We start from the raw sequence: 139,361 nt of genomic DNA on the forward strand, positions 1-139,361 counted from the left end.
GGGGCCCCCTCTCCCCACTAACCTCTCTCCTACATAGGGTTGGGAGGTTGGAAAGGAGGTTGAGGCCTAAACACCTCAAATAAAGTAGAGTTTAAAAGAAAGAGAGCTACAATAGAGTTAACATTCAAATGGACCAACAGGGAGCTGGAGAGATGATGGCTCAGTGGCAAGGACCCAGGTTAAATTCTCAGCACCCATACAGCAGTTCCAGGGGATCGGCAGCCTCACAGACATACCTGCAGGCAAAACACCAGTGCACATGAAAACAAACAAGTCCTCAAAATAGATAAAAGTGGACCGACCAGAAGGCCAACGTACCCCACAATTAAATCTGGAAAGACTTGTAAAAAGATGGAACCCAAAACAGAATAAGCCTGAAAAAGGACATACTTCACCCAAGTCAGCATCCAAAGACAAAAACATTGCCTCGCACTCAGCAGACACTGGAAAAGCAGTAGTTTAGTCAGGACCCACCATGTGATCAGCACTCCAGAGGAAAGAGAGAGGAGAGCTCATGGCTAGCCTAAGGTGCACACGTGGGGTGAGGAGAGAAAAGAGAAGGAGGGAAAAATAATATCTCTGAAGTGCTAAAAACCTGATGATTGGGCTTGGTGGCACAGGACTTTAATTCCGGCACTCAGGGAGGCAGAGGCAGGAGGACTGCTGTGAGTCTGAGGCCAGCCTGGTTTACAAAATGAGCCCAGGACAGCCAAAGATACACACAAAAAACCCTGTCTCAAAAAACAAAAACAAAACAAAACAAACAAACAAACAAAAGATGGGGCCGGGCGTGGTGGCACACACCTTTAACCTCAGCACTCGGGAGGCAGAGGCAAGTGGATCTTTGTGAGTTTGAGGCCAGCCTGGTCTACAAAGCGAGTCCAGGACAGCCAAGGCTACACAGAGAAACCCTGTCTCCAAAAACAAAAACAACAACAACAAAAAAAAAAAAAAAAAAAAAAAAAAAAGAAAGAAAGAAAGAAAGAAAGAAAGCAAAATCCAGAAAAACCTGATAATTTGGCAGCCAAGTGCGGTGGCACATACCTTTAACCCCAGCACTTGGGAGGCAGAGGCGGGTAGATCGCTGTGAGTTCGAGGCCAGCCTGGACTACAGAGTGAGTCTGGGACAGCCAAGGCTATACAGATCCCCTGCCCCCCAAAACTGGCACTGTGCCACCTGCCACCTCTTATAGCCAGTGGGACTCCCAGTGGAGGGAGAGGGACACCAACCCACCAATAAGGCCTTCTGCCCAAAATTAGTCCTGCCTACAAGAAGTGTAGCGGTAAAGATAAGCAGATGAGAAAGTGACAAACTAATGACTGCCCAACTTGAGATCTATGGGAGAGAGCCAATCCTTGTCATTGTTTTTGTTTTGTTTTTGTTTTTGTTTTCCAAGACAGGGTCTCTCTGTGTAGCCTTGGCTGTCCTGGACTTACTTTGTAGACCAGGCTGGCCTCGAACTCACAGCGATCCACCTGCCTCTGCCTCCCAAGTGCTGGGATTAAAGGCATGTGCCACCATGCCCAGCCCCTTGTCACTACTAATGAAACTCAGCTGTACTTGCAGACAGCAGCCTAACATAACTGTCTTCTGAGAGGCCTCATCCAGCAGCTGATGGAAACAGATGCAGAGACCAACAGCCAAACTACAGGCTGAGCTCAGGGAGTGCTGTGGAAGAGTGGGAGGAAGGGTGGGGGGGGGGAGGGCAAGGACATCACAAGAAGACCTATAGAGTCAACTAACCTGGGCCCACGGGGGCTCACAGAGATCGAACCACCAACCAGTGAGTATGCATGGGCTGGAACTAGACCTCCTATACATATGGAGCAGATGTGTAGCCTGGTCACAGTGGGTCCCCTAACAGTGGGAGTATGGGGCTGTCTCTGACTCTGTTACCTGCCCCTGGATCCCCTTCCCCTAGCTGGGCTGCCTTGTCAGGCTCCAATGAGAGAGGATGTGCTTAGTCCTACTGTGACTTGAGATGCCAAGGTGGGTTGGTACCCCCTGGGGGCCTCTCCTTCTCTCAAAAGGAGAGAGAGGGAGAGAGTGGGAGGGTGGGACTGGGAGGAAAGGAGGAAGGGAGCAAGGATCAGTCTGTAAAGTGATTAAAGGAAGAAAAAGAGGGAGGGAGGAGAAGTGAGCAGGCCAGGAAGGCTCTGCTCTTTGACAGCCAGCAGATTACAGTAAGAAATCTCTACCAACAAGGAAGCCTCAAATAGCACTTAAAAAGCACACGGGCTGCTCTTCCAGAGGACCCCGGGTTCAACTCCCAGCACCCACATGGCAGCTTACAATTATCTGTAACTCCAGTTCCAGAGGATCCAACACCCTCACACAGACACACATGCAGGCAAAAGACTACTGCACATGAAACAAAAATAAATAAATTTAAAAATTTTTAAATTGTTAACGTAGATGAAGTGGGAAAATTCCTTGAAGGACAAAAATTGCTAACACTGACACAAAAAGAGGAGCCATGTCGGGGGCTGGAGAGATGGCTCAGAGGTTAAGAGCACTGACTGCTCTTTCAAAGGTCATGAGTTCAATTCCCAGCAACCACGTGTTGGCTCACAAGCATCTATAATGAGATTTGTATACATAATAAATAAATAAATCTTAAAAAAAAAAGAGGAGCCATGTCTACTGAAGTTCAATTTATAATCCAAGGCCCTTGCACAAGGGTGCGATGGGACGTAGTTAGGGCAGTGCCTGTCTAGCACACGTGTAGCCCTTTGTTTTATTCCCAACACCACATAAGACAAAACCAAAACAAACAGAAGACAGAGTGAAATAGCCAGAGGATAAAGGCGCTTGCTGCCAAGATCTGCCATCTGGAAAGATTCTGTTCCATTCCTGAGAGCCACAGGATGAAAAGTGAAACTGAATCCCAGAAGTTGTCCTCTGGCATCCATATGAGCGTGAACACACATACACACACAAGATAATTCATTCATTCATTTATTTATTTTTTGAGACAGGGTTTCTCTTTGTAGCCTTGGATATCCTGGACTCACTTTGTAGACCAGGCTGACCTCGAACTCACAGAGATCCTCCTGCCTCTGCCTCCCAAGTGCTGGGATTAAAGGCATGCGCCATCACGCCCAGCTCTTTTTTATTTTATTTTTTGGTTTGAAAATTAATGGTAAAAAAAATGTGAAGCTATGCCATCGTGGCACATGCCTTTAATCCCAGCTCTTGGGAGGCAGAGGCAGGTAGATCTCTGAGTTTGAGGCCAGCCTGGTCTACAGAGTGAGTCCAGGACAGCCAAGGCTACACAGAGAAATCTTGTTTCAAATGCCAAAAAGAAAAGAAAGAAAGAGAAAAAGAAATTTGATTGATGTGATGGCATAGGCCTGCAATCCCAGTGCCAGGTGGGCAGGAGAAGCAAGTGGGCCTGCCAGGCCTACACAAGACCCTATGTCAAAAAAAAAAAAAAAAAAAAAAAAAGTGGGCACAGGACAGAGAGGCTGGTGGCAGGTTCACTGATTAAGAGAGTGTCCTGCTCTTGAGGAAGGCCCAGATTCGTTTCCCAGCACCCTTATTGGGAAGCTCACAACACTTGTAATTCCAGCTCCAGGGGGTCTGATGCCTCCTCAAACAGCTGCATTCATGTGGACACCACTCTCTCTCTCTCTCTCTCTCTCTCTCTCTCTCTCTCTCTCACTCTCACACACACACACACACACACACACACACACACACACACACGCACGCACGCACACAAAACTTAAAATAAAAATAAATCTTCAAGTTGGGCTTGGTGGGACACATCTTTAATCCCAGCCCTTGGGAGGCTGGCAGATCTCTGTGAGTCTGAAGCTAGCGTGATCTACATGGTAACTTCAGAACAGCCAGATCCTGTCTCAAAACAAAACAATAACCAAAACAACAACAAAGAGTCAGGATGTGGTGGTGCACACATTTAACTCTAGCCCTTGGGAGATAGAGGCTGGCTGATCTCTGAGTTTGAGGCCAATTTAGTCAACAGAGAGAGTTCCGGGACAGCCAGAGCTACACAGAGAAATCATGTATCAAACAAAACAAACCAAAGCAAAGCAAAAACCCCAGGGTCATTCTATACAGCGCTGGCTGCCCTGAACTTGAACTGGCTGTATAAACCACGCCGGAGCTGAAAGAGATCCGATTCCCTCTGCCTCCCAAGTGCTGGGATTATCAGCATAGCTCATGGGGCCTGCCTTTATTTAGTTCTTTCTTTCTTTTTTTTCTTTTTCTGTCTGTCTTTCTTTCTTTGTTTCTTTGTTTCTTTGTTTCTTTCTTTTCTTTTTGGAGACAGGGTTTCTCTGTGCAACCTTGGCTGTCCTGGACTCTCTTTGTAGACCAGGCTGGCCTCGAACTCACAGCAATCCACCTGCCTCTACCTCCTGAGTGCTGGGATTAAAGGTATGTGCCACCACCACTGCCCGGCAGCTGAAAAATCTTTTTAAGATTACAAACCGTTGCTAGAAAAGTTACCTCTGCAAGGCTAAGGGCAAAGGGTCTGTTCATAAAACTGTGAAATTACAGCTAAGTGGTTGCGGTGGTGGCACACGCCTCTAGTCTGAGCACTATGGAGGCAGAGGCAGGTGGATCTCTGAGTTTGAGGTCAACCCGGTCTACAGAGCTAGTTCCAGGACATCCAGAGCTACAAAGAGAAACCCTGCCTTAAATACAAACAAACAACAACAACACAAACCAAACAAAAAAGACCCCAGCAAATTTCTATATAATCATCAGTAAAGCATTGGAAATTTAAAATGTTTATGGAGTTGAGAAAGTGGTTCGGCAGATAAGGGCATTTGTTCTATAGACATGAGAAAGACCTGAGTTCAAATTCCCAACACCAACATGAAAGTGGGCGTGGCTAGGGATGCCTGGAACCCCGGCATCAGAGGGCTGAGATGTATAGAACTTGCTGGTGAGGCGAGTGTCTCGTTCAGTGAAAGACAGTCTCAAAGTGACACAGATAAAGACATTTGATGTCCTGCTCTGCCCTCTGTATCTGATGCATGGGTGCAAACATCTGAACGCTCCTGTGCGTGCACTTCCCTCCGCTATACACAAAAATAAGGTCAGAACAAAATAGAACAAAATGTTAATGAAGCATTTACAAAAGTAACATCTGAGCAATACCCAGACATGGTTGGGTGTCTGTCGGCTGACTGCAGATCAGCATCTTGGGTGTCACTACCATAATGTGCTGCATAGTGAAGGAGACGGCGCTGCACCTAACGCCGTGGGTGCCAGGAGCACCCCAGAAATATGCTCATTCCCACAAAGGAGGGGCTGACCCTGAACCCAGCACTCAGGTGGGCAAGATGGCAGTCAGGGAATGACTGTCAGATGACAGGGCCCAGGCTGTCCCCACTACCACAAAAGTTAGAGACTGGGCAGAGAGAAGGGCAGGGCTCCATGCGCTAATGCACCTGAGCCGCCAGGCAGACTCAGCTCAGCTTCCGACAGGACGTCAATGGCAACACTTGAACCTATGGCACCTACGCTGGCCACACCCACCTTCACATGGGCGGGGCTTGAGTGGGGGTACAGTAACTTCCTTTCCAGGGGCACAGAGGCACAGAGCCCAGCACAGGCTCTACCAGGCGATCACAGCTGGCAACAGCGGTGACAGTCTGCATTGGCGTGGGATGAGGGCGACCTCTATCGGGCAACACCATGGTCACAGCAGGTGTAGGTCAAGCAAGGGAAGTCAAAACACCCGCCCAGCTGGCCTCTGAGCTGTCAGGGCCACCGAAGGACTGAGTGTCTGAGGTGCTGCCACAGCCAAGAGGATCCCAAGGGAGCATGACACACGAGGTATTCTGGGACAGAGATGGGATGTCAGGTAAAAACAGGGAACCCTGGGTAAGCACAGGCATGGAGGCAGCGTTTCTCATTGTGTTATCTGAGATAGGATCTGCCAGTGAGACACGGGTTTAGTAAACTTGGCCAGAAAAGCTGGCCAGGGGCCCCAGGATCCTCTCGTATCTGCCTTACCAGTGTTGGGACTATAAAAACACAGTGCCAGGTGTGATTTTTGTGAATGGTGAAAATTTGAGTCAGGGCCTTACAGTTGCACAGCAAATACTTTGCCAACAAAGTCCCAGGGGATTTGTTTTTGTTTTCCTTCTTTTTTCTTTTTTCTTTTTTTTTGAGACAAGGTTTTGGTGTTGTTTTGTTTCTTAAGGTTTTTTGTTTTCCTTTTGTTTTTTTTTTGTTTGTTTTGGTTTTTTTGAGACAGGATTTCTCTGTGTAGCCCTGACTATTCTGGATTCAATTTGTAAACCAGGCTGTCCTCGAACTCACAGCAATCCACCTGCCTCTGCCTCCCAAGTGCTGGGATTAAAGGTGTGTGCCACCACTCCTAGCTTGTTCCTTAAGTTTTTTTCCAAGACAGGGCCTCTCTATATAGTCCTGACTATGCTAGACTCACTCTGTGGACCAGGTCTCAAACTTGGAGAACAGCCTGCCTCTGCCTTTTAAGTGCTGGGATTAAAAGCCTGTGCCACCAGCACCCAGCTTCCAGTTTTTTGTCTATCTTTTTTTTTTTTTTAATTAAAAGTGTTTGTTCAAGCCAGGACCATGCCTTTAATCCCAGCAGAGGCAGAGGCAGAGGCAGAGGCAGGCAAATCTCTGAGTTCGAGGCCAGCCTGGTCTATGGAGTGAGTTTCAGGACAGCCAGGGCTACACAGAGAAACCTTGTCTTATAAAACAGCAATAACAACAAAAGGAGGAAGAGGAGGAGGAGGAGGAAGAATTTACACATATCATATGCATATCGTTTAAAAACTTCCCCATGATGCAAAGCGAAGAGTCATCCCTTGCTCCATCTCAGGAAGTGAGCTTTGAGTGGTACTGCCACTCCTCCCGCTGTCCCCTCTATGAAGCCTTGAAGGGGAGGGCATTCGCACATAAGCTGTGCCACATTCGGCAGAGCTGCCAGTTGCAGACGGAGGAGCAGTTGCAATTCCATCTTTCATGCGTCAAGTTGATGCTCACTAAGTCCCGGGTACTCAGATGTATGACACCTAACATTCTGGACGTGTCTGTGGGGTGGTTCCAGATGACATTGGAATGACACTGAGTAAAGTTGATCACTCACCCTGGTGGCCATCAGGAGACTTTGTCTACCCAGCTGAAGGCCAGAGCAGGATGGGAAGGGAACAGGCTCCGGGAGGTGCCCCAGGACAAGAGGCCACATTGGGACCAATTGTGCTGGTCACCACACAGCTGGGACACCACTTGCATTGATTGTCAGCCCCAAACAGCATGTGGCGTGGAATTGCTGGAGGGCAGGAAAGCAGATGTGTGTGTGTGTGTGTGTGTGTGTGTGTGTGTGTGTGTGTGTGTATGGGCACGCGTGTGTGGGGAGGTGGAGAGAGATGTGAGTACTAAGCCCTCCTTTTCCAAGCTGGGCTTGGTAGCACACACCCGTGAACCCAGCACTTGGGAGGCAGAGGCAGGTGGATCTCTGTGAGTTCGAGGCCAGCCTGGTCTACAAAGCGAGTCCAGGACAACCAAGGCTACACAGAGAGACCCTACCTTGGGGGAGGTTGCGGGGAGAAGGACCTCCTCTTCCACCCTCTTGTCAGAAGTTGATTGGACATTTCAAAGACCAATGTGATGAGCTGGGTTTGTACCAGACTCTAGCATTCGAGACTCCCGCATTTCAGCCTGTTTTCATCTTGAACTCCTGCCTAGAGCCAGCAGTCACAGTCTCCTCCAGACCGGTGACTTCTTGGCCCATGCCTCCACTGTGACCCTGTCACTTCTCTTCCCATCTTGAAAATGACACCACAGGTCTCCCACAGGACCTGGACACTGCCCTGTCTTTGCTCGAGGTACTTAAAAGCTGCCAGTGGGAGTCGTCTTTACTCCTACCGTACAATTGGGAAGCGGATGGTCTAGGTTCTAGAGTCTAGAAGCATCTGCCGTAGAGAAGTTAAAACAAAGCAAAACAGGAGGAGCAGGAGAGATGGCCCAGTGGTTAAGAGTGCTGGCTGCTCTTCCAGAGGTCCTGGGTTCAATTCCCAGCATCTACATAGTGGCTCACAACCACCTGTAACTCTATGGCCCGGCCTGCTGGGGTTCGACTAATGTTCAGGAGGAGAATTCTCCTGTATAGGGACAGAACACAAGACACGAAGAAGGGGAGCAAGTCTTTGATCAAGCCCCGTTTATTGAAAAATTTCACAGAGTTTTTATAGACACAGAGCCATGGGTATTGCGTGAGGGTTGCTATGGATACCTCACTCTGGAATGCTCCAGCAGGTGTCTACCTTTACAGCTGCTATAATCACCGAAGAGAGAGAAATTCCAGAGAGAAAGGGAATTTGTAAAAGATCTGATTAGTCAGGAAAAAGTTCCCGGAACTGCTGCTCGCAGGCAGCTGGCCTTTAATCTGATTTTACCAGTAGTCTTACTGGAAAAGCTGGTTTATAGCCAGAAAGGAGTAGCTTGGGGGGTCTTAGAATGACCATCCCCCACAATAAACCACAACAGGTGTCTAACTGCCGAACTACGACAGGGTCAGCTGGTGTCTGGTAAACGACAGACTGATGGAGAAATAGGAACCTAGGCTCTGACAAGATGGAAGAACATTGGCCATATAGCCTGTCCCCTACAACTCTAGTCCCAAGGAATATGATGCACAGACAGACAGGCAGACAGACAGGCAAAACTCATACACATAAAATAATTAAGAAACCAAATCAGCTAAAAGCATAAGAATCAAAGTAGCCTAGCCCCCCCACCCCCTTCCCGCTCTGCTGTGGCTTCTGCCATCTAGGCAAGGACTGCAGTGTCATGGCGTCAGGTCACAGAGTGAATAGACCAAAGACTGCAACTGCAAGAGCCAGGCTGGGCTCTCCGCACTCGTAGGTTTTGCTCTGAACCTTTTTATCTTAATTAGGGTCACTATTGCTGTGATGAAAAACCGTGACCAAAAGCAACTTGGGGACAGGAGAGTTTATTTATCTCACGTATCCTGAATCACAGGCCAGTGAAGGAAACTGAGAGAGGAGCTCACACAGCGCAGAAACCTGGAGGCAGGAGCTGCAGCAGAGGCCATGAAGGGGTGCTGCTCACTGGCTTGCTCTCCATGGCTTGCTTATCATGCTTTCTTATAGAACCCAGGACCAGTAGCCCAGGAATGGCCCCACCCACAGTTAGATGGGCTGTGCCTTATCAATCCTAATAAAGAAAACACCCTACAGGTTTGCCCACAGTCCAATCTTCATTTGTTTGTTTGTTTTGTTTTGTTTCTCTGTATTGTCTTGGCTGTCCTAGAATTCACTCCGTAACCCAGGCTGGCCTTGAACTCGAGATCTGCCTGCCTCTGCCTCCCAAGTGCTGGAATTAAAGGCGTGCACCACCACTGCCCAGCCTCAGCCCAGTCTTATGGAGGCATTTTCTCAAACGAGGCTCCTCAGCTCAGATAACTCTAGCTTGTGTCAAGTTGACATAAAACTAGGCAGCACACACCCACTTCGCTGTGCTGGTTCATCCCTCAAACGCTGGACTCCAGCCCAGGCCAGTGGGTCCCATAGAGGAAACAGCCTTGGTTAGCTCCCTTGAGAGGTGCCCACCTTTAAGAATAGCCACTGTTAGCGGGTCGATGGTGGCGCACGCCTTTAATCCCAGCACTCGGGAGGCAGAGGCAGGTAAATTGCTGTGAGTTCGAGGCCAGCCTGGTCTACAAAGTGAGTTCAGGACAGCCAAGACTATACAGAGAGACTCTGTCTTGAAAAACAAAAAAAAAAAAAAAAAAAGAATAGCCACTGCTAACCAATCAGGATATTGTGATGTGATAACTGAGTTAGTGAGGCCATCCACCTTTGCTTCTCAGGGGCCTTCTGGAAGAAGCCATGTAAAGCTGCCTCATGCTATCAGCGGGCAATGCTGTTGCTTGTGTTTCCCACCCAGTGGCGGCGCCAGGAAGGTCTGGGTTATTCCTGACTCAGGATCTTGGCCTATATGTGGAAATACCGCCCCCATGTGGTTCGTTGGTGAACTGCACGGCACTCTATGTATCTGCCTTTTTCTCTGAGGCTTAACTATCCAAGATCCCAAGAGAGTCCCCAGTGGTCATGAGACCACTCATTCCCTGGAGGGAACAGGCATTGATGACTTGGGGGTGACGGCCACCTGGGCAAGTTGGCTTAAGTTTTGTATCTTGGGTGGGGACTCAGAGATACCTGGTGTCTGAGCCCCAATCCCAGTGAACCTAGCACAGAGATGAGACCCAAATATTAGGGGAGCCTGAGGCCCAGCTCCACGGCTCCAGCATGCAGGCCTTGTAGAGTGGAGTGTAGGGCCCAGGCCCAGCGGTCAGCAGCTAAAAAGGTCAGGCCTCCACAGCTCAGCCCACACTTCCTGGGGGACCCAGATGGTGAACAAGAGGGGAAGCTGGAGGCTGCGGGGACTTCCTCTGGCTCTGGGATTCATGGAGGCAGGGCCTTAGACAGGGCTAGCATTTGGACACGTTCTGGACATGAATGTAGGCCTCTCCTTGGGCCACGCCCCATCCCTCCACTCTCCATAGGCCATGTACCATAGGGTAAGAGCAAACGCTATGCAGCAATAGCCGCCCATGTCCGAGACAGGAAACTGAGGCATACGTAGCTGGGCCTGACAATTCTGAAAGATCTATTCAGCCACCATAGGTGGTAGATGGTAGGCTGGCCTTGCCCTGAGTGTTACAAGGGTAAAGAGGAGGAGGTGGCATCCCATGGCAGAGCCAGGACTATCGAGTCTCCCCAGAGGATGAGTGAGTGAACTGCAGCTATGCCCTGCTAGAGTAGTCTGCAGTCTCCACGTTTAGGAGGAGGCAAGAGGATTGCAGGTTTCAGGCCGCCCTTAGCTACCCAGCGAAACTGTGTCTTAAAAGGAAGAAGAAGAAACAGGAATGGTGAGCTGGCTCAGCAGATAAGGTATTTTCCACCAAGCCCAAAGACCTGAGTTCCATCCCCACAGTGGAAGGAGAGAAACAGCTCCTGCAAGTGGTCTTCCCACACATGAACCATAGCATGTGCGTGCTCGGACACATGGACCATAGCATGTGGGTGCTCGGACACATGGACCATAGCACGTGGGTGCTCGGACACATGCATGTACACAGACACACACACAACAAGGAAACTGTTCATTGATCAAAGTGAAAAAGGGAAGAATTAGAAAATTCATGGGCCATAAAGGGGTGAAGCCCCTGGGACTAGGGGATGGTCGCCACCTCTTTCGCCTGGTTTAGTGTGTGGGGTCCATCTCCACATCCCACCAGATAAACCTACAGGAAGCCAGTAGAAATGAGGGAGTTGCGGTTTGTGCCTGGAGTGGAAGAAACAAGCTCAGGCTGCTAATCCCAATTTACACACTGTCAGCACCACCACCATCCACCTCCAGCACCACCACCATCCACCTCCAGCACCACCACCATCCACCTCCAGCACCACCATCATCACCATCACCACCACCACCACCACCACCATCACCTCCAGCACCAGCACCACCACCACCATCACCACCACCACCACCACCACCACCATTACCATCACCACCATCACTGTCACCACCACCACCAACAGCAATGACGTTGACAATGACGATGACGATGACGACAACAACAACAACAACAACAGAGAGAGCCCATCCAAGAAGAACACGAGCAAACAGCTAGGTTTCCAACTAATTGCTTAGTTTCCTCACAGCCACCCAAGAAGAAGGGAGGGAGGGAGGGAGGGAGGGAGGGAGGGAGGGAGGGAGTTGGGCACTTCCTTGCATCTGCCTAGCCTGCCCAGTGCTGTTCCCTGTCCACTAGGGGGCAGCTGGGGCCTGGGCTAGCTGACATCACCTTGGGGTTGTACAAGGGGTGGGAGCTTGTTAGTCCTTTTTAGTAGCTTCAGCTCCCCTGGGGACTGCCGAGCTTTGGCAGGAGGGGTAGGGGTGGGAGCTTGTCTGTGTGTTGAGGTCCTTTCCTAGTTCAGTACTACCATCAGTGGCCACAGCCTCTCTGGGCCTCCTTTTCTCATCTGACAAATGTGGGTAGTATTGGCTGCCACAGCGCAGCCACAGACTGAAGTGATGTCCATGTATAGCTGGGATCTTTCCAGAGCAGCTGCCAATGGCCCTTTTCCTTTCCCAGCTGGGAGTAGGTGTTGGTCTCCACACAGGCCTCCCCTTTCTCCTGCCCCTTGTAGCATGGAGGACAGACAGGAAGGCGGGCAGAGCAGAGCAGCGTTTCCTCTTGGGCCAGGGGGAGCGAGTGCAGGCCCTGATAAGGCACACATGGCTCTCTGCACGTCCGCCTTTTGTCCCAGCCCCACCAGCCTTTCCTGCTCACGTCTGCCAGGGTGGGAGGACTGTGGCCTGCCTGTGTCTCCTTCCCCTCTGCCTCTCTCAGCCCAGGACAATTTGAGGCCCAAGGCGCAGCAACTCCTGGGACCAGCACACACCACAGGCACAGGGGCTTCAGGCCTGGGGGAGGAGCAAGAACAGTGTCCACACTGTAGGTGCTTCCCGGGTCCATATATAGCATAAGGCCCACCCCAGGGCTCTGTGCCCTCCTCTTGGGGGGTGGAGGTGGGGGGTGGGAGATGGGCAGCCCTCCTACTCTCACATGCTCTGGCAGCATTAGGAGTCCTGGCACTTCTGCAGTCTGAACCCACTTCAGGCTCCCTCTGTGCCTTTCTAGGCTGGGGACCCAAAGGGACATTGGCCTGGAGAGCTGAGTCCCCTCGGTGGCTCTTTCTGTCTGTTTTCTGTGGCACTCCACCCCAGCCCAATGACAGACTGAGGGACTAACATCCTTGTGGTCCACAGTGCCCACGCAGTACACAGTGACATCAGTGATTGCATCCATCTAGCTATCATAGTGACCACCTAGTGACAATCTAGTTGCCAATAGTGACCACGCAATGGGTACTCAGCTGATGGAGTGACTTCAGAGTGGTTGCCTATGACCACACTGGCTACAGTGGCCATATTGTGGACATCCAGTGGTACAGTGACCACAGTGAACCACAGTCCCTGTGCAGTGACCAGTAACTACAGTGACTGTGCGTGTAATGGGTCACTGTGTTCAATGAGAGGTTGGGGGCAGGGGCAGGGGAGCCACTTGGTGGTCATTACATGGTCACTGTAGTCATTGTGTGGTCACTGCATAGTGACTGCTATGGTCACTTGGCAGTCATTGTGTGGTCACTCTGTGGTCACTGTGGTCATTGGATGATCTCTGTGTAGTGGTCACTGTGTGGTCACTGCATAGTCATTGTGTGATCATTGCATGGTGATGGTCATTCTGTGGTCACTGTGTGGTCATTGTGTGGGTAGTCATGTGCTTTGTGGTACAGTGTGTGTTCTCACCTGGGCTTTGGGTGGAAATGGGATCAGCAACGTAAGTCACTACATGATCATGACTTTATCATTGTGTGTTCATGACATGCTCACTGGATTGTATGGTCATTCACTGAGTGGCCACTGTTGTCCCTCTGTGACCCTTGCATGGCCACTGTGGTGACAACACGGTCACTGTCAATATGTGGTCACGATGGCCATTGAGTGGTCACTGCCCTGACATTGGGAATCGTGTGATCACTGTACAGTCTGTGTAGTTAACTGTATGATTGCTGCATGGCCATCATGTGGCCACAACCGAGGTCACTGCCAGGGTTCTACTCGAAGGCTCTGCGTGAGCGAGGTCATGGACCTGTCTCCCCTGGCTGGCTCATTCTGGTGGTGTAAATGACTGCAAGCTGGGCGGTGCTCCAGCGCACGTGCGTGTCCTCACCAGCCACCAGGGCCGGACTGTTGGGCTGACAGCTGCAGTGCACACGGGAGGGTGGATGTCCCTTCCTACACTGACCTCGTATTCTTTCCCACACCCTGGAAGGGGGCTGCTGACCGCACAGTGGTGTCTAGAGGAGCCCCACACTCCTTCCAGGCTGGTGGGGTTTGTTTGTTTGTTTTTTGCTTTGTTTTTCATCTTTAAGTGTCTTTCAGTAGAATAAGTGCATTAACAACGTGGTTGGCATAACCACTTGTTCTAAAACCTTTTCTTTTCTTTTCTTTCTTTCTTTTTTTTTTTTTTTTTTTTTTTTTTTTGCCGAGGCAAGTTTTCTCTGTGTAGCCTTGGCTGTCCTGGACTCGCTTTGTGGACCAGGTTGGCCTCGACCTCACAGCGTTCTGCCTGCTTCTGCCTCCCGAGTGCTCGAGTGCTGGGATTAAAGGCATGCACTACCACATCGGGCTCTAAAACCTTTTCTTGCCTTGAGCTGAAACTGTCCCTATTAGTGGCTGTCCCTCGTGCCTGACCCCTGCTTTTTATGTTTCCCACACTAGACACATAGGGCACATGGAACCACAAGTGCATGGCTTATACCACTGGCTTCCTCCTCTGGGCAGTTCCTCCATCTATAGCGTTATTTATTTATTTATTTATTTATTTATTTATTTATTTATTTATTTATTTATTCATTGAGACAGGCTCTTGCTAGGTGGCTCAGGCTGTCCTGAAACTGGCTACATAAACCAAGCTGGCCTCAAACTCACAAAGATCCACCATCCTCCCAAGTGCTGGGATTAAAGGTTTGTACTGCTACCCTGGCTGCTCCTTTATTTTTATTTATTTGTTTGTATTTTAGGGGCCGAAGCCCCGCTCTGAGGCACCCAGCTGAAACAATGGTTCTTTGTTCTTATTCCACTGCGAGCTGCTTGTTTCCCGTCTGTCCCGCCCACTCCCAGCTCTCGTCAATGCTGTCTAGACCATGTAGACATGAGACTTTATTTCCAATCTTCTTCTTCTTCTTCCTCCTCTTCCTCTTCCTCTTCCTCTTCTTCTTCTTCTTCTTCTTCTTCTTCTTCTTCTTCTTCTTCTTCTTCTTCTTCTTCTTCTTCTTCTTCTTCTTCTTCTTCTTCTTCTTGAGAGAGGGTTTCTCTGTGTAGCCTTGCCTGTCCTGGAATCACTCTGTAGATCAGGCTGGCCTTGAAACTCTCAGAGATCTGCCTGCCTCTGCCTCCCTGAGTCCTGGGATTAAAGCCATGCGCCACCACTGCCTGGCTCCACTTCCAATCTTTATGGAGGCTACCTGGGAGCAGGATTGCTGGAAGGTGTGAGCCTTAGAAAGTGGAGCCCTTTTCCTTCTTGTTGAGACAGGGTCCTGTGAACCCTTTGACCCTCCTCGCCGCCCTGCCTCCTCCCTAACAGTGGTCCCTTAAACCATGGACTCTCTCACAGAAGGAAAAGGGAGCGAGCTGTGGACTCACTTATGGCATGCAGCATCTCAAAGGTGATGAAGAGGTCTGTCGGACAATTCCAGAGACATGAAGGTCCAGGGAATGGTAGAGACATTTCAGGGGTTTCCTAAGGACTGGATGGGGCATGGGGTGCTTCTGTGCAACAGAAAAATGTCTCACAGTACGTCCGTGGTGGTAGATTTCCTCTGCCCAGTTGCCCAGTGCTGAAACTTGGCTCTTGGTGGCTCTAGTAGGGCACTACCACACTGCCTGGTGCGTGGAGTGGATGTGTATCACCACACTGTGCAAACCCCAAGAATGTTCAGCACCGACACAATCCTTAAGCCCAAGGCAAGTTCCCAGTTGTGACGGCTGAGCTCCTGAGGTGAGGGGCAGACACACAGAAATCTCTCCACTTGGCTCGGTTCTGCTGTGAACCTAAAACAGAGCTAAAGCATAAAGCCTCTTAAAAGTCCGAAGCGAGGCTGACCTGCAGGCTAGCCCCTCTCACCGGATGGATCTCCTGTCTGTCACCAAGTTGTGTGTGACTGGCACCACAGCCCCACAAACGCCAGGCTTGGGGGGCTTTTTTTTGTTTGTTTGTTTTTCGAGACAGGGTTTCTCTGTGTAACCTTGGCTGTCCTGTACTCGCTTTGTAGACCAGGCTGGCCTCGAACTCACAGCAATCTGCCTGCCTCTGCCTCCCTAGTGCTGGGATTAAAGGCATGCGCCACCACGCCCGGCACATACTGGCATCTTTTTTTTTTTTTTAATGCTTGTGAACATTAATCCAGCTCTCTCTTCTGAAGAGTCCAAACGACTTCACACCCCAATCAACAAGCAAAAACTGACTGTCATTTTCATTTAAAAAGAAGAAATAAACCAGGTGCATGCCTTTTATCCCAGCACTCTAGGAGGCACAGGCAGGCAATCTCTGTGAGTTCACACCTAGCCTGGTCTACAAAGGGAGCCCAGGACAGCCAAGGCTAACACAGAGAAACCTTGTCTCGAAAAACAAGCAAACAAAAATAATAAAAATAAAAAATAAAAATAATAAAAATAAAATAAAAAGAAGAAATAAATAAACAAGTGCAGTAGCCTGTTCCGGGCACCCTATGGGCACAGGCCTGGGGGCTTCGCCCATAGGAAGCAGCTGTATCACCCAGGGACAGATTAGGGGACAGCTTGTGCATCCAGAGGCCTTGCTGGGCTGTGGCCTGGGCTTGGCTTGTGAGGTGGGAGCTGTGGCCATTTCTAAGACACAGCAGCATGGGCAGAGCTCTGCAGGTGAAGATTCCTCCCTCTTTCTGGATGTTGTTGCTTTAAAATGAACCCCTGTCCAGATGACCGAGGGCCATAGCACTTCTAGTCTGTAACAGAGACCTAGAGGAAACCAGGACAGGATCGAGGTCCTCTCTGAGCTTGGTAACCTGCTTCTGAGTACTCTGTTTTCCAAGGGTGGTGTCCACATGTGGCCTGGGCACACAGCAGGAAGGGAGGGCCTGGCTAGCTCACAGGACCAACCGATCACCAGTTCTACCGCACAGCTAATCAATTCCCCAATCAGCCTTCTATCTGCTCCACCACCCATCAGCTCCTATCATTTATCAACGTGCTCTTACTGGCCCCGACCCACTTATCAGCATCTTCCTCACTCACCAGCCCCCAACTCACCAGGCCCCGGCAGCTCCTGGAGCCTGAGCTAGGAGTTTCCGGCCATTGTCCACACCAGAGCTGGCTCAGGAAGTTGTGATCCTCGGAAAAGGGTGATAGTGCGGGGGGGGGGGGGGGGGGGGGGGTTGGGGACATCCTGGCTGAGTCCAGAAGGGGCCGTGTAAGATGGCATGGAGCTTGAGGGGGTGGTGGGTGGGGTCCAAGAAGGCTGGGCACTCCACTTTTGCCTGCCAAAGCCCAGGGCCATCGTCATATGGTCACCTTCAGGACAAGAGAAGAGGGAAAGATCAGGACATAAGACACTAGGGGTTGCCCGGGAAGCCATGCTGGAAGGAGAGAAGAGGCCTGACCTCAGAGCTTTTGGCTTACTGGAATCCTAGAGTTAGGGGCAGGAGCTCAGAGAGGTCAGAGGACAGCACTAGCCACACACATGGCTTGGGAACTTGTGCTCTCTCTGGCCTTGTGTATACTGCTGAACGGTTGGGTAAATGCTGGCCTTTTTCTCAACCATGGTTTGCTCCCAGCATGATAAGGTCTGGGAGAGTTCCAACCTCCACGTGCTCTAAAGACTGGGCGAATGGGGACTTAGCATCCACTAGGACAAACAAACTGGCCTAGAAAAGGTGGAGTTTGTGACAGACTACACAAGGATTCGGGGACCCTGAGGACAAGCCTGACTGGAGTTGGTGTTGTCTAGACCCAAGGTCTGGCCCCTGCATCCCAGAGAGGAGACCACGGTCAGCTGAGCCACAGCTGCTCTGGGGTACTAAGGCAGAAGAAGAAAAACTTCCTAAAGGCAGAAACTCCAGGAATCATCCTTGCAGGTTGCAGGTAGGGTCTTAGCCAGTCCAGTGTACCCACAGCAGGCCCCTGCTAGGACCTGTCCCCCTGGGTCTGTATAAGGACATTCTGTGTCTTTGGATGCTGGAAGTACAGTGGAGGCTGCACCAGTTCCTAGCCCACCCAGCCAGGGCTCTGGCCTTGGCTCCTGGCCTACTGCGCTTTTCCAGCCCTGATACCCCATTGTGCTGTCACGTCTACCAGGATGTTTTGTTTTGGAGACAGGGTTTCTCTGTGTAGCCTTGCCTGTCCTGGACTGGCTTTGTAGACCAGGCTGGCCTCGAACTCACAGTGATCTGCCTACCCTGGCATCCCAAGTGCTATGATTAAAGGTATGCGCTACCACTGTCCAGCTCTGCCAGGATTTTGGGTGCTGGGATTCCTTGTTCCACTGGCCACCTCTTCTACAGGTGGGCTTGATGCTAGTGCTCATGGCCACTGCCCAGTTCACTCTGCCCATCCCAGTCAGGGGCTCAGGCCAGCGTCTCATCTCTATGCCTCTGTACCCCAGCTGAGGGATCCAGGGATCCTCTGTACCCCAGGCTGTGTTATGCCTCAAGAGCTTTACAGGAATTGGGGGGTGTGTGTGAAGGGTAGGGGTGAAGGGGTGGAGCATGGCTGAGATCTGTGCCTGGCCTGCAGGAGGCCACAACTCCCATTTGTCCTTCACTCTGACCACTGGACAGGCATTCTGACAGAATGGCGCACTGTCCCCACCCACTGCCCCATCCTCACGATCTCCTCCAGATCCCCTGGAGCTGGCCAGAGGCTGTGGCTAGTAGATGGGGTAGTGCTGTGGAAAACAGCTGAGTCTAGCTCTTTTAGAGAGTCAAATACTGACTGGCATTTGACCCCGGCCTCCCAGCCCAGACGCAGTGTCACAAAAGGTTGTTTATGGTCTGAAAAACCACAGCACCAGATTCAAAACAGCTACAGGAGGGCACGGTCCACAGGTACATAGACACTCGCCATGTCCCCCAGCCGTACAATGGGATATGGTTCAGCCACAACGAAGCCGCGATTCATGCTACAGCTTGGAGGAAGCTCAGGCCTACGACAGCAAAGAAAGCAGGCACAATAAGTGCTGTCCTAATGGAGCCGACCCTGAGAGATAGACAATATATTAAGGGGGCACCTGGGGGCTAGGGATGGCCTGGCAGGACAACCGGAGCTTGCTTGAGGTAGCGACAGTCCTCTACCATTGACTGTGATGATGCTCACACAAGCTATAATTGTCCCCAGCACACTGAATCTTACATATTAATTGGGGGGGGGGGTGCTACAAAGAGTAAGTCATCTGCCAAGTCTCAGCCTGTCCCTGCGTGGGGCTTTCTTCCCAGGCTGGCCAGAGCTATGAACCAAACAGTGTTACAAGGAGGCCAGGGTTGCCGGGTGCTGGTGGCACACGCCTTTAATCCCAGCACTCGGGAGGCAGAGGCAGGTGGATGGCTGTGAGTTCCAGGGTTCTCTGTTAGTGGGGCCCACCCTCAGCAACGCTGCCGTACCATGTCAGCCAGTGCCAGCATCCCGGATGAATTAGAAAATTGGAATCAGGAGGTGTCACGTGCTGCTAGTAGCCATATTGCTACAGTGACAGAATCAGGGCTGGGCTGGGAGCCGCAGCTTCAGGAGTCTCTCATTTGATTTTTGCAGGCAAGACGCTAGCCAGCATAGAGGTGGGGTGAAGGGGTAGTTAATGCCTCAGAACCCAGAAACCTCAGCATCTTCTACCACCTGAGCCTCAGTTTATCCATAGATGAAGGGAGGCCCTGACATCCTAAGGACTGAGATCAGTCTCTCCATCCCTGCCCCCATCACAGAGCCTTTGAGCTTTTCCTCAGGAAAAGAACTCAAGCTAAATTTATGCCAGGGCCCCCTCAGGCTCATAGAAGGAGAGGTCAGGCTTCCTGCAGCCTCAAGCCCTGACGTAGTTCCCTTTCCCCTCAGTGGTGCCTCCATTGTTCTCCCAGGCCCGATTCCCCATCACCCACCACACACACACTTCCTGTTTCCTGGCCCAGAGGAAACAGAGATTTCTGGCAGGGCACAGATGCCTGCTCCCTACCACCCCAGGCTTTTAAAGGATATTAAAAATAACAAGAGTGGACAGCTTGAAGCTGAACAGCATGGGTGTCTGAGGCAGGAGGCATCGTAGGGGGTGCCACACAGCCTCTGAATTTGGGTCTGCACCACGGTGGTGGGGTTGCAGGCCTCCATCCTCCCCAACACTCCTGATGCTCCCCACACTCTGACCTGGACTATGGGAGAAACCTCCACGGATGCCCAAAATAAGTCTCACAAGATGGACACTGACTCATTGTCTCCCCGAGATCCCTGCCTCCACTGACCACTGTGGCTAACTGGGCGTCATTTGTCCACCCTTGCGGAGCCTGGGGGCGGCTCCAGCCCTGGTAGTCTAGACCCTGGAGTGACGGGATTTGCGACCTTGAACAGATGCTCCCTTGGGGATGCAGTACGGGGTGGTGGTGACACCACTCCTTCCCCCAGGACATGGCCAGTGGTGCTCTCTACCAGGTAGAGCAGAAGAGGACAAGATGGCCATAAATGGGGCACTGGGATGTTGACCTGACGCCCGCTTCCATTGCCCTAGCCCAGGACCTGAGTTCTCGGGACTTCCCTTTCCACCACGGAGATAGAGTGTTTATCTCCCAGCTTGTTGAGGGCTGGGTTGGCTATCCATGACGTTCAGCAAATTGGGGTAGGAGGAGCCTAGGTTCCAGAAGAAGCTGCCATGCCCAGACGTGCCCCTCACCTCTTCTCAACCCCAGTCCCTGCCACATCTCTCCTCCCTTGGGGCTCTTGTGGTGCTCCTGCTGAGGCTTGCGGACTCCTCTAGCCTGCTCCTCCCAAGTCCCCAGCACTGAATTAGGAGCCAGAGAATGGCTTTGGGAAGCGACTTTTTCCCTAGGGTGAGAATTCTGTGCTGAGAAAGTCCTGACACTGATAAAGCAACAACATGCAACGCCCCGTAGGCTCACCAGAATACAGGCTGCCTGCTAAGCGTGAAGGGGGCCCAGAACTGCTACAGCAGAGGGAGACCTACCTCACAGTCACTGGCTTCCTGCCTTCACTGGAATCGGTAGCCCTTCAAAGATAGTCTGGGTACAAAGAATGCATGGGTGCTCACGTATGGGAGCCCCCTGGGCTCTGAAAGAGGCCCCATGGAATGTAGCATTGCATGTGGGTAAGTGTTGGCCTGTGCTCCCATGGACTGCAGCATGACCGGACATGTAGACACACAGCTGCTACGAGTGATAACAATACCTGTGGGGCTCAGGACATACCACGGGCTTACAGTGGTCAGCTGGTGGGCAACCTGGGCTGTGGCAGTGTGGCTCTGTCTCCAGCCGGAGACATTCACTTGGTGACAGGCACTCAAGCCTGCAATCGCTATACCACTGATACCCTAGGATGCCAAATGGGGCTTTTAGTCTGTCTGTGCCTGCCCTGGACTGCTTCTGTGCCCCCAAAGTCCCCTGTCCCCTGTCCTGCTCCTTGGAGGGTGGGGACAGGCCCATGTAAGTAAGCCATGGGTGGAGAGAAGTTTCAGAGGCAGACAGGCTCGGGCGTCACTTCTGGGAAACTTTATGAGCCATGAGCATGACGGCCTGGGAACCTAATGAGGTCCATTTGGAGTGGGGGCCTTGCTGCTTACAGAGTGGGGTTAGTGGCGGGGGAGGGTGACAATTCCTGGCTCGTTGTAGAGGCAAAGCTTACGGGGAGCCATCAGAGGCTGAGCGAGGAAAGAACACGGACACCTCCTGGCCATAGGACACTCTGAGGGCCAAATAGGGAGGCCGTGGACAGCTCCTAGCCTTAGCCTCACACATGAGCGGAAAGCGTGACAAAGGTCTCCATGGGTGTATGGTGGTCTCTAGGAAGAGAGCTGTGGGGAGGCAGGGCCAAGTGTCCCCTAGCAACCTCTGCTGCTGCTGCTGCTGCTGCTGCTGCGTGGGCTTTGTGTGCAGGGCCTTTATTCCCCGTCTCCTGGTTCACGTCTGTGAGTTTCTGCAGCCTAGGCTGGCTGGGGAGCTGGATGCACTAGACATCCCTAACACATGATCCCGAATGGAGGGAAAGAGAGTGGAAACTCAGCTCAGGCCTCAGGTTCCACTTCTGTCTGTCTAAGCCCTTTTCCCCAGGTAGCTCTGGGCTGCCTATCGGTCCATGCAGCAACCTGCCCAGCCATGTCCTTTGCAGCTCTTGGTGAGGACTGGTCATCTGTCCAGGCGCATCCTTTGATGGGAAGTTGGGCCCAGCCTTGGCTGACAGGGCCATCCTGTCCCTAGGTCAGCCACCAAGCTGGGAGATAAACAGGAAGCCTCATCTCTCTGCAGTGCAGTGTGCTGGTTTTTCCTTCCTGAGGTGCAGCTGGCTCATGCGCCTGTGCCTGCTGCCCCTCGGCCTTGCACCGCCTTGCACCGCCTTGCCCATGCAGGCCTCTGCGTAGACCTGGGTCCTCCCTCTCCTGGGGCTGCAGAGGCCAGACGGTCAGCGGTGAGGGGTCCAAGGAGAATCCTGGGAGGCCAGGGAGGCTCTGTCCAGCCCCTGTCCCTGTTCCCTGTGGGAAGGTAAGGCAACTGTGTTTCTTTAACCATAAACCTCCGCGCACTCATTGGCAGGCGAGGCTAGAAGGTAGCTGAGATACACGGGCGAAGTGAGGCAGCGTGGGGAGGCCTCTGGTTTCCTGACTGCAGCAATTCCTGCTTTCACTGCCACTTAAATCACGGTGAGGCTCCTGGTCTAGGCTTTAGGCCCAGACATGAGCCATGTCCATCTGGCCTCCAGTTTGCAGGAGCTGAGGGAGATGGGGGGTAGGTGGGGTACCCGAATGACAATAGGTGATGGCAGGCCTGACCAGGAGGTGCCCCTGGAGACTGTAAACAAATTCCACCAGTGAGAAGAAAGGCTGAAGCAGTGGGCACTTCAGGGGTGGGGAGGGTAGTCTCCCCACCTCCCCAGCCCACAGCTCCTCCTGCAGCAGCTCAGGGGCTCTCAAGCAGCTCCTCCTCCCCCTGGAGTTCCTCCTTTTATCCTTGACATGCGCAGTGTCTAGGTGAGACAAGGTGAGCCTGTGCTCTGTGTCTGGGGGCTGAGGGATGCAGATGTGGGTCACACATCTCATGATGGGGGTTCAGGTGACAGAGTGAGGCGAAGGCGGAACTCTGAGGCTTTAAACTCACAGATCTTCTGTCTTGAGTATGTCTCAGTCTTGGCCAGGGGAAGACAGGGTAGGTAGTCAGGAGATGAACGCGGACACATGGGCGGCAGACTAGGAAGACTCCCCTCAGTGGCCAACCTGTGGGGCACTGGCTCGGAGTCCTCCCTCCACACCTGTTAGCTGGGCCTTTGAACCGGAGCACCAGAGGGAGGGCAGACCACAACTCTACAACCCTCAGCCATTGATGGCACAGCCAGGTCCCATGACTGGTTTCCCAGACTGCTTCGAGTGCCCTGAGGAAAGGAGAGTGCTGCTCCTGGCCTCTGCTCCACCTCACCACTCCCCTGGCCAGGTCCCCTCCCTATCTGAGCTTCAGTGTCCCTTTTCAGTGTGCAAAAGGAAATGAATCTAGCCAGCCCAATGTTTGCTGATCCTTCTGTGGATGAGGGAAAGGCAGATGGCTCAGTTCAGGGCCTGGGACAGAGAGGGACAGGCTCAGGTGACATGACAGAGGGCTGTGGCCATAGCCCACCTAGCTCCCACTGCCAGTGGGATACTCCGGCCCTTGTGGACAGTGAGCCCTTGGGCAGAAGCAGAGGCCAAGCAGAGCAAGGCAATGGAGGGCTGAGGGTGTGGCCAGCATGGGTGACTGAAAAAGGTGGGCGTGGGGCCTCCACCTATTGGGTCTGCATTTAGGGCACGCGTACTTTCTAAGAACTATCTTTAGTCCCTCTGACCAGCATTTGAAGGTCACGAGCCCCTCCAACCAACTCTCTCTTGTCCCCCTGGGACAAATGGGGGAAACTGAACTCTGGAAAGCAAAGCATACTATGCTAATCGGCTGGGGCCCCTGCTCCCAGTCCCCCCCTCCCCCCTGGGCTCAGGCCTACAGCAGTCTCCTCCCCTGGCCATGTTAGAGGGAAGGTGATGATGATGATGTAATGCAAGCAACAGCAGGGTGGAGGCAGCACCTCCAACTCAGCAGGCCCCCCAGGAAGATCCCAGGCTGCCTCACCCCTATCTTAGCCCAAGTTGTCCAGTTGAGGGGAGTGGGAGAGAGGTAAGGCCCAGAAAGGAGATACCCCAGGCATCAGCAGGCAAGGGCGGAGAGGTTTGCTCCAGGTGCCCTCGGTTGCGGAGGTATGGGCTTGTTCTGGTAGCTGCCCAATTCCTGACACTTTATTTATTCCTCCCATCCCCTTCCATGGGGTCTATGTGCCTGGCCTGAATTCCCCCACTGGTGAGCACTGGGACCCTAGGGAATTATAGAGCCCTACTTTGGCCACTGGGAGACCACTCCCTCCCACAGCCTACTGGGGGCTCAGGGAGGGGGGTAGAAGCTAAGAGCACTCTTTGGCTCCCCCACATAGTAGGGGATAGTCATCCCAGAACACCTGTGTCTTTCGGCTCCATCTGCATGTCTCTGGAGTCAGGGGCTCACTGCCAGCCTGGGCAGCTCCACTGAAAGGAAAAGCCTGGGTTCCAGGAAAGTCTGATCTAAGTTTGAGCTGGTGTTTGGGCCAGGCCTGGGCCTTTGGACACACGGGACAAGCTATTCCGAGCTCTGTCTTGCCCACCCCTATTTCCCATCCAAGTGCACACTGCCAGCATCCCTCCCTGGTCACGGCTCTAGCGGGGCAGGCTTCTTCTGCTTCTAGGTACCTGTGTCATACCCATTTAGGGAGAGTCCGAACTCCTGTGTCCCGAAAGAAGCAGCAAGGCCCCTCTGTCATCCACATGAATGTAGTCTGGTGAGCCCATGGCCTTTGGGGAATGGGAGGGTCCTCCTGGCCATATATTCTGTGTCCTATTGTCACCAGCTAGGATGCCCCCTGAACACAGGCTGGGTCTCTGGCTGCTTCAGAGCTAGACCCTGGAGTCCCAGGGGAACAACAACCCCCTCCTCCACAGTTTGGTCAGCCCCCCTCCCTTAATGACCCCTTAGCCCCTCGGCCTCCTGTTTGTTCGCTGACGGATCCCTGTTATCAGCAGAGAACACACACAGGAAGTCCGGCGGGAAGGGCCCTTCCCAATCCCGATTTACAAGGGATGGAGCATAAAAAGCCACCCTTCCTCGCCCGCCCGGGAGGAGCCTCTGAGCACCAGCAGGCTGCTGTGCAGGCTACGAGGAAGGCTGCAGCTGACAGGACAGGCGGGCAGACCTCAAGAGGGGCCGTGGGCTGCAGAAGCTCTCTTGACGGGCAAGGTGCACGGTTGAGCTCATGGAGGCAGCAGAGGTGACCATGGCCAGGCCTGGGCGGCATCAGGTATGCAGGATGGCCCTGCAGGGTAGAAAGTGGGTGGATCGGACCCTGAGTGCTGCCCCAGGTCCCAAATGAGATGGCTGCGGCATCCTTCAGCAGGGTTTGAGTCTCCTCAGCTGGGAGGTCCTCTGTCCTCACTGTTAGCCGCCCCTATCCAGCAGGGAACTTAGGACCTGTGGCCCCGTACTTGCTCTGGGTGGCTTAGCCTGGACTCCACACCTCACCCCTGGTTGCCCAGCAGCATGGAACCAACCCCCAAGGGAGAAGCTGAGAGCAGTTTGGCACACAACCCACCTGCTTTCCCTGGGTAGGCATCAGAGCTCAGCTCAGCAGGACCCTGTGGTTAGGGCTTATTTCTTGCACTCTGCTAAGGCAAGCCTGAGGTCCCCTCAGCTTGCTGTTAGGAGTGAGTGAGCATCCCTGGGGAATAGGAGTGCTGGCTAGGAATCAGCTCTTGGAATGGGAACTCTAAAGCCACGTTTGTAACCTAGATGAACCATGCACATGGGGGTGGCAGTTGGCAGTGGCACAGGACACGCGGCTAGGGTGAGCCCATCTCTTATGGGTTTTAGGCTTAAGGACAGCTTCGTGAGGTGCAGTGGGGTCACCTGGCTGCTCTGGTTGGTCTATCTTGGCTCTTAGTCAAGCCTCCTGCGCTCCCTCTCCTTAGTGCCTGAGCGCTGTTCTCAGGCCCCTAATCCACAGTGGGGCCTCTTGGACCCCCCTCTACCCCATCAGTGGCATCTCTGGGAAGCACACCTAGACTAGAAGCTGGCTACCTAGGTGAAGACAGAGAGCAGAGGTAAATGCTACCCAAGTTGCCTTCGGCGCAACAAACAGGGCAGAGGGAATTGTTGGCCAAAGGTTCAAGTGACCACAGCTCCAGGAACCACAGTGGGGTAAGAACAAAAGCTGAGCAGGGTCCTCTCCCGCTCAGAGCATCTGAGGTGGCTCTTTAGTGCTGACACTGAATGATAAGTGCCTTGCCTGGGCTTACGGGGCCAGGAGACCCTGGAACTCCATTTATAACAATGGATACAGACCCATTTGTCAGGGGGATCTTTAGAGCTTTCTTCAGGAACTCCTCTCTTAGCTTCTGTGCACCAACCCAGGTGGGCCAGGCTGGAGCTCTGTGCTGCTGGGGCTTTCCTGTTAGCATATAGGCTCTGTACACTGCCTACATCTTTATGGGGAGGGGGGGAGAGGTATCAGTTCTACTCAGCAGGATTTTCACCTATCTTTAGGGAGGGAGCTCAGGAATGAAGGCAGAGGTCGCCTCTGCCTCTGATGGATGGGGAGGTGGGGGTCAAGCCTATAGCTAGCTAGGGCATGCATGCTGTGGTTTCGAGCAGATCCAGAACACCTGGGTCATGATGGGGGTACAGAGGGGGTCGGTAGGTCTAGAGCAGGTTGAAATACCATTGCTATATGAAAGCCCAGACTCCAAGCTTCTTCCTGGCCCCTGAACATGAGAGTAAGCAAGACCCCAACCCATACTCCATCTCTGATCCACAGCCTCCAGCAGCAGCAGCAGCAAGGTGCTGGCTGTTCCATCTGTCCACAAGAACAGCTGCCACCAGTTTCCAGGGGATGACTAGAGGCCCAAGCACAGGTGAGTCCCCAGCAAGCCTTCTGGACAGCAGCCAGGAGCCGGGCCTTGCAGGAAGCATGCACAGGTTAACCAAGCTATGGCTAGGGTTGGAGAAACTGACAAGGATTATGCACCTAAGGAGCTGGGACAAGCACAGAAGCAGCAGAGTTGCAGAACTAATTCAGAACTGGAGGCTGGGAGAGAGAGAGAGAGAGAGAGAGAGAGAGAGAGAGGGAGGGAGGGAGGGAGGGAGGGAGGGAGGGAGGGAGGGAGAGAGAGAGAGAGAGAGAGAGAGAGAGAGAGAGAGAGAGAGAGAGAGAGAGAGAAATGGCCAACCCAGAAGTCTGGTGAGGGGCTGTCAGCTCATAGCAGCACCAGGGTGGTCCTGACTGTCTCAAACAAGGCAGTGACACCAGTGAAAGTGGCCAAGGGGTGTCAGAAGACATCTCCTCACATAAAAGCCATTAGTTGTGCCAAGGAGGCTTGTGGTGGCACCTAGATCTCATCTGTACTCTGCCCAGTGATCTCAGTCTAGTATTGTGGCTGGGTGTGTCACGATGCCCACCCTTTGCATGGTTGCAGGACCAGTCTGACTTCATCTCTTGCCTGGCATCTAATGGCTACCGGGAGCAAGTCTTCAGTCAGGAGGCTCAAGAGTTAGCTAAGTCCTTGTGGGAGCCGCTCACGGTCTCCTGACTCCTAGAACCTGTTTAGTCCTATGTGCCCCAGCAGCAACGCGATCCCGCAGCAGGGCTAGGGACAGTCAGGATGCGCGAAGCGGGATCGCTCGGGAAGCACTCAGAGGGTGAACCGCATCTAGACCACCAGGGTCTGGCTTACTCTTGGGAGCCTCCGCTGCAGAGACTCAGTTTTCCCATCCGCTAAATGGGGACGGATGAAGCTGGGAGACCGTGGGGCAGTGGTAAAGGGGACTGCGGGCGGGGGGGAGGTAGGGCTCCCGCGCAGCCTCCAGGTGGGGCGGGGCCGAGGGCGGGGCGGGGCGGGACTCGGGGCCCCCACAGCGCGGCGGCTGCGGCGGCGGCTGCGGCGGCAGCGCGTGCGCGCCCCGGACCGCGCGGTGAGTGCGGAGGTAGCGGGGCTCCAGGGTACCGGGGTCGAGAGTAGGGAGGCAGCCTGGGCTAGGGATTTTCGGGTGCCCCAGCTCGGGGGCGGCCACTCAGGCGACGCCGAGCGATCGCAGGGACCTGAGAGGTGAGCGCGCGGGGCCCGCGGCCGGGCCGCGCACGGACCCCAGGTCTTGCAACCTCCGGGAAAGATGAGCCCGGTAGCCTTAAGAAATGGCGACCCCTGCTGGCCGCCGGGGTGCCTCTCCCCCAGCACCCCTACAGCATGGCTCAGCCAGGTCGTCCAAGATGGGGGTGGGGTTGTCACACTCTGCCCCTACCACCATGGAGCCTGGGAGAGAGCAGGGGCCAGGCCGTGGAGTGGACGTCCCCACCGAGCCCTTCTGGTCGCCGTGGGTGCTGATGTCCAGACACTTATGTCGCATAGGGACCCAGGGCCTTTTCCCTATAGTGTCCAGATCCCTCCTCTGCCAACCCAGTCTCTCTCATTTGGGGCCTGTGGAGCGGTAGGTGAAGAGGAGAGGTGGCTGCGAGGGCCCATGGTGATACTTGAGGGTTCGTGATTACTTGTCAACTTGAAGGCCACACCACAGCCTGTGCCTGATGCACGGCAAGGGGCACCCAGTGGCTGTGAGCTTCCAGCCCAACGCTGTGCCAGCCTCTTCTGGCCTTGAGTAAAACATGACTTTTCAAAAACTGCTTCGCTTGTATTAAAACACAGTTCCCTTTCTAGACAGCCTGTTTCTGGGAAGATGCTGTGGACTAAGGTTTGTGGGGGTGATGCCACCTGGAGAGGAACCCTCCAGGCCGGGGGCGGGGGGCGGGGAGGGCGCTAGGCACACAGGGATTGTAGACTTTTAACACCCTCCTGCCCATGCCACATGCTAGCTTATCTCTCTTTCTAGGCCCTAATCTTCAAGACCACCTGATTTTTGCTTGGTGGGGTAACGCCCACCCCCTTGAAGGTGACCACCCCACCTTCAGGGTTAATTTTCCCGAGCCAGTTCAGACAGATTTTAGCACACCCCCCTGCCCAGATATTTCCCTGTGTCTTTCTTGCCTCCATATTAGGTGTCAGTTACTCTGCCCTCCTGCTTTGCCTCAGCAGATAAGGGGGTACAGGAAGGAGGCTCCCTACCACCTTCCTGCCTAGGACAGTAGTGCGGGGCCAAGTGGACTTGAGTGGCCCTGAAGAGTGGACAGGGCTGGCCTCTTTCTTTGAAGAAGGGCTTGGCCAGCAGCCAGCTCAGTAACCATTTAATGCCATTCTGTTTACTGCCAGAGCCACTGATGGAGGCAGAGGGGTGTCATTACCCTAGTGGTGTGTTTGAGAAAACTGAATCTCGCAGAAAGGACTTCTTGCCTTTACACCTGCTTCCCCTGGCCCATTCCTTTGCGGGTAGGGGACCTGTAGGGTTGTGCAGGGTCTGGGGTCTGGGGTTTGGGGGAGGAGCTGCGCCTGTAGGAGGAGCCTTGGGTGGAACCCCACCAATCCCCTGCAGCCCCTACACACACACACACACACACACACACACACACACCCTGCTGGCTGTGTGTAGCCGCTCCCCCTCTTTGCACAGTCTGATCGAGCCCCTTCGGCATTTTCTTTTTCTTTCTTTCTTTCTTTCTTTTTTTTTTTTAAGAAGATTTATTTATTGATTATTTATACAGTGGTCTACATGTACATCTACAGGTCAGAAGAGGGCATCAGGTTACATTATAGATGGTTGTGAGCCACCATGTGGTTGCTGGGAATTGAACTCAGGGCCTCTGGAAGAGCAGTCAGTGCTCTTAACCTCTGAGCCATCTCTCCAGCCCGCCCCTTTGGCATTTTCACAGACCATTAAATCTGGCCTGGGGTTTCTTGCATTCCTCACCAGTCTTTCTGCTCCCTAGCACTCAGTCAGAAGAGGGCTAGACGTGGGCTTCAGCGCCCTGTTGGGGGAGGTTCCATAATGTCGCAGGGGCGAGTTCAAGAAGGCCATTGCCCTGGCAGCTAGAAAGCATTTAAACTCATGCTCTAGTCCAGGAGCCCTGTGAGCTGTTGACCCCTTTGCTGGTCAGAATGTGCATACCCCCACAGTGGCCTTGCCTGTGTACACCTGCAGGGAGCAGACATTTATATATTATGAAATCCATAGTGTCCTGGGGGCTTTCTGAGCCCCTCAAAATTGGCGAAGAACCCAAGCCTCAAAGGGCCCCATAGGTCTCCTGCTGTGCTGGCGTCAGCTGCATCCACAGCATTCCATTTCAGACAGTGAAAGGTATGGAAAGCCCCAGTCTAGCACAGGTTTGGGGGTGGGGGAGGAATGGCTTAGTTGCTCACTCTATGTCCCCCCAAGCCCCTCCCCCGCTGCCTTGCGGGGTTTGCCCCTGACCCTAGCAGGATTCTGCCCCATGAGTCTTGGTCAGCTGGCCTAGCTCTCTGTGGTTGATGAGAGGCCAGCTTGGCTGGCAGAGATGGGCCCGAGGCAGAGAGAGCTGACATTGCCTTTGGATGCTATCTCAGGGGTAGGGATGGCCAAAGGTACAGACTCTGCTGGAGGCCTAGGCCAGGGAGTTCCACAGGAGATTGACAGGACCCTACTTTTTGCTTTAGGCCACCAAAAGAAGAAGACTACCCTACTTACAGATGCAGACCATGTGGGGCTCCCGAGAGCTGTTTATAGCATGGTTCCTAGCGTTGGCAGCAGGTGGTACTGAGCATGTCTACAGGCCCAGGTGAGCATGGGCTTGGGCCTTGGGGTCCTAGGGTCATGGCCGGAGGTCCTTAGGCCTCCAATACTTGGAGAGAATTCCCTGTGGGCTCCAGCAGATGATTCTGTTCCGAGCCACATTGGGAAGCCCCATACATACCTGAGCCGAGAGAGAGACCTGACAGTGGACCACTAGCTGACCTCATCTCCTATAGCCGTAGAGTGTGTGCTGTGGGGGTTTCCGGAGGCCCTGTCTCAGAATCCTTTGTGCAGCGTGTATACCAGCCTTTCCTCACCACTTGTGATGGACACAGAGCCTGCAGCACTTACCGGTGAGCGCTCATTGCTCCTTCCCCCCTTCCCCCCCATTGTCAAACCCGAACAATCCATGGGGACCTGCCTCCCCATGAGCTGGAGTGCTGAGGCTAGGCAGTGAGGCATCCTTGACATCAGGGATCAAGGTGGCCTCTCAGCTTTGCAGGCTGGTACCCATGGATGCTGTGTAAACATGCCCCAAATTGTCCTCTGAGAGGGTGTCACCTCAAAGGGCATCTCCCATATGTATAAGGGTTTCTTGTCACATCTGTGTCCCCTCCTTCCCAGCATCACTAGCTAGAAGTTCTTATCCACGGTGCTCCCCTCCCCACATCCTTGTCCCTCTGGTCCTACCCTGGAGCCCCACCCCTCTCCCCATAATGCCCTAGGCAGATGCTCACAGGGACTTTCAGATGATGCCCTTTCAGGCTAACAGGACAGTCTGAGCAGCATGTGGCCTCAGGACACAGCCAAGAGGGCAGGTCTTTATTCTGACGGGGAGTTGTCTCCTCCTTGCATAAGAAGCAGCTGAAAAGGTCTGCGTGCATGCGCTCCCTCCCTGGCTCAAGATGCCAGATTTCAGAGGCTGCTGAACCTCCAAAGTTAGGGGAGTACTGGAGTCAGAGAGCAGCTTAAGTACCAGGGCCCCAGAACCCAGGGAAGGAAAGCAAGCTGGGCTCCAGCCAGTTCTAAAGTGGCCATTGCAGGAAGGGGCCAGTCCGCTGTACTCCCTGGGCCTGTGGTATCACAGGCCAAGTCAGGAAACTTGGCGAATTCAGTGAGTTGGGGCTTGGGAAGGAGAGAACCTCTGAGACTGTGGAAGTGATGCTGGCCAAATATTCACAAACAGATGAGGTGGGCAGGGAGCATCCTGCCCGAGGAAAGCCTTGGCCAGGGTCTTCCTGTATTGGACCCCTCTGAACCACTCTTACTCACCACAGAACCATCTACCGGACTGCCTATCGGCGCAGCCCTGGGCTGACTCCCACCAGGCCTCACTATGCCTGCTGCCCTGGTTGGAAAAGGACCAGCGGGCTCCCTGGGGCTTGTGGAGCAGGTGAGGGCAGTGTGTATGTGTCATGCCTGATGTGAGAGACCTCGCTTTCCACTGCCCGGCAGAGTCCCTGCTGCCTTCTATCCCCCAAACAGTGCATCTTTGCTGTGGGGTAACCCTTCTCTGGCTGCCAAAGGGCTCTAGGGACCGTCCTGAGTTTGGTGACAGACAGGCCTCTCTTACCCACAGCAATATGCCAGCCCCCGTGTGGGAATGGAGGGAGCTGCATCCGTCCAGGCCACTGCCGCTGCCCTGTAGGATGGCAGGGAGAGACTTGCCACACAGGTAAGCACCACTCTTTTTGAGGGTGAGGGAAGGGTCTTCTTGGTGCCTTGTATATATTATGTTACTGCTGGCTGAAGTGGGTTCTCACTGATAGGTGTTTTTGTTTTTAATTTTTATTTATTATGTACACAGTGCTCTGCCTGCATGTACACCTGCAGGGCCAGAAGAGGGCATCAGATCCCAGTATAGAAGGTTGTGAGCCACCATGTTGTTGCTGGGAATTGAACTCAGGACCTCTGGAAAGGCAACCAGTGTTCTTAACCACAGAGCCATCTCTCCAGCCCAATAGGTGGATCTTAACAGGGCTCTCTTGGCTTCTGTAGACACTACTGGATTGACACCTTCATTTCCTATAGATGTGGATGAATGCAGTACAGGAGAAGCCAGTTGTCCCCAGCGCTGTGTCAATACTGTGGGCAGTTACCGGTGCCAGTGTTGGGAGGGCCAAAGCCCATCTGCAGATGGGATGCTCTGCCTGTCCAAGGAGAGGCCCTCCCTCGTGTCCCCAAGCCCTAGAGCAGGTAAACTTGCCTTTCCGCCCTGCTGCGGCTGACCTGGGTAGCTGCTGGGTTAATGAGTGGTAGTCTAAGGTTGAGTGGAGGGCAGCTAGCCCTGGATGGAGGGTGGTTTCTTGCCTGGATGGGAGAGGCCACTTTCCCCTGAAGAAGTTTCTGGAAGGCATTGTACCTGGGAGCCCCACCCTGGGTCTAGCAGCCTGGAGACATCGTGACTTTGCCGGTGACAGCACATTATTACTTTTGGTACGCGCTGTGACACTTCAAACTCGTACCGTGAGTAATAATGCGTGGTCAGCAGCCCAGCGCCAGGAGTGCATCAGACCTGGGTAAGGACCATCATCATCGACGTGCAAGACCCAAGACCCTCGGCACCTGGGGTGGCCTGAGGCTGCACTGAGCTGTGGGCTTTGGCAGGGCCTGGGACTTACAGCAACTGCCAGCGGCCTTGCATCTCCAGGCTCCGCTGCCGCGGCTGTGGTGGCAGCAGACATAGGTCTTCCTAAGGCTAGCTGGGTGTGGGACAGGAAACTCCCCTCCCTGACTAGCGTCCACATCTGCTCCCAGGAGCGGACAGCATGGTGAAAGAAGAAGTGCACCGGCTGCAGTCCCGCGTAGACGTGCTGGAGCAGGTGAGGCAAGGTTGGATTGTGGGTGATGTCCACAGACCGCAGTTTCTGGGGCTGTACTTCCAAACCGTGGGACGATTGGTACTTTTTTTGGCGGGGGGTGGGGGGACAGCTGCAAGGCTGCTGGCTTTCTTACTGTGCCAGGCAGCACTGTGTGGGATTCCCCCGGCTGATAAGGACTGAGGCCCAGAGCCAACTTGACCTGTTAAACAAGTACAAAGGCTCCTGGCAGGTCTCAAGTCACAGACCACCCCCAGACTCTGCTAGCTTCTGGTTCTGGGGTCCCAGGTCTGTTATACACCTGTCTACGAGGCCGAGGGCTCCCTCTACTGGCGAGCAGAGGCGCTGCTGCTACAGCTTGCCTTTCTTAATCACACCCTCACTAGTCTTCTTTAAGTGCCCATAGAACAGAGGTGAAAGGGGGTCACTTGATCTTTCGCACTCTCTTCTAAACAGAAACTGCAGTTGGTGCTGGCCCCGCTGCACAGCCTGGCCTCTCGAGCCACAGAACATGGCCTGCAAGACCCTGGCAGCCTGCTGGCCTACTCCTTCCAGCAGCTGGACCGAATTGATTCATTGAGTGAGCAGGTTTCCTTCTTGGAGGAGCAGCTGGGGTCCTGTGAGTGCCCCCAAGATACTTCCTGACCCACAGGGACCCTAGGGAAGCCATGGGTGGATGCCAGGCCTGGGTGGGCGGAACTACTGCTGGGGATGGGCTGACTTGCAAGAGCACACCCTCTTTCCTCTCCTGCCCTAGGCTCTTGCAAAAAAGATCTGTGACAGCATCTCACCACCCAGGTTGGACGGAGCTGTCCCCCCCCCCCCCACCACCACATACCTTCCAGCCAGCGTTCAGGTGCTGTCTGGTGGTGCCTGTGAGCAGAAGGCCCTGCTTAACTGTCCTTCTTTCTCAGGAGGCTCCTTGGGCATTGGGGAGTGAGGTCTTGTGTGACTCCCCATTGGGGCTTCCAGGAAAGGTACGAGAGCTCCAGGCCCAGAGGTGAAGAAGGGGGAGGAGGACACTGTCCCCATCTTTGCTATAATAAAGCTGGGATTTGAGCTGCTGTCAATGGGTGAATTGGGACTTTGTGGGCACCGTACTCCTGCCCTGTAGGCTTCAGGGAAAGTGAAGGACCTGTCGGCAAAACGTAGGCAGTGCTGCGGCTCCAGGTTTTCCTTGGTGGTTTTCTGGTTCCCGAGACTAAAAGGCAGTTCCTTCAGGGCTGTCCCCTGTCATGCCACTGTCATGGTGGCCCATGGTCTGCCCGCCCTGTAGTTCCATGGACCACACACACTCCCTGAAAAAGGCAGTGAGTGATCACAGCTCACCACCACCTTCAGGCCATTTGGGGGGAGAGCAGGGGACTTATACCCTGCAGCCCCAGAAAAGGGACGCGTGGGCGGTCATATGCCATCTTTACCACCCTTTATCTGTGGATGGAGGCCTGGGGGAAGAGCCACCCTCTGAAAGAGACTCCCGGTCTCTAGGTACTTCTGAGAGTTCATTTATAAAAAAGAGAACCAAGTATAGCAGTGATTTGTGACCAAGACCGTCGGACAGTGAGAGTCACAGGCTCTGCCCTCCAGTGATGTGCGGCCCAGGCTTCCTTGAAACTGGGAGAACAAGTTCCTTCTCTTCCTGATGGCCTGATGCAGGCCATGGCCTGGTTCCTGAACGTTGATCTGGCACCATGGGGTGGACCTTGGGTAGCTTGTTGCCCACTCCTAGGTGCCTTGTGGTCTTGTGGGTCAGCCCACCTGCTGGATGGTCACACCTGGATTCTGGAGGCACAGGCATGAAGTTGGAAGTTACCTGGGGTCCTGGGTCTAAGGCCTGTGCCAGAAAGAGTGTCCTGTTTCCAGGCCCCAAGGAGAGCCAGGCCAGCAGGGGAGCAGGATAAGGTGATGTTTTGTAGGTGGGAGGGTGTGGCCTTCTGTCCAGCCTCCAGCCTCCACTTCCTGTCTGCCTCTCCCCAGCTCCCCTGCCCCCGTGGCCTGGGCTACTGAGCTGGCACGATCGCAGGCTCGTTAACGTCAGAGTTCTCTTGGGGTGTCTTAGAAAGTTGTAGAAAGGCATCCCGCATGGACTGGTAGCAAGTGTCTACAAGCTGGGTGACATCAGCATCTGTAAGGCCATTGGTAGGGACAGCATCCAGCACTTGTACCCTGATTGTTCCTGGGCAAGAAGCATGGGGTATGTCAGGGGCTTAGAGGCCCCACTGACCCTCCCCCCACCATCCCTCTTCCTGCTGCCCAGCCTCTCCTTACCAGAGCCTGGCCAGCCTCAACTCCTGGGCAGGGCGCATGTGTTTGAAGTTGAGGCAACATAGAGAGATGTGCACACAGTGAGCTTTAGCAGCTCTACCCTCATCTGTAGCCACTGCCCATAACCCAGGACATTTCCGCCCCCAAGTGACCCCTGAGTGTACCCTATCATACTTGCTCCTTCAGTCCTTCACGGTGCACAGAGCTTTTACACCCCTGACTCTGCCCTGTTTCCCACACGCAGGTGCAGGGTACCTGCTCGGAAGCTAGTGCCTCAGCAGTGGAAGAGGCAGAGTGGCCTCACTCTTGAGGTGCCCCCATGCAGGGGAGCCCAGACAGCTTACAATTCCTACCGCTCACCAGCAGGGGCCGCTACAGGTCCCTAAATGTGTTGCACAGCCTGGACCAATAGTGCTCTCAGAAACTCAACCACGTTTAGAACCAGGTTTTTCCAATCTGAAAAACCCACTTAGAGCAATGAGATGAGGCAACGGTTGTTCCAGATTCACTCACCACCCAGAAGTGGGAACTTGGCTACTAGGAGCCCAGGACTCTATGACTGTTGAATTAGAAAGGACCCCATGAGGGGTGGAATTGTAGCCCAGCTGGGAGAGTGCGTGAAGCCCAGCACCACATTACGTAGGCATGGCATACCACACCTGTCACCCTAGCACCAGGGAGATGGAGGCAGGGGATCAAAGTCACCCTCTGCTACATAGGGGGTTGTATGTAGGCCAGCCTAGGGTGCACGAACCCCTGGCTCAAATGTAAATTAAGGAGAGAACATGACAGGCTGGCGAGCTCCTGTGTGGCTCTGTGGGTGGCTCACCGGAGGTGAAGAGTCTCGTCTTGACATTGTAGAAGGAAGAAAAAGAGGAGTACACCACAGGGATGATGGGCACCTGTGGACAGAGATGCATGCTGAGGGACGTCGCTGCAGGGGCGCCTTGGCTACTGCTCGGTATCCAGGTGGCCTGGGGTTTCACAGACTCATCCTGTCCCCCTCATCACCTCCTTCAGGAAGCTCCCTGGGCTGGTATTTGTCTGTGATGCCCTCCCCCCTCAAATGGGTCATAAGATATCCTACAAGGGGGAGGGTGGGGCTTCATGGAGCACTGGGGAGGTGGAGGATGTTGATACTCCTCTGCCTCCCACTCTGTCTCTCATTCCCAGGAAACTAGGGGAGAGGGATGGAGCCTCTTGGTATTTCTGGAAGGCCCCAGGGTCAACTCCAGTGGTGACAGGTGGCACTTGGGGGTAATAATTAACCCTGGGCCCAGAGCCTGGGCAGGAAGGCAGGTAGGCTGCACCCTAGCCAAGCCCTGGGGGAGGGGCAGGAATGACAGGTCTGGCTTTTTTTGCCCCCCCCCCCCAGCACAGCCTCTAGTTTCTCTTTTCCCAAGACCTGCCAATACCTCAAGGCAAGGAGGACCATGACTTCAATCCCAGGCCCAAGGACCACCTGCTGGTCACTAGACAGATGGGAGGTCACAGTGCCAGCCTCCTGTTTCAGCTCTGGTTTCCCAACCCCTTGGAACCAAAGAGGACCTTAGGAAATGGTGTATGCCATCCTGTATAGGTCTGGGCACCAGGGGCCCCTGAGGCTGCCTGCCACAGGGGTGGATGGGGTTCAGGCTTCCCAGGCCCCTGACCTGCAGTGGTGGCTTTCCCCACACAGCAAGGACCCCCTTGTCCATGGCAGACACTCAGGGATGTCTGATACACACTACCTACCTTCCCCCACCACAGGCTAAGGGGCAAGGGAAGTCCAAGGTCCAGGGCAGAGTTCATGTGGGCAGCTCAGGACTGGATTTGCCACTAGCCTGTGCCTGCTCCTTGGCCACACCATGATGAAAAGCCAGAGCCTACGGCATCGGGGGGGCTTTCTAGGCACAACCTGCCTTATGCTGACCAGACTGCCCACCCACTGGCCTCCCACATCCACCTTTCGTGAAACCTCAAATGAAGGAGACTATCCACTGGGCCAGCTAGGGTGTGGGGAGGCTGGTGGTCAAGTGGTGAGTGCTCCCAATGGTCACCAGCCTGCCCAAGTGCTAGGGGCTGAGCTGGTGGGGAGAGGAGGAGGTCCCTGAAGGTCAGCAGGCCTCAGTCTAACTAGGATATCATCTTCAACCTTAAACTACCCCAACCCCTGTCCCAGCCTCCCACCCCAGGAAGGCAGAGTTGGCCTACCTGGGCCTGGATGGCCAAGTAGAAGGCGCCTTTTTTAAAGGGCAACAGGTCCCCATTGTCATTGCGTGTGCCTTCTGGGTAGATCCACACTTTGAGCTGCCGGTGGAAAGGAGAAAAAGTGCCTCAGCGGCCCCTGCTCTGCTTAGCCACCCCAGAAAGCAGTGCTACCCCTCCTCCGAAGCCCACCTCTCAGTGGGCCGCGCTGATGTGCCTATACTCACATTGTCCTTGACCATGAGGTCACCTAGGTCAGACATCACGGTCATGGCAGTTCTGGCGCGCTGGCGGTTGATGAAGTAGACACCCCCGAGGTACATGATGAGGCCCACGGGCCCCGTGAACAGCAGCTCGCGCTTGGCGATCTGCACACAGCGCTTTGGGAGTATTTCCATGAGACCTGCGTGGAAGGGAGAAGGGAAGAGAAACAGTGAGAGGCACAGATGGAGACAGACGTGGAAACAGACAGTGAAAGAGGGTAAGTGACATAGGAGAGATGGACAGAGCTAGGGAGGGAGACAGGTAACTAGAGACAGGAGACCGATGGAGAAGCAGGCAGGGGAGAGATGGGGCAGGAGGAGAGTCACAGACAGAATGGAGAGAGGGGCAGCGTGCAGGAGTGGAGAGAAGAGAGAGCAGCTTCAGAGACCAGCTTGGCATTCCCTGGGGAGGAGGGGCTAGCGACCCACCTGTCAAGGGCCCTGCCTCTGGCCTGGTCTTTTCTCTTGGGGAATAGCCAAAGCCTGTGGTGCAGTCCTGTGCCTCAAGTCTGGCACAGCTTGTTGTTGCCCAGCTTGAGAGAGGCCCATGGCTAGAGAGACTCACAGGCCTTGCCTTGCACCACCCCCAGCCAGAGGCCCCAGCCCACCCAAGGGCCCAGGCTGAAGAAGGTCACCCTCTCTGCAGCCAATTGGTGGCAACCTACCAATCATGTCCAGGATGCTCTGGTGGTTCGAGATGATGACACAGGGACCATCCACATCCAGTTTGCTCCGGCCTGTGACCTCAAAGCGAAGGCCGTACACATACTTGAAGGAGCGGACGAACCAACTGATGATGCTGAGGGCAGAGACACCAGTAACCAAAAAGAGCTCCTATAGCGAAGGGAGGGCAAGCTGGGGATGGGGCGGGGGGACAGCAGGCAGCACAGGACAGGGTACCTGGGGCACGTTAGCCCTGCGCCCACCTCCCAGGGGTTAACTAAATGTTCTGTACTTGGTTCCAGTCACTCAAAAGAGACTGCCTCAGGTACTGACTACAGGGCGGAGGTGGCCTGTCTCCTGCTTGTCCAGGACACTTGTCCTGACAGAGCAGGGAAATGGAGGTGCCACCACACTGACCCCAACACATTCCACTGTACCTGTATACCCCACCACTGAGTCTCTAGCAGTCCTGAGGGAGGGGGGCCCTCGTGAGTTGTAGCTATGTCTAGACTCAAGGCTGGTTCTTCACTCTGCTACTTTTAAAAAATTTATGGTAAAATACACGCACCATAAAAATGTCCATTTTAAACCAACCTTATACACACTGCTTAGTATGTTAAGGCCATCAGTGTTGGATTGCTTCTGCCACTGTCTGTCGACAGAACACAGTTTCCAAACTTATACGATGTCCCAATATCCCCTGACCTCAGCTGTCCCTGTGGAGGAAATTCTCACTGCTCTATGTCCCTAGAGCTGCTGACTCTGGAGACCTCGTACAAGTGGCTTCCTGCAAGGCTTGTGCCCATCAACAACCCAGCAGTGGGGGAGCAACTCTCATGAGGAAACTGAGTCTTGGGGAGGCAAAATGCTAATCCAGATGATGACCCTAGCCGCTGCTCCCCCAGACCTGGTAACCTGGGTTTCTCCTCAGCTCCGCCAGCCTCAGCCAGCTCAGGCCATCTTGTCTTTAGGCCAGACCTGCCCATCTTACTGCAAGGATGGGTAGACAGGTCCCAGTAACCCTCATGACAGAATGGTTACCGCATGAGTCCTCATCTCTGTTTCCTCATCTCTAAGTCACAGCTGCTGGGATTGCTGGGGCGCTCTGAAGGGACAGGGAAGGTGACTTAGAGAAGAAAATGTGTCAACATGGGAGAACTGTCCAGTCTCACCAGCCATCAAAAGGCACAGGCAGACGTAGGAATGATCCTGGCCTTTTATTCAGATGTACACTAAAAAGACTAATTGGGGGTGTGAGAGTGCTCTTGGCTGGAGAGATGGCTCAGAGGTTAAGGTCACTGACTGCTCTTCCGGAAGTCCTTAGCTCAATTTCCAGCAACCACAACCATCTGTAATGTGATCTGATGCCATCTTCTGGCCTGCAGGTGTACAGGCAGGTGGAGCACTGTATACATAATAAGTAATAGATAAATCTTAAAAAAAAAAAAAAAAAAAAGAAAAGAAAAAAGAAAGCAGGGCTGGGACACAGGCACTCGCTCCCTCTCTGCGCTAGAGCTAACTGTATCTGGAAGACAGGCTGGTAGGTAGCCAGATTCCCCGGAATTCTCCCTAAGGCAGTACCACAGAGGTGTGCAGATAATCAAGATTTGAATCAGGGATTTGGAAACACCTGCACCATGAGGCAGAGGCAAGGCAACAGTGATCATAATTGACTTGCTGAAAAGAGCACGTGATTATCGGAGGGTGCGTGTATGCTCGGGGCGGAAGCCAAAGCCTCAGGCAGCCACACTACAGACTCCAGAGGAAAGCTGAGCATCACGAAGGCTGCATCTGAAGTGCCCCCAAAGTCCCAAACTTTCTAGACACTGTGTCACAAGTGGGAGTTCCTCATCTGCACTCAGGAGAAGAACCAGAGTCAAAGGCAGGTGCACTACAGATGGTCCAGGAAGTTACCTCTGGGTGTATGTTTGATACATTTGATACATTTAAAAAAAAAAAAAAAAAAAAAAAGTCAGGTCCAAGGTAGCTCACTAGAAATGTACAAATCCTCAGAAAGCTCAAATCATCCAAAATCTAAATCCTTTTTTAAGTTTAAGGCCGGGCGTGTTGGCGCATGCCTCTAATCCAAGCACTCGGGAGGCAGAGGCAGGTGGATCGCTGTGAGTTCGAGGCCAGCCTGGTCTACAAAGTGAGTCCAGGACAGCCAAGGCTACACAGAGAAACCCTGTCTCGAAAAACCAAAAAATAAATAGTGTCACACATAGCCTAGGCTTACTAAATGGCCAAGGGTGACCTTGAACCCTTGCCCCTCTTGTCTCTACAGCTGTAATGCTGGCCTTGCAGGAATGCACACCACCCCTGCCTGTACAAACTCATATTGCCAAGTCTTGCTGCAGGAGGAAGAGCCTCCAGCTACATCCAGACTGTGCCCTCTGGTAGCGGCGTGCATGTATGCTCTCCCAGTCTCTCTGACACTGGGTGGTGGTGGTGATGGGAGGTGATGGGACCCAGGGCTTCATGCAATACTGAGCACTCTACCTCTGAGCCACATCCTTTGGTACCCCTCTCCCCATTTTGGGTGACAAAACAGACATAACCTTTCTATTATTATGGGCTGGGAGCATTGCTCGGTGTAAAAAAATAGGACAGGATTGCATAAGACCCTAGGTTTCACCCATCAATTAATCAATAAAGGAGTTTTTCCCAGATGAAGGTGCCAGCTAAAGCTCTACAAAGGCACCAGAAGTCTAGGTTGGAACCCTCACTCCAACAGGGAGAAACACCGTCAGGACTTCAGGCCCATCAGGGTTCTGTTCAGACATGGCTGCTGGGTAGGTCCTTACACCCACCCTACATAGGCTGCACAAAGTCAGGTTACAAGGCTGGTGACCTTTCCTTGGGAATGAGGAAGCCAAGTGGACCCACATCCACCTCCTAACCTTGCTTCCAGCCAGGTGGGGCATATGGATGGAGGGCACGCAGGGACAGGACCATGGCTCCTCACACTGCCAGTTAGTTGGCTTTGTTGCGTTCCAGCAGTCCATCCTGAAGGTCCTTCTGTCCTGTCTGCCTGCCTCGCTGGCTTGGCAGCCTGGCCCCTCCCGGAAAGTGGCTCCCCTGAAGGGACTGTGCCATTCCCAGTAGGACAACCTAAGCTGCCAACCCAGTCTAGACCACTGTACCTTTAGTTCCCAAGCCTGGCACCTAGGATAAAGTGCCATGTCCTCTAGCCCCGACTCCATGTAGGGACTGAGTCAAAGCCATTGGAAGCCAAACTGCCTGGGGACAGAGTGAGCGCCCAGCCTGCTGTCAGAGGAAGCGGGAGAGCTCCTGCGTTTGATCAGACAGTCTGTAATTCAGAGCTTGGCTCACTGCATTCCATCTGCGACCTGACCTCTGTTTTCACCTAGGCAAGGAGAAGGATGCAAGGAGCCACCTTGCATGGGACTGGCTGATGCAATGCTCAACACTGTGCGTCTGTATCCACACTGATCTACTCATTGGGGCAAAAAAACAAGACTAACTCCAAGAGAGGGATACCCCCCCCAACCTACTTAAGCCACTCCCACACGTGCCCTGCGCAGCTGGGAAGCAGTTCAAGGCCAGCACCTATACCACAGGGCTGGCTGTCCTTATGGAAGGCCACTGGCTGACCCTTGCCCTCACTTCTGGTCTTGAGTTTGATGGGTGGAGACTCACTATGTGAGATGGGAGCTTCACGGGCCAACCAGGGTTGCCTTGCTGCTTCCCTTCAAATGGCCAGGATGTGCCAGGATGGTGCTGACTCGATGGCCTATGCCAGAGCCAGGAGAAGGAGCCAGCCTCACTGTGGCCAAAGCTGAGAGTTCTGCCTAAAAGCCAAGACCAGTTCCTGGAGGTCCTAAGTATCCATCATCTCTCACTGCCACCCCCTTGCCCTCAACAGATGGCTAGACAGGACACAGTGCAGTCACAGGCTGCATCTCTGGGTGGCCATGCAGGGCTGAGGAGAGAGGCCTACGCTTGTTTTACTGGGGCCATGATGTGGGGGTGGTGTGTGTGTATGTGTGTGTGTTTATGACTAAATTGTTTTTGTTAAGGTGACTCACTTTGCAGCTGAGCAAGATTCTATTCAGCCTCCCTGAGCTATAGCATCCCCTATCAAATGGCATAATCAAAGCCTCGGCCTCCTGTCACCCAACTCTGGTCTACACACAGGGAAAGGCTCCCCATGTGGTCCTTCCTTGATTTTAGCCCCTAAGCCATGTCTGAAGTGCCATGGTCTCTATGTCCCCAATGCTGTTCCTTGCATCTCAGAACACCAGCCCTTCCTTGAGAAGTCAGGTGAAGACTTAGGGCTGCCCCTCTATAAACTCAGGATCTCGCTTACAGCTCTTGAATCTGAGGCCAGCCTGGTGTACAAAGTGAGTTCCAGGACAGCCAAGACTAAACAGAGAAGCCCTGACTCAAAAGGCAAACAGAAAAAAATAACAAAAATATTGTGGCCACAGGCCTCAGGGCAGTGATTCTCAACCTGTGGGTCCCGACTGTGTGTGTGTGTGTGTGTGTGTGTGTGTGTGTGTGTGTGTGTGTGTGTGTGTGTGTAATGACCCTTTCACAAGGGTCGCATATCAGCTATCCTGCATATTAGATATTTATATTATGATTCATAATTAGCAAAATTACAATTACGAAGTAGCAATGAAAATAATTATGGTTGGGGGGGGGGTCACTATGGTTGAAGGAACTGTATTAAGGAGCCACAGTATTAGGATGAGAGTCTCTGCCTTAGACTGACTGGCTGCAGCCATGCGTGGCATCACCACAGCTAGGCTGGCACCGAGGGGTGACAACAGAATTTACTAAAGACTTGCCTTCTGGAGTTCCATTTCAGGGGCTCTCTGTCTTGCCTGGGGGAACTTGGGCCCCCCACTTCCTTCCTGACTCACAAAGCCCCAAGCCTGACTCTCAGGTTGCTCTCTGAGCTCAGTCTCATGGCGCAGCTCAGCCCAGGGAGGCCCGCGCTGGGGATGGGCCCAAGCCTCCGCTGCCTAGACACCCTGTCCCTTTCTCCCCCACTAGCCCCCCCTATGGTTACACCTGGAGGATACCGCGCTAACAGCGCTCCAAGGGTCTTGCTGTTCTGACCTCAATTCATTGTCATTAGAAGTATTTAAGACAGGGACCCTGAGACAGGACCCTGTCATGGACACCCTAAAATGTACATAACCAGAGCACCCCTGACTTCGTGTGCAGGGGTGTCCCCTGCCTGCCTGTCTGCCCTGGTGTCTCTGCTCCCTGGGAAACTGGATGAAGGTGATAGGTCACTACAAGCCCCTGGAAAATGAGGATTGGGACCCGTGTAATATGGCTGATCGCGACAGCATTTTAACCCCAAAGACCAGCAAGGGCAGCTACAGCAAAGAGTCAGGAAACCATCACTCACGGTCCCTGTAACTACCGCAGGGGAGGTGGCGCTTCAGGGGCCACAAGGTCCGAAACACCCGGCCAAGGCCAAGGCCAGGACATTGCAAAACCCACCAGCTCAACAATCCAAACAGGGCAGAGAGAAATGTAGCAACAGTCAGCTGGGCGTGTGGACAAGGGGGAAAGGACTGGAGGCCTTTTCCCTTGGGCAGCCCCCACCGGCACATCAACCCAGCCTGACCCTCTGACATGTACCTTCTGCCTGTTCGCTAAGCTTCCCTGCTCTGGGAGATGGATAGAGGACACTGCCTTCTTCCTTCTTCGCTAGCAAGTCTGGCCCGAAGGGAGCTCAACCCCCACTCCCAGAAGAGGAAGTCAGTGACAAGGGGAACCTGTGGCTGCACCTGGATACAGGTGTCTTCTAACCTGCGGAGGGGTGGCAGTATGGACCGGAAGGCCCGCGCCAGGCCTCGGTTTCCCTGCTGGTGAAGTGGGATTGGGCCTATCCCACCTTCGCCCGGTCCCCTCCCTCTCCCAAAGCTAGCGGCGCGCGCCAACCGCCACCCCACGTTGCGCGCAGGGGGCGCAGGAGGGCCGAGCCCCACTGCCGTGCCAGGCACCGGCACATTGTGACGCGCGCTCCGGGAGCCCGGGACGAGGAGGCGCGTCGTCGGAGGCTCCCGACCGTGAGGACAGTGGGGCGGGCGGGGCAGGAAGGAAAGAACGCGAGGAGTTCAGAAGTTAGGGAAGCGGAAGCGCGCGCCCATCCCGGCGTCCGGCCCCCTTGCCTCATGTTCTCCACGGTGCGGCCGCCGTGGCGCAGCAGGCAGACGATCGAGGCCACGGCGGAGAAGGACACGCAGAGCACGCAGTAGAGGCCGACCTTGGCGTAGAACCTGGCGGTGCGGCTCAGCTGTACAAGCAGTAACAGCAGCAGCAGCGCCGCCGTCAGCCACGGCCACAGCTCCATGGCGGACGCACCCCAGCCCCGACGGCGCCGCCGTCCGCCGCCCGCTGGCCGCCCGTGCCCCTTTTGAGGAGCGCCGAGGGTGGAGGGCGGGCCGGGCTCAGCCGGGAGCTAGGTGCAGCCGCCCCGCCCCGTCCCCGCTCCGCCCCTGCGGGCCTGTCCCTGCCCGGGGGCACCGCGCCCCGCTCCGCCCTACCGCGTTCAAGGAGCGGACCCCGCCTCCCTCTGCCCTCCGGGTGTCGCCCTCTCTGCCCCGCCCTGCCACCCTTGCGGCAGGTCATTGAGGATCCCTCACTCGTCCGGCAGCTCCCATCTCTGAGCAGCCGGGTGGCCTGGGCTCTGGCGCTGCCTCCCAGTCCCCTGCACCGCGGTCCACGGCCACAAGTCCCCAGGCCAGCACCGCAGCTCCCCAAGGCCGTGCAACCGGCCCTAAGACGTGCCCATTATGCCAGTTTTGACGCCACACAAAGGACCATTCAATGGCTGCGGAGTGACCAGTGGTGACCTGGCTAGGCCACCTAGCTGGCGGCCTGAGCTCTTTTGGTCCCCTTGAGCAGGGAGACTGAAGCCCCACCCTATGGTGCAATGAGTGAGAGAAGGCAAAAGGATTAGTGAGAATTTTGGAGCAGGAGTGGGGACGTTCCTGGGTCAGTGCGTCACTGGGGACCTTCTGGTGCCCAGCCTGTAGTGTGTATCAGGCGATTGTGTTCCCATGCACTCAGCTCAGCAGAACCACCAGCTCAGAAGGGCCTCTTGTGGTTGGTGTTCACTGGGACACTTGTTACTCTTGCTGGCCAGGCACATACACCCTTCCTGATCATGACAAAAATGCATCTAGTTTCCTTTCTGGAGAAGTCGGCCTGCATCTAGGACTGGGATCCAGTGGTGGCCACTGCCCATGGGCTCCCCAGTGTCCAGGTATTCTGAAGGCATCTCTGGCCCCTGGCTTTCTCAGATATTGAGATGATAGTTGTAATATCCACTTTCTGCTTTCAAAGCAGACCTGAAAGGTGTTAAGGAACAACCCTGTAGGTGCCTCACTAATGGGGTGCTCCTTTTTCATCACACCTGTGGGCCCTTTGAGGCTAAACCTGTCACTGTCTCTCCATAGTGTGGTCTAGTCCTTTTTTACTCTTGAGACTACCCCAGCTCCAGATCTGAATTGAGTTCCTGAGGGCCCAACTGAGAGGGCAAACTGCAGGATTTTCAGCTTCTTGGGAAGAAGATCCAGGTATGCTCAGAATGCTGGGTGCTGCTAGGAGCCCCGCCCCCCGGGGAGGGGTGGGAGAGGGGGCGGGGCTAAGCCCTGAGATCCCCCAAGGGCATTTAGTTCTGCCAGCTCTGCAGCCCCCTCAGGAAGTGTACACTTCTTCTCGCTCTTTTAATTGTGACACAGCACTGTTTTTATTTTTATTTGTCGATGGCCGTATTTGTGTCCTTACGTTTTAAAGGATTTATTTTACGTGTATGAGTGTTTTGTGTGCATGCATGTGTGCCTGGTGCCTGAGGAGGTCAGAAGACAGTGCTGGGAACTGAAACTGGGTCCTCAACAAAAGCACCAAGTGCTCTTAACCACTGAACCATCTCTCCAGCCCGTTTGTTTTTGGAGCAAGGGAAACCAGGCTGCCTCCTTACCTAGCTGAGGAGCTCCTAAATCTCCTGCCCCCACCTCTCAAGGGCATTTGCGAGTTGATGGTAGTGGGGGGGGGGTCACACCCAAGGCTTTGAACAGCCACTATGTGCAGCCCCAGCCATGGCCACTATTGTTTTGAGACAAGGTCTGACTACATCCCAGAGCAGCTGCTCTTCTCCAGCCTCTGGACTCTGGTGGTCCCCGCCCTTAGCTCCCTAGGTAATTCTCCACATCTCAATAGCCTTTATCTTCTTCCTGCTCCTTCATCCCTCCCTTGGGAGGGTCTCTGTTGGTGTCAGCTCCCTCCTTCCTGCCTCTCAACTATTCTGCCTTAGCATGTGTAACAGTTCTCAGTAAGGATTCCTCACAAGAGGGAAGGGTCCCCACGCCCACCCCACCCCTTTTACTGATGTGTAAATTGAGGTTAAGTCACCAGTGATGGGGGAGGAGGCAACACAGACAACACAGGGTTTGGATGCTGCCCTGCCCTTCTGGTCCCAGGGGAACTGGTGGCAGTTTGAGGCCCCTGCTTTGGCTGATTGTGGCATCCAGAGTCTCTTCCTCCTCTTAGCCCACTAAGTGTTGAAAGACAGTGTCCAGTTTTCGTCCTGTGCAAGGGGAAGGCTTATTGCAAGGAAACTTTTTTTTTTTTTTTTTTTTTTTTTTTTGGTTTTTCAAGACAGGGTTTCCCTGTGTAGCCTTGGCTGTCCTAGACTTGCTTTGTAGACCAGGCTGGCCTTGAACTCAGTGATCCACCTGCCTCTGCCTCCCGAGTGCTGGGATTAAAGGCGTGCGCCACCACGCCCAGCATTTTCAGTACATTGTTTTTTTGTTCTTTGTTTTTTTTTTTTTGCCTGGATTTCTGAGAGATTGCATCCACTGAAACCAGGCTTACAGATCCTTGTGAGGAGCCGTGTGGACGCTGGGAATCGAACTCGGGTCCTCTGGTTCTCTGCTAGAGCAAGTGATGTTCATAGCCACTGAGCCACCTCCCCAGCCCTCAAGGAAACTTTCAATGGAGTTAAATTCTGAGACTGTGGCACAATTTTGCTTTTGGAAGTGAAGCCTGGAGGATCATGGGAGCTGTTGTAATATACTAAGAGAATTCTCCAAAGGCAAGCGCTTCTCAGCCACGGAGGGGCTGCTGATGGCTCTACTCTCTTTATCTAAGAGAAGGGTACAAAGGAGCCACTGAGGGCCAGGCGTGGTGGTGCACACCTTTAATCTCAGCACTTGGGAGGCAGAGGCAGGTGGATCTCTGTGAGTTCGAGGCCAGCCTGGTCTACAAAGCAAGTCCAGGACAGCCAAAGCTACACAGAGAGACCCTGTCTCGAAAAAACAAACAAACAAACAAACAAAGGAGCCACTTGTTGGCTCCCACTACCCTGGATGTGCTGTCAAGCAGTCAGTACTGGGCAACTCTGTGTCCCAGCCTAAGGACAGCTGAGAGCCCTCTTGGGCATTTGCTGGGAGGCAGCCAGCCAGCACATGACACCAGGTGGCATTGTCAAGGCTGAGCTGCCTTCCTTCCCAGAGTTCCGGGCCCCGAAGGGGGAACCTCTGCTGGCAAGAGGAAGCCAGGGAACCAGGCTGGGGGCTTGCTCACACAGGGAGTAGAAGAGCAAGCAAAGGCTGAGCCCAGCCCACCTGTCCCTTTCCCCCATGGCTTCCTCCTCAGAACCCAGTGAGTCACTGAGGTGTTTGCATTTCTCCTGGGGAGCAGAGGGAGGAAAGGACGGTAAGGGTGAAGAGCTCCTTACTTCCTGGAAGCTGAGTGACTCCCGACTGTGGCACAGGAGGCAGGAAGGGCAGGGCAGGGTACCCACTTTGAAGTCCTGTTGACCCGGCTGCCAGCTCCAGGCTACTTGATGCATGGGCGGGCGAGCAGCTTCCTCTTATGTACAGTTGAGGACGCTAGCCTCCACTGGGCCTCGAAAAAATCCAAGCTTCCCTGTGCTGTGCCGCTGAAGCACCAGGTGGGGGTAGGGGTACATTTAGGGGCCCTGTGACCCTGCCCAAGACGAGAAGCCTGGGGTGAGGCTGGAGGCAGACTAGGCATGCCTCCTGTGAGTCATGTTCTCTCTGGTAGGAGAGACTCTGGGTTTGACTCCCTGAGGGAAGCTCAGAGTAGAGGCAGCTGGTGGAGAAAGAAGAGGAGGAGGAAGAGGAGAAGAAAAAGGAGAAAGGAAGGAGGAGGAGGAGGATAGGGAGGAGGGGAAAGGATATTAAGGGGAGAAGGAAGAAGGGAAGGAAAGGGAGAGAAAGGATGAGGTGGGGAGCAGGGAGGGCAGAGCGCCCTGCAGAGGAACTGGCTCTGGCATGTCCCTTATGGGTCCTCCTGGAGAGAGCTCTGGCGGCCTCTTGGTGGATGTGTCACAGGAACGCTGCTGCCACCTGTAAATAAAGCAGCCGGTGAATGTTTCATGGGCTTGTGCTTAAAAATAGATGAGGTGAGGAGGTATAGGTGAGGAGGTACAGGTGAGGAGGTACGGGGAGTTCCTACCTTGGCAAGGAAGAGGGTATCCTTGGGTGAGGAAGGGTCTGGGACTGGGGAGGGCTCCCTGAGGCCTGGGGACATGTCCCCGCCCAGGAGATTGTACATACCCCTGGAAGTGCTGAGCTCCGGGTCTCCAGGGTGGGAGTGCGTTACTTTTCTCATGGCCGTAGCCACAGTACCTGAGAAGAAGCAGTAAGGAGGAAAGGGATGATTCCGATATACAATTGGAGAAGACACAGCCCATCATGATGACATCAGGCACCAGGCCCCATAGTCACACTGCTTCTGCACAAAGGGGGTGTTGTTGCTCTGATGCCTTCCTCCCTTTTATTCAGTGTAGAGTCAAGCATGCTGGGCGGGTCTTCCTGCCTCAGTTAGCTTCCTCTAGCTAATCCCTCACAGATATGCCTAGAGGCTTCCCTCCTAGGTGATTTCAGATCCTGGCCAAATTGACCACTAGTGCTAACTATGAGTGTAGAGCAGAGTGATGCTGAGGGTGGGGGTGGGGTGGGGGAGGGCCAGGGCCCCAAGAGGAGCAACAGCAGCCCTGGGAGGCTGGGTGCAGTATGAGAGGGTCTTCCTGTAAAAGTGATCCCCTGCCTACAAGAGCTAAATTCTCCCAACAGGCCCCCCCCCAACTTGCATCTAAATAATCCCCTCTGGTGGCTGACAGGAGCTGGGGTGAGGGGGCCCTGGCCAATTAACAGGCTTTGCTGCTCCCTGAACCAGCAGCCCTGGAGGCTAACTCACCCAGCTCTATACCTGAACAGGCAAAAGAGGCCTAGAAAGGTGAGTAGACATCCTCCAGGGACCCTCCAACAAGCTAGGAGGAGTTTGTTGCACAGTAAAAGCCCTAAGTGCAAAGCCAAGCAACCCAGCCCTGCCACCTGCCCATTGGTTTCCCTCTAGCCAGCCCCACCATGCTAGGCCTTAAGGTTCTATCTGTGTAAAGGAGACAGGGGCACAGATGTTTTTGGAACATTGCACTGGATAAGATGTGACAAATGAGGTTTCCAGCATGTAAGGGGGAGGCAATGGCAGATGTGCCAAGCCTTTGGCAGAGTGTGCTAAAATCCTCAGGCAGCCTGACCCCTGGCCCAGCTGGCATGCTGTACTGGCTGCTCCTCAGGCCAGCTGGAGAGGGACAGGGATGGAGCCCAAGCAGGCAGTGCTGTCTCACCCCATGCTGTCCATTAGGGAGGGACTGCCTCTGTCTGGCTAGTTCTTGGGGTGCCTGCCTTGGGTTGTCATCTGGTGGGTCAGAGAGCCCCATTCTCTCTCCTCTATGCCCTGTGGGGCTCTGCTGTCCTGACTCCGTGTTGTCTGGCTTCTAGAGGTCACAGTGGAAGCCACTGAAAGTCTGGTCCCATCCTGTGAGTGAGGTGGCAATGCGAAAATGGTTGGAGGGCCCTGGTTTGGTAGACATGGAAGCATGTGGTCGCTCCCCTCCAGTCCGCTCCACCGTCCCTGCAGCCTGGTCAGGGAGACAGCAGGCTGCTTCCTGTCCCCTAGGCACCTTCAACACTGGCACCTTCAACAGCTCTGTCAAGGTCTGTCAAAGGCTCACAAGCCCCATGGGAGCCCCCATCCAGGCAAGGGAAGATACAAGTTGCCATTAGTCTCTCAGCATCGCAGTCTGCAGCCCAGCCTGTGTCCTGTATGCCTCTGCTGACTACAAGACCAGATAGGCCCTTTCCCCCAGGCCACCGTCCCTTCCTCTGTCAAGTGGGAGAAGTGGCAGTGCTGTCCCGGCCCTGGTGATATGCGCTGAGTCTTTGTGTGAGCTGTTACTGTGATCTTTTCCCAGGGCCCCATTTGTAGTGTAGCAGCCCCCTTCCCTCAACAAGTGGCCCAGACAGGCCTTCCATGGAGTCCAGAGAGCACAGAGGAGACCTGTTGTCTCTGTTCCTCTGATACGCTAGGTCAGGCCCTGTGCTGTGGGACCCATGGTGCCTGTGTGGGCAGGGAGGGGTAGCATCCTGCCAGGCTCTGTTGTTGGCGGCAGGTGGTTCTTACCCCCACTCCCCATCCATCCCAACCTTTCTTCATCTAACAGCTGCCCTGTGCCTCCCCCAAGAAGCCCTTTTGTTGGAGAGGATTGAATGAAGGATCCCTCCATACACTGTACTGTATCCCTCCCATACACACTAGACGGGGCAGGTTGTAAGTGTGGGTGAACCTGGGGATGCAAGTGTCTAGAATTGCCAAGCTGAGACCAGGGTCCACAGAGAAGGACGGCTCGGGGATTTGAGGCCATGTGGAAGAAGCCTTAATATGGCTGGTGTGCCTCTGGGATCAGACATGTTTTCTGAAGGGGCTGGGGCACAGAGGCAGCATAGGACCTCAGTACCTCTGTCACTTTTGTCTGATCCCCCACTTCGTTCATTTTTCTTCTTCGTTCTATAGGGATCCCTTCTTAGGAACTGAGGGTCTCTGAACTCGCTTTTCCCCTTTGTGACACAGCAGGTTGTTCTAAGGCAGGTAGCAACTCCCGAAGGCCGTAAAGGTGACTCACAGCTCCTGACTCACAGCAGAAACCCAGTAAACTCCATGTGGATTTATAACTTAAAAGACTCAGAGAGACTCAACCAGAGGACAGGACGGACAGACAGGGACACACACACACACACACACACACACACACACACACACACACACACACACACACACGGCCATGTTGGTTTTAGGAGCCCAGGCAGGCAGAGGTGAAGACAGGTGTCTGGAGAAAGAAGGAGGCTGGATAGCTTCAGATGTGCAAGCTGTGTGCCATCAAGACGAGGGGCTGGGGCTGGAGAGATGGCTCAGTGATTAAGAGCATTGCCTGCTCTTCCAAAGGACCCGGGTTCAATTCCCAGCACCCACATGGCAGCTCACAACTGTAACTCTAAGATCTGACACCCTCACACCAATGCACATAAATTAAAATTTAAATAAAATATTAAAAAAAAAAAAAAGTAGGGGCTGGCAACAACACCAAATACGAGTGCAGCTATCTCAGAGCCAGCAGACCCACTTTTTCTGGTCTTTGACCAGCACCACACCCTCAGGATGAAGGCCTCAACCTAAGAGTCCCCAGTGGAAGCCAACAAGCTAGGTCCTTGCCCCTCTGATTAAAATGTGAGAGGCAAGGTCCAGCAGCTCAGCCCTCACACCACCTTGCCCCGCCTTGCTCTGCCATTCCTGAGCAAGCACCAGGGTCAGGGTTAGGGCAAGTGTGGTCTCCAGGTGTATCAGCCCAGCTCTAACTTCCTGTCACTTGCTGTTTCCTCCCTAATTCTGGAGAAGCACATTTACCCCTCAGGGTTGCCTGTGCTATGCCTACAAAGCTCACTGGAATTAAGAAAGAAAAGTCAGGCCTGGTATGACCTGGTATGGCTTTGATTTCGGATGAGCAAGCATTATTGAGTTTCTGTGAAATTCGATTCCGGCAGGCACCCTGCACTTATCTTTGCAGCCCCTTGGCTGGAGCCAGAGCCAAGACTAAGGGAAACAATGCATTTCCCTCTATTGGGCAGGTATAGGATGGACGACAGGCCAGAACCAGCCAGTCCTCCAGAACCCAGTGAATGTGGGCTGTTTCCATACCCCAGAAACAGAGGCACCTTCAAAATTCAGCATTGTCTTGGAGTCAGTGGGGCCTAGGCTCTTAGTCTCTACCTTGGAGCTGCTGAGAAGGTGACCAGAGGTTACCATATGGACCAGGCTGGCTTCGAACTCACAGAGAGCTGGCAGCTCTGTCTGTCTAACAGGGCAGAGTTGCAGAGGGCCTCTTCTGTTTGTGTGTTTTATTCCCTTTCCAGGCTCTTCATCTTACACATGGGGTTCTTAGCAGCTTGTGAACAGCACGGACACCCTGCCTGTGGACAGACGGCCTTCGTCCACGCAGGAGGATGAAACTGCTGCCCAGGGTGGAGCCCTGCACCCTTGCCCTCCCCCAGTCAGCTCTGGAGACACTGGGCATGACCTCTGTCCCAGTTTTTACAGCTCCTAGAAGTCACCTCCCCCCTCTTTCCTCCTTCCTCGGCCCAGTAGCCGGACCTGAGGAAGCCAGGGCTGTGGTGTGACTTCAGCGTGTCCTGTGTCTCCACCTTCCTGTTTGTCCATCGTCCTCCCTCCACAAAACAGCAGGAGGGCCAGCCTGCCCACACAGGTGCCAAAGTGAGCACAGCGTTCAAGGCTAAGTGATCATTTCTCCTCCTCCTCTCTCTTTCCTTTTCTATCTTTTTCGTTTTCTTTGAGACAGAGTCCATGAGTCTTAGAACTCACTGTATACGCCAGGCTGTCACAGAGATCTGCCTGCCTCTGCCTCCTGAGTGCTGGGATTAAAGGTGTGCGCCACCACCGCCTGGCTGACCTTGAATTTCGGATTCTTCTATTCCTACCTCCTGAGTGCACGTGCCATCGCTCTTGACTTTTTTCCTTTGATTTTTAAGACCCTGACCAGGCAGGGGGTGGCAGAGGCAGGTGGATCTCTGTGACTTCAAGGCCAGCCTGGTCTACAATGCGAGTCCAGGACAGCCAAGGCTATACAAAGAAACCCTGTCACGAAAAATTAAAAACCAAAATCAACCAAACAAACAAACAAAAACAAAAACAAAACAAAACAAAAAACCAAAAACAAAGCAAAAACAAAAAACAAACAAACCAAGAGCCTAAACATTTCCACCATCCATTCTGGGTTTGAATACAGCTTAAGTTCACTCAAGTCCTGAGGTCAGTCCAGGTGATCCCCTGTTAGGCTCAGCAGGTCGATTGTGTGTGCCTCTGAGATGCTGGGTAGTACCCCTGTGCCTGGGTATCTGGAACCTCACCCAGTCTGGAGATCCTTACTCACTGTCCCCGCCCCCCCTGCCCCCCCTCGCTTAGAAGGGCCTCTCTACAACCCTGTGGGGGTTGTCTAGCCCTGAGCACCTGGAGGAGGAAGAGGAAGCTCCTGCACCTGCCCTTGCTCCTGCTGAGGGTGCCATCGCCACTTCAATGGGATTTGCCCCATCTAGCTCGCTACTCCCTAGCTCCCAACGGCACTGGCTCCCTGGTTGCCAGCCCTAGCTCAGCGGGGAAGGTGGGGCTCAAGAGATGCTCTCATGGTTGAGGGAGTCTGTATACGGCTCCAGACAGTTACATCCGGCTGCCTGTGAGTCTTGGTCTCCCAGACTGCAGTGTCACAGGCCAACAGACCTGAGACTGGACACTTTTCCTGTAAGTGGCTTTCCCAGCCACAGGAGGTCAGGCTTTTAGCTACACTCAATGGTCAAATTCCTTACAGGACTAACAGGAATATCATAGGCTTATTCTCCAGCAAGGATTTCCTTCTTTTCTTGTTTCTTCATTTCTCTCGTCCTTTCCTTAGTGTCTGTCTGTCTATCTGTCTGTCTGTCTATCTATCTATTTATCTATGTTTTTTTGAGACAGAGTCTCATTTTGAGACAGCTCACATGTACAGCTCTGGCTGTCTTGGAACTCACTATGTAGACCAGGCTGGCCTCAAACTCCCAGAGATCTGCCTGTCCCTGCCTCTACCTACCTCTGTTGGGATTAAAGCCATGTGTCACCACAGCAAGCCAGCTGTGCAGGGCTTTCTTGTCTGCTTGCTGACTCAAAGCTGAAGGCTGTGTATATGCCCTTGAACTGCATTAAGAATTTGTTCAGCTAGGCGTGGTGGCACACACCTTTAATCAAAGCGCTTGTGAGGCATAGGCAGGTGCATCTCTGTGGGTTCAACTCACTCTGCCTGGTCTACAGAGTGAGTTCTGGGTTAGCCTGGTCTGCATGGTGAGTTCCAGGTTAGCCAAGGCTATAGAGTGAGACCTTGTTTCATAAGCAAAAATACATGTTCTGAGACTAGGGCTGTAGTTTCACTGGTTAGGGCAGGAAGGCCTGGGTCTGATCCCCAGAATTGCTTGAACAAGGCCTGACAGTGCACATGTTGTCTCCGCTTTCAAGACGTAGTAGCAGGAAGATCAGAGGATCAGGGCCATTCTGAACTACACAGCAGGTTTGAGACCAGCCTGGGATACATGAGACTCCTGTCTTAAAAATGAATGTTTTTCACTAGGTTAGTTACATCTTTGCCTCCACTCCTGGGTTGTGGGTATTGGTGTTCATGGTTGAAATGAGCAAGCTCCTTTGACTTGGGGACATGAGTCTTTGGACCTGTGCTGCCATGCCTGTGTCCTGGGTGAACACAGGGTCCCGACTTCTGGGTGGGCTCCTTTCACTTCCAGCTTCCACTTTGGGCCCTGAGCTAGTCTGTGTTATAGATTCACCAGAGCCTTTAAAAAATACTGTTATTAGGCTGGAGAGATGGCTCAGTGGTTAAGAGCACTGGCTGTTCCCCAGGTTCTGAGTTCAATTCCCAGCAGCCACACGGTGGCTCACAACCATCTATAATGTGATCTGGTGCCCTCTTCTGGCCTGCAGGTGTACATGCAGGCAGAACAGCATACACAGGAAGTAAATCTTTTAAAAAAGAGAAGAAGGAGGAGGAGGAGGAGGAGGAGGAGGAGGAGGAGGAGGAGGAGGAGGAGGAGGAGGAGGAGAAGAGCCGAGCGTGGTGGCGCACACCTTTAATCCCAGCACTTGGGAGGCACAGAGCCTATGCTGTGAGTTCGAGGTCAGCCTGGTCTACAAAGCGAGTCCAAGACAGCCAAGGCTACACAGAGAGACTCTGTCTTGAATAACAAACAAACGAACAAACAAAAGCAAAAAACAAACCAAAGTGGGGGAGAGAAGAAGAAGAAGAAAAAGAAAAGAAAAGAAAGAAAGGAAAAGAAAAAAAGAAAGCCTTAAAATACTGTCATTTGGGGCTACAGAAATGGCTCAGAGGTAAAGAGCACTGTTTGATCTTCCAGAGATCCTGAGTTCAATTCCCAGCAACCACCTGGTGGCTCAGAACCACCTATAATGTGATCTGATGCTTTCTTCTAGTGTGCAGGCACACATGTAATCAGAACATTGTATGTGTAATAAATAAATCTTAAAAAAAAAAATACTGTCATTTAGCAGAGAATGGCCTCCCGCAGCCCCCAAGGACTGCTCTGTGTGGCAGCCTGGGCCAGGCGCCAAGGGTCCCTTCCGCTACTCCTACACTTGGGCCCAGGACATCATCTGGGCTCAGAAGGAGGCAAGAAAGATGGGGTTAGAAAGAGAGACAGGAGAGGCAGTGAGGGCCCCCTGTGTCCCAGGACCCTTACTGGCCACTTCTAGGACTGAAATGGCCTCTGTACTTTTTTTCTGCTGAGACCTCAACTTGGTTCCCTCCCACCCCAACCCCCCAACTTGTGCCTGCCTGTTGCCTGTCTCCAGTGGCTTCTTCATGACTTATTGATTACAGAATTAGGATTTTGAGAACATGAAGGAATTCCTGCTTGCTGCTGCTGGGTAGCTTGGGGACTCAGGGGCAGGCCAGACTTCTTCACCACCCTTCTACCTGCTTTTCCTCAGCCATTCCTGGCCTTCCTAGACACGCCCGTGATCTGCTGGGAAAAGGTAGACCCCAGATTTCCAGCTCCTGCTGGGGCTGAGAGACCAGTACATCTCTACAGAAGGTGCCCTTGGCTACTGGGTTGATGCATGCTGGGACACGAGGGCCTGGTGTGCTTTGTCTCGAGGGATGGAGACAGGCCAGCTGGCAACTGCTGCACAGCCCATGACCAGGAACCCAGGCCCTTTGGAGGAGTCCAAGGGCCTGCAGAGAGCTGGGGGTTAGCTGATCCTGCCTCTCCTACCTGTCCCCAACCTCCTCCTCCTTCCCTCTCCTCTCCTCTTCCTCCTTTCTCTCTTTCCCTCTGCATCTTATCCTCAAGGCTTCTTGACCCCAGAGACAAAATCCAGATCCCTTGGCTTCTAGACTCTGAGGCTCAGGGCTCTGGTCATCCACCAGTCCTTATCACAAGTCCACCCCTGCTCCCACCCACCACACCATGTAGTCCAGTCTGGGGTGATTGCTCCTGAGCTGGGCCTCAGCTGCTTTCTTTCTGGCTGGGAGAGTCTCACTTATCTGGTCAGGCAGGGACAGTTCCAGTCTAGAGCTTTCCCCTCTGTGTGTCTTCACCACAAAGTTTTTGTTCCTCTGTATTACAGGGAGCCACCTGACCTTTCTCCCTGCTGCCCTGTGAGGTCCCTGCCCAGCTGCTGAGTCATAGAAAAAGTGCTCAGTATAGAATGAATGAATGAGAATGAATGAATGAGTGAGTGGGTGAATGAATGAATGAACAGATGAGGGAAGCTAAGGAACTGTGTTGATGCTTCCAGGTACGGGAGGGTCTGTGGGTCTGCCAAGGTCACTCAGCAGGCACATGCTGCTACCCACCTGCTTTCCCGCCAGGCCAGAAACTATGCATTTGCTCAAGCCTCATATTGCTCTGACTAAACACACAGAGAAGCCGCTGCCACTCAGGGCCAGCACACGCCACTGTCCATGCAGTACACAGCTCTCCTCCAAAGGAACGCAGAGGTCACTTACTCCGGGCCAGAGAGGAATAGCTGTGACTCCTAACGTGGACTCAGGTTGCCCTGAGCATTCCAGTATGGAAGTGGTTATGCCACTTTCATAGTCAACAGAATAAAAGGAAGGGAAGTGAGTTACAGAAGAGTGGGGGAGATGCCTATAGGACAGCAACAAGTGGCTATTATAAGGGGCTAAAGATAGCACAAGGTAATTTTGCTCCTCAGTCTGCAACATTTCCAATTCTCCACACTCATGAATGCCAGCACAGTTGTGCCGTCTCCTTCTCTGTGTGTGTGTCTGTGGTGTGTGTGCCTGTGTGTGTAGTGTGTGTGTCTGTGTGTGTGTGTATATGGTGTGTAAGTCTGTGTGTGTGATGTATGTGTGTATATGGTGTGTGTGTCTGTGTGTGTGATATGTGTGTGTGGTGTGTGTGCCTGTGTGTGTGATGTGTGTGTGTGTGCATGTGTGCGTGTGTGTGTGAGAGATGTGTGGCACTAGGGCTCAGATGATGAGAAAACGGACTGGACTGGAGGCTCAGGTTCACTGGGGGACCACAAGTGACCTGCTGGATGAAAGGTCTCCATGTGAGAGGCCCAGCTAGCACTGCCAGAAGCAGGGATACTCACAGGGCAGGTGGCTCTAACAGTGTCAAAGGCAGCATGTGAGGCAGGTGGGACCATGCCTTCCACAAGGGCTGAGGAGGGGTGGCCAGAGGATGATCAGTGCCCCAGAATGGGTGTGAGCAAAGCAGCTTCTGAACTGTGCCCTCAGTCGGTTGTGGTCCTGCTGGACTGAGTAGGGGTTTTTTGAGACAAAGCCCGATTATGTAGCCTCAAACTGTCTATAGTCCTCCTGCCCCAGCCTCCTGCTTGCTGGAATTACAGGTGTGTGCCAGCGTGCCCAGCCTCCTGAGTGCTGGGATTACAGGTGTGTGCCAGCGTGCCCAGCCTCCTGAGTGCTGGGATTACAGGTGTGTGTCAGCATGCCCAGTCTCCTGCGTGCTGAGATTACAGGTGTGTGGCAGTGTGCCCAGCTCAAAACACAGCTGCATTCCTTCCTTTAGAGTTTGCCAAGAATATGGTTGTGGTCCCCCGTTCTGCTAAAAACAAAAGCAAAATAAAAATCCAAAACCCAAACTAGATTAAAGAAGAAAGGGGAAACCAGCTGTAACTCCAGTACACAGGAGCCTGAGGCAGGAGGATGGCAACTTTGAGGTCTTCCTGGGCTACAGAATGAAAGTTCATCTGAAGCCCAGCTCTGATGAAAGAGAGGGTAAGAGCCGGGCGTGGTGGCGCATGCCTTTAATTCCAGCACTTGGGAGGCAGAGGCAGGAGGATCGCTGTGGGTTCGAGGCCAGCCTGGACTACAAGTGAGTCCAGGACAGTCAAGACTACACAGACAGACCCTGTCTCAAAAAACCAAAAAAAAAAAAAAAAAAAAAAAAAAGACATTCATAATAAACTCTCTGGAATGCCCTGGCGCCTGGCGCCACCACTTGTCAGATTGTGGAATTACAGGTGACTTGGTCTTTTTTTTTGGCAGGGCGGGGAGGAAATTTGAGGCGTCATTCACAAACACAAAAGCAACAATTTAACTTTTTACTACATTTATTTACATGCTTGTGACTGTGTATATGTGTGGGTGTAGGTGTGATGGACGTGAGCCAGTGTCACAACTCTTTTCATGGCTGAACCACATTCCACTGCAGGTCCAGACAGAGCTCACCTATTTATAAGATAAGTCCTGGTACACATGAGTTTGATTTCACAGTGAAAGGAAGTAGGGGAAGTCAAGGAAGGCCGCTAGTCCAAGCCAAACACTTCTAGGGCCCTGTCTCCATTTCCTCACCCTCAGTCTGGCTTCCATCACGCCCACTGACCTTCTACCAGCACCATCCCACCAAATGCACCAGACTTTGTAAGAAGAAAATCAGAGGTTAAAATTGTGCTCTGGGATGTACCTTGGGGTGTGCTCGGTGGTTGTATTCATTTGTGGTTCTAGAATAAGTGAATGTTTCTCCCCTGGAGAGGTTCTTACTTTCAGGAGTTCTTTTGTACTTTTCCTAAAGAGAGATAGGGAGGGAGGGAGAGAGAGGGAGGGAGAGAGAGAGAGGGAGGGAGAGAGAGAGAAAGAGGGAGAGAAAGGGATAGAGAAAGGAAGAGAGCGAGAAAGGGAGAGAGAGAGGGAGGAAGAGAGGGAGAGAGAGGGAGGGAGGAAGGGAGGAAGAGAGAGAGGAAGAGAGAATGAGAGGGGGCGTGAAAGGAAGGAGGGAGGGAGGGAAACAATCTTTTAAAAAGATGTATTTATTATTATGTATACAGTGCTCTGCCTGCATGTACATCAGCAGGCCAGAAGAGGACATCAGATCACATTTTACATGGTTGTAAGTCACCATGTGGTTGCTGGGAATTGAACCCAGGACCTCTGGAAGAACAATCAGTGCTCTTAACCTCTGAGCCATCTCTCCAGCCCCAAGAATCTTTATAGACAGAGAAGGGCAGAAGAGGAGCAAAGAGGGAAATCAGCCATGGAAAGTGACATGTTTTTTAAAGATTTATTTATTTTATTGTGTGTGTGTGTGCCTGCGCTCTCTCTCTCTCTCTCTCTCTCTCTCTCTCTCTCTCTCTCTCTCTCTCTCTCTCTCTCTCTCACACACACACACACACACACACACACGATATATATATGTATATATATATGCGCATATATATGCAACCAATCCCTGTAACTGGGATTATGGATTGTTGTGAGCTCGTGAGTGGCTAGGATTATTTCTATTATTGAAAAAGCAGCCTCAGGAACTGGGAACCACACCTAGGTCCTCTGCAAAGACAGCATCTGCTCTAAACCACTGAGTGCCCCCTCATCTGTCTGAGACAGAATCTTACTATGTAGCTCCAGCTGTCCTGGAACTCACTCTGTAGTCCAGGCTGGCCTCGAACTCACAGAGATCACTGCCTCTGCCTCCAGAGTGCTGGGATCAAAGGTGTGCGCCACCACGCCCAGCTCCACCCCTCGTTTTTTAAAGTGATATTGTAGATGGAACAGTGGGCTTGGAGCACGCTAGGCAAGTGCTGTACTGCTGAGCTCCACCCCCAGACCCAGAAAATCTGCTTGTGGTCAGATAGGGACACCTGATTACCCCAGGCTGTCTCCTTTCATAAGGGCAGTAAGAGCTTTTTATGAAGTAATCTAGTGAACGGGCTGTTGGAGAGGTTTCTGTTATATCACAATAATCTTGATTTCCCAGGTGAGATAAACACTTCAGGAGTTTCCTTGTTGGCCAGGAGCTTCGGAATAGACAATTTCATTTTGGCTTTTAGCCTGGCCTGCAGGGCCCAGCGCAGGATCCTAGACCCAAACAATGGCTTTATTTTAATTAACAAGAGGAATGGCTTTAAGCCAGGGCCTGAGTCACCACAGGTGGGGCCACCATCATTTTACCATACATGGTCCTTTCAGTGAACTGAGATGGGATCTCCCCCCAACACACACCTGAGATGGGCTTGTATGTAGTTTTGGCTGGCCTAGAACTCAGAGATCCACCTGCCTCCCTCCCAAGTGTTGGAAGGAAATGTGTGCACCACCATTCCTGGGGGGACAAGGTGTGCACCACCATGCCTGGGGGACAGGTGTGCACACAATGCCTGGGGGACAGGTGTGCACACAAGCCTGGGGGACAGGTGTGTACCACTATGCCTGAGGGACAGGTGTGCACCACCATTCCTGGGGGGACAAGGTGTGCACCACCATGCCTGGGGGACAAGGTGTATACCACCATGCCTGGGGGACAGGTGTGCACCACCGTTCCTGGGGGGACAAAGTGTGCATCACCACACCTGGGGGACAGGTGTGCACATAATGCCTGGGGGACAGATGTGTACACAATGCCTGGGGGACAGGTGTGCACACAATGCCTGGGGACTTTTGATCTTCCTGCTTCTATCTACCAAGTGCTGAGGCTACAGGTGTGCACCTGGCAGTGGGGTTTACAATCTGTTTTTAAAATCTAAGGAAAAAGCTGGGCGTGGTGGCAGGTGGATCTCTGTGAGTTCGAGGCCAGCCTGGTCTACAAAGAGAGTCCAGGACAGCCAGGGCTACACACAGAGAAACTGTGTCTCAAAAACAAAATAAAAAAACAAAAACAAAAAAAGAAGCCCCTCCTCCCCCCAAAAAAAACCTAAGGAAAAGACAAAATCTTTGAATAACAGTTAGTATGCAAAACCATCCATTTTACTTAATCATTTTTTGTTTTTTGTTTTTCAAGACAGGGTTTCTCTATGTTATCTTGGCTGTCCTGGACTCACTTTGTAGACCAGGCTGGCCTTGAACTTACAGTGATCCGCCTGCCTCTGCCTCCCAAGTGCTGGGATCAAAGGCGTGCGCCACCATGCCCAGCCCCATTTTACTTAATCTTTAAACTTGGAAATATACAGGATTATTTGACCAGACACAGAATTATCACCAGGTTTGAGTTTTAATTAGTTAGTCATGTAGTTGCCTGTGGGAGCCACGCTATGTCTCAGACAGATGGGTCTAGAGAGCCAGCTGCGGGTAGTGCCCACACTCAGTCTCTACCCGGCATCATCATTTTACCAGGTAGGTAGTGTCCCGTGGGTGTGCTGGGGCCCTTAGGCCTCCTGGGAATAGGCTAAGCATGACCAAGAGGCTGCGGCAATGGGCGGAGTCTCCCTCCACGCCTCCTTGGAGATTTAACCCAGGGCTTTGCACATGCCAGAACCACACTCTACCAAACACACAGGACATATTCCCAGTTCCCGTGGCTGCTTTTTCAGTAACAAAAATAATCCTGAGCACTCAGGAGCAGAACAGTACAGGTCAGGCTTGGTGGTGCTTTTGATCCCAGGGCTGAAAGGGCAGAGGTAGCAGATCTCTGTGACACACTGAAGCAGAACCCCCTCACTCCCCAAGATCACCCCTAAACGTCAACTCGAATGATAGCATATCTGTATTTATGCCAAATACACAATTTCAAGAATGAAAAATGCCACCATATTAAGCATTTGGCTTTGTAACTTGATTCTGTCACTGCAGTGTGTTAAATAGTGATTCTCAAGGGGTCTAGTAGAGATCTTATTTGGAAACAGGGTCATTGTAGATATAATTAAGGTAAGGGTGTTTATTCGTGCATGTGCGTGTGCGTGTGTGTGTGTGTGTGTGTGTGTGTGTGTGTGTGTGTGTGAGGTGCATGCATGTTCATGACTGTGCCTGTGTGTGGCAGCCAGAGGTCAGTCTTGGGTGTTGCGCCTCAGGAGTTGTCTACACTGTTCTCTGAGGCGGGCTCTCTCCCTGGGACCTGGAGCTCCCTGCTTAGACTGGTCTGGCTGAGCAGCAGTCCCTATGGATCCTCCTGCCCCCACCTGCATGCCCACCTTTTCTACATTGGTTCTGGGGCTCAAACTCAGGTCCCCGAGCTTGGCCAGCAAGAGCTTTACCAAGCAAGCAACAGAGTCATCTCCCTGTGCTGATTCGGTGCCCCAAACACAGGGTCAAGGCAAGGGTCTGGAGATGAGATCAGCCCAGGTGTGTTTCACCTTAAGTCCAAGGTCCTTGAGGAGAAAAGACAGAGGCAGGTGTTGGAGAGCGGCAGCCACAAGGCAGGGAGCACTTCCATGAATATGTCCTGGGCACACCTGACTCCTGGCAAAGGCCCTTTTCCCAAATACAGTTTCAGCTCAGGTCCCAGGGAGGAGGATGTGGGAGAGACTTTTGGAAGGCTGCTGTTGGGTATCACTCCATCTGCGCAAGGCTTGGGGTGTGGTTCAGGGGAAGAGCATGTGTTTCGTATGCACAGGATTCTGGATTCCAATCCCATCAGCATACACGCATGTACGAGAGCACATACAGACAGACACACACACACACACACACACACACACACACACACACACACACGCATGCGCGCACGTGCGTGCACACACACATACAGATCACACAGCTCATGATGGAAGTGCTGAGATGAACCAGATTCATGAAAGCTAAGGCAGACAGGGAGCAATGTGAGGGCAAATACAGCGCACACAGGCACTTGCCGGGCAGTGGATACCTGTGCAAAGCCCCTGCTGGTGTGGGCATGCCACCTAGGACCACAGTCCACATGTCAGTCATGATGTTGAGGTGACACTCACCATTCTCCTGAAGGGGCCTGCAGCCTGAGTACAGAAGCCCTTAGACTCTGGGGATTTTTTCTTCTTCTGGAGTTTCTTCTTGTCATTAGCTGTCTTGGCAGCCAATTCTTGGGGTAGGGGGATTCTATTTGGTTTCAACCAAACTCCTTCCCAATAGGCATGGAGATATCAGTTTATACAGCATTAGTCGAACCGTGCAATTTCCATAGCAACTACGACAAGCACAGGTGAGTCCCTGGGGACAGGCCCACGTGCTACCGTCTTCATAGGGGCTGTGGGCTGTGGGCTGTGGGCAGTAGCTCTGCAGCTGGAACAGCAGCAGCATAGAAAGTTGGCTGCAGAAGGGAGAGCTTGATTCTGAATCAGTTTGTCATTTCATTAGCTGAAGGCTCTTGGAGAGAAGTCGTTTCCTGTTTGGGGGAGGAAGTGCTCTGATTTTGTGGAGGAAGTTGGAGGCTCACCAATTAGGAAATCCACAAGGGGTCATCCCAGAGTCAAGCCTGGAGTGCAGGATGCAGTGGTCCATACCTGTGACATCAGCACAATGGTTTAGTGGTCCATACCTGTGATGTCAGCACAGCGGTCCATACCTGTGATGTCAGCACAGCGGTCCATACCTGTGATGTCAGCACAGCGGTCCATACCTGTGATGTCAGCACTTGGGAAGGAGAGGCAGGAGGGTCAGGAGTCAAGGGCAGCCCTAGCTACCTTCTGAACTTGAGGCCAGACTGGGTTATGTGAAAACTCATTTCAGGATCCCCCACCCCCGCTCCACAAAAGGTCATTTCCATGCTGAGAATGGTGGTGTGTACTTTTAATCCCAGGCTCAGGGAGGCAGAGACAGGCAGAACTCTGTGAGTTGGAGGCCAGCCTGGTCTACAAAGTGAGTCCAGGATAGACAAGGCTACACAGAGAATCCCTGTCTCCAAAACATAAAACCAATCCTAACCAAACCAATCAAACAAACAGAAAGCCACAAAAGGCTATTCCCACATCACCAGAACTCAAGAAGAGAGAAATGCAAAGGGAACATATTTTGTTTGTTTTTAAGACAAGGTCTCGGGCTGGAGAGATGGCTCAGATGTTGAAAGCACTGGCTGTTCTTCCAAAGGTCCTGAATTCAATTCCCAGCAACCACATGGTGGCTCACAACCATGTATAATGAGATCTGGTGCCCTCTTCTGGCCTGCTGGCTCACATGCAGGCAGAACATTGTATACATGGTGGTGGTGCACACCTTTAATCCCAGCACTTGGGAGGCAGAGAAAGGTGGATCGCTATGAGTTCGAGGCCAGCCTGGTCTACAAAGTGAGTCCAGGACAGCCAAGGCCACACAGAGAAACCCTGTCTTGAAAAATAAAAAAGATTTATTTAATTATGTATGTGTGCGGAAGTAATACATCTTTGTGTGCGCACAGAGGGCAGAAGTGAGTGTTGGGTGCCTCTTCCTCTTTCTTCTTTTTCAAGACAGGGTTTCTCTGTGTAGCTCTGGCTGCCCTGGACTCTATTTGTAGACCAGGCTGGCCTTGAACTCACAGCGATTACAGGCGTGCGCCACCAGCCTGGCAAGGGTGCTTTCTCCTATCACTTTCCATCTTTTCCTTTGAGGCAGGGTCTCCCCCTGAGCCCCAGGCTGTATTTTTCAGCTAGGCTGGAAGCCAGCAAGTCCCAGAGGCCATCTTAGATCGGCTTTCCTCATCCTGTAACCTGGGTTACAGGTGTGTGCAGGTTGTCCGACTTGCTACATGGATTCTGGGATTGGAACTTCAATCCTTAGGACTTTACAATAAGTGCTTTTCGCTGCTGAGCCATTTCTCCAGCCTTCCTTTCACCAAACTTAAACTGCACTGTTCATCTGACCTGAGAAATCAAGATTAGAGATGCAATAGTCAAACTTCCTAAACAAGCTGTGTATAATCAATGTGATAATGAAATCATTTCTGTTTGTTTCCCTCCTTCCTCCCTTCCTTCCTTCCTTCCTTCCTTCCTTCCTTCCTTCCTTCCTTCCTTCCTTCCTTGAGGCAGGATCCCCCTTTGTAGTTCTGGCTAGCCTGGAACTTGAAACTCAGGCCAGGCTGGTCTTGAACTTCTGCCTGTTTCTTGGGTTCTGGGATACAGACTTGATGTTCTTTTCCTAATGTTTTGTGACCTGCTCTTGGCTCCGGTTCTCTTCACTTTTTCTGGCTTATAAATTCAACCTTTTCAGCAGGGCTCTTGGGACACTTGCTCTACTTTATTAAAAGAAGGTTGGCCTGGTCCAGTAATTGTGAAATAATTAGCATTCTTAAACTAAAGCTGTCTCTTTTTTTCTCTCTCGAGACAGGGTTTCTTTGTGTAGCCTTAGCTGTCCTGGACTCTCTTTGTAGACCAGGCTGGGCTCGAACTCACAGCGATCTGCCTGTCTCTGCCTCCCAAGTGCTGAGATTAAAGGCGTGTGCCACCATGCCTGGCCTTAAATCTTCAAATCGTGTACATCTTTCACCTTTTACTAAAGCTGTTTTTTAACAGCATTTTGCAAAGCATATATATGGGCAGCACTGGAGCACAGGGGAAGGCGGTCAGCCTCAATATTCCCCAGGAACGCGAACCCACACCAAAGATGTGGGTAAGGATTCAGGGCTGGTGGATGGTGCATTCTGCCCACTGTTCATTTCAACTAGCCCATTTCCAAGGGGGTCAGCCGCTGCCTTCTTAACCACTCCAAATGGGAGTCACACGACAGGCGCGTGTCTGTCCGTGGACAGAAATCAGAAGTGACCATCTCTCAGGAGCAGTTGCTGACCGCGGGGGCTATGGGTCCTTCCCCACGTCCCTGTGCTGCCGAGGCTGAAGACACTCGGTGCCAGACCGCGATGGTGGCTGCACGACTGATCGCAAACCCGGGAGGGCTTGGGGCAGATCCACCGTCTTTTACCCTTGAAAAGGTGGAAGAAATGCGCAAGCGCAGGCGGGGACCCTACAGGTCCTCAGCGCCAGTCACACCACTGTGTTCTTTGAGCAGTCCGGGTCGCCGGAGCCAGTTGGGGAGCCCTCAGGGGTGCGGTCCCCAGTGGGACCGCTAGACTGGATTTGGAGCCGCGCGTGCACGTCCCTCCCAATTGTCTCCGCGCGCGCCCCCTCCCGCCCGGCTTCTCGCGCGTGCGTCCCGGTCGGCCGTCAGAAAGGCACGCGCCTCGCCTTTAACGCGGGCCGAGGGCGCGCGGCCCGCATGGAGAGCAAGCGGCGGCAGCTGCGGGCCTGGCCGGGCCGGGGCTGAGGCCGAGCCTGCCCGCGGGGTTCCGCAGCCCCGGCCGGCGCCCATCATGCGGCGGCTGCGGCGCCTGGTGCACCTGGTGCTCCTCTGCCCCTTCTCCAAGGGCCTGCAGGTAAACGGTGGCCGGCCAGGTACAGCCCCACGGGAAGGGACAGGGGCTAGGGGCTAGTCTTCGCGGATGCACGGAAGGGCGCACCCTCCCTTCCCTTGGCTATTTTTTTAAAAAAGGGGGTAACAAACTTGGGACATTACCCTGTCCCTGACCGTCCCATGAGCCAGCTGAAACCTGGGATTGTGGTGACCTTGGGCCAATGAGGGCCAGCTGAAGAGGGACCTCCGCTCCTGCTTTGAGATGATGGGGGTCAGGCCTCTGGACTCCAGCCTTTCTGATTGTTAGGGTCCTCAGAGCCTATAGGAAGGAGCCAGCCCTCGCCAGGCCTGCCCAGGACTTCCTGGCCTCTCTGCAGGGCGGTCCTGAGGATGCTGGAGGATGCTGCCAGGGCCTGGCCTGCCTTAGATGGTTTATTTAAAGGATGAGGACCAACGCCTTTTGGATGCAGACACCTTCCAGGCCCAGATGCGCTTGTCTGCCCTCCTCTTCTGGGGGCCCGTAGCTTGTGCTTTGATCCATGCTCAGCCCTGGTTTGGGTGTGAGCTGAGGCTTTTTTTTTGGGAGGGGGGTCCTCCTAGTGCCAGGAGATGGGATGTATTCATACCCTTCGCTCTGAAGGATAGGCCCTGACTCAGCAATGGGTGGGCCAAGGAGTGGCAGGAGTGGGGTTTTGGCTAGTTCCCAGTGGGGGCTGGCTCAGGGAAAGCCACTGGCAGAGCCCCACCTGTCCTGAGCCTCAGTTTCCCCACCAGGGAAACACCAGGGCACCTGGCACATGGTCTAGGTTTCCTGGTCATTATGCGGTTCCTATCTCTCTAGTGACCCCTTCCTACCTCCCAAGCGGCTTCCTTGGAGCTGGATTGTTCAGCCCTGGAAAATGTGGGCCCAGGGCTAGCCAGCCTGTTCCCCGCTGAGCCGGCAGAAATCTGTGTGAGCTTCGAGTAGCCAGTGTGGTGAGACCAGCCCTGCGGTGAGGATCTGCAATATCAGGCCCGGGGTGGGGGTGGGCGGGAGCTGGGTCAGACAAAGGCTAGGTAGACCTTCAGAGCTTAGCCAAGGTGGCTTGGGGAGAGCCACCTGTGCCAAGGTGTCCTGGGGGGCCTGCCTCACGTGGGCCTTGCCTGGCAGGTTTCTAGGAGGCTTCTAGTTCTATGTAACTTGGTCCAGTCTGGGTCAACTGCAGTTTCTGGCCTTGGCCCTTTGGCTCTGGGTGTGGGCTGGAAGTCCTTTGATCTCGCCTCACAGCAACAGTGTCCCCTGCAGTTTCTCAGTCTTCCTGTTTTCATTTTGGAAAAATCTGAAAGTGGGCCCTGGGAGGATAAGTCTGCAGAGCTGGGCCCCAAAAGAGGGAGCATCTCCTAGAAGATTCTTAAGAAGGGTTGGACACTGTTCTCGTGGAGGAGGTTCCTTTCTATTCCAGCCCGCAGGGAACTAGGGCAGAGTTTAGAGTTGAGTTCCGCATGACTCCCGGATCCAAAAGTGGGATGCTGCCTGATTCCATCTCAGACTGTTTGGCAGCTGACTGACTGGAGGCTACAGGAAGTGTGTGAGGCAGAGGCCTCCCTCTGGGGTTGCTGCCCCACAAGTCTGGCTTTCCCACCCTCCCTGCTGAGCCGGTCTGTGTGGCTGACCCTTGCCTCTGCCTTGGGACATCTAGTCCTATGTGGCGCAGGCACTTTGGAAGCCCAGTCCCTTCCCTCCGGGGACTGCCATTTTCCAGGGTAGCTAGTGGGGAGGGAGGTAGCATTCAGCTGTCACTGGCTGTCAGCTTCGGACACTGCTTGGAGCACTTAGCGGGAGCCAGTGTCCTCAGCACCAAACCCAGACCTCTTCCTACCCTTCAGTGCTCGCACCTGTTGCTGGGAAATTCAGGTGAGGATGACAGGGTGACCTGGAGCCTCCACAGAAGTTTTGAACTGTGAAGCTGGGACTGCCTGCTTCCCCTCCCGTCCCCCCCCAGCCTCCCAACCGTCCTACCCACCAACACCTGGCTTCGATCTTAAAACAGTTTTAGACTTTTGCGTGTGAGTGTTTTGCCTGCATATCTGTATGTACATTATGTGTATGCCTGGTGCAAGAGGAGGTCAGGAGACGTAGATCTCCTGGGACTAGGGTGACACATGGTTGTGAGTGAGTGCTGGGAACAAGAAGCCAAGAGGTAAGATTACAGAAATGTGTGGCTCACACACAGCTTTTTTGGTGTTTTGACTTTTTTTTTTTCCCCGAGACAGGGTTTCTCTGTGTAGCCTTGGCTGTCCTGCACTCCCTTTGTAGACCAGGCTGGCCTTGAACTCAACAGCGATCCACCTGCCTTTGCCTCCCAAGTGCTGGGATTAAAGGCGTGTGCCACCACGCCTGGCTTTGTTCTGGTTTTTCAAGATAGGATTTTTCTGTTTAGCCATGTTCTGTAGACCGGGCTGACCTCAAATTTAGGCAATGATCCACCTGCCTCTGCCTCTCTTGTGCTGAGATTAAAGGCGTGCGCCACTACCACTCAGCTGTTTTTTTGGTTTTGGTTTGTTTGTTTTGTTTTTTAAGGTTTGTTTGTTATGTATACAATGTTCTGCTTGCATGCATGCCTGCACACCAGAAAAGGGCACCAGATCTCATTATAGATGGTTGTGAGCCACCATGTGGTTGCTGGGATTTGAACTCAGGACCTCTCTAAGAGCAGCCAGTGCTCTTAGACTCTGAGCCATCATTCCAGCCCCTGTTTTTTGTTTTGTTTTGTTTCTTTGGTTTTTCAAGACAGGGTTTCTCTGCATAGCCTTGGCTTTCCTGGACTCACTTTGTAGACCAGGCTGGCCTCGAACTCACAGCGATCCACCAGCCTCTGCCTCCCAAGTGCTGGGATTAAAGGCGTGCACCACCACGCCAGCCTGTTTTTTGTTTTTTAAGACAGGGTTTCCCTGTGTAGTGCTGGCTGTCCTGGAACTCACTCTGAAGACCAGGCCTTGAACTCAGATCTGATTTCCACTACCACATGGCACACACACAAAAGTGTGGCCAGATACACAGTATGAACTATCCTATCCTGTCCACCTTTCCGTGTACATTGGATGCATCGTGCATTGACACTGCTGTGGAGCTGCTGGCATGGTCCATCCACAGAAGCTCACCTTCCCATGCTGAGCCTGTGTTCTCACAGGCTACCCTGCCTCTGCCCCTGTCCCTGCCACTCACCTGTTTGCCTCATTGCCTCTGAGGACGCTGGGGTCTCACAAGTTGCAGCAGATGCCAGACTTCCTTCCTGCTGAAACCGAGTTCTTTTTAACCCTTGCTGTGGTCAATACTGCAGCTGTGTATGTGGGTGCACAGGCCCCTCCCCCATGACGTCACAGAGTTGGTCTGTTAGGCCTTTGCCATCCATACCACTTTCCCCAATGGTCCTGGCTCAAGGGGACTAGTGGGAAACAAGAGGGCCACATCGCTGGGTTGGCTGAACTGGCCCCAGCCGATGGCTCCGTGGCTCGGCTGCTCAGCTGGCCGGGTGTGAAGGTAGGCATGTTAGGAAATGAGAGCATTTCAACGCGGCAGGCTGTAAAAAGTATCTTCCTTCAGCCTTGTCTTTCCCCCCCCCATTTTGAAATGTCTACCTGTCCCTGATGAAGAGTCCCTGGCTGCAGACCCTGGCATGTGCCTGACATGATGGAGGTGCCTGCACTTGGTTCTGGGCAGGGCCCACAGGTGGGCACCTCCTCAGCTGGTCTCTCCTCCAGCAGGGGCGGCTTCCAGGCCTCAGGGTGAAGTATGTCTTGCTGGTCTGGCTGGGTATCTTCGTGGGCAGCTGGATGGTCTACGTGCACTACTCGTCCTATTCGGAGCTCTGCCGTGGGCATGTCTGCCAGGTGGTGATCGTAAGTCGGCCTGGGCCCAGGGACCTGCTCCATGTGCGGTCCTTAGAGATTTGGTGGCAGATGTGCTGGGCGGGGCAGGGGGCCGTCGAAGGAGGTCAAGGGGAGGAAGTGGGAAAACTGCATGTACTTGGGGTAGCTTAAATGTTGAAACATGGGCTGTCTAGTGAGGGCTGCCATGGCCCCCAAAAGCAGGCTGTGGGGTGGAGTCTCTTACGCCTTTCCTCTCCAGGGAGCTATTGCCGCTGTTGTGAGGATGTCCCTGTAAGTGGACGTGTGAGAGTGCACGCTTGAATATCAGAGCCTGTGTGAGCGTGCCTGTGAGACTCTTGGCTGGTGACATTGCCTCTTTTCCAGAGGAGATCCTTCTCCACCCCTGGTTGTACAGTCTCAGGTCCTAGCCAGCCTCTCAGCATGGTGGAAGCTGCTCAGTGGATCCCCACCCTGGCCCGCTCTGCAGATGGGGAAACTGAGGCTTGGAGATCTGGGAACACAGGAGTCCTGAGAACGGCTGGACACACAGCCCACCTCAGTTTCCTTTTCCTTTTTTAGAATTTTTTCCTTAAAAATGTATTTATTTATTTATTATGTGTGTGCATGCACATTGGCCGTGGCCTGTGTGTGGACATCAGAGGACTGTTTTTGGGAGTTGGGTCTCTCCTTCTACCTTGGATTCCAGGCTTGGAACTGAGGCCACGAGAGACTTGGTGGCAAGCTCCTTTACTTGCTGAGCTATCTTGCTGGCACCTATCTTGCTTTCTGTGGCACTTTCTTCTTGAATTCTGCCACTGTAGAATGCTGAGCAGGGTCAGCAGGCTCCTGCCTTCCCTGCTGTGAGTCAAGGCCAACACAGCCTCTGGCTCCTGTGAGGCCTCCCATCCCCCAAGGTCCTGTGACTGGTGCTGATGGGGTATCAGCACAGAGTCCTGTGGTGGAAGGGCTTGCCCACAGGATGGTGGGATGACAGGCATGCCTTTTCTGTTTCCTTCTCTATCAGATGAGCCTGTTTCACGTGGCCACAGTATACTCTGTCTTTGTGGGTCACATGGCTGAGTCAGTGCTTCCGATTGGCTCAGCTTCTTGGGGTGTTGGAGACCTCCTTTAACCCCTCCCCTTTCCTGCTGGCCTGGCTCTGACCAGCTCCAGGCTCCATGGTAACCAGTGATGTATATCCAGGAATTTACCCAAGTGAGAGCCAGCAGGCTCTTTACCCTGAGAGGAGGGCCTGGCTAGTGCAGATTTAATCTGTGTTGAGAGGCTCTCCCGGAGCCTTCAGCTAATGAGGCGGCCTGGGGTAAGCCTGGCAGGAAGTACGGCCCAGCATGGGGGCCCCAGGATGCCATTTCTTTAGGGATGGTGACAAAAAAGCCTGACAGTGACCATCAACTGAAGGAACATTTGAGACATTGGGTCTCCTTCATAGATGAGACCCTCTACAGTATGTACCTCTTATGGGTTGATGGCTGTGAGTCCAGATGGACCCTGATGTAGACATCGAGGCCAGGCCCTACCATTGGGCTGCTCCCGCCTTAGGCTGCAGGCCAGGCTAGACCAGGACAGAGATCACAGTGGATGGAGAGGCGCTGGATGGGGAGTGCGGACACCTGCTCAAAGGAGTGTCTGGGCTGCCTTGAAAGTTCCCAGCCATGCTGGGTTCCAGAGCTTGGACAGCCTCGCCGTAAGGGAGACAAGGGCTGGGTGCCCGGGTAATGCCTGAGGCTTAGCTATCCCCCATGACCAGGGCCCCTCTCATGGAACTTGTGGCTTTCATCTGATCCTGGTGCAGGCTGTGTATCTGACCACAGCTCTGCTGCAGAGGGCTCAGGTGGGACAGCAGCAAGAAGCCTGTTGCGGGCAGACCTGCCTGTGGTCCTGGGCACCAGTGTGTACTCTCGTTACAGTGTCTGGCGGTAGGCTGGTGGTGAGTCAAGCCAGTGAGACTAGGGGATAGAAACATTGCTCCTGGAGACAGGCCTACCCAGCAGCCTGTACGTGCTCCAGGCCACGGCCGTCGGGCCTCCTGTCCATGCTCCTGGTGCCTTCTCCCTCCCTTTGTGTCTCCTTCTTTCTTGGGGGTTCCTGAAGGAGTGTGGCTGAGCTGGCTGTGATCCACAGGAGGTGGGTAGGGCTCTGACCAAGTCCCATGCCCTAGGCCATACCCTAGTGCCTGTCTCCTCAGTGTGACCAGTACCGCAAGGGCATCATCTCGGGCTCTGTGTGCCAGGACCTGTGTGAGCTACAGAAGGTGGAGTGGAGGACCTGCCTTTCCTCAGCCCCAGGCCAGCAGGTGTGCAGCTGGGCATGGCGGGCGGGCTGGCGTGGGCTGCTGCTGACGGTAAGTCGGGTGTCGATACATCTGTGGCCTTGTCTAGGTGTACAGTGGGCTCTGGCAGGACAAAGAGGTGACCATCAAATGCGGCATCGAGGAGGCCCTGAACTCCAAGGCCTGGCCAGATGCAGCCCCGAGGCGGGAGCTGGTGCTGTTTGACAAGCCGACCCGGGGCACCTCCATCAAGGAGTTTAGGGAGATGACCCTCAGCTTCCTCAAGGTCAGTGCGCTCTACTAGGTGTGCTCAGACCTTCGGTAGTCCACGGCTGGGGGTGTCTACAAAGACCTGGGTAGGATGTGACAAAAGTAAGGGACTGGAGGGAGATGGAGAAAGGGCTCAAGGGCCTCTTCTCTCATCACTGGCCTGTGTGCATACCTGGGAGAAGAGACTGAGTGTGTGTGGTACAGGCCTTGCTGACATTCTAAGGTCTAGAGATCAGGCTAGACCCAGTGCTCTGCCAGATGAGGTATGCAGCAGGGACGTGCGTCTGACTTCCTTTTCGTCCTAAATGCCAGGTGAACCTAGGAGACCTGCCTTCCCTGCCAGCGCTGGTTGACCAGATCCTTCTCATGGCGGACTTCAACAAGGACAGCAGGGTGTCCCTGGCAGAGGCCAAGTCTGTGTGGGCCCTGCTACAGCACAATGAGTTCCTGCTACTGCTGTCGCTTCAGGAGAAGGAGCACGCTTCCCGTCTTCTGGGCTACTGCGGGGACCTCTACCTTACCGAGGGCATCCCTCACGGCTCCTGGCATGGGGCAGTGCTACTGCCTGCCTTGCGCCCGCTGGTGCCCTCTGTGCTGCATAGGGCTCTCCAGCAGTGGTTTGGACCTGCGTGGCCCTGGCGTGCCAAGATTGCCATTGGCCTGCTGGAATTTGTAGAGGAGCTCTTCCACGGTTCCTATGGTACCTTCTACATGTGCGAGACCACACTGGCCAATGTGGGGTACACAGCCACCTACGACTTCAAGATGGCTGACCTGCAGCAGGTAGCCCCGGAGGCCACTGTGCGTCGCTTCCTTCAGGGCCGCCACTGTGAGCAGAGCTCTGACTGTGTTTATGGGAGAGATTGCAGGGCCCCGTGTGATAGGCTCATGAGACAGTGCAAGGGTGACCTTATCCAGCCTAACCTGGCCAAGGTGTGCGAGCTGCTAAGAGACTATCTGCTGCCTGGTGCACCTGCAGACCTCCATGAGGAGCTGGGCAAACAGCTGCGCACATGCACTACGCTGAGTGGACTGGCTAGCCAGGTGGAGGCCCACCACTCACTGGTGCTTAGCCACCTCAAGACCTTGCTCTGGAGGGAAATCTCCAACACCAAGTACTCTTAAGGCTGCAGGCTCTAGCCACTAGTGCTGTGGGCGGAGCACCCATTTGGGAAGTCACCCCTCTGCAAAGAACACCCCCTACTTCTCAACAACCCAGCAGAGGCAGGACCCATGAGCAGCTGGCACACCTGGGTTATTCCTCAACATGTAAATAAATGGCTTTTATGTGACACCTAGGCATGTGGATCCTTTGCTGGAGTTGTCAAGTAGCTGCCAGGAAGGCTACTCTATAGAGCTCTGACCTGGACACTAACAGGGCATACAGAACATCGTGGGCCTGAATGCTAACTTTGGTCCTTGAGATTGAACTTGTGGACTCTTGTGCATTTCTGCTACCAGCGCAAAAATGGCACTCAGTCTGGGCTTCTCACACCTTTAGCCAACTAGAGCATCTGCAGTTCAGCTGCACAGCTTGGCAGAGCAGTCTCTTCCCACGGCACAGGGAAAATGTTTGCTTACAGTACACAGCAAGCTTAGCTCCTGTCAGCCACAGTTCCAGCCCAGACAGTAAACCTCAAACCTTTTGTGGCTTTTTGAGACAGGGCTTCTGTGTAGCCTTCACTGTACTGGGCTAAACAGTAGCTCTTATTCACTGGGATGTTTTATTTTCCAGAGGAGGAAACTCAGTAGGCCTAAGAAATCTTATCTTGGCCAAGATGGGTGAGCCATTGACAAGTGAAGAAAGATTCTAGTCTCAAGAACTGACAAGTTTATTTGTGCCACAGCACCAACACATCCAGTCCCATTGTGCCGTCTCCCAATTATCTTTCCCGAGATAGGGTTTCTCTGTTAACAATTGTGGAATTGTAAACCGGGCTGGTCGTCACCACCACTTTGCCCATAATTATCTCCTTTTAGGACATGTGCAGTGGGTAGATGGAAATACTGGGCCTCAGAGGGTCCTCTGTCCCTTAGTGTCACTATCACAGACCTCGGTTCACCAGTCCTGCGTATACAGCAAAACCCAAATGTGGTTCACAGTTTATGTGGGCTACTAGGCCGAGAATGCAGAGTTGCCCAAAGCCTGTATGGGTGGTTCCATAGGTCCCTGGTGAGGTCAGAAGCCACACGTGAGACCCATGACCTAAAACATCTGTACGTGTCCTGAACAGCCATGTAGCCAAAAGGTAGGCCTTACTCTTCCTGGCTTCTGGATCTGGAAGATGAAAAGGATGAGTAAGTTTCTCCTATTTTCCTGGCCCCTCCCTCTGGATGCCTCCTAGAAAACCCAGTTTCTACGTTCCTGCAACTCCAAAGCTCTATGCTGCTAAAATGCCAACCGCAACAGCCTTTTGGTGAGCTCTCGAGGTCTGACATTGGAGTCTGGCCAACAACAAAGCCAAACCCCATGCCACCTCAGCCCGGCCCTGCAAAATGTCAGGCTATAAACCATTCTTAGTGCTCACTGGCTTCTGAACACTGAGCGTAGAAATAGCCACTTGCTCTTTGCCCTGATGTCACAGGCACAGCTGAGGAGCCGTGCTGTGCGTGTGGTGCTGACAGACCCAGGACAGCATCTTCAGGGCAGCCACTCACATCCCACCCGAGCATGCTCCAGCCCCTCTTACCTCAGCTGGAGCATTGCTGGACATTTGGAGCAAGCAGGGCCCAGTCACCAACTTTCCTGCATCAAAGAAGACAATCAGCGCAAAGTCTCCTAACCCCGAGAGGCCTGAAGCAGCAGCCCCTTTACATTCAGTGTTTCACCCCTATTTTACTGTACCCCCAAACTGCTAGCTTCACTGCACCAAACACAGGCGAATAACTATAGCACGGTGCTCAGTTTTCCTGACTAGTATGTTGACAGGCAGAAAGTGCACCATGGAGAGACTGGGCAAACGGGTGGTTTATGGCCAGGGCGGGACAACCCAAGATCTCACCTCAGTTGACCTCAACCACAGGCAATTAAACTAGTGCAAAGCGTAACCTTATGCCAGAAGGCAGCCATTACAGTCACTATCCTCCCACATTCTGAGGGCATACCCTGTGGCCTACACTGCATGGACCCACCACCCATTATTTGTGGTGCCAGGATGGAGACTCAGGCCTGCACACAAGCTGTCCTCCTGCCCTGCTAGTTTAAATCCCTGGCAAATGAGGGCCACAGAGTACGTAGCCCGCCTCTGGCTTCAGGCAGTAACCAGCTGCTGGAGATGCCTGGTTTGAAAAGCCATCTTCTCACATTAGACAAAGTGTCTAAACCCCCACTCAGAAAAACCACCTCTTGGTTGGGGCTGGAGTGATAGCTTAGGGGTTAAGAGCGCTGGCCGCTCTTCCAGAGTTCCTGAGTTCAATCCCCAGCAACCACATGGTAGCTCACTACCATCTATAATAGGTGTGATGGCCTCTTCTGGTGTACATGCAGTCATACACAAAGAACACCGTCTCCTTAGAGCCCACTTGCTTTGTGGTCATGGCATTTCACCATTGCAATAGAGACCCTGACTAAGGCACATTCCGTCACTGTTCGCATATCCGCCCTATAGCCCCAGGCTGGTGAGGAACCGGCCACAATGCTCTGCTTCTCAGGACCCTTTGGGGATGGCAGACCTAAGCCAGTCAGCCCCCAGGAGGGAAGTTCCACCTTCAGTTCAGAGTGTCAGGCTATTAATCATTCAGCCGTCCACAGGGCAGAACACTGAGCGTAGACATAGCCTCTCTCCTCTCTGCCCCTACTGACGCACATGTGGCACCGCAGCCACACCTGCAACGCCTCTAGGGGCAGGATGCTGATGAACCGACCCAGTGCCTGACACCACAACGGTTCGTCTCAAGAACTTCCCGTCAACTTACCCAAGACTCCAACACGTCCTCATGGGCGCCTAATTTCTGGGTGGACAAACTACCTGGAGAAGAAAAAAACCAACCATTTGGCACACACACCCTTGGCAAGATCTCACTGGGGGAATTGCACCAGGCCTGTATTTTATCCCAATGGCCCCACAGCGGTCTGTTCTTGCTAAGGCTTTCTATAAAAGAAACAAGAAACATGCACCGCACTCAACAGTCAAAGATACTGTCTCGGATCTGGGTTATCTCAAGTTGGCTATTCAGAATGGTTCTGAGTAGCTCTTTTCAAGAAAGACCAATCTCCTCCTACGTCAGCATAAAGCAAAATGTACTCAGACACACTCCCTGGTGTTCCTTAGCTCTAGGAAGGGGAGACCGGTCTGGAGCCCCACCCAGCGAAGATTACAAAGCGATGCCTTAGGAGGCTTCCTGCGTCGCAGCAGCCCAGACGGGAGCCTAGCTTTTCCTTCTAGATCCTGCCGGGGGTCGTCCACCCAGCCCTCGGGCACATCACGAACCTGCCCTTTCCCCTTACCACATGGCGAGTCTGCTACACATATTAGGGTGACTAAGCCCGCATGGGGAAAGCACCCGGCATCTTTTTTACGACCGCCAGCACAAGATGTAGTCTTCTCGTTAGCAAGCAGAGAGCTACGTAGGATCATCCGCGGTGCCCAAGGTCAACAACAGGGGCGATGACGATGGTTCACTGCACGCCGCCATGGCCGCCGAGAGGCCGAGCCGAGCCGCGCCACGCCTTTTATAGTAGCGCCTACGGCAGCCCGCGAGGGACTTCCTCCGACCACCAGCTGCAGCGCCCTCTCGTGGCCCCTCTGCTCCTCGCCAGAGATCCTCGTAACCCGGTTCCTCAGAGGCTCCTGGGACTCGGTACAGCCTGATCTTAGAGCCTGCCTAGCCAGGTGGATCTCAGAGACGTATTTAGCGTGTTGCCAAGCTTACAGGACTTTTCAAACGACCTACGAAGTCCTGCGTCTTTTACAACGAAGCTTTTGTGATGGGTCCGGAAGGTGCGTCTAGGAGATTATGGAGGAGCCCAGATGCTTCTAACTAGCCTAACCTTGGGGGTGGGGGTGGGGGGCTGTGTGTGGCCCTGAGGTGCATGGCAGCTTCTTGAAGGTTGACTGTCGTCTGCTTCAGGACAGTCAGTACTCAAAGACACATAATACACCCAGACCACTAGCTGCCATCTATATTGTGTCCAGCACAAGTACACATCGCACATCTAATAAGTCCTGAAACTGATGAGGTCTTCCCGGTGATGGGAATGGATTGTGGGCCTGGGGGCATATCAGTGAGCACTCTCCTGCTAGGGGCCCAGGCCAGCCACACTTGCTGAGGGGATTAAATTCTTGCCTCCCTCCCCCCTCCCTCCCTCCCTCCCTCCCTTTTTTTTTTTTTATAACATTTTATTTATTTATTTATTTATTTATTTATTTATTTATTATTTATACAGCCTCCTGCCTACATGTGTGCCTGTGCACCAGAAGAGGACACTAGATCTCACTATAGATGGTTGTGAGCCACCATGTGGTTGCTGGGAATTGAACTCAGGACCTTTGGAAGAACAGCCAGTGCTCTTAACCTCTGAGCCATCTCTCCAGCCCCCCTCCTTCCTGGTTTTTGATGTAGTGTTTCACACGGGCTACCTTCAAACTTGCTATGGAGTTGAAGACAATTTGAACGTCTTATCCTTGTGCCTGATTAGAGGTGTGAACTATCATGCACGGCCCAAAGTCTTGCAACTTTACAGTAGGTGTGAGTGTGGGACCCATCTTCAGGAGTAAGAAATGCTCCCTAACTGACTGACATGAACTCTGGTGCTCCATATTCGACCATCTCCCCTTGGTGGGGAGGCCTGATGGCACTCAAAGAAAGAATAAGCAGGCTACTGAAATGAGACTTGATAGCCTATGACCATATGGTGGGGGAGGAGGTCCCCCTTGGTCTTAGACCTAGGGGAGGGGAATAGAGTGAAAGCGGGAGGGAGGGAGGAATGGGAGGATACAAGTGGTGGGATAACAATTGAGTTGTAATATGAATAAATTAATAAAATTTAAAACAGAGAAATGCTCCCTAGTCACAGGGTTATAACTGAGGGCCTAGGAGGGGGCCTTGGAGGTATGTCTGGGGAGCAGAGGTCAGAAGGAAGCTCCCTTGAGCTGCTGAGCATTGACCAGATTCATCAGTGTGAACTCTTTTGTTTTTGGCTTTTTGAGACAGGGTTTCTCTGCGTAACTGGCTGTCCTGGACTCACTCTGTAGACCAGGCTGGCCTCGAACTCACAGAGATCCACCTGCCTCTGCCTCCTAAATGCTGGCCTTAAAGGCGTGCGCCACCACGCCCAGCTCCAGTGTGAACTCTTTTGCCAACAGATCAGGAAGGAACAACAAGAGGTGAGGCTGCTTCTTCTTCTTCTTCTTCTCCTTCTTCTTCCTCTTCTTCTTCTTCTTCCTCTTCTCCTTCTTCCTCTTCTTCTTCTCCTTCTTCTTCTTCTTCCTCTTCTTCTTCTTCATCTTCTTCTTCCTCTTCTTCTTCCTCTTCTTCTTCTTCTTCTTCTTCTCCTTCTCCTTCTCCTTCTCCTTCTCCTTCTCCTTCTTCTTCTTCTTCTTCCTCTTCTTCTTCCTCTTCTTCTTCATCTTCATTAGGCAGAGTTTCTCTGTGTAGCCTTGCCTGTCCTAGACTTGCTTTGTAGACCAGGATGGCCTCAAACTCACAGCGATCCACATGCCTCTGCCTCCCGAGTGCTGGGATTGAAGGTGTGCTCTACCTCGCCTGGCTGAGGTGTGGCTTCTTAATCCAAGAAGATTCTGGTGCCCACTTTATCACTGCCTTTAGTGTTTGTGCCTAGGCTAGACCCATGCCAGAAGAGGTTCCTGCGTTCGTCCTGAGCTGCAAACAGGTCTGGATCCATCTGTAGATGACAGAAAGAGTGGGACCAATGAGAAACTGTAAAATTATAAAATATAAGATGCTTGTTTGCTTGTCCAACTTTGCTTGCCCAGTGGCCTGAGAACCTCTCCCAGTTCTTGGAACTGCTAACCTCAAGAGTTCCACCCTAATTCCCGGAATAGTTACATGCAAATTTGCAGTTATCAGATGTCCTCACAAGAGGTTCCCTCAGGCCAGATGTCCTAATGTCCATATGATTCCAGTAATAAGCAACCCCACCTGCTTTGTGGTTTTTGCCTTTAAAACTAGCCTGTAACAGCTACTCGGGGTCCTTCACCCCCGAGTGCTGAGGGACCCTGACACATCAACAATTGGGACCTTTGACGTGTCAGTAATAAATTTTACCTATACCTATACCTCTCAGCTGGTGTGACTTGAGTGGTCTCTTGCGGTGACCCCCTTCCCGAATTGGACCCCCAGGGTCCAATATTGTGGGCCAGGGTCCAACACCAACTGCTGGAGCACCATTGACAGAGATGTAGCCAGCCCAGAAGCAGCTTCGACACTGACCGCAGATACAGATGTCCACCCCAACTACAGCACGGTCTCTAAGGACAGAAGGAGAAGTGTCGGGATCGCCACCTCTGCCTCCAAAGCCATCCTCATCACGGATGAGGCGGCACCATCCAGCAGCAATCGTAGCTCTCAAACCTGCTCACGGTCGCAGAGACTCAGCGCGGGACTCAGAGCTACCAGTAGCTCTCAAACCTGCTCACGGTCTCAGAGACTCAGCGCGGGACTCAGAGCTACCAGTAGCTCCAGAGACACTTCTAGTTCCAGTTCCCAAGCTAGATACAGTTGTGGAGCCCTCAGGACCCAGAGCTTTCTGCACAGAGCCAGCTCCAGTTAAGGGCCAGTGGCAGGTGACAGCCAGAGCAGTCTCCGTGACAGAGTTTGAAGAACTGGTCCCTTCTAGGGTATTTCTTTCCCTGACCTGATCAATGTTTTAATCAAAACACTGTAGGCACCACAGTTCAAACTTTGAAGAGACCATTGGGAGTTATCCAGCTTTGGTGGGGGGGTGAGGCTTCACTGGAGGAACTGAGTCACTAAGAGGGCCTGCCTTTGAAAGAGCTATCTTGACTGTAGAACTCCCTCTTGCTCTCTGTTTCCTGGCCACCATGAATTGAGCAACCTGTGCTAAATATAAGCAAGGACCCCACAGCCCTTGTGGGAATTCTCAGGCATTCACCCATCCCACCAGGCTGGCTTGCATATTTGTTATTTAGCAGAAGATTATGCTAAGGCTCAGAGCTGAGCAGGACCAGGACCACAGCTTGTCCTCAGGACTCCTTGTCCCCGACTGAGATCTCTTTGTGGCCAGTGTCCTGCACTCTCAGACCAGAAGATCTCTCTGCCTAGGCTAGGCTAGGAGTGAGAGGGGCTGGGCCTGGCCATGTTCTCTCCCAGTCTGTTTGTGCACCAGGGACAAAGGATCACAGAACTGCGGAGCTCAGCATCCCTCCTGAAGCATCTGGATGCAGCCTCCTTCAGTGGGTCCCATGGGTCTCACAGGATCTAAGTTCAAATCCTGGCTCTGTCGTTCTGCAGGACAGAAACTCAGTTCCTGATACAACCTTTGCTCCCCTCTAAAACCTCATGAGTTAGCTGGGCCCTCAACTGTCCACTCTGATGTTCGCTCAGTATTCTTGTTTCTAAGTGCCCATCAAACTCGGCTTCCAGCATTTAAAGGCCCAAGGTTCCAAACTTTGATACACTCTTGCTGCAAACAGGTTCCAAAAGGTCTAAGAAACTCAAGGTCATGTTTAGCACAACTATGACTCACTTCCATTGTAAAACTTTATTTGGTTTTTATGTGTATGAGTTTTTGGCCTGCATGCATGTTTGTGTACCACATGTGTCCTTGGTGTCCACAGAGCCCAGAAGAGGGCATCAGATCTCCTGGAACTGGAGTTACAAATGGTTTTGAGCTACCATGTGGATTTGGAAATCAAACCTGGCTCACTGAAGGGCAGCCAGGACTCTTGTCCTGGCCTCACCTCCTGTTATCAGTCATTTCTGTCTTAGTTACTGTCTTGGCTTCCTTCCCTCTTGCTGGGATTAAAAGACCAGGACAACAACAGCAAATTAAGGGAGAGAGTGTTGGGTTCACAGTCTGAGGTTACAGCAGTTGAGCAGTTCAGTGTGACAGGGAAGTCACAGCAGCAGGCCACATGGCATGGTCACATGGTCAGCTCCACAGTCAAGGAGCAGAGTGATGAGTGCTGATGCTCGGTTCACTCTTTCCTTCTACAGTCCAGGATTCCAGCCTAGGGAATGGTGCTGCTCACAGTGAGTGGGTCTGCCCACCTCAATTAACCTATTCAAGATAAACCCTTAGGCACATCCAGCGAGAGGCTCATCTCTGGGATGATTTTAGATCGTATCAACTTGCAAACTGAGATGAATTGTCACAGTACCTGCCTAAAGAAATTTAAAGAAGGAAAATTTGTTTTGGCTTACAGTTCAAGGAGATGCAGTCCAACTGTGGTGCAGAAGGCATGACAGCAGGACTAGGAGGCAGCTGACCGCTCTGGCTCCAGTCCAGAAGCAGAGAGAGATGGGATGTGGTGCTCAACTTTCTTTGTCTTTTTTTCCGTCTTGGACCCCAGGCCGTGGGGATGGTGCTTCCTACACTCAGTGTCTGGCTTCCCGCCACAGGCACCCCCTCAAACTTTGCTGCCATGTTGATTCTAAAGCTCACCAACCTGACAATCAAGATTAACCACCATGGTTCCAGGGATCAGCAGTTAAGAGATCTCACAGCTCTTTAGGGGACTTGGGTTCAGTTCCCAGCATGCACATGCTGCTGTGATGCCCTGTGTGACCTTCATGGATGCCCACACACATGTGAGCATGCACACAACCCCTCCCCCCCCCCCCCCGCCCAACAAATACAAATAAATCTTTTAAAAGGACAAAGCAAAAATGTTCAGGCATGCTTGTTTTTTCTTCAAACAACTCTTTAGTAGCTGAGTGTATAGGTAATATTGAAACGATAGAAAAACTGTTTTTCAAACCTGGACACTCGGTACCTTCCGAGGTGGCCTCAGGGTTGTTCTAAAACCACACCCTCATACCTGTCCAGAGCACCTAACAGTGCGTGATATCCCAAGCTGAGCTCTTGCCTCCTCAAGGATAAAATAACTAGTAACCAATCATTTAAAAGATCAACTAACTATTCATGTTTGTACTAAGTTCTGCTTCTTTAAGAGTATAAAAGACCCAGGCTTTGCTTATTCAGGGTCTCCAGCTCAATAGAGTTTGGTAGACCCCATCATGATGGATCAATAAAGCATCCCTTGCTGTTTGCATCGGACTGGACTCTCATGTCTCTTTGGGCTCCTGGAAGTAGGACCTAGCCCCCGAGGTCTTACAACATAAAGTGTATCCTACAGACTTACCAACTGATGAGACAAAAACATTAGTTAAAAGGACAAAGGAATTCTTACCTTAGTCACAGGGTGTATGCTGGTTGGAAGCCTAGCAGCTTCTGGGAGGTCCTGCCCATGTGCAGACTCAGACTGGGTCCTGCAGAGGAGCTCCTTTCTCTTTCCATGGTCTCTCCAATCTTGTGATGTTTCTGTCCCACCTAGGAAGACCACACTCCTGGTGGGAACCAAGGCCTGGGTTTGGATAAGCAACTCTTGGTTGTCCCTCAGGACCAGGGCTGGGGCCTGGGGCTAGGGTGGGGATAGGAGCCCAAGAGGCCCTTGTGTCATGCTCTTGGCTTCAGACTCCTGGGAGGGACATTTCCCACTCTGAGAGCATTCTCACTGGACAAGGATCCTCAGAAGTGCCAAAGGCAGTCTTGTGGTTAATTCTACAAATTAGCTTTTCTATTCACATGCATCCAAACAAAACTACAAATCTCCTGGAAACAGAGGTGTGGGCAATGACTTTGGCATGGGTAGGGGAGGACAGGGCTCTGCAACCAGAGCCACTCTGGTTGATAAACAGCAGAAGCAGGAGAAGGAGAGGGAAGGGGAGGGAGAAGAGGAGGGGGAAGAGGAGGAAGAAGAGGAGGAAAAGGAGCAGAGCCCTCAGGAGCTGAGCTGGGACCATGCAGCTGCTGACACTCCTGGTGGGGCTGGCTCTGTTCTCTGTGGTTGGAGCCATGATGCCTCCTCTGTCTCCTGCCAGTGCTCAGCAGGTGATGATGGCTCTGGGGAGGGAGGACTGAGATGGTGGGCATTGGCTTTCAAGGTCAGGCCTTGACCTGGGTGGGTCTAAGGCTTGCTGATGGGAGCCATGGGCGATGTTGGAGAGGTACCTCTCTTATGTCCTCGGTGGCATCTTCTGGGGTGGAAGTGGGGTTTGAGCATGTATCCAAGGCCACAGTCCTGTTTTTCTACTGTGGGCTCATAGAGGCTAGGGGGATGTTGGTGGTGGGAGAAGCTGGCTGGCCCCTGTCCTGGTCTAGCCAGCCCTGCCATCCAAGGTTAGGCTCCTTTCCTCTCAGTGTGTGAGCTTTATAGAAACATCTTTTTCTTCTTGCAGTAAGTTGACTCCAGATTTCCCCCAGGTCAAGGCCCCTGTGGCTGCTGTGTGCCTGTGGAGACAGCACCATCTGCTCATCTCTTTCAGGAGAACTCTGAGGAGTCCATTCCTCAGAGGAGGCAGCACAGGCTGGGGAGGAAACCAGGGTCAGGAGTCCTGGGGCTTGTCCCATGTTAGCAATGTGGCGCTAGACAGCGGAGAGGACCAAGCTCAGATGGCGCTGTCACGTTTGTCTCTGGTCACTACCACAGCTGTGTCCTTTCTGGCCTGTCCTCCTGCTCAGCACCCTGAAATGAAAGGTCAACCCTGTCCTCCAGATCACCTCTCTCAGCTCCCTCTGGGTGGCAGTGCAGGGACTGTGGTCAGGGCTCTGTGCAGGAAGGGTTTCTCCCAGGAGGCCTCTGGCCTGCCTGCCTGGTTCTCTGTGCTGCTGGTGACAAGGGACAGGCATGGCCAGGACTCCTTCTGCCATCCCAGCTGCTGGGACCCCTCCATCTTGCACTGAGGTCCTACCACATCCTCCTGCCTCTGCCCCTTTGGCTGGCTGCCCATCTCCATGCAAGCATGTGCACCTGTGGCCTCCTACTCCAGCTTTTAGGAAAGTGGTACATAAAGCGCTGGGCAGGAGACATGCCTATTCCTGAGTGGAGATGGAAGGACCCGCTGCCTCCCTTCACCTTTGAAAGAAATTCTCTTCAGGAGCTGGAGTTCAGGATGAACCTGACGTGAGTAGTGTCTGTGGAGGCAACCCTCTCTACTGCTGCTGAAGAATCCAGCCCTTGCTCCACACATACCATCCCTCAGGGCAATTGTTATCAGGAATGAGATGCCACGCAACAAATATGATAGGGAAAGAATTATTGGGTGAAGGAAAGGAGAGAGGAGTTAGGGCCTGAGTGCACCATGAGAGTAGAGAAAGACAGAGTGAGAGAGACAGTGAGAGAGAGAGAGAGAGAGTTGGGGGAAGGGTGCCACCCCTTAGGGAGACTGACAGAGGGGGAATCTGAGGAAGAGAGAGTGCAAGAGAGATGAGTGATGGCTTTGTCCTTTTTATCCCGGACCCTGGCGGTGGCAGGTGATGATGTCAGAGGTTGCTAAGCATCTTAGAGGCAGGTTAGTGGAGCTGCTTATATGCTAACAGAAATGGCATCCTCTTGTGTTGTCTTGGCAACACCGGGTGATCTCTGCCAGCATGAGACTGATGCTCCCAGGACACTGACCTGATGTCATGAGGTCAGGGGTCCCACCTGCTGTGTTCCACACCAGTATGAGAGGAGTTTTCCAACACAGCATTGCTTGATCCTGTGACCAGCATGGGCCCCAGGATTAGGAATAAGGAAGGATGGTGGGTGCCCCGGGGAGAGCCATACTTGTACCCTGTATTCTAGGAAACCCATTGGCTGTATTCAGTTCAAGCTGCCGCTGTATGACGGAGAGGACCCTGGCACATTCCTCACCTGTGAGTAGCTGGGTTACAATTCTTTTTTTAAATTCATTTTTTATTTTATGGGCATTGGTTGTTTTTTCCTGCGTGTGTGTCTGTGTGAGCATGTCAAATACTGGAGTTACGGACAACTGTGAGCTTCCATGTGGGTGCTGGAAATTGAACCGGAGTCCTTTGGAAGAGCAGTCAGGGCTCTTAACAGCTGAGCCATCTCTCTGGCCCTAGGTTACAATTTCCATTTCAGTTAAGGGCCAATGGGAGACTGAAGGAAAGATAAACTTGCTTTTGTTATGATCCCAAGTGTGGGATGGGGACCCGTCTTGTGAGAACAGGTGAGGTTAATCCACTAGAAGACAAACCACCTCGTGCGGGAACTTGTTTGTTGCCAACTGAAAAGATCCCATGAACAGACTCTGGGAGGAGATATATAAATGAGCCCAGAACTGGAGGCGGGGCCTTTGGAGACTTGGGATAGTTTTTGGCTGTTCATCGCTGCACTTTGAGACTCTCCTAGAGAGAACTGCTCGAGGGAAGGCTTCGGGGTTCCGGGCTCCTGCCGAAGTTCCAGGTAATGGTTATTCTGGGTTCCAGCAGAAGAAATCTTGCTGATTACGCCAGGAGAATCGTTCCTTGAAACTGATATCCTTACGGATTTGTTATTGTGTTCTTTAACCCTATTCTCCTATTGTTTCCATTAGTCGGGTTATAAGTGACGTACTCTAGGTTAATAAGTTCATAATAAAATATATTTGTTAAGAAAGTTGAGCTTACAGGAGACCTGCTGCTCACATGGCTGTGTTGCCCACAGGGTGGAGGCACGTCATCCACATCCACTTCCTGCCTGGAAAGAAGTTTGCCATTGCCTACTTCAGGGGCAGAATGAACTATCAGTACTGCCAGATGATGATGCTCATGGGTGTGTTCCAGCTCTCTCTGTGTGTGAGCATGGCCGCAGACATGGAGCAGGCCCATGTCTTTCTGCTTGGCTTGGCTTGCTCCATCCTTCTCCTGGGGAGCCGCTCCTGCACTTCCTGGACTCACCAGCAGGGGGACCTGTAAGCCCTTGGGTCAGAAGTGCAGGTGTGCTGCTGACCCAGCCAGCCCCTGGCCACTCCCTCCCTCAAAGGTCAGCCTTTGCATGGTACTGCTCTGTGCAGGGATCTGATTGTGGCCCATTGTCACCATGGACATTGGGCAGCATGTGCAGGTGTGATGGGGGGCGGGCGGAGGGATTGCAGTATTCAGAAGGTGGACAGACATAGGAGTCTGCCCCACACCCTGCTGGGCACTGGCTTCCTCCCAAGGAAAGTCCACTTTTCCAAGGTCAGCAGTGCCAGGTGGAGATGTCATATGGAGACCTCTGCCTGCCACCTTCTCAACACACTGAGGCGATTTGTCCACCCTGCAGTCCTCAGCACATTTCCACCTTCTGCCAGCATCCAACAGCTCTGAGACTAACGAGTCTGGACTCGTCTTTTTTCCTGGTGCTCCTCAGTTGTGGAACAGAGGGCGTCTGTCCTGGAGGGGCTGGGACAGGGTGGGGAAGGGCACCCTTGAATTCAGGAATAGTAGCTGTGCAGAGAATTCCACATGTGTCCCCTGTGCAGCAGGACTAGGAGGCTGGCAGGCCTGTCCAAGGAGCCTTAGAAGGGAGCCATCTTGGGGGTTTTAGTCCCACATTGTGCTCACCCAGTCTAATGCCTGGTGTTCCAAGTAAGAGGCAGGCTGATTCCTGCCTCAATGCCCCCTTCAGAGCTGAGGAGAGAAGGCCCCCACCCCTGGGTACACCTGGGGAACAGCTTCAATCTCCTTTGTAGACAGAGGCCTTGAGAAGAGTTGCTGGCATCCAGCCTGGAGTGAGGCTCCTCTCCTCTCCATGTGAGTTTGGAGGCCCCACCTTCCTACCACTCACCTTCCAATGTCTGCCCTGCAGGCCATACCCTGAATACAGACCTAGACGCTGCAAGGATCTTCAAGGAGTTTGTAATGAGTAAAATCCCCAAAACTGGAAACATCATCATCCCTCCCCATGTCGGTAAGGAGGAAATTTCCTCATCCTCCTTCTCCCTCCTCCTCACTCAGCCTTGTGCTGCGGGGAGTCTCCTGTAAAATGGGGACCACACGAATGTCTCTCTTTTTCCATCGCTTACCTGAGTTTGCTCTGCCCTTGTCCCTTTACAGAAGCCTGTGAGTTGGGCCAGGCCTCCTAGTGCATGGAGGGAGTGCTGCAGAGCCCATGTAGGAAGTAGGAGCTGGGACCCTGGCTGACCTCTGCACCTGCAGGCAGAACCCATAGTGTCGAAGAGCACAGGAGCCCAGCACCCTCCACCCATGTGTCCGCATTCAATAAATTTGGTGCCTGTCCCCTGATCACATGTGTCTTTTAGGGTCCATTGGGCCTCAGTCTTGTGTAAGTCAGGTGTGGGCAGGTCCTCAAAGAGAACCGTGATCATCAGGAAGGGAAGGACTTTCCTTTACACTCACAGGTCCCCACACAGATGCTACAGATGCCACCAATGGACAGAGGGCTGGGGTGGGGGTGGAGCCTGCATGATGGCTCCTGGCAGAATGAAGGGTGGTGAGTGGGGGTCCAGGGAGGCAGGAGAGGTTAGCTAAGGTCACTGCAGAGCTTGGGCTCTCCAGATGTCCCCAGTGGTCTGGGCACCTTCCATGCTGGCTTGATGGAGCTGGTGGATGTGGGTTCTGTGCACATGGAAGGCAGGCTTTCAGGTGACGATTTTACTAGCTCTAGAAATTCACTATATGGAAGTGGGGCCCTCCATGGTCAGAGACATGCTGAGGTAAGAACTCCAAAATTCAGAAACTATAAAACATGAATACAGACCTGACTGAGCTCTGGTTAAACAAGAGAGAAACTGACTAACTCCTCCGTAGACACTCCCACATGTATGCCCAGTGTTTTCACATTTTAGCTACCATGCCAGGCTTATATTTTAGACTTGCTTCTGGGCACAGCTAGCTCCATCCAGAGGACTCAGCTCCTCCTGAGACTATCTTTTCCAACCTAGCAAAAGGACTCTGGACCAGTTTTGTTTGACCTGAGAATGAAGTTCTTTTGGCTGCAGGTCCTTGTCAATTGGGGCCGCTTACTTAGCATCCAGAGAGGGCACGCTGAGTCAAGGAAGGGGGCCCTCAGAGGACCAGGCCAGGCCTTAGGTGAGCGTGTCCATGGAGCAAGCTGGGCAACAGTCCTGCCCAAGAGAGCCTTGAGTCAGAGAGGGCACCCTCCCCTTCCCTGTGTTGTCCTCTCCAGCTGTCTCTCACAAGGGCCAGTGGCCACTGTGAGGCAGGATGTCCCTGACTCCAAGCTGGGTCTGTGTAGGGAGATCTGCAACCTTGCCTTAACACAGGGGCGGAAGACCTATCTTCCAGGCTTGAACCCTGTCATTTCTCATTAGTTGCTGAGGGAAGATGTTGTCAGCAGATGGTGCCTGAAGCCTGTCGGGGACTCTGCTTCTAGGAAGTACAAGGCTTTGTCGCTCTTGGTCCTGAGAACCTGGAGGGCAAGTGGGATGTCCACTCTCTCCCCACCCTGGTGTACAATCAGCTCTAGTTCACTTATTTCTCCCTTCTCCCCTGTGTTAGAAAGAAAAGTCAACATCAGGGCCTGGTGGTGCACGCCTTTAATCCCAGCACTCAGGAGGCAGAGGCAGGTGGATCGCTGTGAGCTGGAGGCCAGCTAGGACTACAAAGTGACTCTAGGACAGCCAAGGCTGCAATGTAAAACTCTGTCTTGAAAAAACAGCAACAGCAGCAGCAGCAGCAGCAGCAGCAGCAGCAGCAGCAGCAGCAACAGTAGCAACAACAACAAAACAAAAGAAAGAAAGAGAGAAATAAATAAATAAATCCTGCCTATTTTCTTCTCTCTCTCTCTCTCTCTCTCTCTCTCTCTCTCTCTCTCTCTCTCTCTCTCTCTCTCTCTCTCTCTCTCTCTCTCTGGGTGTTTGAGACAAGGTTTCTCTGTGTAGCCTTGGCTGACCTGGACCTGCTTTGTAGACCGGGCTGTCCTCCAACTCATAGAGATCCGCCTGCCTCTGCCTCCCTGAGTGCTGGGATCACAGGCGCGGGCCACCTGGCCCTGACTATTTTCAAAGAAACCTTTAGGCAGCTCAGGTCCAATTACAAATGAACAGATGTCAGCAGACCCCTGACAGTGCTGGATAGTCTAGCGATGCCCCAAATCTGCTAAGCTACCCCAGCACACCCAAACTGTACCTTTAGCGTTGAAAATCACTAACATCTGAGCTCGCTGCAAAGTCCCCCATCTGGACTCTGGTGTAATCACTCTTTGTGTTGGTTCCTGACTAGCTGCCTTCTCTCAGGGGCCTGCTGCCTCAACGGGCTGACAGTGGGGAATAAGTTCCACACCTAGAAACTTCAGCTAGCTGTGCCTCCTGCCACATTCATGTTCTTCATAAGCTTGCCTCGCAGCCTGTCTGGGAGGTCCTGCCGCTGTGCAGACCCAGACCAGGTCCCAGCAGAGAGGCCCTTTTCTCTTCCCGTGGTGTCTTCATTTTCCTGATTTTTCTGTTCTTCCTTCAGGAGGACAGAAAAGGCATGGACACTTCACTCAGGGTAGGAACCGAGGCCTGGGCTTAGACAAGCAGCTCTTGGTTGTCCCTCAGGACCAGGGCTGGACCTGGCTCCACGGGAGGGTGGGAGCCCCAGGGGCCCTTGTGTCATGCTCTTGGCTTCAGACTCCTGGGAGGGACACTTCCCACTCTGAGAGCATTCTCACTGGACAAGGGTCCTCAGAAGTGCCAAAGGCAGTCTTGTGGCTAATTCTACAAATTAGCTTCTCTATTCACATGCATCCAAACAAAACTACAAATCTCCTGGAAACAGAGGTGTGGGCAATGACTTTGGTGTGAGTTAAGGAGGGCAGGGCTCTGCTTCCCAAGTATGAACAGCATCAACAGCAGCAGCAGCGGCGTTGGCGGCGGCAGCAGCAGCAGCAACAACAGCAACAGCAGCAGCAGCAGGGAGTCCAGGAGCACAGAGCTGAGCTGGGACCATGCAGCTGCTGACACTCCCAGTGGGGCTGGCTCTGCTCTCTGTAGTTGGAGCCATGATGCCTCCTCTGTCTCCTGCCAGTGCTCAGCAGGTGATGATGGCCCTGGGGAGGGAGGATTGAGATGGTGGGCATTGGCTTTCAAGGTCAGGCCTTGACCTGGGTGGGTCTAAGGCTTGCTGAGGGGAGCCATGGGCGATGTTGAAGAGGTACCTCTCTTATGTCCTCGGTGGCATCTTCTGGGGTGGAAGTGGGGTTTGAGCATGTATCCAAGGCCACAGTCCTGTTTTTCTACTGTGGGCTCATAGAGGCTAGGGGGATGTTGGTGGTGGGAGAAGCTGGCTGGCCCCTGTCCTGGTCTAGCCAGCCCTGCCATCCAAGGTTAGGCTCCTTTCCTCTCAGTGTGTGAGCTTTATAGAAACATCTTTCCCTTCTTGCAGTAAGTTGACTCCAGATTTCCCCCAGGTCAAGGCCCCTGTGGCTGCTGTGTGCCTGTGGAGACAGCACCATCTGCTCATCTCTTTCAGGAGAACTCTGAGGAGTCCATTCCTCAGAGGAGGCAGCACAGGCTGGGGAGGAAACCAGGGTCAGGAGTCCTGGGGCTTGTCCCATGTTAACAATGTGGCGCTAGACAGCGGAGAGGACCAAGCTCAGATGGCGCTGTCACGTTTGTCTCTGGTCACTACCACAGCTGTGTCCTTTCTGGCCTGTCCTCCTGCTCAGCACCCTGAAATGAAAGGTCAACCCTGTCCTCCAGATCACCTCTCTCAGCTCCCTCTGGGTGGCAGTGCAGGGACTGTGGTCAGGGCTCTGTGCAGGAAGTGTTTCTCCCAGGAGGCCCCTGGCCTGCCTGCCTGGTTCTCTGTGCTGCTGGTGACAAGGGACAGGCATGGCCAGGACTCCTTCTGCCATCCCAGCTGCTGGGACCCCTCCATCTTGCACTGAGGTCCTACCACATCCTCCTGCCTCTGCCCCTTTGGCTGGCTGCCCGTCTCCATGCAAGCATGTGCACCTGTGGCCTCCTACTCCAGCTTTTAGGAAAGTGGTACATAAAGCGCTGGGCAGGAGACATGCCTATTCCTGAGTGGAGATGGAAGGACCCGCTGCCTCCCTTCACCTTTGAAAGAAATTCTCTTCAGGAGCTGGAGTTCAGGATGAACCTGACGTGAGTAGTGTCTGTGGAGGCAACCCTCTCTACTGCTGCTGAAGAATCCAGCCCTTGCTCCACACAAAGCATCCCTCAGGGCAATTGTTATCAGGAATAAGATGCCATGCAACAAATATGATAGGGAAAGAATTATTGGGCGAAGGAAAGGAGAGAGGAGTTAGGGCCTGAGTGCACCATGAGAGCAGAGAAAGACAGAGTGAGAGAGACAGAGAGAGAGAGAGAGAGAGAGAGAGAGAGAGAGAGAGAGAGAGAGAGTTGGGGGAAGGGTGCCACCCCTTAGGGAGACTGACAGAGGGGGAATCTGAGGAAGAGAGAGTGCAAGAGAGATGAGTGATGGCTTTGTCCTTTTTATCCCGGACCCTGGCGGTGGCAGGTGATGATGTCAGAGGTTGCTAAGCATCTTGAGGCAGGTTAGTGGAGCTGCTTATATGCTAACAGAAATGGCATCCTCTTGTGTTGTCTTGGCAACACCGGGTGATCTCTGCCAGCATGAGACTGATGCTCCCAGGACACTGACCTGATGTCATGAGGTCAGGGGTCCCACCTGCTGTGTTCCACACCAGTATGAGAGGAGTTTTCCAACACAGCATTGCTTGATCCTGTGACCAGCATGGGCCCCAGGATTAGGAATAAGGAAGGATGGTGGGTGCCCCGGGGAGAGCCATACTTGTACCCTGCATTCTAGGAAACCCATTGGCTGTATTCAGTTCAAGCTGCCGCTGTATGACGGAGAGGACCCTGGCACATTCCTCACCTGTGAGTAGCTGGGTTACAATTCTTTTTTTTTTTAATTTATTTTTTATTTTTTGTGCATTGGTGTTTTTCCTGAATGTGTGTCTGTATGAGTGTGTCAGTAATTGGAGTTACACACAATTGTGAGCTTCCATGTGGGTGCTGGGAATTGAACCTGGGTCTTTTGGAATAGCAGTCAGTGTCCTTAACAGCTGAGCCATCTCTCCAGCCCTAAGCTTAATTCTCATTTCAGTTAAGGGCCAGTGGGAGACCTGCTGCTCACATGGCTCTGTTGCCCACAGGGTGGAAACACGTCATCTACATCCACTTCCTGCCTGGGAGGAAGTTTGCCATCGCGTACTTCAGGGGCAGAATGAACTATCAATACTACCAGATGATGATGCTCATGGGTGTGTTCCAGCTCCTTTTGTGTTTTGTCATGGCCACAGACATGGGCCAGGCTCATGGCTTCCTACCTGGCCTGCTTCATACCCCCAGCTTGGAGAGCTAGTTCTGCCCTTCTTGATTTGGTGGGTTGGGCTGTAAGATGTTGGTCATCTCATTTTTTCCTCTTACATTAGCAATCATTGTGCCCAAATCTTGGGTCTACCTTCATCCATCATACACCTTATTTTTCCCTACCCCCCCTGCCCTGTTAGTCGTTGGCATGGTCCTGCATGTATCTGGTTGTGGCCCATTTGGCCTCAGGGACATTTTGGGCATCTGGACCTCTGGAGACATGTGCAGTTGTCAAGGTGGCCGGGAGGAAGATACAGCACCCACTGGGTGGATCTTTGTACATTGTCCAATAACCTGCTTGACCCAGGATGCTCCAAGGAGGAGTATCCCTTTCCAAAGATCAGCAAAGAGCATCTGAAGGAGCCACATGTCTGTCCTGAGCCAAGGCTCTCAACCGCACTTTTATTTCCTGCCAGTGTTCTCCAGTGCTATGCCGTGGTCCCTTCCTGAGGTATAATGTCACAGGGAAACCTCCTACGCTCTTGTTAGCTTTGATTGCTCATCTCCCCTTTCTACTTCTTGTTTTATCACCCTTGGCCTTAACCTCATGGAGGTTTTTGGCCCACAGGTCCCAACGATAACCTGTTCTGGGTCTTGCTATGGATCAAGGAGATAATGAACAAAAGTCTCAGCCCACTGGCCCTGCCTTCAGATGATGAAAACGGCTGTGTGTTGGGGATGAAGTGCCTAACTCTGGCCAGGATGGACTCAGGGATGGCCTCTGAGACCCAGTATTCTAGGGAAGAGGCCTGGGCCAAGGATCTGCCTAGGGACCATGTAGGAGCCAAGGATATCACTCTGTACAATGAGCCTTTCTTCTGTGGGGCATGGACTTTTATGGCCCAGCCTGGAAGATGGGATTCCACTAGGAGAGGCTGGGACCTGGTTTTTTGGAAGGACAAATTGAGTGCTAGATTCCTTGTCTTTTTACCTGGTGCTCCTCAGTCATGGAAATCAGGGTCTCTGTCCTGGAGGGGCTGGGACAGGGTGGGGTAGGGCACCCCTGAATCCAGGAAGAGTAGCTGTGCAGAGAATTTCACACGTGTCCTTCGCGCAGTAGGACTGGGAGGCTGGCAGGCCTGTCCAAGAGAGCCTTAGAAGGGAGCCATCTTGGGGGTTTTAGTTCCACATCGTGCTCATCCAGTGTAATGCGGGGTATTCCAAGTAAGAGGCAGGCTGATTCCTGCGTGAAGGCCCCCTCAGAGCTGGGGGGAGGAGGCCCCACCCCTGGGTACCACTGAGAGAGCAGCTTCAATCTCCTTAGTAGCCAGAGGCCTTGAGAAGAGCTGCCTGCCTGCTTCCAGCCTGGAGTGAGGCTCCTCTCCTCTCCATGTGGGTTTGGAGGCCCCACCTTCCTAGCACTCACCTTCCCGCCATCTGCCCTGCAGGCCGGACCCTGAAGACAGACCTAGATGCTTTGAGGGTCTTCAAGTTGTTTGTGAGGAGTAAAATGGGGGAATCAGCGAAGACGAAGAAGCCTCCCCACGCTGGTAATGAATGGGTTGTCTCTTATTTCCTTTCCATTCCTGAGTTCTCTGTCAGAGCCACCTCACAAAGCCTTTTTAACCCTTCATCTCCCCCCTACCCGCACCCCTCTGCCCCATCCTCACTCCCCCTCCCACGCTGTCTCTGCAGAAGCCTGTGAGCTGCCCAGAGATTCCTAATGCAGAAGGGCTGCTGCAGAGACTGCAGGAGTGGGGATCCTTCCTGCTCTCTCCACCTTGGACAGAACACTTAGTGCCAAGAAAGGAAAAGGCAGGACCCAGTGCCTACACTTCTTCCCAAGAGGCCTCTGCCTTAAATAAAGCTGGTAGTGTCCCCTGGCCACGTGTGTCATGTAAGGGCTTATGAGCCCAGGCTTAATATGTTTAACTTTACATTTTATTTATTATTTAAATTCATTTTAATATACATAGATGCATATCTGTATGTGGGTGTATGTGTAATTTGTGTGTATGTATGCACATGTGGAGGCCAGAGGTTAACTTTGAGTGTTGTTTTTTTTTTAGTTGTGGCCCATTTTTAAAATGGCTTAGTTTGCTTTTATTTTATGTATCTGTATGAAGGCTTGGTATGTGTACATGGGTGCCCACAGAGGCCAGAAGAGGGTGTCAGATCCTCTGGAGCTGGAATTCTAGGCAGTTGTGAGCTGCCTGATCTGGGGACCAAGCTGGGGTTCTCTGGAAGAGCTGAGACAAGCCATCTCTTCAAGGGTGAGACAGCATCTCTCACTGTCCTGGAGGTGGCCAATGTGACCTAACTTTCTGGGTAGTAGTTTCGGGGATCCTCCATTTCTGCTACTCTAGTGTTTGGGCTAGGAGTACCTGATACCACTCCCGGCTCATCGTGAGGCTTCGGAGGATAGAGTGCAGGTCCCCATGCTTGTAAGCAAGCACTTTCCTAACTGGAATATTTCCTCAGCCTCTCGGGCTTCCCTTTTTTTAAAGTGTGGACAAACACTCCAGTGTGAACAGGATCCTTAGGGAGAAAGGATTTTCCTCCACATTCTCAGCTCATCACACAAGGCCTCAGCACCCAAGGCCACGTGGCTCAGCGGTAGGCAGTCTGGGAAGATGGAGAGAGGGTTGGTGGCTGCAGCCTGCATGGTGGCTAGTGAGGGAATCAAAGGGTTATCAGTGCCAGCAGGGGGTCAGGGTAGGTTGGCTAGTGTGGGTCACTGCCCAGCTTGGGCTCTTGGGATGTCCCTAGTGGATGGTGGATGGTGGATATGAGGTCACTGAGGAGGGTGTGTGTGGGCTCTGGGGACATGGTAGGCAGATGAAGTAGTTCTCTAGGAAGCAGTGGACTTTGGAGAAAGTGGCCATCTGGGGTCAGGTCACCAAGAGACCAGAACTACCAAAATACAGTAAGCGAACACAAACACATAAAAACATATACAGAACTCTAAAAGCAGAGGAATAGGAAAACAAGCCAAAGCCAACCAAACAAAACAAAATGTAAGGCAGGCTGTGGCTGAGCCAGATTCTAGGGATTCCCACAGAGACATTCTCATAAATGGCGTTCAGTTGCTCCATAGACCAAAGCCTTTTCTCTGAGCACAGCCATTTGCTTCAGGGTGTACTCAGCTTCTTCTGACCTGCACAGAGGGTCATTGGTTTCTCCTCCTTCCTCCCCTCCCCTCCCCTTCCCTTCCCTTCCCCTCCCTTCCCTTCCCTTCCCTTCCCTTCCCTTCCCTCCCCTCCCCTTCCCTTCCTTTTGCGATTTAACGTTCCTGCAATTGTGCTTTACCACAGTGAGGAGACACTGCGCAGACCCCGGGAGTGGCGGGAGAGCACTGCACATGTCACTTGGCTCAGATGGCCTGACTGCCTTGAGCCAATCTGAGGCAATGCTTACTTAGTGAGGAAAACTTGAGTCCCGAGTCAGCAGGTGTACAAGCAAGACAGACATGAGAGGAAGTCAGCTCTGTTCTGTCTTTCCTTTGCTAACATGGAAACAGGGATCCAGTTAATGTAATGCACTGTTTGGCTTACTTTGGGTGTGTAAATTATACCAATCATACATCCGATATTTAGAAAAACAAAAGTGGCTGGGCATGGTGGTGCACACCTTTACTCGAGAAGCAGAGGCAGGTGGATCTCTGTGAGTTCAAGGCCAGCCTCGTCTACAAAGTGAGTTCCAGGACAGTCAGGGTCAGGGCTATTACATGGTGAAACACTGTCATGAAAAACAAAACAAAACAAACAACGAGAACAGCAAAAGAATCCTAGAAAAACAAAATCAGGGTATAGTTGAAATTTAAAGTGAGAATGAAGTCACTCAGACTGTGTGTAGCACTGAGGAAACTGTACAGCCAAGAACAACCGCTTAATTAGTCCCCCACAGTCAGCCTTTTTGCCTTTTCTTTTTTGATTAAAGTTTGTGACCATCACTGGGTGGTCTATCAGAAACCATCTTTAGGGAGCTATCTTGACAACTAAAGAGGCAGTGAGTGTGCTACAGGAAACTCTGCTCACCCTGACACAAGCACCTGAGTGTGTGACACTAAGCTGATCAGCACAGCTGAGGCAGGAAGACCCCAGCTAAAGAGGCATAATACAGAACTGATCGTTGCTGCTGACTAGTCAACATAATATTCAAATAACAGGGTGTTTAAATGGAAAAGGGAAAAGAACCAAACACTTTACATGTCTACATAAAATTAAATAAGACAAAATTTTAATGTATACACAATACAGTTTATATCCTTAGAGATCACTAAACTGAAAGCTAGATAATTATTTGTGTTCATGGTCTTATATTTCTATTTAGATTTCCCCACAAAAATCTATAATTATATAATTCATATTGATAACTTTTAAGAGCACAAAGCTTAAGTGACATTCCATCAGAAGCATCATGTCCCAAACCTAACCTGCTGGTGCACCTAATTTTTGACATATTTAACAGTCACAGTTCAAGAACTCCTTCCCTGACCCCAACCCTGCCCCCAAGCATGTGGATCTCTGTAAGTTCAAGGCCAGCCTGGTCTCCTAAGTGACTCTAGGACAGCCAAGGCTACACAGAAACCCTGTCTCAAAAAACAAAAAACAAACAAACAAACAAAACCCACAAGCAAACAAACAAAAAAATAGTGATTTCTTGAGTTTACATCACTGCAGACTGTGTCATGAAGATGTTTAAAACATGAAGAGTACTCAACGCCAGTCAGGCAAAAACCGCTTCCCCCGCTTGTCAAATGAAAATGGCATGTCTCTTTCCCTTGAAGAAAAAGGCAAAACCAGCTACTCTGGTTGTAATCGTGCCTGGTTCTTGATGGTTGGAAGCCACTCAGTGCTTGGAAGCAGGAAAAGACAGGGCAGCATGATCCTGGTGCCTGGCACAGTCACTCTGCCTGCCACATCATCCAAGATGACCAGCAAGTCTAGTCACCGTGGAGAGGAAACAAATCTTATGGAAAGTAGCCTGGGCACAAAAACAGACAGAGCCACCGGCAGAGCCGGAAAGCCACTGTAGCAGCCGCCCACACGGCCTGTGCTCACTGGAAGGAGCACATGCAGACAGCTAGGTGAGCAGGGCTTTATCAGGTGCCTTAGTGTGCCTGGGAGCCATACACGGAGTGTAGGCTGACCCTGCCCCGTGTTCCCTTTCAGCTACACAGCAGGGTTATGATAAAAACAGAGAAAAACTGACTTGAGCTGGGCATGGGTGGTGCATACCTTTAATCCCAACACTTGGGAGGCAGAGGCAGGTGGATTGTTGTGAGTTCAAGGCCAGCCTGGTCTACAAATCGAGTGCAGGACTCTGTCTTGAAAAACAAAACAAAACAAAACAAAAAAAAAAAGGAAAAGCTGCCTCTTTACTAGTGATACCTTTCATGGGTAGGGACCGTGGGCTGTGCCCCTGGCATTTCTCCACAGGCTCTTCTTGACTGATGGGCACCTGGTAGGGACAGGATGAAGAAAGTCCCTTTGTACTCGCCTTTGGAATGACCTGTCTCCAGATTTCTCAAAGACAATGTGCACCCTACTCCCAACCTACATTTCTATAGGTGAACCTCTTTCTAAAGAGAAAATCAGCTAACTCTCGAAAAAGGAAGTGCTTAGGAGTCAAAACATCAAATTTTGAATTGCATACTTTAAATTCCATTCATACCTTAAAGGATCTATTTTTTTTTCCCTTTGTAGTATTGAAAGCAGAAAAAAAAAATATACTCAAATGCTGCAAACAACAAAAGATATTTCCACATGGTTGGTGCAGTCTGAACTGGCCACAGATGCTAGAATGCAGTCTGGTAAGAAAGCAAAAGTGATTCTGAAAGTTTCCAAATTTATTAGAGACCTTTGCTTGTTCCCAGCCCAAACAAACGGCATTACATTACACTCTGTAATTGTTTCTTTTCATCTTGATCTCACTAGCCAACACATCCACAAATTTTCTGTCCTATCTGCTGCTAAAAGATGGGTGTGAGGGTTGGGGGGTGGGGGGGGATGGTGTTTGTGTGATCACACTGGTACACAAATGATGTGAAAGGACACATGGAGTGACATACGGTGGCCAGGCACACCCAGAGGAGGAGGGCTAATGGTGTGTAGCATCTAGAAAGCCATTTCTGGCCTCCTTAATATATTTTACTGAACCGACCTGACATTTACAGTCTGTACTTAGTTGAGTGTACAGAGGCTCTCCCCATCTACTACACCCCAGTGACGCCATCTTTGGCAAGCGATAAACTTTAGATAAGACATTTGAACAGCAACGGGATTGATAAAACGGCTGCCAGAGGGGAGAAGGCACCAACCTCAAATGCAGAAGCAGCAAGAACAGTGCATATGAAACAACGAATGCTCTTGGAGTTGGGTGATTATAGAGTAGTTGGGGAGTCAAGAAGAGATGATGGGGTGCACTCAGCCTGGGACTATAATGCTGAATGAAGGTTGAGGTCCATGCTCCCCTTAAGGTACAATGTCCAAGGGCAGTTACTGCAAATGGATGTTTCTCACTTGGAAAGAGAGAAACAGGAAAGAGTTAGGGGAGAGAGAAAGAGGAGGAGCCACCTGATTATAAACTGTAACTAACTCTACCCTGTGTTTAGGGAAACAGCTGTATCAGGAAGCTTGGTATGAGAAAGGTTACCGTGTGTTCTGCCAATGGACTGTGATTTCCAAAGAAACATGGTGTTACAAAGGTGGCTGCCCCAGAAAAGAAGGGGAGAAATTTTCTAGGCCTACAGGGCCTTCTGAGAATTAGACTATGCACAAAGTAGAAGCTGCAGGCCGTGCAGGGACAGAGCCAGCTTTTCATTCTGAAGCCAGTGATTGGGAGAGCTGGCATCGATGGTGGCGCTTGGGGGCATCAACTGGAAGGACAGTAGGTCCCAGACTCCAGGGTGGTGTGCAGGCTGTGGCTCTCCCAGCCCGTGGGCAGACTGAGGTGTAGTGGAGCGCTCTGGGAAGCTGTGCCAGCCTGGAGGAATGGGCAAAGAACTAAGGCAGATGCGATGTGATGCTGTGTGACGCCTCATACCAGGATGGCATGTTGGCCATACCAAGGGTTGAAAGCTACCAGCAGTTTTCATGAGGCAGATGCGTATCGTATGTCGAGGGCGAAGGTGGCCTCCTCTTCCTGGGGGATCTAGGTGGAGCTACCTTGAGCCTTAGCAGGTTTTTGGTTACTGAGCCCCTTGCTCTTTACCGAATCCCACTTCCCATTCTTGTAACACTTTGTCCATGTCGAAGAACCATTAGTAATTTAGAAAAAAGCTTTTCATGTGAACAACTGACTTGTTCCAAGCTGCTCTCTCATAGTCCAGCATGAGTTGGATTTCTGAGTGATCTCCGGAAGTTGGTAAGACTCTGTTACACCATCAACCTTTTTTTCCCGTCTGTCTGTCTGTCTGTTTATCTATCTATCTATCTATCTATCTATCTATCTATCTATCTATCTACTTTACATCTTGATCGAAACCTCCTTCTCTCTCTCCACTTCCCCCTCTCCTTCTCCTCCTCCTCAGAGAAGGGGAGCCCCTCTCCCCTGCCACCATGGCACATCCATGGCACAGGCCCTTCCCAGGCACACCAAGTTGCAGCAGGACCAAGTGCACCCTCTCCCACTGAGGCCAGACGGGGCAGCCCGGCTAGGGGAAAGGGACCCAAAGGCAGGAAACAGTCAGAGACAGCCCTGCTCCAGTTGTTGGGAGACCCACTTGAGGACCAAGCTGCACATCTGTTATGTATGTGCAAGGGGCCTAGGTCCAGCCCATGCATGCTCTTTGGTTGATGGTTTAGTCTTTGTGAGGCCCCATGACCCAGGTTAGTTGACTCTGTAGGTCCTCTTGTGATGTCCTTGACCCTGCTGCCTCCCTCAATCCTTCCCCTCACTCTTCCACAAGACTCCCTGAGCTCCCCCTAATGTTTGGCTGTGGGTCTCTGCTTCTGTTTGCATCAGCTGCTGGACGAAGCTTTTCAGAAGGCAGTTATGTTAGACTCCTGTCTGTGAGCATAGCAGAGTTTTATTAATAATGTCAGGGGTGGGCTCTCTCCTATGCTGAGGGTCTCAAGGTGGGCCAGTCATTGATTGGTCTTCCCGGTGGGGCTCTTCTTGGCCAGCCAGCAGCCCACGAGGGCCAGAGGAGCAGAGGCAGGGCACAGGGCTTGGAAGGCCATGACCACGATGGAAATGACCTCCGGGAACCACTTCAGCGAGATAGCTCAACTTTATTCTGGGCAAACAAAGGCTGTATAGTCCTCGGGGGAGTGCGGGGGGTTTCACAGGATAGGTGTACATAATTGGTTAAGGCTAGGGATTCTAGGGATGCTTTGATTTTCATTGGGCAGCATGATTCTATCATATGAAAGGGAACGCAGTACCTAATTATCCTATAGGCGCAGGGAGGGGAGCGCTAGCAGGGAGCTGTGTCAAGGGCCATATGTTAGATGTAGTTAGAGGCATCTATGCCTAAAGATGGTCTCCAGATGAAGTCAGGCAGGGAGCAAGAGGCCATGCTGGGGAGAGGGAGCCCTCCATCTAGCCTCTAGCTCAGAAAAGCTGTCCAGACTGGGAGGACCGCAATGTCACCCAGCAGCGTCCTCCAGCATTTCCCCCAATCTCTGCTCCATCTGTATTCCTGCACAGCTTGTAGGCAGGACACATTTTGGGCAGAAGGTTTTGTGGGTGGGTTGGTGTCCCCTTTCTCCACTGGAAGTCCCACCTGGCTACAGGAAGTGGTCACTTCAGGCTCCATATCCCCCATTGCTAGGAGTCTCAGCTCAGGTCACCCCCTTAGACTCCTGGAGCCTCCCCCATCCCAGGTCTTCAGGTCACCCCAGAGATTTCCACTCTCTCCCAGTCCTCTCCCGACAACTGATCCCCACTACTTGACCTTCCCCATCCTCTCCCAGACCCAGTTCCCTCCCTCCATCCACACCAGATGTCTATTTTATTTTTTTCTTCTGCTTGAGATTCAAACCTGCTCTCTCGGGCCCTCCTTGGCTTCTTTGGGTTTGTGGATTGCAGCATGGTTATCTTGTGCTTTATGGCTAATATTCATTTATAAGTGAGTACATGCCACATGTGTCTTTCTGGGTCTGAGTTACCTTACTCAGAATAATATTTTCTAGTTCCATCCATTTGCCTGAAAATTGCATTATGTCCTTGTTTTTAATAGCTGAGCAGTATTCTATTATGTGGATGTATCACTTTTTAAAAAAATCCATTCTTCAGTTGAGGGACGTCTCGGTTGTTTCCAGTTTCTGGCTATTACAAACAAAGCTGCTATGAACATAGTTGAGCAAGTGTCCTTGCGGTATGGTGGAGCATACCACATAGCTGGGTCTTGAGGTGGAGCTATTCCCAATTTTCTGAGAAAGCACCCGGTTGATTTCCAAAATGGTTATACAAGTTTACACTCCCACCAGCAATGGAGGAGCGTTCCCCTTGCTCCACATCTTTGCCACATCAAGTTTTCTTCAGGAGCATTGTTCATTAGTCGGGTGGTGGTGGTCCACACCTTTTATCTTAGCACTGGGAGGCAGAGGCAGGCAGATCTCTGAGTTCAGAAACCCTGTCAAAAGGAAAAAAAAAAAAAAAAAAAAAAAAGCACTGTTCGCCTGCTTGCTGTTCTGAACCTGTCCTTTGGCCATTTGTTGGAGCCCAGTTTGTTTCAGCATTGTGGCTGCAGCAGTAGCATTAGCACACTCTCTACATTGTGAGACGGAAACATTCCTTTCAGAGGTTTCCTTTTTGCCCTGTCTTTGTTGTGTGCATTGTTTTTTTTTTTTAAGATTTATTTATTTATTATTATGTATACAGTGCTCTGCCTGCATGTACACCTGCAGGCCTGAAGAGGGCCTCAGATCACATTCTAAATGGTTGTGAGCCACCATGTGGTTGCTGAGAATTGAACTCAGGGCCCCTGGAAGAGGAGTCAGTGCCCTTAACCTCTGAGCCATCTCTCCAGCCCCTTGTTTTGTTTTTTGACCTGAGTAACTGTCTCAGTATGGTGCACCTCCTTTTTGCTTTCTTTGTTTGGATCAATCTCAATATCAGTGGGTTACTTCTGCTTGTTTCTTCCATTTCATCCTCACCCACTAGCAGTTTTTGTTTCTGAGAGTGAAGATCCTTCACACTGATTTTTAAAAGGGTTATTTATTTATTTTATATCATAAACTTATTTTATATATATATATATATATATAAAAATTCTGTTCTGCCTGTGTGTAACACCTGCATACCAGAAGAGGGCACCTGATCTCATTCTAGGTGGTTGTGAGCCACCATGTGGTTGTTGGGAATTGAACTTAGGACCTTTAGAAGAACAGCCAGTGCTCTTAACCTCTGAGCCATCTCTCCAGCCCAGCCATCACATTGATTTTAGCTCTAGTTTCACTTCCAAAAGTAGGAAAATTTGACCAGACTTGTTATGGATTTGTTGGGAAACATTTGCTGGATTCTATGAAAAGTTTTCCCAGAAAAACTAAAGATTCGCTCAAAGACGCCTTTATCTCCTACAGTCTACTCATTTTGAAAGTTGGGCAAATTGGCTAATGATTTTCAGCATCACGCTATGCCATGTATCCATGCATCTCTTTGGTGACAGCGTTGTGCTCATCCCATTTTGTTTCTGAAAGATTCTGATTAGGTGACCAGACAACATGCCAAGATTGACTTTCTTTTGACTGCGCCTTGCCAGTTTGGCTCGGTCAAAGTCAGGCATGGCTGCCTGGTACTGGGGTCCCATCTGCTGCACCGCCGAATGTGCTTCTCATTGCTGGACTAGCCTGAGCTAACTTCCTCCTAGGAGCTGCTGCCGCTGCTCCATTTGAGGACCTCCGCTGCCCAATTTCTTATGGTCATTATTGTGGGCTGCTATGGCAGCTGTGTTCCTTCTTCCCCTCTTCCTTGAGACCTCAGGGTCCTTCTCCAACACGGACTGCATCAGGGGATGCTGGTGGGCTCCGGCCTGGGCAGGCTCACAGGATACACTGGGGCTAGTTGGGGCTAGATGAGGCCCTCATTCTTATTTTAAAGACTTATTTTTATTTACATCTAGATATGCGTGTCTCTGTGAGTTTATGCCATATGTGTGCAGGTTCCTGAAGATGCCAGGGACCACTGGATTCCTGGAGGTGGATGTGAACCGCCTGATATGGGTGCTGGGAACCAAACACAGATCTTTAGGAAGAGCAGGAGGAGAGAGCCCTTAATTGCTGAGCCCGTGCTGCCAGCTCCTCATCGATCAATGCGCTGTTCTAAAAAATAGCACAGAGATTGTAGACACATTTTTACCATGTTTTCCCCAATGGTGTCTTTCAAAACTGCAGAATGTCTCACACACACACACACACACACACACACACACTGACATTGATGTGACTGACATGTAACTAACTGATCAGTTTGGGTCTCTCTGGGGCTTCAAGTCCATGTCTTGCCTCCTGTTAAACTATTTGCTCAGGTGTTTGTCACAGTGATGAAAACTGCCCATGTAAACTTTTACAAAGTGACTATGAGTAGGTCACAGTTTTCCTTCTGTGGGATGTGTTTGTTGTTTTAAATGAAAATTTCCGAGACTTAGAAGCCAGATGTGGGGGTGAAAAACCTGCTAGCTCAGAGAGGCAGAGGAAGCACAGCTGACCTTCCTACTCAGCTCACATCCTGATGGAAAAGGCGCCAAAGGATCACTAACTCAGTTGACAGCCCAGGAGGAGAGGTCAAAAAACCCAAGGCCAAAGGCTTGCTAGCTCAGAGCTCAAAAAAGCCCAAAAAGCCAAAGGCCAAGGAGGTGAAGAGCTAAAGCTCCTTCTTCTTCTATGGGCTGTCTAAATACCTCTCAACTCAAAGTCCCTCCTATTCTTGTTTGTTTGTTTTTTGAGACAGGGTTTCTCTGTGTAGCCTTGGCTGTCCTGGACTTGCTTTGTAGACCAGGCTGGCCTGGAACTCACAGAGATCCACCTGCCTCTGCCTCCTGAGTGCTGGGATTAAAGGTGTGCACCATCACCCGGGGTCCCCTCTATTCTTTTCTTCTTCTTCTTCTTCTTCTTCTTCTTCTTCTTCTTCTTCTTCTTCTTCTTCTTCTTCTTCTTCTTCTTCTTCTTCTTCTTCTTCTTCAGATTTATTTATTTATTATGTATACAATGCTCTGCCTGCATGTGTGCCTGCCTGCCAGAAGACGGCATCAGATCTCATTCTAGATGGTTGTGAGTCACTATGTGGTTGCTGGGAATTGAACTCAGGACCTCTAGAAGAACAGTCAGTGCTCTTAACCTCTGAGCCATCTCTCCAGCCCACCAGCTCACTTCTTATTTTCCTTTCCTTTTTTCCTTTCAGCCCCTCAGATTCCCTTGGACTTTTCTTGGGGTTGGTGTGTACATTGTCAGTCAGAAGGGGCCCAGTGTGCAGTCTCTGATACTAGGGTTCCATCTCCATGGGGGAGGGGCTGGGGCCAACAAGAATGCAAGGGAGCCTCTGAAAGTCACATGCTTCTCAGGAGGAGCCTAGAGGAAAGCTGGGATCCTGCACAGGAGAACCTGGTGGGTGATTTCATGCATGGATCGCTCTCCCACTGCCTTCTGATCTCCCAGTCAAACCCTGATTTGTCCCTTCAGCAGGAGCCTGAGTAGGGTGGGGCGCTGGACCTGAGAGTCTCCTTCCTCTGTTTAAGCCTGAAGACTGCTCTCCTCCTTAGGAGGTTTAGGTCTGGAAGGCCCCATCTCTGGGCTCCCTGGACAGCAGCGTGTGTCTTGGCAGGTCTTCAGTGTTGTGGCCGCTCCTCTACCCCGTGATGGTTTGAATGAGAAATGTCCCCCATAGATACACGTATTTGAACACTTGTTCCCCAGTTACTGGTACCACTTGGGAAGACTGTGGAGCTTTTAGGAGATGCAGCCTTGCTGGAGGAAGTAGCTCTTGGGGAGCAGGCTCTGAGGGGCTATAGCCTCATCTCACTTCCTGTTCTCTTTAATCTGCTTCCTCTGTGTAGAGAAAAGGTGATCTCTGATTCCTGCTGTTGCTAATTTACCAGTAATGCCTAATAATTGCCCCACATTGAGCTCCACTTGTGGTTACATTTTCAATACTGGCCAATAATGGTTATTATTAGGCCTATAATTACTATTATGACAGTATTTTTTAACCCATTAGCAATCAATCAAGACACAGACACCTGTTATATTTCAGAATAGCCTGAGTTAACCTGGGGCAGGATAGATATTAATACTCTAAATTACTTCCCATAGTGGGGCAGGTATGGGATACCTGCCTCAGCCCCATGCCATCTGCTTCTAATAATGTCTATCAAGCTACCTCCCATCCATAATCCCAAATACTTGCTAATGTTCTTCATCTGGGCCGAATCCTCCATCCACGCTGGCCATGTGCTTCTCCTCCACTTAACCATGGTGGAGCAACCTTCTTCTACTTTCTTCTCAGATCTCCCTTCTTCCTCCCAAGATTCTCTCTGTCTCCCCAAGTCTGGGAACCTTAGCCATGTCTATCCCATTTGCCCTGCCCAGGTGTGAAGGTCTTTTATTAGTTAGCATCAAAATACATCAGACCATCCTCCAACAACTCCCCCTTCTGTCTAAATAAAAAGGGCACTTTTTATATACAGTAAGAACAATTATGAAAAACTATAAAAACCAATAGGTAAGACTTACATACATAACATGGCCTTATAGAGGGGCAAATAGGTATTGCAGGAGAACTAGAGGGGGCCACCTAAGGATTTATGTGGGAGGCTGTTCCCTCAGCCACACCGGGCCATGTTCGTGCCGCTACTTCCCTGAGGCTGTGCTGTACAGTGGTGGTGCGGCTTTAGTCTCAGTTTCGGCGAGTTGACCCAACTCGGGGTATAGAGGCTTGGCTGGGTTCTTATCTATGGAGCCAGCAGTAGTCAAAGTATGCCTGCTCACGGTGGAGTCTTCAGCTTTTTCTGTCTCTCTCAGTTCTGCAACCAAGGTCAAAGAAGGTCGAGTGATAGCAGGTCTGTGATGGGAGCTAAGAATAGCCATAACTACAGGGAAAAAGCTCGGGGGAAGTTCATCCTTTATCTATTTCTTCTCTGCAAGAACTGCAAACCCCTCCCAAGTTTGTTCATCCCAGATATCCCCTAGGACTATCCAAGGACACAGTTTTTGGTCCTTTTCAGAGAAATGATTAAGCTTTTTATCTGAGAAAGAAAGTCTACCTTTCAGGATTTTTTGTTTGTTTGTTTGTTTTTTTGGTTTTTGTTTTTGGAGACAGGGTTTCTCTGTGTAGCCTTGGCTGTCCTGGACTCACTTTGTAACTGATTGTCTTTGCGCTGAAAATTTGAGTTACCCATCCTGAGTAGAGAGGTCCACTCACCCACAGCGAATGATTAGGGGATTCCTGATGTCTCTGTAGTCCCCGGTCTGATGCCAGCTATGTGGATCAGGAAGTTGAGGGAGGGGGGAAGAACGGGGGGGGGGCAGAGAACGGGGGCGGGGAGGGCAGAGGGACGAAGAGGTTAAATGGCGACAGAGCCCACGCAGAATCCTGGGTATCAGACTCTGGAGACCAGACTAAGGTGCAGATCTAACTTTACTGTCCAACGTAAAGGCCTTTAAAAGGTTAAAGGGCCAATCAGACTATGCCATACTAGCCTCAAGCACCAATAGCAGCCAATCAGGTTGGTGTAGCTTTGAGGAAGTGTGGGGGAAGTGGGGCGGCAAGGTCACCTCAGGAGGCTTCTGTAAGGAAGGGACAAGGTCACCTCAGGAGTAAAGAAGGGGGAAGCAGTCACCGCCCTAGCCTCGGGTGCATTTTGAGACTTCACCAGTGTGCTAGGAGTCCCTACCTAGTAGATCAGCGCTGTGTGCGGTGGATCAGGACCGCTGGAGGAGTCTCAGGAGCTGCCGCCTTCACTCGCCATTCTCCGTGGCCTCCAAAAGGCTCATCTCCACACTCCCCACACCAAAATTAAATTAAAAAAATATGAATAAGATCCTTAACAGCCATAGAGACAGAACAGTAACAAAAATCCTTCCAACAAAGGAAAATTCAGAAACCAGGTGCATTCACTGCTGAATTCTAGCAAACCATTGGAGGAGATAATACCATCTATCGCTGCTCGAACTGTTCTGTACAGTAAAAAGGGCAGGACAGTGCCGCAGTCATTCCACAGAGCTAGTGTCTTAGTTTGGGTTTGTATTGCTGTGATGAAACACCGTGACCGTAAGCTGGGAATGAAAGAATTTCATAGCACTGTTCACTGTCAGTGGAAGTCAGGACAAGAACTCAAACAGGGCAGGAGCCTGGAGCCAGGAGCTGATGCAGAGGCCATGGAGGAGTGAGTGCTGCTTACTGGCTCGCTGCTCATGGCTCGCTCAGCTTGCTTTCTTATAGAACCTCTCCACCAGCCCAGGGATAGCACCTCCCACGATGGGCTGGGCTCTCCCCCATCAATCACTAATTAGGAAAATGTCTTACTGGCTTATCTGCTTACAGCTCAATCTGTTTGTTTTTTGGTTTTTTGAGATAGGGTCTCTCTGTGCAGCCTTGGCTGTCCTGGACTTGCTCTGTAGACTAGGCTGGTCTCGAGCTCACAGTGATCTACGTGCCTCTGCCTCCTGAGTGCTGGCATTAAAAGCGTGTGCCACCACCCCTGGTTTATAGCCTAATCTTATGAAGGCATTTTCTCAATTGAGGCTCCCTCCTCTCAGATGATGTTAGCTTGTGTCAAGTTGACATAAAACTAGCCATCATAGCAGTATCACCCTGGTGTGAAAACTGGAAAAGGACACAACACAGAGAAAAATCTATAGTCTAATTTACCTAATGAATGAAGACAGATGAAAACATTCTAAATGAAAATCTTACAGACTGAGTTCAAGACTACACTGAGATGATCATATGCCAGGTTGGTTTGATGGACACAGATTATGGAGTGTAACTCAGTACATTAAGATGTAAGGGCAGGAACACCACGTCTCCACTGAAGCCAAGGAAGCATTTGACAAAATTCAGCACCCTTTCTTGATAAAAGCCCCGAAGATACCAAGAACAGAGAGACCATACGCCAGCACAATGAGGGTTGTATATTGTGGGGAGCCAAAACCATAGCCGGCAAGCATCTCGGACCTTGGCATAGTACATTGAGTGGACCTGGGGCAGGCTGCCTTGTGACCTCTTTCACTCCTTGCCTCAGGGCACATTCCAGAAGGCTGCCTTGCGACCTCTTCCCCTCCTTCAAGGTACTCTCCAGCTGTTCTAAGTATTCCCGGAATTACAGAGGCCTTCAGAGGACCGAGCGAAACAAAGTCTATAGATAATACCTTGTGGTTCCAGATGCCTAACAATTCCACCCAGCCCCAGAACCACAGGGGCCCTTGCCCTGCCAAACTTCCTGACTTTCTGATATCTTGCGAAAACCCCCCACCCGGATCACCCCACTCAGCCTCCTGCTTCAATGGTACATAATTGCCTGTGAGAAAATAAAATTTGGTCAGCTTGATCAGACTCCTTGACTTGCTGTCCGTTCTTCGCGTCTCTTGTCCCCCATTCTCTCCCTAGGGGTCCGAGGGTCCCAGTTGATTGTCCGGTGGGTCCAGACAGTATATGAGAAACCTACAGCAGGCGTCATATAAAGGTAAAATAACAGAGAGGATTTCCTCTGCAATGTGGAGCAAGTCAATGGTGCTCACTCTCTGCCCGCTTCTCAACACAGCGCTCAAAGACTTACCTAGGACGATAAGACAAAGGAAAGAAATAAAGGGATGTAGATAGAAAAGTGAGAAAACCAGCCCTGTTTGTAGAGGTCATGACCCTATGTTACAAAGATCCTACACATCCTGCCAGAAAACCTCTAGACACGCTATACACTTTCCACAAAGATCCAGAATGTAAGGTCCTTCCTAACAGCACGAAAAGAGCATATTGTTTCTACTAGTTGTTCTCCCAGAAGAAGAACGTTGCACGCAGCGCTGTGGGTGAGGGATCCTGCCTCTTTAAACACTCTCCGCCAGCGGTACTGCTTCTGCCTCCTACAGCAGTAGTGGCGTGAACGTGACAGGGAGGGCCACTCACTTTTGGAATAGATTTAAGTCCTGTTTCATGAGGTGGAACTCATATCTGGCACTGATATCAGGGTCTGTGGCTGAACAGGTCATAGGCCCTAAACCAGAACCCTCATGTTATCATTCTGGGAAAGGGACATGGTGTCAAACTGACCCCCCCAATCTATTTCCCTACCCATAGATTAGTGCATCTCTCAACCCTCCTCAGACAAGCGTCTTTATGCAGTATGTGAAAATTAACACAGAGATTAAAAAAAAAAAAAAATCAAGGTACAGGGACAGAATTGTAAAAAGACTATGGTAGTTGCGTGGCCCCAGCTGTGGGTGACAATACATGAAACAGAAGCTGAGACGTGCTAGGAGAGCTATATTTGCCAGGGAAGACAACAGTGGTAACAGATGCTCTGATGCCATTCTCTGTATTAGCATATTATACCATATATTATACATATAATCCCATAGTATTACCATAGTGTACAGGGAAATCTAGGTGGGTTTTCTTCTCCCCCAGGAGAAAATAGCCCCTGATTACAGCTGGTCCATTGTAGAACTCAGAGAGTTCCGTAGAGTAATTTTAGGGAACTACACTCATGATGTTAGAACGGTCTGGCAGGGATATTCCCTGGAGGTAGGCTACTTTCACAGGGGCAGGACTGTGTTAGAAATGCAGAGAGGGGTCAGGACACTGCCCTGACCTCCACTGGAGGTCCCCATATTTTGCTTTCTCTGTGACATGTCTATGCGTTGGCAGGAGGCCTCACCTCCCACACCCCTGCCGTGACTACCAGATGATCACCATCTGACAGTAAGCTCTACTGTGGATCTCACCTCTGCCTGGAGCCCCCCACACCCATCCTCCCACTCTTCCCATCACACCCACCACATGGATACGAGAGAGCACAAAGCAGAAGTTACCGAGGCACCTGGGGACCAAAAGATTTTCACCGTGCACCCAACTCTTCACGCCAGTTGCCCAGAAACATGACAATGAGGGAGTAACCACTTTCTACTGAAATAATCCCAAAGGCCTAGGCCGTGTGAGAGGATCCTGCCTGGTGCCCTCAGCCCCCACAGACACACAGAGGCACCAGATAATGATGACATTCTTTATGGAGAAGCAGAGGAGAGGGGGGCAGAGGGAAGGGGTAGGTGAAGCCAGAAGGGACAGTGAGGAGTGTCTTCTGTGTCCTATGCTCAGATGGTCTAGGCAGAGCAGAGCAATGCTGCAAGGCAGGCCGGGAACCATGCGTCCCTTGCTGTGGAAAGGAGGAGAGTCAGTGGGACCAAAACAATCCATGCATTGGGGAAATGTTGGGAGGGCAGAGGCTCCATCACCAGAGCTAAACAGAGGGCAAAGGTCATTCTAGCCCAGTCAATGCCCTAACTGAGCTCCCACAATTCTCCATGCCCAAGTGTGAAGAGGGGACAAGTAACTTGAGGACAAGAGCATGGCAAAGGGAGGACAAGGATGCTGTAGGGCTCAGGCTCTGCCTGCACCTGGCCAGGTTGCCATGGGCAACTCTCTGAACACATCTCCCAAGCATCACACAGGAAATAGGAACCCAGGAATGCTGCTGGACCTGAAGCATGACTCCAGAGTATCATTGAGGGCAGATTCCTGAGGTACAGGAAACACATATGAAGGAAACATGAACAAATACCCACAGGTAGAGGACGTTCCAGTAGCACAGGCCATACCTGTGTGCCAAGGTAGGGAAGGATCTCTTTCCCTAAGTTAGAATGCAGTCTCCTGAAACCATGTTGACCCCAGGACACAGGATTACCTCAAGTGTGCACACAAACCAGTCACTTACCCTAATTGCTTCCTAGAGGGCAGGTTTCTGTCCAAGGGGAAAAAAAAAAAAAAAAAAAAAGAAAAAAGCCATGATTCAGTAGTCCCAGCGAATCCAGTGAGAAACTCAAGGCCCCTCCATCTGCCAGCATCTCCCCGACCCATGAAGGACAAAGCTGGCAGCTTGTGGTCCTGAGTGGCACGCTGCCTTCCCTGCATGGGGGCAGGAGAACACAGCAGCTTGCTTCCTACCTCTCTGCGTGGGGATGAAGACGTTCTCTGCGTTGAGGCCTCTAGCTCTTACAGCATTCTGAAAATCTTCCAGGGCCTCCTGATTGATGTCAGGGTCTCTACCTACAGGTGAGGCCAGAGGGACATGGCATTAGGGACAGAGCTGGGAGCTGATAAAATTTCAATCCCAGCACAGAGGACAAGGTAACTGAGGTGAAGAGGGAGACATTGTCCATCCATGTGGGGAACTGACCCTGAGGCCTGGGTGTGGGAGGAGACCCAGATGGGAAAGGAGGACCAGAACGCCATGTGTGTCCCTCCATACCATCTGACCTATGAGACACAGAGGCACTGTCCCCTCAGCACACCTGAGTTCTCTCAGAACAGCTGAGAACAGTGTGACCAACCTCACTCTAGAGGAATATGTCACCCTTGGGTGTGAGGGCTCCATGCTGTCTCCCTGCTCTATGTGGACAAACACTCAGGCTCAGGGTGACCTCAGGAGGCTCTGGGGCCTTCGTCTCCAGGCAAGAAGGACACGGGTGCCAGCTGTGGTCAGGGCTCCGTTTAATATGCTGATCCTCTTTCCATACCCGTCCTTCTTCCAGCTGGAGCCCCAACAGTGGCGAGGCACCTTCCACCCCGGGAGCATTTGGCCCATCTCACAACAGTGTGACTCACCCACGAGATTTGCCATTTGGAGTCGATGCCCGTGTATGCTGCCCTCATAGTAGAAGATGTAGTGGCCCTCCACTTCAGACGGTATGATGTGCAGCACCTGTTTGCCTTCATCTGCAGAAGAACAGGGACATGGTCCTGCATAGACCTCCTCCTGACCTTTCAACGAGGACCCAAGGGTGGCCTAGCATCATCCTGACACCTCTCAAGTCTGACTCCATCCCAGTGGCTTAGGGCTTCCTGACCCAGGTTCTCTGCCATCCCAGAGCCTCCGTTACAAGGACCCTCCATTTCCATGGGAACCACATACATGGGAAATGGCCATGTCCCAAACCTGTATGTCATACAAAAAGGTCTGCCTCTGGAGCCAAAGACAGCCCCTCCTGACTTCCTCCTTGAGTTCAGACATAGCCAATGGGACATCTCTGGGCAATTGTCTTGATTGGCTAGTTTATGTCAACTTGGCACAAGCTAGAGACATTAGAGAGGAGGAAAGCCCAGTTGATACAATGCTTCCATAAGATCAGGCTGTAGGCCAGCTGGTGGCAAATCATCTCAATTAATGATTGATGCAGGATTCTCTAGGCCAGTGTGAGTGGGGCCACTTCTATCAGAAGCCAGGCTGAGCAAGCCAGTAACCCACACAGCATCCGCGCCCATCTCCTGCTCTGACCTCCTTTGGTGATGAGCAGTGATATGGAAAGAGGAACAAAATAAGGCCTTTCCTCAACTGGCTTCTTGGCATGGTGCTGCATCACAGCCACAGCAATCCTAACTGAGACAACAGTCAGTTCTCTCCTAGGGACAAAGCCACCACACCCAATGCAGTGTTTACAGTCAGCTGTTCCCATCTGTAAGGACAACTGCCTCATGGGAGTGACCATGGCAGCTAACAGGAATGGAAGGAAGTATGGGTTCTGGGCGCACGGGGCATGCTGGGATTGGCACACTGGCCTCACGTGGATCACAGGAGTTGGATGCAGCCTTCACAGGCTCGGGAACTCACAGAGCGTGTATTTGTCAGGCTGATCCGTCTTCTCAAGGACAGTGCTCATCTCCCGGCATTGTCCCGCAATCCTGGAAGACAGAAATGTCTGAGACACAGTGGCCAGCCGCACATCTCCCCTGCTGGTGGCACCCACAATGTGGCCAACAGTTGTCTGGTTCCAGGATGGCCAAGGAAGTGCAGGCTTCACTGAGTCCTGTTTGTGTTACCAGCAGGCCTCCTGAGTCACAGGTTCCAGGCCCCTGGCTCTCACAGTGGCTCCAGTTCTGTGTCATGCCACCTGCTGGCTGCTCCATGACAGCCTCTTGCTCACTCTCTTGGGCAGCCTGGGCTACTTGGTCTGTAGACATTGTCTGAAGCAAAAACCCCTTCCCGACCACCCTGTTATGTGGCTCCTATGGCTGGCCCTCTCTGTCTCGGGAGATATCTAGTGGTCAAACTCATATCACTGTCACCTGGACAAATGATGGAAATATTCAGTGAGTGGGACTGGGGGAAAGTACAAAGGGCAAACTCCAGGTTAACTGCCATGCCAGGAGTGCCCAAATGACAGATTCCATGTAGGTAGCACAGATTGTCATGTTGTTCATGGGCCCTATAGTGACAGGAGCCAAAACATGAGATAAGACAGAAAGAAAGAAGCAACACAATGGGTGGTCAATAGTATCATGCAAGTGAATGGTAACAGAGGTGAGGGATCACACAGATTAGAGGTCACACAGGTGATGGAGAACACAGTTGAAAATTATAAAGGTGGTAGAGTACACAGGTGAGAGGTCACACAGGTGACAGAGTGCACAGGTGAGAAGTCATACAAGTGAGCGGTCACACAGGTGACAGAGCACACAGTTGAGGAACCACAAAGGTCACAGGGTACAGAAGCAAGAGACCACACAGGTGGCAGCACACAGTTGAGGGGTCACACAAGTGATAGAGCACATGGAAGGGGGAGTCACACAGGTGATAGAGCACATGGAAGGGGGGTCAGACGGGTGATAGAGCACATAAATGGGGGTTACACAGGTGATACAGCACACAGTTTAGAGCTCACACAGGTGATAGAGCACATGGAAGGGGGAGTCACACCGGTGACAGAGCACACAGTTGAGAGGTCACACAGGTGATAGAGCACACAGTTGAGAGGTCACACAGGTGATAGAGCATATGGATGGGGGGTCACACAGGTGATAGAGCACATAAATGGGGGTTACACAGGTGATAGAGCACACAGTTTAGAGCTCACACAGGTGATAGAGCACATGGAAGGGGGAGTCACACCAGTGATAGAGCACACAGTTGAGAGGTCACACAGGTGATAGAGCACATGGATAGGGGTCACACAGGTGATAGAGCACACAGTTAAGAGGTCACACAGGTGATATAGAGCACATGGATAGGGGTCACACAGGTGATAGAGCACACAGTTGAGAGGTCACACAGGTGATAGAGCACATGGAAGGAGGGTCACACAGGTGATAGAGCACACACATGGGAATACACTGGGACTTCACTGTGTCTATGCAGGCCTGATAAGCTTTCTCCCTGGGGTCCTGTGCACACTCTCTGTCACCTGAAATCCTGGTCTCTGCCTCTCTCCCAATCAAAAGTTGACATTTGGAGGACGAACAAGCCCACATTGTGCTCACATTGGTCAGAGAGTGAAAGCTTGCCCCACAGACCTGGCCACTGACAAAGGATGTCCTGTCAGAATAAAAATTGGATGCCCCCTTGCAGCAGAGCTATTTTCTTTGGATCACTCACCATCCAGTGGTCCTCTCTAAGCTGGGGCAACCTCAGTGGTACTGTTGCCTCCAATGCACCTGGTACCAGGTGTTTCTGTGGGTGACTAGGGTTCCCATCTCAGCCCCCAGCTCTCGTGTTGGGGAAAGCAAAGGCCAAGAAGAATGCTACCATCTCAGCTGACACACACTCACAGGAAAGTGAACTTGACTTGCAGGTTGCCCCCTTCCAGGGCCTTGATGGTCATGGGCATCACAGACACAGACCCAAGCTTCATGTGAGGAATCTTCTTGTCAGAGGCTGTAGCTTTCAAATACCAAATTCCTGTCACCTGGAAAAGGCACCTGAGCATCAGGGTTCAGGTAGACCATAGAACTGCCCCTAGTTCATAGCCCCTGCCTCTCCCTTGGCTCCCAAGTTCTGGCATGTGAAGTGTTTCCCAGGCACACATTCTACCAAGCCGTGAAAGAAACTAGCACTGCCAGGGCCACAGCGCTCTGATCTCAGAGCCTTGCCACTGTGACACTGTCACAGGCCCCTGCACTCCCAGAGAACAGTGAAGAGGGCAGGACTCTGCATCCTCCATCCCTCTGCACCCAGAGCCATCTGACCATATTCCTTGGGCTGTATCTGACATTCCTTCAGAGCAGGGGTTCGAGCCTGACTCTAAAATGATGTCTCTTTAGATGGAGGAGGAATGGAGCCTCCAACCGGCAACCTCAGCCCCCTGTCTGCCATAAACCCACTTGCAGCCCCTGCCCATCTCAGCCTCACATCCTGATCCTCTTCCATGGTGGGGATGGTGGGGATGGCCTGGGCCTGCAGGGCAGCCAGCAGGCCGAGGCCAAAGCTCAGGAGCAGGGCCTTCATCTCCAGAGTGTGTGCTCACAGGTGCCCAACGGGTCACTTGGCAGGCTGAGGAGGCTGTGCTAGGGCCTCATTCAGCTGCGCTTTATACTGCTCAGCCTAGGGTCCCCACGGAACTTGGCAAGAAGTCGTGACCAGTCCCTTCCTGGCCATTCACCTGGGCCAGGTCTTCAGTGGAGCAGATAAAATGCCATCATTGTTGCAAGTGGTTAGGGAACACTCATAGCCCAGAAGATGGTGGACACGGCTGCTGCCTCGAGGATTTGGCTTGAGTGAGTCTGAGTTAGAGGTGCAGCCTCCCATGTCAGGAGACCTGGAGGGTGAGTGAGCAGGTGGAAATCCTCCTGTACACGCCGTGTGGCCATCCAGCTGGCCGACATGCTCACTGACACAGAGAAGGCACCAGAAGCCAGAGAGTCTTGTGCTCCGTTCTCAGGGACTTCCTTAATCTCAGATGAGGTCAGTGACCCTTAGATTCATCTTAGGCAGAGAGGAGCCTGCTGTGTGACTATCAACATGTGCATTTTAACGTGTGTCCCCTCTTCAGCAATGTGAGTGATAGCCCCTGGTCATATGCAGAGCAAAGATGTCTCAGATACAGAAAGAAAGAAAGCTTGTGTGTACACACATGTACACAGGCACGCATGTCGACACAATCAGCCGTGGGTCAGAATCACAGGCTGTACTGGAAAATTGGCTCAGTTGGTAAGGGTCCTTGCCTTAACTCTTGCAGAACACCTGAATTCATTTTTTTTAGCATTCTCACAACCGCTTGTAACTCCAGTTCCAGCGCTTATGATACTGTTTTTGGCCTTCTCAGGCTCCGACATCCACATGGGAAATATAAACTATGCGGTCTCATAAAACACATGTAAATAAAAAAAAATGGTGTTAAAAAGGCAGCCTGGGGCGGAGAGATGGCTCAGTGGTTAAGAGTGCTCCTGATCTTCCAAAGGTCCTGAGTTCAATTCCCAGCAACCACAGGAGGCTCATAACCATCTGTAGTGTGATATTGCACCCTCTTCTGGCCTTCAGGAGTACATGCAGGCAGAACATTGTATACATAATAATAAATAAATAAATCTTAAAAAAACAAGGCCTTGTGGAACAAGCCAGTGGGTAGCACCCTCCATAGCCTCTGCATCAGCTCCTGCCTCCAGGTTCCTGCCCTGTTTGCATTCCTGTCCTGCTTTCCTTCCCTGATGAACAGTGATGCAGAAGTGTAAGCCAAACAAACCCTTTCTTCCCCAAGTTGCTTTTGGTCATGGTGTTTCATCACAGCAATAATAACACTAACTAAGAAATCAGTGCCAAGATTGTGGGGCGTTGCTGTCACAGACGTGGCCGTGTGTTTTCGGGAGGACTGCGCAAAGACTTTGGAACCTTGGACTAGAAAAGCCATTGAGTGTTCAGTGCTTGGTGAGCTGTTCTGTAGGAGCTTTTAGAAGAATAGACTGCTGAGAGCAGTGAAGATGATGGAGCAGCGAAGATGATGGAGCAGCGAAGATGATGGAGCAGTGAAGATGATGGAGCAGTGAAGATGATGGAGCAGTGAAGATGATGGAGCAGTGAAGATGGTGGAGGCTTGGTTTTCAAAGTCTCAGAGAGAAGCAAAGACTCTACCAGGCCATTTGTGTGAAAAATTGGTGGTGTCTGGCCAGGTGTGCCTGAGAAAGTAGCAGTGACTAAGAAGAGAGCAGAATCATTGAAGTGAAGTCAGGTCAGCACACAGAAGATGTGTTCCAGAGGCGGCCCAGGCTGTACCTCATGCTAGCAGCCAAACTTGGTAGTGTCACCATCTGGTAGGGCTGGAGTTCCTGAAGAGAGCCAGGAGAGGCTATTGGTGAAAGTGCAGCCCAGTTGCAGGAGGAAACTCCAGCATTTGGGGATGCCAGTACCAAGGGATGACCACCAAGAGCAGCAGCAGCAGTGGAGTGGAGCCAGCAGAGCCTGGAAGACAGACTGGGCTGTGCGTGCTGCAGAGGGCAGACCCGGATGTGACTTTGGAGGAGCTAAGATCATAAGTAGATCTAAGACACTGGAGAATGAGTCATTTGTGGAAGTAAAGCTTGGTTTTTATTTTATTCATATTGTAACTATGGCCTGGTCTTCCTGCTTGAAGTAAGAAAGAGTTTGACTTTATGCCTTGAAAAGCAGTATGGGTGACTCTGACACCTATTTTCTTTTCTTTTCTTTTTTCTCAGGGGAGAACACAAATGCAGTGCCCCTCTTGTCAAGAGCAAGAGGCAGATAATCTTATTTAGTATAACAAAAGTTTATATTTTATTATGCAGATGTCATCACACCAAGTTCACACTCTAAATTCCTAACTGTGGTTCTAAGCCTGCCTCCCACAAGGCTGCTCACCTGTGCAACGTGTACCTTAGCTGAAGGTCAGAGACTCTAAGAGAAGTCTCTGATTCTGGAGTCAGCATCCTGGAGGGAGACTCTCCAGCCACAGGGCAGATCAAGGTGGCATCATCTCTCCAGATGTGCAGGGCAGATCAAGGTGGCATCTCTCCAGATGTGCAGGGCAGATCAAGGTGGCATCTCTCCAGATGTGCAGGGCAGATCAAAGTGGCATCTCTCCAGATGTGCAGAGCACATCTCTCCAGATGTGCTCTCGGCCTCTGCTTATGAATTTGTCCATTGAGCATCATGGGGTTCTGGGACTGTGGTTATCTTGAGTGAGTCAACGCCACTGAGTTCTGGTTATCAGGTGCAGCCTTGGGTGTGATGGGGATCCTGACTAAGCTATGTTACTGTCTAAAAGGCATTTTATATTTTACTATGCTGTCACCCACTCCCACAAGCTATTCAGTTGAGTCTCCCACACTTGGGAAAAATCACAGGGGGCAGCACCCTGGAGCACAATAGATGGAGCCCAGCCTTGGGAAAACCACCTCAGTGATCATGGAACCTCCTCTGTCAGGTGAGCATGCAGCCTGTTTCTTTCTTTCTTTCTTTTTTCTTTTTTTAAGATTTATTTATTTATTAAATATACAGTGTTCTGCCTGCATGCCAGAAGAGGGCACCATATCTCATAGATGGTTGCGAGCCACCATGTGGTTGCTGGGAATTGAACTCCGGGCCTTTGGAAGAGCAGCCAGTGTTCTCAACCTCTGAACCATCTCTCCAGCAGTCATCTCTCCTGACCCCCCTTATTTTTTTGAGACAGGGTTTTTTAGTGTAGCTCCGGCTATTTTGGAACTTGATCTGTAGACCAGGATAGCCTTGAACTCAGCAAGCCAACTGTCTCTACCCCCCAGTGCTAGGATTAAAGGCGTGTGCCACTACCCAGGGCTTCAGCCTGTTTCCCTATAGAACTGAAGACCTCCAGCCCAGGGACTGCACCAGCCACAATGAACTAGGCGCTCACCCATGGATCACTAACTAGGAAAATTCCCTACAGACTTGCCCACAGCTGATCTTATGGAAGCTTTTCCTCCCAGTGGCTCTAGCTTGTGTCAAGTTGACATAAAACTAGCCAGCCAGCAGAGGTCTGTCTCTGCAGGGGTGAAAATAATAGTCTTTGTGACCACAGAAGGGTGATGGGCAACCCTTCCTGAGAGAACCCTCGGGTGAACTGACTAGTCACCACACAATGGGGGAGGGGAAGGGTTGCCTCTGGCCCTGAGACAAGGGTCGATTCAGGCTTCCATGCAGGGACAAGTCAGTCTTTGACAGGTGGCAGCGTACATTAAGAATTCTCTATACATGGAAAAAGCCAGAGAAATGGGGAGGTGAGGGAACAAAAATCTGTGAGGAGGTGAGTGAGAGAAGAGGATACCCAGAGTGCAGTACCTTGTGAAGAGATGTCCAGGGTCACCACAAGTTGACACAAAAGACTGGCACAACCCCAACGCCCCGAGGCAGACATAATGTGATGAATGTTGACAAAAATCCTCATCTCTGAGCTTGAGGGGGATGAGGATACAGACCTAGGATCCCAGGTTCTGCTATCTCCTACAGCTTTCAGACTTTCTCCATGTGGCCCTTCTACAGACAAGCAAGGAGTCCTTTCCCACGTGATTTCATAGAATTTGCCACAGCCATCTGTCTCTGTGGTGTTGGTTTGTAATTAACAGTGGGGATGAAACCAACAGTCACTCCAGAGTACACCCAATTTTACTATGTGGTCTCAGCTTTTAGGAGCATTCCCAATATGCTTTGTGCCAGGACACACCTGATATCCAGCATCTCAAGGATGCTGGACCTCGGACCACAGCAGGAACTCACTGTAAAGCATCAGTTTGATGGTATGTCACGAGATAGAATGGTCACATTTATTATTTAGTGGCCGAATTTACAAGGACATCTGTGCAGGAAGCCACATGCTTCCCTCATCCTCTCAGTCAGTAATGAGAAATGAATTTGGAGCCCACAGCAGAACAAAGGCTGATGCAATTCTGTTCTACGTATAGGAAACACTGTGATGTCCGTGTCCTCATTCTGAAGAGGCATCCAGGTATTGAGCATGGCTGAAGTCCCCACTCCCCTATAGACTCACTCTACCCAATATCCAGAGGTCTAAATTACCCTACCTTTTAAAACCACCTCTCTCTTTCTTACAATTTTGTGAGCCCTGACTTGTGACCATCTGTCAAGTGGTTCACAGCAACCCAAAATGCTCATGGGAGGAAGGCTGCCCATCACCTAGTGAGGGACACAGAGAAGATCTTCAGTTTCCACTGTTGAAATTTTAGACTTCCTGGTGATTTTGTACAATAAACACAGAAAGTGCTGTTTATATTATGTACAAGACCATATACTTGCAGTGTAGATAATTTTAGGGGATGTCTAGGAACTTCAGAGATGCCTACCCGGTGACCTCTTGACTAGAGATAGACGTATCCATGAAAGCTGACCCAATACCTAGATTCCTGCCCAGAGAGCTGATCTCAGGCTGTGGGCTAAGCTTGTAAGTCAAGTAGTGCCCCATATGGAGACTGTGTGTTAGGAAAACATGTCCCGTGACAAGAAAAGTCAGGGTGATGTGGATGTCAGGAAGAGGAAGGTGCAGGACAGTGAGGAGTCAGGGCAGAGGTGGAGTTCAGAGCAGCCACCAGCACCATCATGGGCAGGACCACTGCTGACTCCAGCCCTGAGGAAGAAGGAGCCATGACAGGCATCAGGATGTGTCTTTAAAGCTGTAGCAACTGACCACGCTCAGCACACTGCGGAAGTTCTTGCCCCAACAACTGTGTGGGTGCTTCCCATGAGAGCTCGTCTCAGATCTGTGACATGCTGGCTTCAGCTGCCTTGCCCCTTCTACAAGGAAGTGACTTTCCATAACGCGGTTATCTGTGCCTGTGGAGAGCCAATCTCAGTTCTGTGTCATGCTGGCTTCAGCTGCCTTGGCCCTTCTACAGGGAAGTGACTCTCCATTACGCAGTTATCTGTACCTGTGGAGAGCCAACCTCAGTTCCGTGCCATGCTGGCTTCAGGTGGCTTGGCTCCTCCGTGGGGAAGTGGGATCAGATCATTATTAATTTTCTGCACTGCTTCAGAACCAACCTCATATCCTTGTCATGCTGGCTTTGACTTAACCGTCCTGGGAAGAATTGAGGCTTGGGAGCTGGCTCTGAACCTTCAATCCTGGCCTACAGGGTACCAAGATTACTCAGGAAGTCTACAAGTTTGGACAATAAGCACAACTTTTCTGTGAGACACAGAAGCTGGAACTTTCTATCACTGTTCTTAGCATTCATCAGATATCTGAGTGGGGAGCTTCTGTTCCCTGAGCCAGAGAGGGTCCCTGTGGTGGGCTGGCATTTGCCTCTGTACAGTCACTTGGCTTGGGCAAGGGCCCTACAAGTTACTTCTGAAGATATCCTCACGACCTATCAGGTAGGCTCCAAATGATTGTGAATCCTGACTGTAGGCTGGATTAGACAGAGAAGGGCCTAGCACATCAGGGAAACATGACTCTGGGTGGGTCTTTAAAAAGATTTGAAAGAAGACTAACTAAGGTTAGAAGAACACCATGAAAGAAGGTTATCTTATTCTTCAACCTGGGATCCCCGGGGGAGAGAAAACAGTTCTGAAAAGGGGGAAGCCCAGAGTGAAGCTCTCAGCATCTTTCCTTCACAGTGCAACTAGACCGCTCTGTCCTGCCCGCTGCCATGATGGACTGAAAACTCTGAAACTAGGAGCCAGTTGCTCCTTAACTCCCTTTAGGTGGCACAGACAAGGCGCTAGTGGGATGGCTCAGCAGGTGAGGGTCTCTGCTGCCTAGGCCAACAGGCTGAATTGGGTCACTGGGGCCCAAATGATGTAAGAAGCGAACGCCTACAAGTTGTCCTTGCAGCTACACAAGCTCTCCACGGTGTTACTGTGCTCACACAAATACAAACTATTTAAACTAAGAATAGTTTTTGAAGTGATAGCAGAGACATAGGGTTATTGCTGTGACCACTTGACAATATAGCTCAGAAGTCCTTGGACCTACATTGTGGGAGAAATATGGACAAATTTGAAGATGATGGGTAGAGAATCCCTAGAAGTCTATGAACAAAGCGTAATGGGTCTTCTTGTGAGAATGCCTATAGCAAATAGGCATTAGGCTGTACTCGTGGGACCAATAGCAAAGGTTGTACTCATGGGACCAATAGCAAAGACTGTACTCATGGGACCAATGGCAAGGACTGTACTCATGAGCCCAGCTGGAAAGGACAAGCTTATTGGAAATTAGGTTTGAGGTAGCCTGTGTTATACTGTGGGAGAGAACTTGTTTGCACTTTACTCATGTCCTAGGTCTTTGGGAAAGGATGAAGTAACTATAACAGACTAATTAATCTAGTAGAGAAAATTTCAAGGTAGCCCAGCATTGAGTCTGTGGTATGGTTATCACTGGCCGCTTTTGGTCAGGTTCACAGAAAGAATCAAGAGCAAAAAGCTGAGAAGAAAGACTTGGAAAAAACCCCCCACAGTTTAGTCATAGAATTTCACGGAAAGTTGCAGAGTAGAAAGTCATAGTTTCTGAAGAAATCATAGCCATCAAAAAGAAACCAAGTAGTTTTAAGTGAGCCAATAGGAAATATGCCTTGGTGTTGCAAGAGCTGTTGAGGCCCAAGAGTAAAATCATTTGAAAGAATTTTCTTCACTTGGATAGACCTGCCTCAATTTGGTTTTCCAAGATCCATTTCCCTCAGTAACTCAGGTTCTCAGAGGCCACTGCTGCCAAAGAGGCCCATCTGCAGTCCTTGTTGGAAGGACTAGAAGTCACTGTGCAATGAGGGTTTTGCAGGCCTGCAGAATCCAAGTTACCTAGAAGTGGAGGCTCGCAGCCAGATTTCAAAGGAAGTCCTGGGAAGACCCAGGAAATGAACAGCAGGCTTGGGATTCCTGCCAGCAGCTTCTGAGAGGAAAGCTGGTGGTGCATCGCCGACCCTGGGACCCTGGGACCCTGGGACCCAAGAACTGGATGTAGATACAGGATTTAATGATTTTCCATCTGGCTTTCAATCTTGCTTTGATCCCATGCTTTCCTCCTTATGACCCTTTGGGAATGGGATGTCTCCAAAATGTATATACTATTTTATCTTGGCAGTGTGCCATTTTCTGTTTTGCTTCTATTGCTACTCAAAGTTAAGGCTTTTCCATTAGTCTCGCAACAACTTTTGCACTACAGCCTTTGAAGAATGCTCCAACAGTTAGAGCTATAAAGACTCTTGGATTCATTCTGTGTTATAAGATACTCAGGGGTCTTTGGGGTTCAGGAGTTTGAATATGAAATATATCCCACAGGTTCATGTAATATACTCTTGGTCCCTTGGTGCTGACACTATTTGAGAAGGTTCTGGAAACCTTAGCAGATGGGCTCAATAAAAAGAAGTAGGGGGCGGGTGGTGGTGGTGCATGCCTTTAATCTCAGCACTCGGGAGGCAGAGGCAGGCAGATCTCTGTGAGTTCGAGGCCAGCCTGGTCTACAAAGAGAGTCCAGGGCAGCCAAGGCTACACAGAGAAACCCTGTCCTGAAAACCAAAACCAAAACCAAAACCAAAAAGAAGTAGGTTATTAGAATCTGTCTTTGAGGAACAAATTTAGTTCCTCTCCATATTCTCTGTTTCCTGTCTTCAGGAGATAGAAAGGCTCTTCTACCTCAGGCTTTCACTGCCATGATGCTCAGTCGAAACACACAGGACCAAGAAACCCTCCCATACCAGGAGATAAAATAATTTCTCACTGGTATGATTTCATTTCTATTGCTGTGATAAAATATTCTGACAAAACTCAACTTAAGACAGGAAAGTTTCAGCGTAGACAATATTGATAAACAAACAAACAAACAAGAACAAGAAGAGAGGAAAGGCGTTATCTAACTTACAATCCTAGGTCACAGTCTGTTAGTGAGGGAAAGTCAAGGCGGCCTGGCCAAATAACATCCACAGGCAAGAGCAAGCGTTGCTCACTTGCTTAGTATTCAGCTAGATTTCTTCACAAATACAATTCAGGGCTCAGCCTAGAGAATGGTGCTGCCCACAGTGGTCTGTCAAGTAACAATCAAGACAATCCCACAGACAAGACCACAAGTCAACCCGATCTAGCTAATTACCAAATTGAGTTTCTTTTCTCATGGGTTGTAGCAAGTTGACATTTATGTCAACCACACGTTGCTTATGTCTGGCACTTTGTTTAGGGGAGGGTTATATTGTATGTCTACTTTTCCTTTCTCTGTCACTTTGAAGCTTTGTTCTATCACACTTTCTGCCTCTGCCTTCAGCCTCACTCCCAGTGCTCTGTTCAGCCATGACACTCTTTAATTTTAAAATATGGAGAATCTGAAATTTTTGAAAAGCAAAACAAAACAAGTGGTAACAGACAGTCCTTCCTAGGAAGGGATTTGCCCTGAATTTCTGACCCAAGGCTGAGCATAAGAGCTTAGGAATTGAACTAAAGATGTTTTACATCACCCAAAGGGCCGAACACAGAGCAAACATTCTGAAACACATTTGTCTGGACAATGGCATAGACGTGGAGGGTGTTAGAGATAACAATAGTAAGTTGCAAACTGTGACACATCAGAACATCAACAAAGGCTTCTCAGCCTCCTTATTTTTTTCATTAGTTGATTTATTTAACTACTTTACAGCTTGATTGTAGGCCCCCACCCTCCTCTCCGACCAGCCCCACACTCATTCCTACTTCTCTTCATTCTTCTTCTCCTTCTTTGAGTAGGGGAGCCCCCCCCCCCATGAATACCAACCCACCCTGGCACATCAAGTTGCAGCAGGACTAGGCACACCCTCTCCCACTGAGGCCAGACAAGGCAGCCCACCTAGGGGAAAGGGACCCAAATGTAGGCAACAGAGTCAGAGACATACCTTACTCCAATTGTCAGGGGACCCACATGATGACCAGGCTGCACATCTGCTACATGTGTGTAGGGGGTCTAGGTCCACCCCATGTGCGCTCTTTGATTGGTAGTTCAGCACCCATGGGCTCAAGTTAGTTTACGCTGCAGGTCATCTTGTGTTGCCCTTGACCCCTTTGGCTTCCTCCATGCTTCCTCCTACACTCCCATAAGACTCCCCAAGCTATGCCTAATGTTTGGCTGTGGATCTCTGCATCTGTTTCCATAAGCTTCTGGATGAAGCCTCTCAGAAGACAGTTATGCTAGGCTCCTGTCTGCCATCAGCAGAGCACCATTAACAGTGTCAGCGGTTGGCTTTCTTCTGCAGGATGGATTTCAAGGTGGGCCAGTCATTGGGTGGCCTTTCGCTCAATCTCTGCTCCATCTTTATCCCTACATTTTTTTTTGTAGCAAGACAAATTTTGGGTTAAAAGTTTTATGGGTAGGTTGGTGTCCCCTTCCCTCCACTAGAAATCCCACCTGGCTATAAGAGGTGGCAGCTTCAGGATCCATATCCCCAGCTGCTAAGAATCTCAGCTAAGGTCCTCCCATAGACTCCTGGGAGCCTCCCCTGTCCTAGAGATGCCCTCCCACCAATTTCCTTTCTCTTTCCAAGTCCTCCCTTCCTTGAATCTGACTCCCATCCCCCATTTCTCTCTCAACCCCCTCTCCCCCAGTTCCCTCCTTCCATCTATTCAGATGTCTCTTTTATTTCCTCTTTCTCCCCCCTGAGACACGGTTTCTCCGTGTAGTCTTGACTGTCCTGGACTCCATTTGCAGACCAGGCTGGCCTCAAACTCATAGCAATATGGCTGCCTGTGCCTTCCTGAGTGCTAGGATTAAAGGCCCCTTCTGAGTAAGATTCAGGCATCTTCTTTTGGATCCCTCCCTTATTTCTTGGCTTCTTTGGGTCTGTGGATTGTAGCACGGTTATCCTGTACTTTATGGCTAATATCCACTTATAAGTGAGTACATGCCACGTGTGTCTTTCTGGGTTTGGGTTACACCCCTCAGGAAAATATTTTCTAGTTCCATCCATTTACTTGCAAATTGCATGATGTCCTTGTTTTTAATAGCTGAGTAGTATTCTACTGCGTAAAGGTACCACACTTTCTTTATCCATTCTTTGTTTGAGGGACATCTAGGTTGTTTTTAGTTTCTGGCTACTATGAATAAAGCTGCTGTGAACATACTTGAGCAAAGTGTCCTTGTGGTGGGGCTGGAGAGATGGCTCATAGGTTAAGAGCACCGTCTGCTCTTCTGTAGGTCCTGAGTTCAATTCCCAGCAAGCACATGGTGGCTCACAACCACCTGTAATGAGATCTGGTGCCTTCTTGTGGTGAGCAGGCACATGTGTGGACAAATATTGTATAAATAATAAATAAATAAATCTTTTTAAAAAAGTGTCCTTGTGGTATGGTGGAGCATCTTTGGGGTATAGCGCAGTAGTAGTATACGTATGTATTGAGGTAGAACTATTCTCAATTTTCTGAGAAACTAACAGATTTACTCCAAAATGTTTGCTCAAGTTTGCACTCCCACTAGCAATGGAGGAGTGTTTCTCTAGCTCCGCATCCTCACCAGCATGTGTCTCAGCCTCCTTCTTATATCAAGGAATGCACTCATCACCCCACATGAAGCAGATACCTGGCCTTCTGCTGGCTTCAGGGTCAAGAACCCACAGCTTGTGAACCTGTGTGAGTTTATTTCTTATTTATTTATTTATTTTTGTTTTTTTCAAGACAGGTTTTCTCTGTGTAGTCCTCTTTGTAGACCAGGCTGGCTTCGAACTCACATCAATCAACCTGCCTCTGCCTCCTGAGTGCTGGGATTAAAGGCATGAGCTACCACACCCGTCTGTGAGTTTATGTGTATAACATTTATGTAAGTGATTGTGAAAGCCAGTAAAAAGTGTCAGTTCCTCTGGAAATGGAGTTACAGGTGGTTGTGAGCCACCATACTGGTGCCAAAAAATTAATCCGGGTCCTCTGCAAGAGTAGCAAGGATCTGTAACTGCTGAGCCAACTCTCCCATCCCAGCCTGTGATTCTGACCCACGGCTGATTGTGTCGACATGCGTGCCTGTGTACATGTGTGTACACACAAGCCTTCTTTCTTTCTGTATCTGAGACATCTTTGCTCTGCATATGGCCAGGGGCTATCACTCACACTGCTGAAGAGAGGACACACGTTAAAATGCACATGTTGATAGTCACACAGCAGGCTCCTCTCTGCCTAAGATGAATCTAAGGGTCACTGACCTCATCTGAGATTAAGGAAGTCCCTGAGAACGGAGCACAAGACTCTCTGGCTTCTGGTGCCTTCTCTGTGTCAGTGAGCATGTCGGCCAGCTGGATGGCCACACAGCGTGTACAGGAGGATTTCCTCCTGCTCACTCACCCTCCAGGTCTCCTGACATGGGAGGCTGCACCTCTAACTCAGACTCTCTGCAAGCCAAATCCTCGGGGCAGCAGCCGTGTCCACCATCTTCTGGGCTACGAGTGTTCCCTAACCACTTGCAACAATGATGGCATTTTATCTGCTCCACTGAAGGCCTGGCCCAGGTGAATGGCCAGGAAGGGACTGGTCACGACTTCTTGCCAAGTTCCGTGGGGACCCTAGGCTGAGCAGTATAAAGCGCAGCTGAGTGAAGCCCTAGCACAGCCTCCTCAGCCTGCCAAGTGACCCGTTGGGCACCTGTGAGCACACACTCTGGAGATGAAGGCCCTGCTCCTGAGCTTTGGCCTCGGCCTGCTGGCTGCCCTGCAGGCCCAGGCCATCCCCACCATCCCCACCATGGAAGAGGATCAGGATGTGAGGCTGAGATGGGCAGGGGCTGCAAGTGGGTTTATGGCAGACAGGGGGCTGAGGTTGCCGATTGGAGGCTCCATTCCTCCTCCATCTAAAGAGACATCATTTTAGAGTCAGGCTCGAACCCCTGCTCTGAAGGAATGTCAGATACAGCCCAAGGAATATGGTCAGATGGCTCTGGGTGCAGAGGGATGGAGGATGCAGAGTCCTGCCCTCTTCACTGTTCTCTGGGAGTGCAGGGGCCTGTGACAGTGTCACAGTGGCAAGGCTCTGAGATCAGAGCGCTGTGGCCCTGGCAGTGCTAGTTTCTTTCACGGCTTGGTAGAATGTGTGCCTGGGAAACACTTCACATGCCAGAACTTGGGAGCCAAGGGAGAGGCAGGGGCTATGAACTAGGGGCAGTTCTATGGTCTACCTGAACCCTGATGCTCAGGTGCCTTTTCCAGGTGACAGGAATTTGGTATTTGAAAGCTACAGCCTCTGACAAGAAGATTCCTCACATGAAGCTTGGGTCTGTGTCTGTGATGCCCATGACCATCAAGGCCCTGGAAGGGGGCAACCTGCAAGTCAAGTTCACTTTCCTGTGAGTGTGTGCCAGCTGAGAAGGTAGCATTCTTCTTGGCCTTTGCTTTCCCCAACACGAGAGCTGGGGGCCGAGATGGGAACCCTAGTCACCCACAGAAACACCTGGTACCAGGTGCATTGGAGGCAACAGTACCACTGAGGGTGCCCCAGCTTAGAGAGGACCACTGGATGGTGAGTGATCCAAAGAAAATAGCTCTGCTGCAAAGGGGCATCCAATTTTTATTCTGACAGGACATCCTTTGTCAGTGACCAGGTCTGTGGGGCAGGCTTTCACTCCCTGACCAATGTGAGCACAATGTGGGCTTGTTCATCCTCCAAATGTCAACTTTTGATTGGGAGAGAGGCAGAGACCAGGATTTCAGATGACAAAGAGTATGCACAGGACCCCAGGGAGAAAGCTTATCAGGCCTGCATAGACACAGTGAAGTCCCAGTGTATTCTCATGTGTGTGCTCTATCACCTGTGTGACCCTCCTTCCATGTGCTCTATCACCTGTGTGACTACCCATCCATGTGCTCTATATCATCTGTGTGACCCCTATCCATGTGCTCTATCACCTGTGTCACCTGTGTGCACTCTATCATCTGTATGACCTCTCCACTGTGTGCTCTGTCACCTGTGTGACCCCCTTCCATGTTCTCTATCACCTGTGTGATGTCTCAACTGTGTGCTCTATCATCTGTGTGACCCCTCCATCCACGTGCTCTATCACCTGTGTCACCTGTCACCTGTCACCTGTGTGTGATCCACCGCCTGTATGACCTCCCCATTGTGTGCTCTGTCCCCTGTGTGACCTCTCAACTGTGTGCTCAATCACCTGTGTGATGCCACCAGTGTGGTCCCTCACTTCGGTTACCACTAACATATGTGGCCTATCATCTGTGTAGACTCTCACCTGTGTGGTCTATCACTTATGTGACCACCCATTGTGTGGCTTCAATCTTTCTGTCTTATCTCATGTTTTGGCTCCTGTCACTATAGGGCCCATGAACAACATGACAATCTGTGCTACCTACATGGAATCTGTCATTTGGGCAGTCCTGGCATGGCAGTTAACCTGGAGTTTGCCCTTTGTACTTTCCCCCAGTCCCACTCACTGAATATTTCCGTCATTTGTCCAGGTGACAGTGATATGAGTTTGACCACTAGATATCTCCCGAGACAGAGAGGGCCAGCCATAGGAGCCACATAACAGGGTGGTCGGGAAGGGGTTTTTGCTTCAGACAATGTCTACAGACCAAGTAGCCCAGGCTGCCCAAGAGAGTGAGCAAGAGGCTGTCATGGAGCAGCCAGCAGGTGGCATGACACAGAACTGGAGCCACTGTGAGAGCCAGGGGCCTGGAACCTGTGACTCAGGAGGCCTGCTGGTAACACAAACAGGACTCAGTGAAGCCTGCACTTCCTTGGCCATCCTGGAACCAGACAACTGTTGGCCACATTGTGGGTGCCACCAGCAGGGGAGATGTGCGGCCGGCCACTGTGTCTCAGACATTTCTGTCTTCCAGGATTGCGGGACAATGCCGGGAGATGAGCACTGTCCTCGAGAAGACGGATCAGCCTGACAAATACACGCTCTGTGAGTTCCCGAGCCTGTGAGGGCTGCACCCAACTCCTGTGATCCACATGAGGCCAGTGTGCCAATCCCAGCATGCCCCGTGCGCCCAGAACCCATACTTCCTTCCATTCCTGTTAGCTGCCATGGTCACTCCCATGAGGCAGTTGTCCTTACAGACGGGAACAGCTGACTGTAAACACTGCATTGGGTGTGGTGGCTTTGTCCCTAGGAGAGAACTGACTGTTGTCTCAGTTAGGATTGCTGTGGCTGTGATGCAGCACCATGCCAAGAAGCCAGTTGAGGAAAGGCCTTATTTTGTTCCTCTTTCCATATCACTGCTCATCACCAAAGGAGGTCAGAGCAGGAGATGGGCGCGGATGCTGTGTGGGTTACTGGCTTGCTCAGCCTGGCTTCTGATAGAAGTGGCCCCCCTCACACTGGCCTAGAGAATCCTGCATCAATCATTAATTGAGATGATTTGCCACCAGCTGGCCTACAGCCTGATCTTATGGAAGCATTGTATCAACTGGGCTTTCCTCCTCTCTAATGTCTCTAGCTTGTGCCAAGTTGACATAAACTAGCCAATCAAGACAATTGCCCAGAGATGGCCCATTGCCTATGTCTGAACTCAAGGAGGAAGTCAGGAGGGGCTGTCTTTGGCTCCAGAGGCAGACCTTTTTGTATGACATACAGGTTTGGGACATGGCCATCTCCCATGTATGTGGTTCCCATGGAAATGGAGGATCCTTGTAACGGAGGCTCTGGGATGGCAGAGAACCTGGGTCAGGAAGCCCTAAGCCACTGGGATGGAGTCAGACTTGAGAGGTGTCAGGATGATGCTAGGCCACCCTTGGGTCCTCGTTGAAAGGTCAGGAGGAGGTCTATGCAGGACCATGTCCCTGTTCTTCTGCAGATGAAGGCAAACAGGTGCTGCACATCATACCGTCTGAAGTGGAGGGCCACTACATCTTCTACTATGAGGGCAGCATACACGGGCATCGACTCCAAATGGCAAATCTCGTGGGTGAGTCACACTGTTGTGAGATGGGCCAAATGCTCCCGGGGTGGAAGGTGCCTCGCCACTGTTGGGGCTCCAGCTGGAAGAAGGACGGGTGCGGAAAAAGGATCAGCATATAAAATGCAGCCCTGATCACAGCTGGCACTAGTGTCCTTCTTGCCTGGAGACGAAGGCCCCAGAGCCTCCTGAGGTCACCCTGAGCCTGAGCAGGGAGACAACATGGAGCCCTCACACCCAAGACCTCCAGAGTGAGGTTGGTCACACTGTTCTCAGCTGTTCTGAGAGAACTCAGGTGTGCTGAGGGCACAGTGCCTCTGTGTCTCATAGGTCAGATGGTATGGAGGGACACACATGGCGTTCTGGTCCTCCTTTCCCACCTGGGCTCCTCTCACACCCAGGCCTCAGGGTCAGTTCCCCACATGGATGGGCAATGTCTCCCTCTTCACCTCAGTTACCTTGTCCTCTGTGCTGGGATTGAAATTTTATCAGCTCCCAGCTCTGTCCCTAATGCCATGTCCCTCTGGCCTCACCTGTAGGTAGAGACCCTGACATCAACCAGGAGGCCCTGGAAGATTTTCAGAATGCTGTAAAAGCTAGAGGCCTCAACGCAGAGAACATCTTCATCCCCACACAGAGAGGTAGGAAGCAAGCTGCTGTGTTCTCCAGCCCCCATGCGGGGAAGGCAGCGTGCCACTCAGGACCACTTTGTCCTTCATGGGTCAGGGAGATGCTGGCGGATGGAGGGACCTTGGGTTTCTCACTGGATTCCCTGGGACTACTAAATTGTGGCTTTTTATTTTTTTCTTGGACAGAAACCTGCCCTCTAGGAAGCAATTAGGGTAAGTGACTGGTTTGTGTGCACACTTGAGGTAATCCTGGTCAACATGGTTTCAGGAGTCTGCATCCTAACTTAGGGAAAGAGATCCTTCCCTATCTGGGCACACAGGTATGGCCCGTGCTACTGGAACGTCCTCTACCTGTGGGTATTTGTTCATGTTTCCTTCATATGTGTCGTTTCCTGAACCTCAGGAATCTGCCCTCGATGATACTCTGTAGTTGGCTTGCAACCAGAGAGAATACCTCTCTCTCTGTGTCCCCTGCTACATTCTGCAGAAGGGAAATTCCTCCTCTGCCTGTCCCTTCCCTCAGTCACCACGGTGACTCCATTTATGGCATGCTTTGCTTTAAAGAATGCGGGAGCCATGCCTCAGGTCCAGCAGCATTCCTGGGTTCCTATTTTCTGTGTGATGCTTGGGAGATGTGTTCAGAGAGTTGCCCATGGCAACCTGGCCAGGTGCAGGCAGAGCCTGAGCCCTACAGCATCCTTGTCCTCCCTTTGCCATGCTCTTGTCCTCAAGTCACTTGTCCCCTCTTCACACTTGGGCATGGAGAATTGTGGGAGCTCAGTTAGGGCATTGAGTGGGCTAGAATGACCTTTGCCCTCTGTTTAGCTCTGGTGATGGAGCCTCTGCCCTCCCAACATTTCCCCAGTGCATGGATTGTTTTGGTCCCACTGACTCTCCTCCTTTCCACAGCAAAGGATGCATGGTTCCCGGCCTGCCTTCCAGCATTGCTCTGCTCTGCCTAGACCATCTGAGCACAGGACACAGAAGACACTCCGTCATTGTTTCTTCTGGCTTCACCTACCCCTTCCCTCTGCCCCCCTCTCCTCTGCTTCTCCATAAAGAATGTCATCAATATCTGGTGCCTCTGTGTGTCTTTGTGGGCTGAGGTGACCAGGCAGGATCCTCTCACATGCCTAGGGCCTGGGCGTTGTTTTAGAGGAGGAGGAGTCGGGAATGGTTGCTCCCTCATGGTTTTTCTGAGCAATCGTCATGAAGGGTTGGGTTTAGCGGTTAAAAGCTTTTCTTCACTAGCTCCCTTTGTGTCCTCTCACATCAAGGTGGTGTGTGTGAGTGTGAGGATGAGTGTATGGGTTTCCAGGGCAGAAGCGATGCTCCTAGCAGAACTTTTTTTGGCCGGTATTGATCACCTGTCTGTGACAGCTGTCTGTGACAGCAGTGGAGTGAGGTTGTCCTTCATAATATTAGTTTATGATAGAGCTTTTCCTGAAGGATGGGCAGTGCTCTGACCTTCTCTACAATCTGGCTGGACAAAGTCCTAGCTCTCTGGGGCTAGCCCATCCCCAGGGAACTGCCTTGGCATCACATACTGATGTTGTGAGTATACATTCCTAAATTACTTTCAGGATTTCACTGAGTAGTACAGACAGCCAACTGTGACAAAGGGTTCCTTTCCTTTGGGGAGACATGAATCAGCCAAAACTTCCTTGGGTACCAGTATCTCAAATTGAGATGCTCCACACCCTGGACCCTTGCATTTAAGCAGGATTGTCTCAGGACCTCAGGTCTTACTGGGGTGCTGGAGATGCGACATGTCATGCAATCTGGACATGCAATCTTGGGCCACACAACCTGTTTCTTCTTTGAAGAGGGCCCACAAGTCCTCCACAGGCAGTGAGTCCCTACTGTGTTCCATATACCTATCATTTATGGGGCAGCATAATGTGCCTGACCATTGTTGATTCTGTCTTTTTTTGTTTGTTTGTTTTTGGGTTTTTTTTTTTTTTGAGACAGGGCTTCTCTGTGTAGCCTTGACTGTCTTGTACTCTCTTTGTAGGCCAGGCTGTTCTCAGACTCACATCTATCCACCTGCCTCTGCCTCCCGAGTGCTGGGATTAAAGGTGTGTGCCACCTCGCTTGGCTGCTTTGTCTTTTTATAATGATTATCCTTCATCTGTTTCCCCTCAATATCTCTGGCCATCAAGATGGTCTTCCAGCAGCTGTCATCAGATTGAAGTTACCTGGCTTTCAGGCACCTGCCTAAGGCATCTTGTGCCCAGTATGGTCTGTCTTCTGGCACTGTCTTTCCTTGGAGCAGCAAGGTCTATTTCTTCAACAGGTTTCTGCAGACAATGGATTGTACTGGACAGAATTGAAGTCTGGGGTCCAATATAGGGAAGGGATCTGAGATGGAGGGTCTGATGAGTTGGCTTTGCCTTAAGGCTGGGTTATTTCTGGGCTTGGTGTCAGGTTCTCCAGGATAGCTGACTGAACCCAAGACTGACCTGGAAGGTCGCGGTATGCAAGAAATCAGAGGTTCTTAATGAACCCTTTCCAGCAGAAAACACCACACACAAACTTCCATAACACCAGTGGGGGCCCCATAATGCCATAGATTCCTTTAAGCTAGGCAGCTTCCAAAGTGATTCTGAGAAGTACCGATGGATGACACCGGGTTAGGGCTAGGGTTAGGGTTAGGGTTAGGGTTAGGGTTAGGGTTAGGGTTAGGGTTAGGGTTAGGGTTAGGGTTAGGGTTAGGGCACCTTTGTGTCTGGCACCTTTACAGAAGACCGTCAGAAGATGACCAGTGGTGCTGAGAGCACAGACCTTTCCCTCAATGCGTTTGGTTGACTTGTGTAGCTCACGTGTTCCAATCCCTCCACTTTCCCCCCTTGACTTTGCTTGTCCTAAGACCCTGAAGTTCCCCTTCCTTATTCAACCTGTGGGCTGTGGGGGCAGTGTTGCCCTGTCTGTGCTCTCCTTTAGCCTGTGCATTTAGAAAGGGGCATGGAACTTCCTCCAAACCTAGGACCACCACTACTCTTTCCCAAAGAGGGCTTCAGTTTGGGTCTGCTGGGTGCTCATGAGCACTGGGATCTATCTCACAGGCTAGAAATGACCAGAGTTGAGGCAGACTCATGGAGGGTCATCAACTTCTTCCTAACGTTTCTTCTGGGGTCAGCCATGATGGTGTCTACCCTTTTCTTTTTGAGAGATAAAGCTCACCTCATGTGGCCCCCCTCCAGCCTTCTCCCTCTTTGCATCCCAGCTCCTCCCTCCCTTTTGGCTCCATAGTCTCCAACCCTTGAGCCAAAACTTCATTCCTATTTATGGTTGAACATTATTCTACTGTGTGGATCAGCCACAGTTTTTATAGTGGGTGACACTGAGACTGTTTCTGAATGGCAGGAACTCTCCATAAGCACTCTTACTATTTTGATTTCTAAATTAATCGTTTTAGAGGTAGTGCATATGAGAAATACATCATTGTCTGCAGGTAGCTCTGCTCTATACAGTGATCGTTGGTGCCAGGGTCTGTTAGAGAGTAACGGAGACCATGCCAGACATCCCAAGGAAGGTAGGCAAGCCTCCTTTATTTGCAGCTCAGTGTGCACTGACCAAATTCAGCCTGAGCCGAAGGTATAAATAACCCTGTGAGTGGGAGGGATCTGACTGTTGGTTGTTTAGGTTCTGGCTTTGAGGCTAGGCATTCCTCCTCCGAGAACACTCTCACTTGGGACAAAGCTTCCTCACATTCAAAAGACAGTCAGGATGGCTAATTACAGTACTTAGCACAGTCCATTCAGATTCATGCAAACAAAATGATGCAAATCAACCCACAGTGTACACATGGTGGGGTCTTTGTGCAGTGAGAGCAGACAGGTCCTGTCTCCTAGGTTACTCAGTGTAGGATAAACCAGCTGCAGGAAAGCTAGGAGCACAGCACATACCTGGGTACCATGCAGCTGCTCCTGTCAATCAAAGGACTAAGAGAGCGATGCAAAGGCCTCTGATGACTCCTGTTAGCTCTGAGGAGGCAACAAATTAGGGTTTCTGAGGTCTGGTGTGTGAACAGGGTGAGCATGGCAGAGAGCTAATGAGAGCCACAGCAGGATGCTGGTGAGCTTCCCTGCCTTACCTTCATGCAGATGTCTGCACAGAAGGACAGAGCACTAAGCAACCCACAATGGGCAGCATGGTGTCTGACTGCCCTTTGGGGAGCATCCAGAGGCTGAGGAGTGGCTTAGGGAGGCCATTCTGACACTACTGGCTGTCTTCTGGTTTTGTAGTTTCTCGGCTTTTGTCTTTATTCAAAAGTGTTATGTTTGAAACTTTCGTATCTTCAAAGCAAGGCTCATGCAAGATGAACTCCAGAAACTCAAGGAAAATTTCATTATACACATTGTCAAGTCAAGGTTGTTGGAAGAAGACTAAGGTCCAGGCTGCATCCCTACCACAGCGAGCCCTGGCTGGTACTCTGTAGGGCTGCTTTTGATCTGGGAGCTGTTCTCTTTGGCCATGTCTTATAGCCACTGTTTTCACAGGACCAGCTGTATCTGCTAGCTAAGGCTTCTCATGTGAATGCTTCCATCACAGCTCTGAACCCATCTTCTTCTTCCTCTCTCCTCCTGGTGGACATGGAACACACAGGGAGGGGCCCAGCAGTCATAACATGCTGTCCTGTGTGGCTGTAGCTGCTGCTTTATGCATCAGGTAGAAGGGTTAGGTTCACACCATGGCAGAGCCTGTGAATAGGAACAGGGAAGGACGGATCAGGTGTCTAGGAGACAATTACCCTCTTGTCCACTCTCTTGACCTGGGTTCCAGGAAATCTACTGGAAGTGCTGAGTTCAAGCTGTCCCTGGATGAATCCAAAGAATGTCTGGGTGTCTCTCATTCCTGTAAGTACTCAGAGGAAGGGTTTTCCTTTTAACTGGGCCTTCTGAGAGACAGCAGATAACCATACAGCTCAGTTTCTGCCATTGTCCATCGGGTGGAAATGCTTCTTCCTTCTCCTCCTCCTTGTCACCACCACCATCACCACCATCACCATCACCACCACTACCACCGCCACCACCACCATCACCACCACCACCATCACCACCACCACCACCATCACCACCACCAGCACCACTCCCACCATCATCACTACCATCACCACCATCACCACCACCATCATCACCACCACCATCATCACTATTATCACCACCATCACCGTTATCAGCCACAGCTGATATGTGTACATACACATACACACACATGCAGAAGCATGCATGCAGCATAAACTTGTGTAGCCTTAGCTAAGATCCAGACTGTCAGTGATGTTCTGGGAACCACAGCTGTCTTAGTCCAGTGCTGCAGGCTGTCTCCATATCACAGGACACACAGGTCTGGACACTGTTGAACCCAAGGAGAGAATTCATAGCTCAGAAAGTCTCCAGATGCCACTACCACCAGCCCCTGAGAGTTCATTACACTTTACACCTTGGCCAACATTCTCTTTTTTTAATTTATTTTTTATTTTAAAATTTTATTTATTTATTCACTTTACATCCCAATAATATCTCCCTCCCTCCTCCCCTCCTGGACCACCTTTTTCCCTCTAACCCCTCTCCCTTACTCTTCAGAAAAGGGAAGCCCTCCACCAACTCAACCCAGCACATCAAGTCTAATCAGGACGGAGCACATCCTCTTCCACTGTGACCTGGCATGTGACCAGCCCCACCATGAGGAAACGATCAAAAAGCAGTCTGCTAGCATTCTCAAGAAGCTCTGCTCTCATGTCTGGAATAAGGCGCTACAGACCCATTTTCATCATTCATCTACAGTTTAGGCCAGGAATCTCATATATAGCTACAAGTTGCCAGTGAGGCAACTTCTTCTACAGTGAATACACTTTGAGAGGCAAATCTATGTGGGAGAGTTTAGTAGTGAGGGTCCCAGGGAACCCATTAATTTCACAGCCTCCACTACCAGACACATGTGGAACATGTAGCAGTTACATCCTGGAATTGGGGACTAAGAGGTTTCTTCTGGTGATCTCCAGGCTTGCATGTGCAGCGTGCAAGATCTGATGTGGGAAGGCATCAGCTGGTCATGGACTTTGGGTGGTCTCAGGGTCTTGACCACTCAGGCCGGAGGTTCCAGGCCCCTCATCATGAACTGCTACTAGGCCCTTGTGTTGTATGACAGCAATTTGACAGGTTGCAGGCTACCAGAGGCCGTTGTAGGCTAAGATCCCTCCAGGGTCAGGAGGCAGAGCAGCATCCCTGGGCACAGGATTTTCTAGGTCATGTTGTCACCTTGCATGGCTGCCTAGGATGT

At 51.7% G+C, this 139,361-nt stretch overlaps 5 protein-coding genes, 3 non-coding genes and 1 pseudogene across 8 annotated transcripts; 3 read left to right on the top strand and 6 right to left on the bottom strand.

Annotated features, from left to right (window-relative positions):
- The first annotated feature begins 24,981 nt into the window (after positions 1-24,981).
- On the top strand, positions 24,982-34,180 carry Egfl7 (EGF like domain multiple 7). The gene is made up of 10 exons (XM_051166961.1): positions 24,982-25,186; positions 26,699-26,795; positions 30,459-30,580; positions 30,771-30,887; positions 31,812-31,927; positions 32,114-32,209; positions 32,566-32,730; positions 33,292-33,356; positions 33,810-33,972; positions 34,111-34,180. The coding sequence occupies exons 3-10, from the start codon at positions 30,492-30,494 to the stop codon at positions 34,131-34,133; spliced, it is 834 nt and encodes a 277-aa protein (XP_051022918.1). The 5' UTR covers positions 24,982-25,186; positions 26,699-26,795; positions 30,459-30,491; the 3' UTR covers positions 34,134-34,180.
- On the bottom strand, positions 34,177-45,117 carry Agpat2 (1-acylglycerol-3-phosphate O-acyltransferase 2). Its single transcript, XM_051166960.1, has 6 exons — positions 44,887-45,117; positions 38,734-38,867; positions 38,033-38,208; positions 37,812-37,907; positions 36,448-36,520; positions 34,177-35,529 (listed from the first exon to the last, which is right to left on the bottom strand). The coding sequence occupies exons 1-6, from the start codon at positions 45,066-45,068 to the stop codon at positions 35,354-35,356; spliced, it is 837 nt and encodes a 278-aa protein (XP_051022917.1). The 5' UTR covers positions 45,069-45,117; the 3' UTR covers positions 34,177-35,353.
- Positions 45,118-67,016: 21,899 nt separating this feature from the next.
- Dipk1b (divergent protein kinase domain 1B) lies at positions 67,017-74,686 on the top strand. The gene is made up of 5 exons (XM_051166639.1): positions 67,017-67,158; positions 70,881-71,015; positions 73,192-73,299; positions 73,385-73,561; positions 73,858-74,686. The coding sequence occupies exons 1-5, from the start codon at positions 67,096-67,098 to the stop codon at positions 74,668-74,670; spliced, it is 1,296 nt and encodes a 431-aa protein (XP_051022596.1). The 5' UTR covers positions 67,017-67,095; the 3' UTR covers positions 74,671-74,686.
- A 1,353-nt stretch (positions 74,687-76,039) lies between these two features.
- LOC127207820 (small nucleolar RNA SNORA43) lies at positions 76,040-76,182 on the bottom strand. The gene has a single exon (XR_007833019.1). It is a non-coding gene; the product is annotated as a small nucleolar RNA SNORA43 (small nucleolar RNA).
- Positions 76,183-77,262: 1,080 nt separating this feature from the next.
- LOC127207829 (small nucleolar RNA SNORA17) lies at positions 77,263-77,393 on the bottom strand. Its single transcript, XR_007833026.1, has one exon. It is a non-coding gene; the product is annotated as a small nucleolar RNA SNORA17 (small nucleolar RNA).
- A 23,464-nt stretch (positions 77,394-100,857) lies between these two features.
- LOC127207034 (REST corepressor 1-like) lies at positions 100,858-104,637 on the bottom strand (annotated as a pseudogene).
- Positions 104,638-112,631: 7,994 nt separating this feature from the next.
- On the bottom strand, positions 112,632-117,133 carry LOC127206907 (von Ebner gland protein 1-like). Its single transcript, XM_051166211.1, has 6 exons — positions 117,038-117,133; positions 116,458-116,594; positions 114,524-114,594; positions 113,521-113,631; positions 112,861-112,962; positions 112,632-112,657 (listed from the first exon to the last, which is right to left on the bottom strand). The coding sequence occupies exons 1-6, from the start codon at positions 117,131-117,133 to the stop codon at positions 112,632-112,634; spliced, it is 543 nt and encodes a 180-aa protein (XP_051022168.1).
- Positions 117,134-119,900: 2,767 nt separating this feature from the next.
- LOC127207765 (U1 spliceosomal RNA) lies at positions 119,901-120,070 on the bottom strand. The gene has a single exon (XR_007832972.1). It is a non-coding gene; the product is annotated as a U1 spliceosomal RNA (small nuclear RNA).
- A 9,132-nt stretch (positions 120,071-129,202) lies between these two features.
- On the top strand, positions 129,203-133,291 carry LOC127207091 (von Ebner gland protein 1-like). Its single transcript, XM_051166412.1, has 6 exons — positions 129,203-129,298; positions 129,742-129,878; positions 131,386-131,456; positions 132,349-132,459; positions 132,990-133,091; positions 133,266-133,291. Exons 1-6 carry the CDS (start codon positions 129,203-129,205, stop codon positions 133,289-133,291), a joined length of 543 nt encoding a protein of 180 aa, XP_051022369.1.
- Positions 133,292-139,361: the final 6,070 nt, after the last annotated feature.

The sequence above is a fragment of the Acomys russatus genome, chromosome 24 (genome assembly GCF_903995435.1).
Source record: "Acomys russatus chromosome 24, mAcoRus1.1, whole genome shotgun sequence".
Taxonomy (NCBI): Eukaryota; Metazoa; Chordata; class Mammalia; order Rodentia; family Muridae; genus Acomys; species Acomys russatus.

Coding starts and splice junctions, on each gene's coding strand:
- Egfl7 (XM_051166961.1), top strand. CDS start 30,492: ATGCAGACCATGTGGGGCTCCCGAGAGCTGTTTATAGCATGGTTCCTA. Junction 30,581..30,770: donor GAGCATGTCTACAGGCCCAG/GTGAGCATGGGC, acceptor CATCTCCTATAG/CCGTAGAGTGTGTGCTGTGG. Junction 32,731..33,291: donor GTCCCCAAGCCCTAGAGCAG/GTAAACTTGCCT, acceptor ATCTGCTCCCAG/GAGCGGACAGCATGGTGAAA.
- Agpat2 (XM_051166960.1), bottom strand. CDS start 45,068: ATGGAGCTGTGGCCGTGGCTGACGGCGGCGCTGCTGCTGCTGTTACTG. Junction 37,908..38,032: donor ACCTCATGGTCAAGGACAAT/GTGAGTATAGGC, acceptor TTCCACCGGCAG/CTCAAAGTGTGGATCTACCC. Junction 36,521..37,811: donor ACTTGGCCATCCAGGCCCAG/GTAGGCCAACTC, acceptor CTCTGTCCACAG/GTGCCCATCATCCCTGTGGT.
- Dipk1b (XM_051166639.1), top strand. CDS start 67,096: ATGCGGCGGCTGCGGCGCCTGGTGCACCTGGTGCTCCTCTGCCCCTTC. Junction 67,159..70,880: donor CCTTCTCCAAGGGCCTGCAG/GTAAACGGTGGC, acceptor CTCCTCCAGCAG/GGGCGGCTTCCAGGCCTCAG. Junction 73,562..73,857: donor TGACCCTCAGCTTCCTCAAG/GTCAGTGCGCTC, acceptor CCTAAATGCCAG/GTGAACCTAGGAGACCTGCC.
- LOC127206907 (XM_051166211.1), bottom strand. CDS start 117,133: ATGAAGGCCCTGCTCCTGAGCTTTGGCCTCGGCCTGCTGGCTGCCCTG. Junction 116,595..117,037: donor CCATGGAAGAGGATCAGGAT/GTGAGGCTGAGA, acceptor TGCCTTTTCCAG/GTGACAGGAATTTGGTATTT. Junction 113,632..114,523: donor GCCTGACAAATACACGCTCT/GTGAGTTCCCGA, acceptor GTTCTTCTGCAG/ATGAAGGCAAACAGGTGCTG.
- LOC127207091 (XM_051166412.1), top strand. CDS start 129,203: ATGAAGGCCCTGCTCCTGAGCTTTGGCCTCGGCCTGCTGGCTGCCCTG. Junction 129,879..131,385: donor CAAGTCAAGTTCACTTTCCT/GTGAGTGTGTGC, acceptor TCTGTCTTCCAG/GATTGCGGGACAATGCCGGG. Junction 131,457..132,348: donor GCCTGACAAATACACGCTCT/GTGAGTTCCCGA, acceptor GTTCTTCTGCAG/ATGAAGGCAAACAGGTGCTG.